Raw genomic sequence first — 144179 nt, forward strand, 5'->3', positions numbered from 1 at the left:
ATAAAATAAATAAAATAAATAAAATAAATAAAATAAATAAATAAAATAAATAAAATAAATAAAATAAATAAAATAAATAAAATAAATAAAATAAATAAAATAAATAAAATAAATAAAATAAATAAAATACATAAAATAATATAATATATATAATAAGCAAGTAATATAAATAAATAAGTAATATACTTTTATTATATTCTTAATTAGAAATTACTATAAAAATATAATAAATTAATTAATTAATTATAACTACTTATTATATTCTTCCCTAGATATCTTTATTATTACTTAATATATTCTTATATTATACCTAGGCTTATTATATACTTTATAGCGCTAAACCCCCGGTCTAATTAACCTTCCTTAATTATTATTTCTTAATAATTCCGCTATTCCTTATATATTAATATCCCTCTAATTAATTACTTATCTTTTTTCCTCTATTATTATTACCCCTCCTCTTTATAATTAGGTTCTTTTTGCCCTCTATTATTAGCTTAATATCTTATTTACTTATTAAAGGTCTTAGACTTTAGCCCTTAATAAGGCATTCTTATATATTATTATTATTATTCCCTTAATAAGTAATTTAAGAGCTCTTAGAATTAACTCTAGGGAGCTATTTTAATGCCTTTTAATTTATTTATTAAGGTATTTAGACTAAGATTAGGCCTTAAAGATAGTCTTTAGGGTCTTTAAGACCTAAGGGGTTAAAGGGCTAATTACCTCCTTAGTAGGTATTAATATCTATAGCTATATATTAAGCTTTAAGACTATATTTTTTAGGTTAAGAGGAATAATCTTAGTCCCTTTAAAGGCTAATTTAATATTTCTTTTTATTATAATAGCTTAATATATAATATAAAAAGCTAAAAAAAACTTAGTCTTTAAGATATAAATTATAAAATATTTAATTAGATACTTAATTTCTTAATTATAAGCCTATTTAAATAGGTTAAAGTATTTAATATTAAGGGGCTAAAATAAATAAGATAAATAAGGTAATATATAAAATATAATAATTTTATTTTCTTTATAATATCTCTTAAAATTAATAAAGTAATAACTTTTATAGCTATCTAAGATTAAAAGATAAAAAAACTAATTAATTAATTACTTATATATTAATTAAAATATTTTAATTACTTAAGATTAATTATATTATTAATCTAGCTATTTTAGGTTATTATAATAGCTTAATTACCTAAGAGGTTATTATCTTAGTATTAATTAGTAAGGTAATATTAGCTTATATTAATAATAAATAACTAGATCGCCTAGCTAGCTATATTAATTACCTAAATAACTATAATCTATTCTTAGCTTCTAGGCTATACTAATTTTAATTATCTATACCTTTTTATACTTATAATAACTATTCTATTTATAATTATACCTATAAGAAAGCTAATCTTATTAAAGTTCTAGATATTATTAAATTAGATATTATACTTTATAATTATATTTACTATAAGCTAAAATTAATTATAAATAATAATTAGATCTTTATATTTAGCTCTTTAGTAATTATATTTATAAAAAAAATATATCTTAATCTCTTTATATCGCTTAATAAAGTTATAAGCCTAGCGCTTATTAATAGGTAATATAATATAATTAATAAGTAATTAATTAGTTATTTTTTTTATAATATATAATTAGGGAAGAAATCCTCGCGAATCTAGGTTAAGAATTACTTAACTTATAATTTATTTCTCTAGATTAGATAGTTAGTATAAGTTAGGGATAATATTACCTCGATATTAAATATTATCCTACCAGCGATATAATCTTACCTTAGAGATCTTATAGATCCTTATAGTAGGTTTAATATATAGGTTTAGGTTATTTTAAAGGGCCTAAAGGGTAAAAAGGGTTTTAGCCTTAATATTTAGGTTTAATATATTTTATAGTTAATAAATTAATTAATTAAGTAAAGGTTAAGTATAAGGAGGAAAAGCATATTACTTGCTTATTTATATTGCTTGCTTATTATATATGTTAAGCTAAACCTAATTATTAATAATAGTAAAATTTTTATATTTAGCTCTTTAATAAATATATTTCTAAGAAAATATATCTTAACTTCTTTATATTACATAATAGAGTTATAAGGTTAATACTTATTAATAGTTAATATACTATAATTAATAAATAATTAATTTACTATTTCTTTTATAATATATTATTCGGGAAAAAAGCCTTATAAATCTAAGTTAAGAATAAACTAAGTAATAATTCATTTTTTTTAAATTAAATTATTAATATAAATTAAAGATAATATTACCTTAAGATTAAATATTATCTTATTAATAATATAATCTTACCTTAGAGATCTTATAGATCTTTATAATAGATTTAATATATATATCTAGGTTATTTTAAAGGGCCTAAAGGGTAAGAAGAGTTTTAGCCTTAATATTTAGGTCTAATATATTTTATTATTAATAAATTAATTAATTAAGTAAAGGTTAAGTATAAGGAGGAAAAGCGCATCGCTCGCTTGTCTGCGTTGCTCGCTTATTATGTATATTATATTCTTTATTATACTTAAAGCCCAGCCCTTAATGGGTTAACTAAGCCATAAGATTATTTAAGTTACTAATAAAAGATGCGGGGGATAGCAATACAAGGCCGTTGTAGAAATCCTGTGAGGCCAGCATGTTGCTCAATTGGTATATATTGTCGACATTTTTCCGTATGACCTGCTTGGAGCACATGCAGCACCCGAGGCGGTGTCGAGCACGCGTCTGCATGAAGCACTCCTATCAGCTTCCTAATCAAAGAGGTTTTTTCTGCTAGATACGGTCTAGAACAACGCACGCCGCAGTTTTATTGTCCTGCGAATGCCCACGCGGTGTTGCCCTGAGAATTTGGTTAGGTGACGGCTAACCTGACAAGCCTAGGAGACAGCCGTCTCTCCTCAGATTTCATTCACAAGGTTCAACGCAAGGAGTCTCAAAAGTTATTAAATATACAGGTCTCTCGATAAAAGTAGCGACTTTGAAAAAATTCCTCTTAATCCTCCGTTGTGTTGACATTGTCTAGGCATAGAGGCACCCCAGGACCCTGGTTGGTACCCTGGCCGAATCCACCAGAACCTTTACTCTTCCCGTCTCGCATTTTGGGTATGATAAAAGGAGACCTATATGGGGATTTTTAATGTCAAGTTCCCCTATTTATTGTACCACTGTTCCTAATGCAAGACAATATTGTAGATCACCCTCGATCGTCGTAGCACTTGCGTGATGGACACTCCCTTGAAGGATCACTCTCTGCCAAGCCCGCTCGACAAGTCGGGCAGGATGCTGCGCTCATTAGTCATCGCACGTGATTGATGCTGGGCCAACAGGTCACTGAACAACTGACTGCGCCTCTAACCTGGTCTTGAATTGGTCAACTTGCCATTGATGTCAGCATGGTGGGCGTTAAGCATATCCAGCGTTGCGACCAGTGCCGCCAAGCCAAGAGGAAGGCGAGTCATGTCTCTTGGCCACAGGAACAAAGCTGACGACGTGGCTAGTGCGACCAGGCTCAACCCGCCTGCGGGAGGTGTGGCCGTCTCGGCATACAATGCACTGGGGCTAATGTGCGCCAGTTTATATACGTCAAGGACCCATTGGCAGTCAGCATTCGCAGCAATCCTCTATCGAAATCAATGTCTATCGCGCAATCGCTGGTATCAATTATTGAGAGCCCAGGTTTGCCGTACGACATTCCCTGTTCTGTAGTTTTCTTCAGCCAACTCCCTCAACGGCTGGTTTCCTGTCCGACCTTGGCAATAGCTACGTCTGCAATGGTGAAAACTCACCAATCTCTTCACAATCACAATGAAACACTTTACAGACAGGCTCTTTCCCACCATGGAACGGCGTTGCGGGCAGTGCGGAATATGCTTCAAGATCCATCGCAGGCTTATTCAGTAAATACAGCATGCGCAATCTATCTAATTATGGCTTGCCAGGTGAGGCTTGGCTTAGTTAATATGAGCCTACCCCCGTTGACTGAAATCGGGATAGGAGCTTCTTTGGGGCCCGGCTGTACCTGCTACGCAACACATGGCCATGCTTTTGGCAATTCTTCGTAACGCTTTTATCGAGGGCTGGTTACAGGAATTCCACATAAGCATGTTGGTCTGTTATTTGCCCACCATAGTGAGTAGGCTGACCTTTCTAAAAACCTCTGCTAATAACCAGTAGACTTTTGAAATGGCGTATAATCCAGACCTGAAGCCCGAGCCTTGGTTCTACGAACTTATCGCGTGGTGCGCTGGTAACAGGAACGGCCAGGTGACGGTTTGCGACTCCATCACCATGATGGCGTTTGCCCAGATGCCTCGGTTCAATAGCAACCCGCACAAATACTACACTCAAATATCACAAGCTTACAGATTGCTGAAGGCTGCGCTTGAAAAGCTTAGTGTGAAGGAGAGCGGGCAGGATGAGCCCACTGTGTCGAGTACAAAATACGGAAAAGGAACCCAAGGGCTGTCACCGGAAGATCCGATTCAAGTTCCACACAGGGATATGCAGACTCTTGGACCCTATACTACGATGCTTGCTGCTGGTGCACTGCTCAATCGATTATTACGGCAAGTGGAAGGATGCACAGAGCTTCTTATGAGTGAGATGAAGTCTTTCTGCAACGAGATTGTCAGTGCATCGCAACATGGATTCAAGTTCGGCCCGTTGGCGGCGGGCGTGATGCCCCAGACTATGGCAATTGTTTGGGCTGCATCGGAACCTTGCCCGGAGAGGAATACCATCAAGGAAGCTGGTCTTGGCTCCTTGAACTACGAGATAGGGTTGAAATGGTTAGAGAGGGCGAGAAGGTTCAAGAGTGCAATAGATAACCGACCGGTCTGGAAAGATGTTGACCAAAGGTCGTATCAGTTTGCAGAGAAGAATTAAGTTGGGTACCTGCTTGCGCAAGCGTTGGCATAGTGAAAAGGCGCAAAGTTCAAATACAAAGCAACCATATCTTCATCTCCACTGCTATCAGCACTAAGCGGAGTAATAGCCTGCTCGGACCCCCTCTGGCAGGTTCCATCTTTCTCTAAGCGCCGAACGTACGTGTCTAGTGCCGGTCAGACGTGGCGCAGCGGCTCATGCTGTTTCACTCCCCTGGTAGGAATCCACCTTGCAGAAATAGCGTAGCTATAAGGGACCATGTCATTACCACTACACGGCAGGCAGTGTTTTTTCTTTGCTCTTGGGCTACAAGGGCAACTCATCGCCAGCTGAAACACTCTGTATCTTGAAACATTGTTTTCATTGTTGCTGTGATGGCCTTGGCTACAGGACAACCGAAGGGACAGCCTTCCCGCTTTCCCGCTGCGCTTTTCCACGCTGTTGGCGTTGCATCCTTCATTTACAGCTTCTACCTTCTTACAACATGGAAAACAATCTTTACGGATGCGTTCGGGTGGTACTTTCAGCTCCTCACTGTCGTCGGCCTCGCTACATCCCTGCTGGCATTCACCTTTGGCGTCCTTGCAGACCTCACACTTAGCGATGTCTGTTTTGACGCAAAGAATACCATGTCGATCCTGGCAACCCCTCTCGAAGTCGTCATCTCGGTGCTTTACTGGTCGATAAGAGTATACGACTCATCCTTGCTCATGCCAGGAGCGCTCGACATTGATCCTCTGCTCGACATTGGATTCCACCTTGCGCCAGCAGTATTGCTGTCGCTCGACTTTATCGTTTTGAGTCCGGCATGGAAGATCACAGCTCGTGGCATGATGCCTCTGAGTGTTGCCTTGGCTTTGGTGTATTGGTGCTGGATTGAGCTGTGCTTCCAGCGAAATGGGTGGTGAGTTTACGAGGCAGTTGGATACTTACTCGTTTGTCGCTAATACGCAAGCAGGTATCCTTACCCGCTCTTTGATCAGTTTTCGGCTATTGAGCGTAGCTTGATCTTTGTTCTCTCGGCTGGCCTGCTGACAGCATCGTCATCTACTCTTCAATGGGTTCATGGAGAGATACAAGGCCCCGTACTAAGCCCAAAGAACAAAGCCAAGGTGTATTGATGCTGGTGAAACGGAGATTAGCTACCGTCGACGAGGTAAAGGCCATCTGAGATTCGCGTACTAGGTATGAGAATGTTGGGATTCTAGCGTGTTATAGTTGTTATTATTGCTAGAATACTTGTGCTCATTTCTGCCAACTTTCGCACTTGGGCTATTTCAATCTTTGTTGAGAATGTCGCGTACTTCAAAAGAGAGAATACTCTTCAGCAGTCTCTCCCCACAAGTCAATAGCCGCTCATTGTGGTACTTGTAATACTTCAAGTATGGAAAATATTCAAAATACCTAGCCAAAAAGTAATCCTGCCCGTCGGTGTACACAACGTTCCTTCATTGAAGCTCAGAGGTTGCCTTAGTCTATCGATCAATGTCTCTACCATCTCTCATTCATGGAACGCTGATATCACATCTACCTGCTTTCGGTACTATAAAAAACTCGCCCACTTGTGTCATCATGTCATCCGTCATGCTCTGATGCAGCCGTGCACCCCTACACTCCCGGAAGAACAGGGCAAGTGCAAGACGAATTTCCATCCGTGCTAGATTCATGCCAAGACAACTCCTAGATCCTATACTAAAAGGAACATGGGCTCTCTTTAGTTCTGGAGTTGGATTGGCAAACCGGTTTGCGTCAAATCTAGGCACCCCGAGTTAGTCATTGTTCATCGTCATGTCAACCGGGGACTTACTTTTCTGGCTGGGGAAACACCCCTTCTAAGCGAGATAAAAGCCAAGATTGGGTGTACACTGTAGTGCCGCCGGGGATGTCCCACCCATCGACAGAGATGCCGCCTGTGGGCACCAATCTCTCGACGGGAGCTCCCGTGGGGTTGTAAAGTCTCAACACCTCTTCAAGAACATTGCTCAACAGTGGCAGAGCCTCGACTTCTTTGGCTGTAAAGCCAGAAGAGAGGGCTGCCACTTCATCTTCCACCTGCTGTCTCAAGGTGGGATGTCGGAGAACCTCCCAGACAGCATATGTCAACGTGGCTGCTGTGCTGTCGGAGCCCGCTACTATCATCATAGCAGCCTCCGATCCCATCTCGTCGTCATCCAAGGCTGCCCGCCGGCTCTTGCTGTTGTCTTCACTTAGAATACGGCCAAGCATTGTGGTGGTGCACTTTGGTGAATGCCGCAATTCGCCGAGGGCAGCCATCACAGGACCGAACATGACCTCTGTGCAGCACACTACATCCCTGACCCAGGCAATGGGAGACCACCTGAGAGGTGACATAAGGACCTCGGGCAGAATGGCCTGTAGCATGACCTTCATGTTGACCTTTTCCAGGGCTTTGAAGACTGGCGAGTCTTGCCCGCCTGATTCTAGCAAGTCAAAAGACTGTCCAAATGCCATTTCAGTCATGACATCGACCGCGAGGCATCGCCACCACTTGTAGACATCGACTCTCCCATCTTCGGCCTCGGTCTTGATCTGAGAAATAGCCAGCTCAACTAGCCGTCGGATTGTCGTCTCTTGATCAGCCCGCACAGCGGTAAGACTTCGACCTAGGATGCGCTTCCGTTGAGCGTGCGCTTGAGGATCTCGCATGGTGAATAGCATAGGCGAGTGGCTGAAGCGAATCTTGTCAAAGACGGGAGTTTTGGTGCAGTGGCTACCAACACCATGGATTCTGTAGTAGCCATCAATGCTGTTGACAGAAACGTCCTTGGGCCCAACCCTCACGACGGAGCCATGGATCTTGTGGAGCCGTTGCAGATAATGACGGCTCGTCCCGACCAGTCGGGCATAGAGAAAGGGAATATCTGTGAAGCGTGTGTACCATGGGCCAGGAAGAGAAGAGACTGAACTTTGGGCATAGTCAAACAGAATCTTGAAGAAAACTATCAAGGGAAGGGCAACAAATGCCAGTATCACAGTGACAGACATGGGTGCGGTTAGAAGAGAGGTGGACTAGGGATGAGAAACGCAGGTCCAAGCAACAGAAGAGTTGCTGGATACCTTGCAGACAATAAATTAAACGCATGAAAGACAAATTTAGCACAATCACGCCCGATGGTACACGTACGACGGACAATTCTAGTCCGTGCCTTTGTTGGTGACGAGTAGCGCTTACTGGTTCAAGCTCCGCTTGATTGCATAGTAACATGGATGAACCTCAGACATTATTCAACTTGGAATCAATTACGTGAGACTTGTCAGTGTGTCTAGAACGATCTAACTGGTCCTGCCCTGCATGCGGAGCGTAGTTAAGTTGCCGGGACTCTATGGGTCTGAAAAAGGCTTCAAGGTGATTGATTGGTGGGCTTGGCCTCGACGGACGAGTTAACCGCGCGGGTGGCACCGCATTGGTGGGACTAAAAGAAAGAAAAAGGAAAAGAGAAAGAAGAAACAGGGGGGGTAGCACCCAAGCTGCCAGATGAGAGGAGTAGCTGAAAGGTGCATGCATGCTCGGTTTGGTGGGCAGCAAGGCTTGGATGTTCCTCTTAGCGAAGTGGGTGCACTGCAGTGGAGAAATCTCTACTCCCTGGTCAAAACGAGTCCGTCACATGCCAAAGGCGCACAAATCTTTCAAGTTGCGTGCTGGGAGGTGATATGATGCCTGTAGGTTTGTTGTCAAGTCTCCACCTCGGGGCTGGGTTGCACAATCTGCAGTGGGTTGCCATCCATCTACAATTAGCAGGTAGCAGCGGTTCCGCTGCGTGTCTTGGACGCTGCAGCACTAGCTCTGCCATGCTGGCAGATGATGGATGGCACAGCAGCAGAGTTTTTCTTGGAGTGGCAGTGGCAGTGCGCATTATCGTCTGGACAGAGTGAAGCCCCAGTGCGCTTTACAACGCTGACAAAGAGAGATTGGAGTTTCACGCCCAAAGCAGCAGCTTGACATGACTGTTAGCACACATGTAACTCATTTGTTAATCGCAACGCTGATTGAGGAGGCTGGACTGCAAATGTAGGATCATGGGTAGATGTATAGGGTAAGCTCAGATATTATAAGATAGGTTGGATTGGCCAAAGATAAAAGTGCATTCCTGCAGCCTTGTTCCGTGGATGCAACTCCTGAGTTGTGCAAAAATTGGCGCTGTTTTTGTTTTCTCGTCGCTGTACTCGCGCCTTTTCTCACCCCAGACGAAGAGTGCTCCTATTGCTCTGGAGCCTTCAACAGTTACCCCGGCTCCGGGCTCAAGGTGGAGGCAATGTCTGCAGCCCGGGCTGCTCGATGCCATGGATGCGCGGTAACTGGTGCCACGCTTTAGATCCTCCATCCTATCATGCAGGCCAAATGGGAGTCCCCCATAATGTTTGAACGCATGTCCTTGCAGTGTCTGGACAGAAGCGAGATCCTATATGTGCAAAAGATAGCAAAGGTCGTACACGTAGCGAGTCTCATGAGATGTTCAAGTCGATAACCGAACCTAGCACTGTGTTAGCATTGAGATATGATGCTACGGCATATTTATAATGTGTTCTTTGTTATGGTTGAAGCCTGGCCCTCGATGGGATAACTAAGCCTGAAGACCGGCATCTACGCACCCGACTATTCTTATGGAGGAGGCTTCTACACTTTAGTCTGGGTTGCACCCTTAATAGCAACTTCATGGCAGCAGACAACAGCCCTCCATGAGAGTCACTCGACTTGCTCGCTCGCGGCTGGGCGCTTCAAGAGAGGTTGCTGTCCAAGCGGTTCCTCATCTTCGGCACCCATGCGCTTCTCTGGGAATGCCTAGAAAGAGTAGATTGTGAATGAAACTATCTAACGAATTAATCTTTTACAAACACCTTGGACAGTTCTTCAAGTAGGCAATGCCAGAAGGCTTGGTACGACCGGTTTGAGAGAGATGACCCTAGCAACCGTGTTTTTCCAGCTCTTCTGAAGGCGGCTCACTTCCAGTTACTCTCTGGCGCGACCTGTGATCAAAGCCACCCTCGGCGAAGGTGGCAACGTGTCGTCGCGGCCTACACCAAAACTAATCTGACCAAAGCGTCTGACCGACTTCCCGCAATAGCAGGGCTGGCGGCGCAGTTCTCTCGAGGTGACACAAGTCAGAGATACTCGGCTGGCTTGTGGAAGTGGAATCTCCAGGAAGACCTGACATGTTTTATCGATGAGAATATGACAAAAAAGCAAGCCGTCTCCCTGAATACATCCGGCGACTCCCCATCATTATACCCTCCTGACCGTGGGCTGGTTGCAGCAAGCTGGTGCAGATTACAAGCCAGACGGAAGAGCCAACCCACCACTATGTTAGCATTGACTCTACGGTGTACGAGGCTGCAAGTGTCGAGAACCCTTTCGGGAACCGCTCGCGGGGAGCACTGCTCTTACGAGGCCCTGTACACTGGGGTTTGCTCAGGTCATTGCAGAATGATGGTACCAACCATGCGGTGTCCAACTGCGCCTACTACTCTGATTCAGGTGACCAACCGAAAGATGCAGCTCAAGGTAATGATATGTATATTTTGATGTCCTGTGGCTCTGCCGTACCAGCTAGCTCCTGCCAAGACTCCAAGCCATGGCTTTTGTTACATGTGAGATTAACTGGTGAAGTAGCTGAAGCAAGGTTCCGTCGCTTGGGTATGCTCCTGGTGGAAGCTACGGCTGAGAAAGGTGCCGAATTGACAGATGTCATTGTCGATGGATGCTTTGTATACAAGGAAACGTAACTGGTCGAGTTGGTATAATGAGAATCCACTGGTTATATATAGTTATCTCTCCCGCCGCGGACAAATCAGGTCGAATTCGTCTATATCCCTGAGATTACGGTAACAAGTAGCTAACTTTTGATTTGCCTTTGCTTCTCGATATCTTCTTAACCTTGGTCTCGCCGCACAAGTCGGTTGTGTCAACATGGGTTCCTCCACAGGGGTACACTTCTGCCCCGACAATCTTGACGACGCGGAACTTCTCCCCAGGAGCTACGAAGCTCGCGTCAGGCGTCAGACGCTCCAACCCATTGTCGCGGAAGTCCTGTGCGTCCCACCAGTGGATTTCAACGGGCATCTTTGCCGTGATGAACTCGTCCACCTTTTGCTGAATGGCGTCTTTCCATTTTCCTTCAATGAGTCCTTGGAACTCGCACGATGCTGAATCGGGGAAGTGTGAGGCTTTCAGCTCGTCAAAATCGTCGATCTTGTCCTTTAGGAGGTGGTTGACTGCCGAGCCGAGGACGTGACCAGCAGTATGGTATCGTGAATAGAGGAGGCGTAGTTCAACGTCGATCTCCTGGTTCACATCGTGGCCCTGACTGAAAGTGTCTCCCGGGGAGTTGAATCGTCCAAAGTGCAAGACTTGACCGTTGCCTGTTGCATCCATTCGAGCCGCCGCGACGGTAAAACATACGCCACCTTGATCCGTCATCTTGCCGACATCTGAAGGTTGGCCCCCGCCTTGGGGGTGAAAGATGGTTTGTTCTGTGATGACGGCGTAATCATGCTCAGTGCCTTGCTTGAAAAGATCTTGGTTATCTTGCTCAAGATCACCATAGGATTGCACCGCCACTACCCTGGTCTGAAGAGTAGAAAGCTTTCCATCTCGCTGAAAGGCGAGGAAGGTCCTGATCGGCAAGGTCATGCTAGTGTTGAAGGAGCGGGACGAGGCTCGTATCCCACAGCGCGGGAGATTCTGCGTATATGAAAGTCCAAGTCGGAAGAGCAAAGAGACTGGCAAGCGAAGTGTGTATAACATGCTCAGGGGCAGTGAGTCTCGATCTGAGGCATTTGTGGCAGTTTAATGGTCCTCCGCTATTGGTCCAGATCACTGACTCAGCGCCCCCGATAACCAAATGATCGAGATAAGATTAGATAAGAGATTTCCCTTTTACTTTTTGCTCTTCTATATACCTAGGGATACACTCGTTTGCATCTTTTCATCTATACTGTGGTTTTTATTATAGCAAGAAGTCGATCCTGTTCCTCACATCACCAGGATTCCCAGCCCAGCCCCAGATCATCACTCGTAGCTTGACTAGCCTCTTGCTCCCAGAATACACACTTCCTCATCTCCATCCAAGCACCCAGGCTCCATTCAAAGCTTGGGTCCCTGACTTTGACCTGTCCCAAATTGCACCCTATGCGGAGTACCTCGCGGTGTTGTTGACAACCTACAATGACACGTCTCGAGAAGACAGCCCAGCCACAAGAGCAAAGGAGACAATTGCCAACACATGACGGTATTAAAGTGAAGAACCGTAAATTACTGGTTGCTAATCGTGGGCGCTTCTCGGTGCCAGCGCTGGTGTGGCGTTGTAAATACCCACGGAACGTTGGAACGCCGACGGTGCCTCCCTTGCACATCAAATTACTACATACATCTTTCCTTCCATGAAATATAACGCTAAGGGGGAAACTAATGTTGAATGAATCTGTGCTCCTCTTCCACATATTGATCCTTGAGCTTGAAAGGTGGGCAGGGTAGGAGAACTGCGATCACCCGAGCGCGGTGCTCTTTGGAGGCGTTGATCCACCTGTGCATTGTTGCACGCTGGATTATATGGTCCTGTTGAAGTAGTGAATTTGTTAGTCAAGGTATTGTCAAATTGTGGAGGGCCTATGAAGCAAAACGTGGAAAGCAACTTGAAACGAGAGGTAGATGGAGTATTGTAGTTGGCAGAGAAATATAGAACTTACCCCAGCTCTCAGTAGAACCTTTTGTCCACTATCAAGTTCGTGGTAGACCTCACCCATCACGCAGGTCGAGATGTCCAGAGACACAGTCCTGTGCATATGCCCTACCGCACCAGGGTCAAGATCTAGGTTCACGACATTGGCTCCTCCCAGTTCCATCTCGCCCGTATGAGGGTTCAACTTGGTAGGAGGCACGATTATTTCTTGCCTCGTGCGGCCGACAACCGAGTCATGTGATAGATGTGCCTTCAAATCCTCGTCATCTGTCAGGTCGGGTGCCAATTTCGCTGTTGCATAAGAGCGGGCTGCTGTGCCAAAACCTGGCACTGGGAAGTAATGTAGCTCAGGGGCGTCGACATAAATGCTTTCCCCGATTTCACGATCATGGCCTGTTATATATCGCTTGATAGGCATGCCTCTAGTAGCATCCGTCGAATGCGAATCTGTCGGTGAGGGATCCATTAGGTGTCGGCAGTAAGTTTCAAGGTGAGCGCTTGAAAGCTGCACTTCGTTAGCCGATAGGGTATATCAGGAATATTCTAATCAGCCAAAATTTCAGTAAGCGCATGCAGATAATTGTGGCCCAGGTATTGCACTTACATGTCTTGAATGCTGACTTGGGTGGTGAGAGGACACCTTTACTGTTCCCCCGGATGCCCCACGACATGGGGCCGTACCGACGATTGCTTTTATTTGGATCAAGCTGGAGTCACACCTTGTGGATCCCTGCCCATCCCTGATTTCCTAAATTTTAACTCTATGGGATTGATCATACGGAGCCGGAATGGCACCAAGAAGCGATGTAAACTTGAACCCTTTTCGACATGGTGGCCACGGCACTGCTGTTCAATTCCGAGATATGAATTCCGGAACACCCTCGTCTGCTACTCGAGATCAGAGTCTATGCATTAAGCTAATCATTTGATACAATGCCTCTTAACAATAGTAACAAGACGAATCGAACCGGTTGATACAGGGCCTCGAATCTGCCGGCGACATCACTCTGTGACTAAACAGAGTATTTTATATTTTAGAAACTTACGTCTTGAAAGGAATCCATTGTTTGTGAACATGCCTCCCGATTTGTTGTCATCATCTGTTGGACATTCTCATGCCCTATTGCTATTCGTTCCGGGCTTACCGGAAGAAGACCGGAGAGAGTTCCGGAGACATTCCGTGATGTCGATCAACACACCAACGATAATATTAAAACAGACCTTACTTTGTTACTTCTGAGCTGTGTACATTGCCTCATGGAAGCCAATCATCAATAAGTTATTCCAAAAATGATTCTCGAGCTTCTCATCCCTCATTCCTTCGGCATCGCCACTTTATGGCTCCTTGCCGGCATCCTTCTCCGTCTTCTTGTGAACAAGTACGGACAAGGCTTGAACAAGATCCCCGGCCCGTGGCTGGCGGGCTTCACAGACTTATGGAGACTATGTATTGTCCGAGGGCGCCGAGCCCAGGAAGTGCACATCGAATTGCACAAAAAATACGGTCCGATGGTTAGACTGGGTCCGCGAGCCGTATCTGTAGCGGACCCGGAGGCGATAAAGATCATCTACAGCCCAAGTTCTGGGTATTCAAAGGTAAATTTTGGTACAATCGACTCACGCAATGGCAGAGTTGGTTGCTAACGCTACACGTACAGTCAGGTTTCTACCCAGTGCAGCAGGCCTTAGCCAAGGGGAACAGACTCGAGACCATGTTCAACACGGCCAATGACAGATACCATGCAAGGCTCCGCAGATCTGTCTCGAATGCATATGCAATGAGCACCTTGGTTGCTTTTGAACCGTTTGTCGATTCGACCTCAACCGAGTTTCTCAAGCAGCTAAAGCTTCGTTTTGCCGACCGACCAGGGGACGAGGGCATATGTGACTTTGGGGCTTGGCTTCAATACTATGCGTTTGACGTGATCGGTGAATTGACCTTTTCTAAGCGCCTGGGTTTCGTCGAGACAGGCCGTGACGTTGATAGCATCATTCGAGATTTGGAAGGCTTCTTGAACTATGTGTCATGGGTAAGTAGAGTATCCGCTCAGCCCCGATTATGTCTAGAGCAACTGGCTGACATTTGACATCTTCACAAGATTGGCCAAATTCCCTTCCTCGACCGCTTGTTTATCAAGAATCCGATCAAGATTTGGATGGCTAAGAACGGTCTACTCAACTCGAGTGCCCCGGTTGCAGAATTTGCAAAAAAGCATGTCGTCGAACGCCAGCGCGAAGAAGAATCAGGGAATTCGAAAGCTCCGAGAAGAGACTTCTCGAATCGGTTCAAAGAAGCGCGAGCCAAGGACCCCGAGTTCATCACGGAACAACTGGTTCTCGCTTTGACAGTCGCGAACATGTTTGCGGGCTCCGATACGACCGGCATAACGATGAGAGCTGTTTTTTACTACTTGCTGAGGGATCCATCAAAGATGGACAAACTGCTTGATGAGCTCGCCAGGGAGAGCAAGGCTGGGAGGTTCTCGAGAGAGGACGGGCTAGCCCAATGGGAAGAAGTCCGAGACTTGCCGTACCTCAGCGCCGTGATCAATGAGGCTCTACGCTGTCATCCTGCCGTTGGACTTACACTGGAAAGGATAGTACCACCCAGCGGAGTCACTATTGCTGGCTATTTCCTACCAGGCGGCACCATCGCCGGATGCTCTGCGTGGGTCATCCATCACAATGCCGAGGTGTTTGGGTCTGATGCCGCGGACTTCCGACCCGAACGCTGGATAGACGCGACTCCAGAGCAACGACGACGGATGAGCAATTGTCTGTTCTCCTTCGGTGCGGGAGCTAGGACATGCATCGGCAAGAATATCTCTTTGCTCGAGCTCTACAAGTTCGTCCCGACAATCCTTCGGAGGTTTGAGGTCAGTAATCACAGAAACTTAGGAGGTATCGAAATCTGACGTTTGCTTTTGTTCTAGCTGGAGCTGGTGAATCCAGAGACGCCGTGGAAGCTGCATAATGCCTGGTTTGTGAGACAGGCAGGCTTCAATGTACGACTCAAGGAAAGAGACAAGATCATCTGAGCATTTAAATGCCAAGCGTGAGTTGGAAATTGCATAAATATGATGATCCTAGTGTTCAAGGGCGAGGCGCTGGATAAACTGATGGCCTGGCAAGAGTTCATGAACTTTTGATCTGGTCTAACGGGACTGTCCCTGGATTATGAGACGTCATCTCACAGCTGGTGTTGGATACTACCAAAATGAAGAAAAAGCAAAGGGGTTTTGGCTTGCCTGGAAATGGATAAAATAGGGTGAAACCCATATCACCTCGGTCTACTGGCCAGTGTAGACCGGCCTTGCTACACTCAAATCGAACTCTAACAGCACCATTCCTTGGTGAGCGCTTTTCTGTGTGAAAAAGCAACACGATACTTGCTCTATCCTCAGTGCGGCCATGAATCATGTTAAGGACCAGGTGTCAAGGGTAGAGCAGCTTAATAAATGTCTGCGTTGAAGACTACCCGTACAATGCGTCTGTATTCCAGTCTGGACCAAAATTTTCACTTCAAATTCTCATTGAAACTCATAAATCTCGTCTCATAACAGGTTTGAACCCAGTATATCAAGATCCATCGTCGACGTATCGTAGAGATCCATCAAAGCAGGGTCCATGTCCATATCGAGATTGAAGGCGCCGTTGAGTCCCAAAACGCCCAGCTTCGCCTCACCATAATCCCGATCAGCGACTGAATTGGCATCTCTCGTATTGTCAAGCCTCTCGTTGGCTGAAAATGTTGAGAATCCCACGCCATTTGACCCAAATTGCTCCCCGAACGTTTCAAAGTTAAAATCTGACATGACCCAACTATTCCGACCGTCGCCACTTGGTCCAGCCATCCATGATGCAGAAACCTGCTCGTTCTTTCTGAAATTTGCGCTTGATCTCTCGACTGATGCGCCACTTGCATCAGGGTTGTATGAGAAGGCATCTGATCTTTGTTCCCTTCGTGCCCCTCCAACCGCATCGACTGAACCATCAAGGTCACTTGAATGGAGGATGGAAGTCCCTGGTCTGGATGAAATCCGGTACGGCTCTTGATCCTCTGCTTGGGGCGTGAGTTGTTGCAGCGGTTTTTCGGCCCTCGAGTCCCGTCGCACGCTCTTTGGGCTCAGGCGCCCGTGACTATCATTCATGTTCCCTGCCAGAGTTTGGTGTACTAATCGACTAAGCCTAGAGACGCAGCGCGTCATCTTTCCGGAGACCCAGACCTTGTGGCTATACAGATTCAAAGACTGAGTTGCTGCCAGCACGAGGGAGCCATATCTCTTCTTGGAACCCGGTTCCCTGGAAACCAAGGCGATCATGATCATGGCGCAGCTTGTGACGTAGTGACTGAGAGCAAAGCTATACTTGATGAGGTCATCTTTGATGTTTTGGTGGGCAGTGAGGATCTTTGCGGCGAGGCCAGCGCACTCTATGGACGATTCCAGGTCGTCCTCCTCAGTGAGGCTCAGTGGCCTCGAATTGGGTAAAAGGGGCCTTCGTATTAAAAGGCGAAGATATGTGCAGCACTACCTCAACTGTTAGCCGATGGTAGAAGGAGTAGATCATCAATGTATGGGACTTACCGTGGTCAGAATAACAGTCTGCTTGATCTGCCATCGCAAGCTGGTGCTGAATTGGGATTCGTAGGGTTCGTCCGGGTCGTACCTCAAGTTCTTGGGAGCTGTATCTAGCAGCTTACAAAGAACAGTATCGACATATTCGACCATAGCAAATTTAGGGGCACTATATGCTTTGACGCCGTACAACACCTCCCAAGCCTTTCCCGCCACACGAGAATATCGAATCATAGCAACAACATAAGGTATCGGCGAGGGCAATATGTCTCGACCAACCTCAGCTGTGATCTCATGCTGCAATTCTGCCATGGTCTCGTTTCTTGTCGAAAATCTAGTCATCCATTCATCGCTGAGGTCGATCGGTAGTACCGTGTCCACGTTGCTGTCTTGAATGAGGAACGGTTTGCCAGACTCGAGGGCTATCCGACGATCTATCATGTATATCACCCACCACGCCCGACAATATAACTGGTTGTAAAACGCAGGCATGGTGTCGATGGTACTTTGACGGTGTATCCCTATGGTGTGTGCAACAGACACGGTGAGCGCCAGGACCCTAGCAGCTTTCTGGTTCGCATCTAGACGAAACAGATAGATAACCTGAAGAAAGTAAGTATAGCTATTCTCTGGAACACTTCCAATAAGAACATGCTGTATGGTTCACTTACTCTTACGATCAGAACTTGCAGCATAAGCAGGGACTTTGTGGCCGTGTTGCTAGTCTCGAGCAAATCCTGGAGGAGACTCTTCCCGACACAATACAAGCTCCAGCCAGACGATGAGACACCACTTGGATCGGCAATCCTTGATGAAATGCTGCATCGCCCGAGGGCTAGACAAAAACACACCAAAGCCATCGAGACCCGCATGTGTTCCCCTTCTGCGGATTCTGCTGTGGGCCAGGGAGTAGAGTATTGCCACATCTCATTGAACGTCTCCCATATGGCAGGAGGATGGATGAATGGATACATGGGATGGATCTCGTCCAAATAGACTTGTAGATAGTATCTCGATTGGTTCTCGTCGATGGTGACGCCGTGTTGTGCAAGGATGCTATCAAACCACCATCTCCCTCTTCGAGACCCCAACTCGCCTGGGGACGTTGCCGGAGGGTGGAGGGAAGAGGCGGGTGAGGAATGCTCGAGCCGCAACCCTGAAGATACAACACTGTTGTGGTCCAAGGTGTCATTATCGTCTTCGAACGCCGGATTCATAGTTATCTCCCCAGCAAACGTCTGGCCGTCTGCCTCCAAGGCACTCTGAAGTTTCGCAGGAGAATGTTTGAGCTGCTCGTCGGGGGAAAGGTGGTTGAGAGGAGGAATGGTCGAGTCAGGGCCGGGCGGTCGCATGAGACGCAAGTGACGCTCTACGGCGTCCAAGCGAGCTAAGATCTCAGAGCTGATGGTGCTATCATATTGATCATACATGAGCTGATATGTTCAATCTGGGGCTAGATGCAGAGCTCTTACTTTTCAGCTGAGCTAGGAAATGGTCCGACTCCAGGTTGGACATGGATTTCTGCAGCAGTCGCCCTAGAGTCTCGTCGACCCTGCTGCCCACTTCCTCTCGGGGCGGACGACAGACATGGTAGCTGTTTTATTAAACATTGGCGACATGGATCTCCACCTTCACACTTGATATCGCTCAACAGGTCAGCATGGGTGACTGAAGGTGGGAGAGTCGGGAGCAGAAGAGAACTGACCTTGATCTTGCGTTGCTGACAAGAAGTGCTAGGCAAGGGCTATCAATACGTTGTTCGGCGGCAACCGGCAGCAACAGGTTTGACATACCAGGCTCTGGATATGTATTTTCCCCTCTTCATCTTCTTTACCGGACGCTCCGGTTTCTCAAGAGACTCAGCACCAGCACTGGCACCTGTGGCGACTTCGACGACATCGCCTCGCTTTTCGTCTCCATTCTCGTTATGACAGGGCGCGACAGCGGGCCCATCATGAGCCCCTGAGGGGTCCTGGCCGCCGTCTTCGTTGCGGCCGCCACGGTCCTGGGCATCTGACGACGACATTGTGTTGAGACCAAGCTGAGGGATGACAGAGAGGGGAATAAAGCGTGGCAAGCGCGGCGCAGATGGATACAGAGAGAAGTGAAGCTGGATTCGGATCCTCGGCAGACAGTTCCTACAGCGCAACACAAGGTTGCAAGGAATAGATCAAGACTGCTTACTGCACCTTCGTGCCGTGATGGATCCGCTTCCCCGCTTCCCCGCGAACTCGTTTCCCCGCGAGTTGAGGTGCAACTAGCGTCCGAAGGCGTTCCATGCCGTTCAAGATGGGTGGGAGGCTGACCTCGCTTGCCCAGCTTTTCATGGATTAGTGCGCAGCTAGTCGTTACCCCAGATCAGGGAGGATTGGTCAAGCATGGGTGGGATTGGTTGCGGGCCTCGGGCATTCGGAATTCTGGACGGAATTTCCGGATACCCCTTGTCGAATGGAATAGAGTTTCGTGCTTCCTGAGTCCAGACCCATTCGCTTAGTCCTCTCAAACCAGGAGGGTGACACATACCGGAGGCCGCTTCTGCTTTACGGGCTAGCTGCTCGAGGGTCTAAGGGGCTGCGCCATTCAGCAAGTATCATCCTGGGCTTCATTCTTTTGTCTAATTTCAATGGCATGTCACATGTGTAGAAAGTCAGAGCTGTGTTCTAGATTCACCATTGACTAAGATCTCAAATGATAGACTGCGTTGTATGTTGACCCCTACTCGCGATTAAAGACCGTGACCCATCGCCTCCTTCTCTGCCGAGCCTGCCTAATTCACCGGCGAAATACCAAGATGTGGAAGCAGTCTCTCCTTAATAAAATCTTCGGCGCTGTGGAGTTTCACTCCTAGCTCAAGCACCTCAGGAGGCGGGATTTCGACTCCAGGGTACATGCCAACGTTGTTGTACAACTGCAGCATGATGTCGCGATCTGGGATGCCACACGTCGGCTTGACCTTGTAAATGACCTTCTTCCCAGAGACTGATTCAATTGCATCATTAGTACATGTAGATTTTAGCCTTAAGCATAGGAAACAAACCTTTCTCGAGGACGGCGTTGATCTGTCCCATGGTCTCGCGGGCCCCGCTGGCGAGAAAATATTTGCCGTCGAGACTGGCCTTTTTCGTCTCCCACTGATCAAAGACAGCCTTACAGACAGCCGAGAGATCCTTTTCGACATAAAGTGATGTGACTAGAGCTCTGATCAACAATCTGAATTCTATTACGGGGAGAAATCCACCAACGTTCGGCATCGGGCCCAATGATGGGTCGGGTCATGGTGATAACATCGGTGTCCTTGTCATAAGAGGCATATTTACGCAAGATCATGTTCTCATAAAAGTTTCCAGTTCGGATAAAACACCCCTTGAGGCCAGCTGCCCGGATAACGGCGTCGACGGATTGTTTGCCTGTAATTGGTTGGTTCACACTCGCTTTTCCAGGGAGTTAATGTCTTACCTTCGTACAATCGAGTCACAAATTTGCCCCCGGAGATCTCGCGGGAACTTGGCAGTGTGCTCCATAAGAAGCACTCAACGCCTGCTGCCGTTGCCGCTTCAACAATATGCTGGCCCTGTTTTTCCTCGCTCATAGGGTCATCAAGGACGGCCTAAAAGGTTCACACGTGAGCTAAGTGATCCAGGATGTTGATCCGAAGTGACCGACCGTATCATAGAAGTCAGTGACAGCAAAGGCACCCCAGACATCATGGAAGGCCTCTGGCATGGTCGAAGGAATGGTTAAGTCCGCCTTGATCAGCTCGGCTCCCTGTGCAGCCAAGGCTCTCGCTTTGTCTGAATCTGGGTTTCGGGTAAGGCATCGGACTTGGTACTGTTGTGGATACTGAAGCAGCAGCTTTGCAACAGATCCGCCTGAAGGGATCAGCCGAGCGAGATAAGCTGGGTTATCGGGGGTGAACTTACCCTGAGTGCCAGTTGCACCGAGGATGAGAATGGTTTTCGCCATACTGAAAGGTTTTAGTATCGTTGAGGAAGTTCCAACAAGCTTGTGTTCAAGAGCGTGCTAGCAAAGAGGTTTCAAGGCAACTTTGAGACACATGGAACTACAACGACGAAGATATAGAGTCTCTTAACACTCAGCATGAGTCTAGTCTATGTGGTTATCCTCGCCATAGCGCGTGGTACAAGAGGAGGCCATGAGAGAGGGCGAGATGGGGCACCACACTCCAGAATGTGGGGGACCCAAAGAGATGGGGCACCCGCAACATGGGGCCGCATCAATGGTGGGGCCTCTAGGCCCAGGGAGAGTTGAGTTATCAATGCTTTTAGGAAACCTTAGACATCTAACTTTCTTCCTCATCGCTGTTAATCAGTCCTCGCGAGTTCAAATCCACCCTCAACAGCTCTGCAAGCCTTACAGAATGGCGGACAAGTTTCTTGCTGAGATCAAGAGCCGTCGAACCTGCTATTCACTCGAGGCCAAGTCCCCAATAAGTGATGCTCGAATTGTCGAGATCGCCTCCGAGGTGGCCAAGCATACGCCGAGCTCTTTCAACTGCCAGGCTACTCGATTGGTCATTCTCTTGAGAGATGAGCACGTCAAGTTCTGGGAGATTGCAAAAGACTGCTTCAAGGCTACCATGCCTGAGGCAACCTATCAAGAGTATGAGAAGAAATTACTGCAGCGCCAGGCAGGATACGGCACGGTGAATGCACCTCCAAAGACCCGCAAACTCCTTCCGCCAGGCGGTTTCTAATATTCGATAGATACTTTTCTTTGAAGATCTAGACGTGATTCGTGAATATCAGGTGAAGAATCCGAGATTTACGTGGCATCTCCTGCAGTTTTCTGAGCACAATAACGCAATGCAAGCCATTAACATGTGGACGGCACTCAGTCTTGAGGGCCTGGGATGCAACTTGCAACATATTAACCCCATTATCGATCAGAGAATCGTTGGGCAGTGGAGCGTTTTGCCTCAGTGGTCATTGAAAGCACAGTTGGTTTTCGGAACGCCTACTGGTGCACCGGCCCACGACAAGACGTTCATCCCGGTTGAAGAGCGTCTTTTCGTGCACGGTTCGAGCTCCTAGGCACTCAGACTTTGATCCTGGCAAACTCAAGGGGCAATTTGGACGGAAGGAATAGTCTTAGTCGCTGTCATGGGGGATGAACAGAGTTGGAACATTTCTTGTTTGGTAAAGATCGGATTCAACTAAGTTGTCCAATCTCAGATATCCAATGTCAAACCTGTTTAAGCCTTTACCTAGTATTCTCTATCATCCTCGCCCACGAACCCACACATGGCCCTCAGGAGCCGGGAATAGCTGCATCCGTCCCATTTGCCGAAGCCATCCATCAAGTGGGCGAACTTTCTCGCCATTCTTCTTGCGGCTATATGTCCAAATTTCTGAAATTCTCCGCCGAAGGATATTGGGCCTCCCTGCTGCAAGAAGCTTTGTGGTGTATTCGACATGGCTGGCGCTCGTTCATGCTCTAACGGTGAACTAGGGAGAAGAAGCCCCGTGACAGCTCCCAGGCCCTCATCTCTTATTAAGGCCCAGTCGATGTCTTGCAGCAGCTCGAATGTGGGGGCACCCGGCGGGACATTCTTATGGCTAGATACGAGAACGTACTGGCTGATCACCAGCGCTGAAACAAACAGAACAAGGTCAGGCCGAGTGAGATGTGATTCGCGGATCCGTGACGAATCCAAAATGTCAAATACTTGCGCTGCATGGAGTACTGCCCTTCGAGCGCTTGTTGATCGGGACCATTTCACAACACTTACCAGGGCTGCCGAAGCAGCCTCCAAGCCATCACGACCGGAAGCAGTTTCGAGCAGGTCTATATCCGCAGTAAGCGTTATGCACAAATAGTTCCAGCCTAGCGCATTCATTCGATTTCTGCCACTCAGAATGCTTCCATGAGTAGCCGGTAGCAGAAGGACATCGGACAGGATGCTCTTGGCCTTGCTATCCATAGCAAACGCCTCGATGGGACTTGCTTGACGCAGCTCCGGACGCCAAGTCTTTTCCAAGAGCCTAGAGCGAGTAGCCATAACCTTGAGGTAGAGTGCTCGAAGTAAGATCTGGGCCGAGTTGTTATTGAGGGTCGATGGTGAAGTTGCATGGATATTGCACATGTTGATTCGCGGCATTGTCAGCTGTCCGCTCCGTTGGATAGCTTGCAGAAAGCTTGCAGATGTTGTTGAACCATCGAATAGTTCATCATCGCATGGAAGATGAAGCTCCATATTGTCTATATCGATCACTCCAGCTGTTTTCATGAGGCGGGCGTATGCCATATCCAGCCAGGTGAAACAAAATATCAGACTGCATCCCATTAGTTGACTGGCTTCAGAAAGGAAGGGAACGTACCGCTTGATAGACTCGACCCGTGCCCAGGCTTTCCAAAGGCCACCCGAATCTGAAGGGACCTGGCGAATCTCAGCGGCTGGATCGTCACCTTCATTTGCTGCAAAGAGGCCTTGTCTGTCCGCGATCTAGTTACAGAAAGCTCATTCAGTCATCTGTAGAGTACAGTGCGACACTTTGTCATGGCTTACGCGAAGCATCTCCGCACAAATCATCTGTGCCTGACACTCATCGATTTCATCCTGGCTTTGTCAGTGGGAGTTCAATATGGGGCAGGAAGCAAATCCATGCGCAGGAATCCCATACACGAAATCCTAGAGCGAGATACGCCACGATCAACATGGATGCAAGAGTTGCGAGTAGCTCGGATGGCGCACATTGGCCGACAGCCCGGTATGCCAGGTCGGCAAGACAGGCACCCATCAATTTCTAAAGAGTCAATCAGCACTTGGATTTTAGACATTGATAGGAGGCAAAGAGAAAGTACCTGAAGGTATCGACTGATAAAGGCTCTCGTACGCGTCCGGTCTAAATAAGAGAGGCCAACCAGGCACATTGCAAGCAAGAGCGAACTTGGAGTATTTCCTGCATCAAATGTGCTCTTGTGCATGAAAGGCAAGATTGGATGAAAAAACTGAAAGAAAAAGTCCAAACTGGAGTTGAGAATCTCTACAACAGGAAACGTAGAGTCTCGCGTGGGAGTTGACGGATTGGAGGAGGCCTCGAGTTCTTTGCAGTACCTCATCAGGCGACTCCTGCATTGTTCGTCCATATAACGCGATAGACGGCGGTTGTTAGTCGTCGTAGAAGCTGTGTAATCGCGGCTGGGATCCTGCGGTGTTGTAAAAATGTTTTCTGCCTTGTGATGAACGACTTCTTTCCACAAACGCCCTATAAGACGAGGTGCCATCTTGGGCGTTTGCCTGGACCATACGCGTTGGATCTGTCGCACTCGCCCCGGAGAAAAGAGCATCGGACTTCTGTTGGTTGTTTCGCTGTCGACGACCTTGTTGCTAGGAGAAGATATCGATAATGGTAATGCGGAACTTGTGAAGTCGGGGTAGCCCATTGACTCCATCACGTTGAAACTCAACTGAAAGTCGCTGGATAGAGATACGTGCCCTTCACCGAACGAAAACATTTCAAAATCTTCATTATCGCGAGAACAATCTTGTTGGCTATTCCCTGCAAGCTGAAAAGCTGACTCAAGCTCGATATCAAGTTGCGACTCGAGCACCTGGGAAATCTCAAAGGGCAAAGGGTCTACCGGCCTCTCCCGTTGGTTGCTTTCCACATCTTGTATCGACCTCGTTGCTTGACTTTGAATCATATGTTGGCGCGGGGATTCCGGCTTACCAACATGGAGGATATGAAAGGGGTCCGGAGCACACCGATCGTTTGAGCTCTCGGCGCTGGCTTCGGAGCCAGCCACACCGTTGGGGATAAGATCAGGTACTAGTTGCATGATGTGGCCATCCTCGAATATAACTCCACTCAGACTATCCTCAAGTAAAACATCTGGTCTCTGGGGCTCAGCAGAAAGCATCATCGTGTCTATGTCTGGATCGGCCATAGTCTGTGATGGTGATTGTTGATGAAATGTTACCAGAGTTGGAGAGGGAACAGCCGATGGTAAAGACTGAGCATGAGAGGGCTGCTGGTGGTTTCTGAGGAGCGGTGTGCTGGGTGTCGCCTTAGATCGTGGCGCAGGCGTCGATATGGAGATTTCGTTGCCTCTGGTCGAGATACCACAGCCTTTGGCAGTGGCATCAAGCGATTGCCGTCTGGTTTGATCTCTGGGACGTTCGCCCTTGGACGCCTCCACGTACCGGTGGCTGATATCAGCCTCCGGAGAATGGGTTTGTAGATGACGGAAAAGGACGTCACTTTGCACATGGGTCAGTGCCTATTTCCCATATCACTCACAGCAGAGCGTAATTACGATACTCACCTCCTGGCGTAACTTTTCCCACAAGTGTGGCATTTGAAGGGCTTCTCACCCGTGTCTGCGGCTGCGTTAGCCACGATCCCAAGCATGTAGCACCCTAAAGGAATTGGTTCAGCATACGTGCTCTCTGGTGGCGTCTTAGATGCTCCTCTTTAGTAAACACACGATCGCAGTATGCACACTGCCTGAGTCTGCCTCTTGGGCGAATGGCATGACTTGGCATAATGAGGTCAATCCACACCAGAGACTTTCAGAGATTTCTACTTGGATTGTAAAACAATTTCGAAGAATCTCTAGAGGATCCGAACATCAATAGGCATTATGTCATGCCGTTTGTCAATTACAAGCTCCTCCGCACTCGTCATTGTCATGATCGGAATTACTACCGAAAATCCGCCACCATTCCGGAACGAGGCAGCAAGAACCCCCCTCACCTTAACACCCAGGCACTTGGCCAGACTCAGGTAACCTCGGAATACTGCCGTATATGCTAAATGCTGCCTTCTCTTGAAGTACCAGCTGCTCTTCCACGCTTGAGCGAACAGTCCCTGCTTGACCCAAACTCTTCAACATAAGCGACACAAGATGTTTGATTGGGATACGGATTCGTTCATGTCCGCATGGGACAAAAAGTACGTCTCCACTAATGTCAAGGCTGAGGCACGACCGTACGATAGAGACCTCTTTTTAGGCCTCAACTCCAAGTTGGCCACCTCTCACCCCGAGCTACGGAGCTACAGCCATGCAATCATTGTGAGTGCTGATTTGCAAACTACTACTATCCGGCCCTATACACAGGAGATCACTAACTGTCGAGTTCAATAGGCTGCAGCATGTTGTGCCGTTGGCCGCGCAGACGTTGTCGGGAGGTTCTTTGACGATATCACATTCGATTCAACTACAGAGATATCGGAAAAGACCTTTCTTTGCCTGAGAGAAGCCATCACCATCGTCTTCCCATACATTGGAATGCCGACCTGCATTCCCGCATGCTATGGCATGATTGGCGTTGTGCAGCGAAAAGGACCTGCGTATGCCTCGACCCGAGTTCTCCGGAAGACCATAGTCGATGAGGACGATGTCAAAAAGGGCCGCGAGCTTCGCTCCCGGATCTACAGCGGAGTTGGTAACTCAGACATCTTCAGCTTGATGGACAAATACTTTACAGACTTGTGTAAGTTGGCCGCCGTGCATGATTATTAAGGCGTCGCTTGACTGACCTGACCGCTCTAGTCACCTGCTCAACAGTTGTTACATGGGGTTATCTCATCTCAAAAGCCAACGAAGAGGTTTTCCAGCCTCAGCAGTCGCACTTGATCATTGCAGCCTCGATAGCGGCATTAGGGGCCACTCGACAGACAAAGAGCCACATCAAAGCTACACTGGGAATTGGGAACTCGGTTGCATGCGTCAAGAGCGTTCTGGGAGTTATCGCAACAATTACTGAATGGGCAGGTCGTCCTATTGGTACTTTTGATGTAGATGCCCTTTCTCAGGAGATTCAGAAGGCACTGAAGGGATGATGGCTTCGAGGCCATGACTATCAGATGAGGCATGGTAGGCTAGGTAGTTTGCAATAATTGACATATAAAGATTATCCGTTCGTCCCTGTGAGAAACAAAGCGGTAGTGAGTCCCACAGCCATGCTAGTTACTTCGGTGCGTCAGTGAGTTGGGATCGTTGAGCCGAGAAGACCCAATTCCCTCATTTCTCTCAAGCCTCTAGGGCTATAGTCTTCAGTCTGGTGGAAACCTTTTATGCAGCCTTGTCATGATAAATCACCAACTCTCCCTAACTAAGTTTGATATCCTGAGAACCTGGGGAAGCACCCCTTGTTGACAGTAAGCCGTGTACCTACATGCCAAGAGGTGTCATGAAGCGATGACGGCACTTCCTAACAAGGATACCCGATACTGTCGTATCACGGCTGTGCAGCATTTTACCAGCGAATAATTCCAATCAATATACTGTCTATACTGAAGCAACACCCGCCACTCTCCAATTCGGGTGCCCTTTCCATCAGACCCCATTCGATGATACTTGATCAGCACACTGTCAGGCTGAACTCTCACATTCGACGCGAGAGAATATGACACAAGGCTGAGCGTAGTGTTGCTGTCGGATCTTGAGGCCGATCAGCAGAGCGCCAGCCAATGTGACGATCCGGTCGAACAAGCAGGACGCCGCGGTCAGTTATCTCACGTCGGCCGGCCCACTCGCCAAGGACATCGTCGTAAGTGCAACGATATCCAACGTAGTAGACAGGCAGCGCGATGCCCAGCTCACTACTTACCGTAGCAGCTGCGGCTTCCCAAGGTTTACCGCCGATACCAACCACAAGGCCGAAGCTTCCATGCTCAAAGATGTCCAAGATTGAAATACGCCTCTTCTCACGCTCTAGCCAAGCGTGAGGCAGGTAGGCGCCTGGGTGGGTTGTCGCCTCGTAGTAAAGAACTGGGTCGCGCTGATGGGCTGGGAAGGGTGTTCCATCGTCAACCACGGCACACGAGTTTTGGTAGCGATGACCCAATTGCACGCCCAGGGCATTTGAGCGGCGATTTCCAACGTCGATTTGTTGCCGCATCAATGCACGACGCTCGGCTGCACCGTCAGCGTCTGAAAAGAGCTCCTCCAGCGAGGCAAAGCCTTCCGCCCGTGACTGTCCTCGCACGAAACCCAGTGCCTTGGGGAGCGCGGCCATGTCGTGGAGAGTTGAGATGGCGTGGTCGACAACCTGTTTGCCGACGGGTTGTCTCTCTTGGTTGTAGCTCTCGAGGAGCTCCTCGCCAGCTTGCCCCTTGATGACCATAGCCAGCTTCCACGACATGTTGTACGCATCTTGCACACATGTATTGCTTCCCAATCCACTAGAAGGCGGATGGCGATGGGCAGCATCGCCTGCAAGAAATATGCGTCCACGTCGATACCCCTTTGCCACGACGTGGTTGACTTGCCACTTGCCCTTGTGCTTGACACGGACTGGAAGTGATTCGGGAATGCCCAAGACGCCCCGGGCGTGTGCAATGATAGATTCGTCGCTCATGTCAGGCTCTCCGTCTGCTGCGTTGTACTGTCGGTTCACCACCCATTCATCCCACGGTCTCTTCAGAATACAGGTACCTGAGCCGACCCAGTATTCATCTCCTGGCTGTAGCATCCAATAAATGCATGCTGGCCGATGGGCGACATAAGGGGTCAGGTCCATCTCCACCCACGAGCTCAGCATACACATTAGCCCGGGCTCGCCGATGAAGCCGAAGCCGACTTTCTCGGCTACGAACGAGCGGGCTCCATCTGCGCCGATAGCGTACCGAGCGCGGACGGTATACTCGCCTTGGCTTGTCCGCTCGCGTACTCGGCCAACCACTCCCTCATCTGACTGTTCAATGTCGATCAGTTCGTGATAGAAGCGGATGTCGGCTCCCTTCTCTCGTGCTTTGCCCAACAGGATCGGCTCAAGTAGATTCTGGGCCGTATTCCACATCTGACAGGGACTGGCCTTTGCAAAGTCAGTGAGCTGATGATCACCACCTCCGTAACAGCTGTAGCGTCCAATCTCCATCCCCGTCAGGCTGGTGGCCATGACAAGGCTGCCTACATCCGCCAGGCAAGTCCCAGCCACCTTGACACGCTGCTCAAGACCCATCTCCCGAAAGATCTCCATGGTCCTCTGGTTGGTGACATGGGCACGTGGTGACGGCGAGGTACCGCTGTGTTTCGCGATTGCAAACACCCGCACTCCCTGGGAAGCCAGCATAGCCGCGAAGGAGAGGCCAACCACGCCGGCTCCCACGACAAGAACATCAGTTTCAATCTCTTGCATTTTTGATTCTTGAAACAAAATGACAGTTAGCACAAGAGATCAGATGTATGTGAGCGGGGACTAAAGCTTGTTCTTACTTTGGGGTGTGCGACTTGGAGGCGATGGATGGTGAATCGTGATTCAGCAGGCAACGACAGCAGCGTGACCCTTGCATAAGCGTGCCGATTTAGACCTATTAAAAGAGGAAACTCAACCGCCTTTGAACGATGGTAAGAGGCTGAAGATAGTTAACTGACGGAAGCTGGTTGCTGCAAGGATGATATGTCTGTCGTTCCGGAAAGAATCACCATGTAATTCCGGCGCAACCGAATGTAGATACCCCGTTTTTTGAAGGCGGCGTACGCCCCTCACTTCCAAGTAGATAGAGATGGGGCTCCGTGTTGGTAGCCGTGTGATATTGCCGTGGTTAGAGAAAACACGAGGGTTATGGAGTGGAGATATTCTTTCATTGGTGTTGAGGAATTTCCACTTGCTAACCAGTCAGCCAGGAGCCCAGAAGGGCCTTGGCACTTAGTGGTTGTGCACAGCATTCCGGGAACAAATTTAATAGATAACAGTGGTCATAGACAACAATAAACTACCAATTTGAGCTATTCAACCATGGCAGTGAGAATGTCTTCAAATCAACGGTGGTAGACTCGCTGGACATTAATTGAACTAGGGCATCTGGAATTACTTCTTGATACAGAAGAAGTCGCAATATTCCAGTTATTCATTCGCTTGGAACTTGCGAATCACCTCATTAATTCTTTTCCACAATGCTTTGTCGGCTACTATCCCACCCGACATCTTCTCTACACCTCGGAACTATGTGGGTTGGTGATGCAGCATATCAAGCCTTTGAGGACCAAGTAGTCTCGGCATGGTAGCGATTTCAGTGTGGAGGTGACTGGAGAAACGAAAAGCGGAAGAGCACCAATGTCCGGGACCGGGTTTTCGGGTTTTCGGAACATGTTGATAGAAACCGGCCAGGCGAGCCACACTAGTGGCCCATGAGTCCCCGGATGCTCAGATGTCTGCTGTTGACCATTCTCTACCAACCAGATTTCGAATCAATTGCTCTAGTGCCTGTACGGGTCATCTGCCCGCTCTGATATGGTTTCGATGAGGCAAACATCTGATAGTTGGTAGGCGAGGCCACCACCAGCTAACCATAGAGACAGCAAAGGACCCAGAACTCCAAGTCCAGAGACCAGCCCATGAAGACAAAGGGCAACAATGTGACTGGTATTCCTGGTACGTCTCCCGTCTGAGGCTGTTGGTGGCTACGTAGAGATTTCCCTTCTGGTTGGGGGAGCGCTAGTTCTATAGCAACACTGCTCACACATCCGCTCGACTTGGATTGGTTGCGAGACTGTACTTGGAGTTCTTTAACTACACCACTAATACACGAAATAGTCAAAGGACATCTCAGTCAGCGCTCTCTCGAGGGCGTGCATCAATGGTCGGAGTACCTGTTAACATCATCAATACTGAGGGCTATCGGGAGCTTTACGCCGCTGCTCTACTTCGCCAACTTACTTACTCAGCTGTTTGGCTTGGGTTTACTAAAACCTCAAAGTTCGACTTCACACAGTCGGAGATGCCGGCACTCCATTGCATCTGCTCTTGATTCCGCTCTCTGCCCTGTCGGGACTCATGGACGGTGTTGCCGGTAATCCCGCAAACGTTGTAAAGGTCCGGATGCAAGCTTTTATGTCAAGATATCTTGCAGATCAGAGGTGCTATAACCATGTTTTCGATGGCATGCTGCAAATCGTCAAAGCCGAGGGCCTGGACTCTCTTTCCGCGGCTTGGGCGCCAATTCGGTTCACGCGACCCTCATGAACTCTTCGCAGTTGGCATCTTACGACTTCTTCAAGGCCTCTCGTTTACGCACATTATCTATGAAAGATGGCACGAAAACGCATCTTGTCGCTTCTCTGATGACGGGTGTCACGGCAACCACAGTTTGCTCGTCCATCGATGTCATCAAAACTCGTATAATGAATTCAACAGGGGGAAAATCAGTCCGGCTTGCCCTCAGACAATCGGCATTAACTGAGGGGCCTGTTTCATGCTCAAAGGCTGGCTCCCTAGCTTCCTTCGTCTCGGACCTCAAACGGTTCTTACCATTCTCATTCTTGAACAGCACAAAAGGCTTTATACTAGACTAACGAGCTGCATTAAATAATTAATATGAAAACACACAAAGATACTTTGTCTGGCTTTGTGTGCAGTGAGGTAATTGGCTGAAATAAGCCCATCAGCAGGGCACCATCTAACACATGATCCTGTCCCGTAGATATCTGCCGTTGTTCCATTTGCGATGATACCCAACGTCTATCCCCCAACGTAGTAAGAGAACTTGGGCAGGATACACCCGGGACGTATCCCATTCGTAGGAGTTTGACTACACTGCTATTTCCCTTCCCACCAGCTTTGAATGGCAATTCATCCTTCTCTGCTGTTATAGATTACTGTTGAGATAAAGGAAAAAATTTCACGAGTGTTTCAGAAGTAATCATCCCCAAATTTTCTATTTCCACTGTTATGGGTAAGATGTCGGCTTGCTTGCATGGGCCTTGTTCTCGGCCATTGGCAAGCCAACACGATGATGCTCACCTTGCAACCACAACCATAGCCTAATCCATTTCGTATTTCGATGGAGATGTTGGAGCCTGCCTGAGCTTTGCACTAGCTGGTTCACCCGACGGTATTCCGTGCCCGGGCTGCTAGCCCCCTCTCTCACCTGCAAGACGTTGCAATTCCGAAACTGGTGCAATTTCCGGCTATTCGTCCTCTGCGGAATACTCCCGGCCACTCTCTGTACTCAAATGAAAAAAACATAGGTAAATAAGAATTCGTGTCACTCAAATACTGCAGGTATCGTCACTTGCTCATACCCCAATATTGTTAGACACCTCTCATAACCTGGACACTTCGCACTCCTCACACACCACTCACAACTTAAACACCAGTCATGGCTCCTCCTCGCGGAAAAGTCGCCTTCATTACAGGTGCCAATGGCATTACTGGAAACGCCATCATCGAGAATCTGATCCGCAAGCCCGAGTCCGAATGGTCTGTCCGCGCTCCTAATAAAACGATACATCGACTTTGCTGACGGCGTGGGGAAACAGGTCCAAGATCATCATCACGTCGCGGCGAACTCCGACGCATAACTTCTGGCAAGATCACCGGGTCCGGTTCATTGCTCTCGACTTCCTGAGGCCTGTTGAGGAGTTGATCGAGAAGATGGCACCTCTGTGTCACGATGTCACGCATGCATTCTTCGCCTCCTACGTTCATACCGCGGACTTCACCAAGCTGAGGGAGAGCAACATCCCCTTGTTTCACAACTTTCTCGTTGCCATTGACATTGTCGCTGCCAGCTCTCTGCAGCGCGTCTGTCTCCAAACCGGCGGCAAAGTACGTCATTTCTTCAAGGCTGTGGGCCTCCATGTCTTTCTAACTAGCTGCTAGTATTACGGTGCCCACCTTGGGCCTCGTGAAGTTCCCCTTCACGAGGAGATGGAACGGTATGAGGACCATGGGGAAAACTTTTACTATCCACAGGAAGATTTCCTCTTCAGCTTGGCTGCCAAGCGGTCGTGGGACTGGAACATCATCCGCCCCAACGGCATCATAGGATTCACGCCATCAGGTTTGCATTCTTTTCTTTTGCGCTGCCTCGTGCTAACCCTTCTCATAGGAAACGGCATGTCCATGGCGCTGACTTTGGCTCTTTACATGCTATGCTGCCGTGAAATGGGACAACCCCCTGTTTTTCCAGGGAACAAGTTTTTCTACAATTATTGTGTCGAAGATTCATCTTACGCGCCCAGTATCGCAGACATGAGCGTGTGGGCTGTAACAACCGAGCACGCAAAGAACGAGGCGTTCAACCACGCAAACGGTGATGTCTTTGTGTGGAAGCATGTCTGGACAAAGATCGGACGACACTTTGGCATCGAGGTAGGGCCACACTGTGACGAGATGTTTCAACCGGAGTCCGTTGCTAATAACTATGCAAAGGTTCCGGAGTTCACCGAATGGGCGGCAAAGGGAGATGAGCTTCGCATGGCCAACAACTTTCTCATGACTGAGTGGTCAAAGGACAAGAAGGAGGTGTGGGCGAGAGTTGTGGCTAAGCACGGTGGTCAACTCGAGGCCTACGATTGGGGCACTTGGGACTTCTTTGACTGGGCCGTCGGCAAGGCCTGGTGCACCATTAGCTCTGTATCCAAGGCTCGCAAGTTTGGGTGGCAGAGGTATGATGATACCTACGACACCTATATTGAGGCCTTCCAGTCATTCGAGAACGCTGGTGTTCTTCCGCGGTCGGATATTTGTCAAACGGCGGCCGAGTTGCGCAAGCGGTCCGCCCTTCTACCTCACCCCAGAGATGCTGTCCTCAGCTCTCCTAAGGGCAAGCCAGAGAACGGCACATATGAGAATGGTGTCAAACACAACGGTGCCCCGAACGGGCTTCAGAGCAGTGACCTTTCATCAGAGATGTAAGGGGCTGCTCTAATATGAGTTTGTTTTGCCTTGAACAGGCACTCGCAGATATTTGATTCTTTTGAGAATCAATTTTCCACGCTTTAGTTCTTGTCTAGTCTTGCAGTTTTGAATTATTGCATGATTTACATCCATGAGAACGTGCTGGCACAGTCAACTGCTTGAAATGTCATGACTTCCACTTTGATTCAATCATCACTCGAAGCAAGCCGTAGTGACGAGCCATCACTTTATGTTACAGAAAGAAGTCAATGAAGCGGTCAACATAAGATCTTGCCATCTGGAATTGTGTTTGACTCTGCTGGTTGTCGGAGTACGGATCCAATCCCACCCTCTTTCTCTGGGAAAGGAAGTTACAGATATTGCTGCTATTCGGCCCAAGATCTTTACGCCGGTACACGGACAGCAGCGCAATCAAGCCATTTGGTCCAGTGAAGCACAAGCATTCTCGTCGATTGCGCTCCAGGTCGCAAGTGATCCGTCAGGGACAACTATTCCGGGAATTCCTATCAAGACATCGGCATGAGACGGAATTCTAATTCCGCATGAAAGTTTATTTACCTTCCCAGTCAGGGCTTCATTTTCCCCTTGTGTGATATGTGACCGCCAGGGGTCTTTCCCTTCAAATCTCTCTAAGCAATGTCCAGTGGCTTGATCATGAAACTCTCTCAAGGCTTGGAGATGTAAGTAGACGTGAAAATCATTATACGTAATAATTATATTTGGTCAATACACATCATCACATCGGTAGTTATACTGGCGTGACAGGGCATCAATTCGATTCGAGTGTGAGCCATGAGGGGCAACATGTTTGCAAGGCTTGGAAGTCTTGGTCTAGTGACCTCTTTGGAGACACAGCTGATTACCACAAAGTGGTTAGCCTCGCCACTGGCAAGGCCTCGGCCAGTCTAGCTTGGTTCGAGCCAGGGTGCCATGTAAGCGACGCCTTGCGGAATTTCAGGAGTGGCTTAGAACACCCAGCAAGTCCGCCATCAACTACGCTTACTCCGCAGTACATCATCTTTCCCCACGGGGCCCCGGATTCGCAATTTCGGAACTAGGTCTTGGCTTTGTTCTGAACCCTCAAGCTGTCCTTGGAGAAGTTGTATTTGAATAAGCCTTCTGGCCAGTTCCAACGATGAGCAGTAGTTTTCTTTGACTCGCTGCACAGTTGTTGATTATAGCTTATTTCACGCACAGATCACAGGTCATGGAGAAGCCACACGCAGACCATGTATCGCACACCGAGAAGCCCGAGGGGCTTTCTGGGGTTGATGCATTCCCACTGGAGGCTCGTGCAGAGGCTGGAGTGCTTCTGGACGTGGCGGGTCCTGATGGAACCTCTCTTCAGCTTGCCAAAGATGGACATGTAAGTGCTTGATCCTTGTAAGACACTAGCATCTTTCTTCTGACGTTCAATGCTTCTCCCTAGACTGTGCTGCTGCCTCAGCCAACGGATGACATGGGCGATCCGTTGAATTGGTCCTCCCGCAAGAAGCACCTTATCCTTTTCACAGTGGCCTGGGCTGCCCTCACTGCCGACTTTGCATCTGCATCTGGCAGCGCTCCTATCATCTTGCAGGCGGTTGAGTGGCACAAATCTGTTGGCACCATCAACCAAACCAACAGCATCAGCGTCTTGATGATGTAAGTACATGTTTCTCCTCCAAAAGGTTTTCTCGGGATGCATGCCAACAGGTCATCACTTTCTAGGGCAGTGGGAGGCATAATCTGGGTCCCCATGACTTCCTTCATCGGACGAGCTCCCACCTTGTTCTGGTCCACATTCTTCGGCCTAGTCTTCTCGATCATCACCGCAGTGTCTCCCAACTTTCCCTGCTTCTACGCCATGCGAGCTATGTCGGGGCTATTCCTTACATCTGGTCAAACAATCGCCGTTGCATTCATCAAAGACATTTTCTTCTTCCATGAGCGAGCCCGAAAAATTGGCCTCTGGGCACTCATGTACATTACGTCTCCGTACTTGGGCCCGCTACTTAGCAACTTTGTTGTGGGCGGCACGCACAAGTGGCAGGACGTATTCTGGCTTGGTGTGGGAGTCGTCGGCATTGATCTGATCCTCATTATCGCCTTCCTTGATGAGACTTGGTATAATCGTGATATACCTACCTCAAAGCAGCCATCTCGTGGCCAGGGCTTTGGTTCCAGGATGCTCCGACTCACTGGTGTCTGGCAATTGCGACATCATTCTACATACTACGAGACCGCCTACGATTCCTTCAAGAGATTCTTCTTGACTTTGTTTAAGCCCGTTCTCTTGCTCGTCCTGTTTGCCTAGTCAGTCTCGGCTTTCTCTCTTATTGCACTTACAAGCGCTAACCATAGTCACCAGCCTGCTCTGCTTCGCTTGGGCAATCGGTATCAATATCACGACAGCCATCCTCTTCGCAATTCCAAGAGAGGCGGGTGGTTATGGCTACTCCTACTACGGACTTGGATACCTTTACTTTTCCCCGATTGTTGGTGTGCTCTTTGGCGAAGTCTTTGGTCACTATTTCAACGATTACGTTGCTCGACGCTACGTCCGAAAGCACAAGGGCGTGTTTGAACCCGAAGCCCGGCTGGTCACCATATACATATCCGCCTTGTTCATGATAGCTGGCTTGGTCCTGCTCGGACAAGCCTTGCACCACCACCTCTCTGTGGCTGCGGTCAGTATAGGATGGGGAATGCACAGCTTTGGCATCATGACCACCTCAGTTGCCGTGACGGCATATGTCTTGGATTCATACCCTTCTGCTCCTGCAGAAGTCTCCGGCTGGACCAACATTGCTCGAGCGATGAGTGGTTTTAGTGTCGGCTACTTTCAGGAGCCTTGGGGATCTAAGGTTGGGTACGACGCAAGTTTCGGAACGCAGGCGGCGATTGTTGGTGCGAGCATGATCTTGATTGCTATTGTGCATCGCTATGGCCATATCCTCCGCCTCAAGTCTAGTCAGTTGAGGTAAAGACGGAAGATAAAGGACGAAGGGATATTTTCGCGATCTAGCTAGTTGTTGCGCAAGTTGTCGGTCAAGTCATGATGGCTTGATATGGATCAATTTGCATCTGCAGATAGATAGTAAATAAGCTGTCAGAATGGACACGGTCATATTGTTTGTCGCTGAATGTTGTTTAATTTGAGCACTTGTAGCTTACGGAAGACCAATATTGCCTGACGGTGCGTGAAAGGGAGACATGTGGGTCATCACGTGCATTGTCACGCTTACTGTCACGTCTTCTATCACGTGAGGGTCCTATACCCCTTCTCTTTAATATTTAACTCTCTACAGACTACGTGGTCAGAAATACGATTTTTCGAATTATGAAGTTTAATAATAGTTATCTAGAGATCCTTTTATCTTCTCATATAGGTGGTTGGTTTATCTAATATTATATATTATATATATAGGTTTATCTAAGTATAGCAGATTTTCTTAGGGAAAATATAACACAGCCACCCACAGCCAATTAAGCCGCGAGGGCTGCTTAATAAGCAAAAGAAAAGGAGGTCAAATTCAAAGGTAAAGATAAAAGGATGACTAGCTAAGAGCCGCGGCAGAAGACGCCTCTTTTGATCAGAGATTCGTCCTATATGGGGGCACAAAATTTATTGGAGGAACAGAACACACTAAACCACAGCCAGAAACGAGCGCCGTAGTCTTCTTTTCGTACTTGTTCGAAAGGGGGATTTCATGTACTTTCTTGTGAACTGAATATCATAGAAAATAATAAGGGCAATTGATTAATTAATAGCAATGAAGGTTACCGCGAGAAAGAAAGCTCAAGAGCTCCCCTTTCTCGTTATGACCTCTGAAGAAGATGATGATGGTCGAAAGGCAAACCTGCCCTTGACCCTTTATCTACGTACAAAGAAAAACGTCTGATAGCCCAAAACGGCCTAGCGCACGTTTCCCCCAACTCAATAGAGGTATCCTAGCGGGACGCGATTAAAGGTTAACAATTACTACCTATTTGCTTATTATCTATTTTTCCTTATACGGGCATTAAAAGAAAGCATTAAATTGTTCTTAAGACCAATGTCATAAACCAACCACCCCTGTATCCGGTCTATTTTCCCTTATTCTATTGTGCAGTTGACTCCCTTGGGTATGCCATTTTTAGTTCCGTCAAATAAAGGGAACATCAAACCCCCAACACAAGCGTTCCCAGTCAACTTCCTCGAGATCCATCCTGGATATATGCCCTTCCAGCTCTTGGTCAGGATGACAAGGCTTGGAGAGCGGCGTCCCAGCTGGTGCTCCCATACCATCCGCTGGGATCTGCCCGAGCGGAATACAATTGGTGTGATCGTTTGATGCTGCGGGTTCGTGATGGCCTCTGACACCTGCTGGGTATGGTATCTTGTACTTGTCCATGATGTGTCGTAGGATATTCATTCCCCTGGACACAGCGCTGGACTGCGTCTCTGCATGCTCCAGCGTCTTCCATGCATGTTCGACTTCTTGCTGCCTACCATCGTCTTCTGCCGGGTCACTCGTCAAACAAAGATCAAAAACCTGGGCAATGGTAGCCACGAACAGGCCGTGCATGGCCACTCCGAACCGCAGCATCATGTGGGGAAAGCCAGCGTCTTCCGTGGCCAGCTGCCTCACCCGTTGCGTGATGATCCTCGCGCTCCGGAGACCGGCCTGCCGCGAGCGCGCGTACGCCGGATCGACGGTGCCACGGGCCAGGTACGGCAGATGGAGCCTGCAGCGCTGGGAGTGGAGGTAGAAGTTGTACATGTGGCGGTTGAGCATGGCAGTGGGCGAGCGCCAAGGGTCGTCTGGTGGGAGCTTCTCGAGTTCTTCCAGGCTGATCCTGAAGAAGGGCGAGGCTTCGTGGGACATGAAGTGGTCCATTGCTGCGTCCATCTGCAAGACCATGTCGTATTGTTGAGAAGCCAGAGCTGATTTTGAGAATGCCGCTCGGTCTGCGAATTCCCGAAATATTTCTAGAAAGCGGATACGGTGGATTGAGTAGGACATGGTGGTCGGCTGGTCCATCGGAGCCGGCACGATCTCTCGTTCCTCGTCGAGGTCTTCGTCGTTGAGGTTGGCTGGTTTCCTCACCGCCATTTGTCTTGGGTTGATCAAGTATGTGCCTTCTTGTGGGCCGGGAAAGCGAGCGAGCATCCTAGAATGAAAGTCAGTATGTCCAAGGGAAAAGCGTTGGCGATGATCGACGATCGAAGATGCATCCAAGTGGGCGTACCAGTCGACACCAGCGAGATGCCACCATAGTCTCCTGCCAACCTCGGCCGTCAACCGAGTCAAAGGCGGGTATTTATGACAGAAAGTGTCTACATCGGGATGGTCGACGCGGTGCAAGCCCAGCTCGCGGGCAGAGAAGATGGCGCGAGAGAGCATGGCCCGCCCGATTGGAGAGATGCCCTCGAGGCTAAACAGGGTGATGGCCAGCAGGGTGAGGCCCTGGACATACTCGATGGACCTGTGGTCGTTCCGCTGACAGATCTCGAGCAGGTTGAAGAGAATCTTGACCCATACGAGCGTCTGCGAGTTGGCTTCCTTGACGTCTTGAAACAGCTTCACGTCATCGTCATGAGTCGTCCACAAGTACGTGACCATGGCACAAATGGCCAGCAACAAAACGACAGTGCCGACGGGTACTTGAACGCCCGACTTCAATGACGCGTATAGCTCGGTGATGAGCCGCTGCAGGTGAGGACCGTGGATGAAGTGATGCATGGGGCTGATGTCGGTGATGTACTTTTGGACCAGGGCCTCGGCCTCGTCGCGGTTGGGGAGCCAGATGTACCTTGTGGGCTCGGCCGTCAGGGAGACGGAAGAGAAGCCGGGACTCTGAAAGGTGTAGAATAAGAGCTGGGTGATGGAGCGGATGGGGTACGCTCGAAAGATGACGTGGTCTGAGAAAAGGGAGTTCTACGTTGATGAGTTGGAAATGCGTGGCCAAGGCTATGTAGAATATGGGATAAATACTCACGCTGGCTTTTGTTACGATGCAGCACTCTTCAACTAGCAGGGCGTTGTTGGTCAGGTCCTGGACCTTGAGAGGCAGCGGCTGTTGAAGATGATAGTGAGCCTGCAGGTGATTATGGTGAGCCTGAGCCTGAACCGGGGCTACGACTGGTGCGGCAAAGGGCGGCGATAGTGGTGCAAAGGGTGGTTGTGTGTAGGGTGGTGTGGCAAAAGACGCAATTGGGGGCTGAGCAGCACCAGCCAGCTCCGGCACCGACTCCAGCTGTCTGCTCAGCCCTTGCAGGAGGCCCTCGAGCCTCTCCAGGCGGCTCTGGATGTCCGGATCGTCGGTGCTCGGACGGGCCGGCGGCTTCTTGGCCGGCGCCGGACGAGCAGCCGCAGAGCCGGCCACAGAGGTCGCGCCGTGCTCCGGCTTCGGGCAGGCAACTCCGCGGGATGTGCAGTTGGAGCAAGGGAACTCGCGGTTGCAGCGTAACTTGCGCATGCGGCAGAAGTGGCACGAGATTGGGCGTTTGCGCTGCTGCTGACGAGCCATCAGAAAAGAGGACTGGCTGTTATTGAGACGGATTGGAGATGGGGGTATTTGAGAAAAGAGAAGAAAAAGGATCCCAAATGGAAGCAGAAACGCGAAGCTACCCGTTCTTTCTTCCCTCGTCCCTCCTAGCCTCAACTATCTCGGCTATGCGGCACTGGCAAATGTCCAAAACTCGCTGTATTGAAAAAGGCGAGCGGTATGCGGGTTGGCGGATGATAGGGGAAAACTCCCCCGGTCATGGAATGAGAGCCGCACCACCAACTTTAGTGGGTGATTTGGTCACCAGGGCATAGATTAGCTGAGAAAATTCCGTCCTTTGCAAAATAGAGAAGGGGTGAAGGGGTCGGGATTTATGAATCGCGGAGACGGGACCGGCATTCGCTAATCCCGATTGCTTGGGTTATTGAAATCTTGATACGGTTAAGTCCGTCCCCGGCCAATGATGGGCCCAAGATGTGCCCCACGGTGACCATCTTCAAGTTCTCCAAAATGCATTTTCAACACGGGTCGTGCAAAAAGTCCGCGGACTTTCCAACTCCCCGCGGACTTCGCTGTCCTGAGCCTCTCGTCACCCCGAGCAGGCCAAGAGCATGGCCTCGTCACCAGCCCAACCATTATGTGCGGGGTTGCATGTCGTTCGAGCCTGATTGATTGTCCAGCTTTCGGTCTTCTCTCGATGGCAATTTGCCGACCTTCGGCTGTTAATTGGTCCGTCTCAAGCTGTCCGTGGCAGCGGGGGCGTGGATTTCGCATTGGCTGTCATCGGGATGCATATTAGGCCCTGGCCCAGCTCTGCTGAAACCGCTTTCTGTTCTTAGGCTCTCCGTGGTCCAGGTCAGCGGCGCGTGAGAAAGGAAGGAAATACAGCTAGTTGTGTCAACCACCAAGGATCCTTAGATCACCACCCCAGTAGCACCCGAGGATCACCCTTTCACTTCTCTCCAACCCGCCCGCCATGATCCTCCTCGACGAGATCAAACCCGGCGACACGTACAACCGCCTCGGAACCGCCAACACCTCGGCGTCGCTCCCGGAGCCTGAGACCGAGACCAAGGACCGGAGTAGCCTCGACGACGACCGAGATCTCGAGGGCAGCGTCACCTCCGTCGAGCTTGAAGCCGCCGCTGCTCCTCAGGATCCCAACATTGTCGACTGGGACGGGCCAGATGATCCAGCCAATCCGCATAACTGGTCCAGGGCGAGGAAAGGCGGCACCATTGCCCTCGTATCCGCCATCACATTTGTCACGTATGTCTCTAACAACACTAGGGATAGATGCTCTTTCAGGAACCTATGCTCTATTAAACATCGGCATCACTAACCCCCAGATAGCCCCCTCGCATCTTCCATCTTCTCCCCCAGCATCGAGCAAGTCATGACCGAGTTCAACTCCACCAATCAAGAGCTCGCCTCCTTCATCGTCTCCGTCTACCTCCTGGGCTACTGCTTCGGCCCCCTCGTCGTCGCTCCCCTCTCGGAAGTTTACGGCAAAAACCCCATCTACAACGTCTGCAATGTCCTGTTCGTCGTCTGGAACGTCGCGTGCGCCAAGGCCCCTAACATCGGCGCCTTGATCATCTTTCGCTTCTTCGCCGGCCTCGCCGGTTGCTGTCCCCTCACCCTCGGCGCGGGCTCGCTGGCTGATATCACGACGCCGGAGCATCGTGCCGCCGCAATGTCTGGATGGGTCATGGGGCCGATTCTTGGCCCCGTTGTCGGACCAATTGGTAGGCAACTCTCTCGTATAGATAGCACTCAGCGCCTGTGATTAATGACAAAGTATAGCGGGTGGATATCTGACGGAAGCAAAGGATTGGCGTTGGTCGTTTTGGGTGGTGTCCATGGTTGCAAGTAGCTCGTCCACCCACTCATGAAAGCACAGCTGACAATGGCTCTTCTTCCAGGGCGGCCTCATCGTCATCCTAGGTTTCCTCTTCATGCGCGAGACGGGTGCAAACGCGCTGCTCGAGCAAAAGGCAAAGAGGCTCCGAAAGGAGACAGGCAATCCCAAGCTCACGTCTAGGCTCGACACAGGCGTCGCAACCAAGGAGCTCTTCAAGATAGCCACCATCAGGCCGGGAAAGATGCTGCTCTTCTCGCCCATCATCCTGTGCCTATCCCTCTACATGGCCATCGTCTACGGATATCTCTACCTACTCTTCACCGCGATACCGACAGTCTTTGAGACGCAATACGGCTTCACCATAGGACAAGTCGGCCTCTCGTACCTGGGCTTCGGCGTTGGTTCGATGGTCGGTGTGGGCATTACGGGAGCGACTTCTGATCGCATCTCTCAGTGGCTAACCAAGAAGAACAGCGGCAAGGCGAAACCAGAGTATCGTCTCCCCATCATGGCCATGGGCTCGGTGTTTGTCCCCGGGGGCCTGTTCATGTTTGGTTGGACTGTCCAGAATCACGATCACTGGATCCTGCCCATCATCGGGACAAGTCTGGTCGGCTTGGGAATGATGGCTGGATTTATGAGTGTACTTCAACTGAGCATCCGGGAACTTCGCAAACTAACTCTATCCAGATGTCAATCTCCGTTTATCTAGTAGATGCCTATACCGCCCATGCCGTCTCTGCCATTGCCGCCAGCACCGTCTTCCGCTCTCTTCTAGGAGCGCTTCTTCCAATCGGCGGCAGGAAAATGTCCGAGGCATTGGGTCTAGGGTGGGGTGCCTCGCTCTTGGCTTTCATTGCCGTCGTTATGGTTCCAATCTCGGGCCTTTTGATGAAGTTTGGTGAGAAGATTCGTCACTATATGATTTTCAATGTGAAGATCGAATAACTCTCGAGTGCGCTTGACGGGAAATTGGTCGACGGCCTAACGTAATAACCATCAAGGACTTTAGAAGGCATCACTTTCATTCACATACACATTATTTCATGAGATTTTAGCTCATAGATTTTTGCCACTCTAGATTTAGTAACAACAAGTGCGCCATAGCTAGAAACGGGCATTTAGGCAGTATTCTCCATTACGCCAGCAATGTCCCAAACAACCAAAAAGCGCGGTCGACGTCGGAAATATGCCTCTGGAAGAGAAAGCAAAGCATGACATCGCCGCAAAACGCGCTCTTAGACGACTCCGAAGCGCCGTTATCCATAGTAGCCATCGATTCAGACCATCCAACGCCAGACTGTTGAAGTGGTATCGGCTTCCTCGCAATCAGTGAATCGCCTTGATCTTAAGTATATTACTATATATAATAGCCCCCTTATTTAAGAATAGCGTGATTATTTTATTTATTATTATAAACCTAGTATAACTAGTTTATCCCTTAGGAATCCCTCTGATCGTCACACTAGGGTAGCTATGTATTTCACTTGGTTTGGGCCCCCACCGGAATTTGGGTTATTGCAATGGTCGAATTGGGGTAATCTTGGCCCGCCACCAAACACGGTGTGTGGGGAAGGGTTCTCATTGGTTCTTCACCTTCACTCCCACGAGTCTCGCGTCTCACGGCGCGCTCACCAGCCTCTCCCGACGGAATCAAGTAGTTCACCCACGGCTCACTCAAGCTCAGTGGCCCAAGTTTCAAAGCTGGGCAACTAAAATTTGAATTGATAGTCAATTTGGCTGCAAAGTTTGGCCAATTCACGCTGGGGCCTTGCTGGAAACAATTGTGCACCTTTTCTTGTGAGCGACGGTGCGGAACTCTGCCCATCAAACCATACTCTCCTCCGACCTTTCCGGGCGATACCGAAACACGGAACGATGTCCCGATATGAGATGACTCTCATCAGCCGATATTGGCCCCACTGGATACAACACTATGGCATATATCTCATTCATATCCGATGTGATACTGTCCATCTGCTCAAAGTGAAACAGAGACTCACCAGCATTTCTCTCTTATTCGGTTTACGCCCAAGCGGAATTCTTCATCACACCGTGAGTTTAATCTTTGCTCGACGTTCCCCGTTGCCCCAATAGGAGCTTTCCACTCGAAACACTACAGCATTCTCTTCCCATCAATCTCGTCCTTCACGAGGACCAAAATCACGAAAATGGAACCCAACCGGCCCGTGGCGGGATTTCGGAATTATATTCCGCCCAAGGATGCTCCAAGAAGCAAGGAGCTTGCGGCATCCGACACCTACCAGTGGGCCAAGCTGCGCTGTTCCGAGCCCTTCATGGTCGGCTGGATGAAGGCATGGGAGGAGCTCTATCACCAACCCTACAAGGGAATCACCGTTGATGGTCATGTAATCCCCAATATCTATCGTCTGGCAGATTCGGAGGAGGATCTTGGGGCCCCAGTGGTCCAGATGACCGCTGCAGCGCAGCATGCCATCGAGGTTGCATCGGCAGAGGAACGAAAGGCCCTCCTGGAGCCTGTCGATGCACCGGAATGGCGGAGTTGGATCAACCCCGAGATTTACGCCTTTAGACATGGTGTTCGGCTCGAAGAGGCATCCAAAGACTTGGTTGCTGCGCTGCATGCTCTAATGCGAGCAACTCTGTCACCAGCTGGATACGAAAAGGCTCATGGCTGCATGAAGGTCAATCAGTTTCTGGGCGAGGTCGTCGATGGTACAAAGGTCCTCAATGAGAACTCCTACAACTTTGTCATCTTTGGTACGCCTTTGGCTAACGAGCCATGGGGTTGGCAACTCTTCGGTCATCATCTCTGCATGAACTGCTTCGTGGTTGGAAAGCAGATGGTGATATCACCCGTTTTCATGGGAGCAGAGCCAAATGTCATCGACGCAGGGCCCAACAAGGGCGTTGAGCTATTCATCGACCAGGAGCAGACCGCCCTACATCTCATGCAGTCGCTGGATCCGGCTATTCAAAAGGCTGCGCAGATTTACACGAAACTAAACGGCTCCGAGTTTCCGACCTGGCGGCATCACAGGGCCGACCAAAGACACTTGGGCGGCGCCTTTCAGGACAACCGAGTGGTTCCATATGAAGGCGTGAAGGTAACGACACTCTCAGAGGCCCAGCAGAGCGTAATTGGCAAGATAGTCGCCATGAGCCTCAACTACCTGCCGGAAAAGGCATTGGCGGCCCGGATGCAGGATATTTCTGTGCACTGGGATGAGACATGGTTCTGCTGGATTGGCGGATTTGAAGATGGGGACGCTTTTTATTGCAAGGTACACTCCCCTGTCGTCATGGTCGAATTTGATCATCACTCGGGCGTCTTCCTGAACAACAAAGAGCCTTTGCCATTCCACATTCACACCCTGGTCAGGACTCCCAACGGAAACGATTATGGAAAGAAGCTGCTGGAACAGTACCGGCAGCGCAAAGGCAACATACCCTCTTAGGCCAGTTAACTAGTTAGACTCTGAATGAACTATAAGCGTCGTGTTACCAGAAGATGATAGATGCCGAGAGTTGAACTTGCACATGCTCCCTGGTGGCGCGCGAGGATCGACCACGCATTCTCGCAAGTCCAGCAGTAGCGAGGTTGCGTATACGCCTTAGTATCCACACCAGCGTGTAATCTGAGTCGTTACGTCGTAGTGCAGACGATTGGGCCTTGACAGTAATGAACGGGTGACTCGTCAACGAGCTATGACAAAGGAGAGAAGCCAGACAAACATAACCCTAAGGCTCTATGGGAGGGGCGAGGGGTATGTCATGGTCCGATTGTCATGAGGCTATTCACCGTGATCCAAACCTCCACCAGAAACAAGCGGACTTTAGTTAAGTCCGATCAGACCTCCTACGCTATCATCTCAACCTCGACAACGTTAAATAACGATATTATGCACGTTGCGTAAACTCAATCCTTATTTCCATAAAATCCGCAACGCAAAAATGCTTAGATCCGGACTTGCGTCATCGGTGATTCGGAAACGAGTCCACGCCCAGTGGAGCTTCTTGCTTCTGTACTGGTCTAGCAGGGCCACTGCAAGAGTAAAGCTGTTTTTATACAATAATCAAAGTACTCAGCGAGGAAGCTCGCAAAATCTCATGAAGGGAGTATTGCCCTATTACAGTCTTTGAACAAGCCCTTCAATCTCCAGCCCAATAAGGCCCACCAAGGCGTGAACTTCCTCTTCATTCATTAGTCCTCCTTGGACACGGATACCAAAACCAATAGAATCTGTTGGGCCATCAGGTGCAATGTCGATGTAGATGTTTTCTTGCGGTAGATAGGATATGTCGAGCTTGGAAATCGATGTAGCAGATCCATCTTCATCTGGAAAGGGCTTTGATGGCATGAAATCCGTAGGTACGCCTATTGGTAGATGTGCCAACAAGCTCTTTGGTTGAGCCGACTCTGGAGCATGCTCCATGGATTGGTGTTGGGATTGCATCCAAAGTAAGTTCAACCACACATTGAAGAGATTCGAAGAAGTATCTCTACTGGTTCTCCAACGACTGAGAATGTCACGCAATGAACTTTGTTCATACGGTACACGTTCTGCCAGTGCAGCTTGGATGGAGCGGGCTTTTTCGCCAACTTGGAAAGTCTCAGACTCGTTTTCGGGTAAAGCATCTTGAACCGTGAAAGGGGTGACATTGAGACAAGGGCCAGTCAGACGGTCGATACCAGTGAAAGCAGCCGATCGACCTGTTTGGTATAGGCCCAAGGTTGGGCTTGATAGCCCAGTCAACTGAGCAAGAACTCGAGAGACTGCGAGAATGACAATGGCTTGAAGAGAGACGTTCGAGGAGCGACAGGCTTTGTCCAAATGTCCAAGGTTTTTGACAGCATCCCGCGCTCCGACGAACAACTGCTTGTTCTTTTGAGACATCTCATCCTCTTCGCTACCACGAGCAGAACGAATGAGGGTGGGAACGCTGTTTCCAACTGCTGAGCGCCAGTAAGTTGGCTCATCCACCTCGTTCAATGACTGCAACATGAACTCGACAAATGCAGCGAAATCAGGGCTGGTTGTGGGTGCTTCTTGACGGTAGTAACCAGCGAGCTCATCAACAAAGAGAGGCATTGTCCACGCATCGTATATGGCATGATTCATGATAATAAGGATTCCATCTCTGTCGTTCGCCTTGAGAAGACGAAGTCGGACAGGTGGGGCCTTCAGAGATGATGGATGCAACGCAATCTGCCTTGCCTGAAGTAGGGCAAGATTCTCAAGGCTTTCTGTGGAAGTGATGACCTGAAATGAGCCATCATCGCGATCACATTCATTCAAGACGACTTGAACGGCTTCGGAACACGAGATGGCATAGAAACAAGTCCTCAGAATCGAATTGTTTTGGCGCAGTGAGAACCAGGCGTCGCTCATGGTTTCCACGTCGATCCGCTCTGAGCATGAGAATGGCCACGCGGGTTCAAAGAGCGCTCGCCCTGTCTGTAGCCAGGAAGCAAGATGATACATCTGGCCACTGAGACAGGGGAGAATCTTGTCAATCGCATTCGGCTTCAACCCCAATTGAGCAATGACATCCTGCCTGATATCGCTGTAGCTCATAATCAGGGAGCTCTTGTTGATACCCTCTTGGGGCATGGTCTGGACTCGTAGGCAAATACCACGAAGGGTGTTGCCCTGGAGAACATCAGCAACACCTGCTTTGAGACCTGCGGCGCGGCACATAGACGCCACTCGAATGGCGGAGAGGGAGTCCAAACCGATATTGAATATGCTCGTGTCTGGTTGGATGGTTTCTACCGGCACTTTCGAAACTTCTGACAGTATGTCTCGGACAACAGGCTCATGAGATGGTCCAGATGTGTCAGCCGCCACGACGACGCTTTGAGTGGGGGAGCCAAGGCTGAGAGGTAAGCTTTGGAGCTCGTCTGGGAACATGGTCACGCAGCGTGAAGGATGCTCAACGATGTCGGAGAATGCTTGGCTGAAGTCCTTGACAGCGCGGTTGAGATCCTCTTGAGTCAGAATTTCTCCTTTGCATGAGGCGCGGACTGTGATCACTTTGTCTGTTTGCTCAACCTCGAGGTTCAGTTTGTACTCGGACTCAGGAACGTAGTCATCTGTGACATAGGGCGTCCAGATATCATCGTTAGCAGGATCATTTTCCAATGTCTGCACATTCTTTTGGAACACGAATAATGTGTCGACCAATGTGGCAGCGCTCAGCACACCGTTCTGCCGAAGAGACTTCTGGACCTCGTGTAGAGGCGCATGCTCATAGCTCTGTGATTGACCGGTGAAGGCTTGTATCTGTTGAACCATGTTGCGATTGCTGATGAGTTTGGGTTCCAGCGTTACTCTTTTGGCCACTGTGTTGAAGAGAGGTCCAACCACAGTTTGAGCCTCGGATCCCAAAGATGAGCGCCCGGCGAGAACTTGACCGAAGGCTACGTCTCGTCTTCTCGTCAACTTGGCGAGAACCTTGGCGTAGGCGAGGATGGCAACACTTTGCACCGTGACCTCCATCTCTTTACAGCTCTCGGATATATCCATCATACCAAGCTCAATGTCGGTGTCAGAATAGAACATCCCTGATGATGGTTGGTGCTGAGGAAATTGCGGTAACGGTGTGACTTGGTAGCCGTCAAAAAGCTTGGTCCAAAATTGGCAAGCCTTGCTTTGATCCTGCGACAGATGACGGACTGCATTCGCAAACGGTGGACGATCTGGTAGTGATACCCCATGGTAGGCGGAAGCCAGGTCGTTGAAGATGAACGGCAGCGAGACACCATCATACAGCGAATGATGCATAATGATAATCAAAAGCCTTCCTTCAGGTTCGTTGACAATCACAGGTTGGATTGGTGGTGTGGAAAAGGCCGATTCAGTATCCAATTGCATACACCGCATAACCACTTCAGCGATGTCGCTCCCCGATGGAACAGCGATTTCTTGCCACGCAAGTGGGACGTCGCTGTGAACGACACCAATCCAGGAAAAGTCCATCTCAGGGACGGTATGGAAAGATGTGCGCAAGATATCATTGGTCCCGATGGTGAGGCGATAAGCTTCCTTCAAGCGATCGACGCTTGTCGACTCCGCGAGTCTCACAATATGTGGATGAACATAGACAACCCCATTGGATTCTATGGCTTGGGTGATCATTGTAGTCTGCAGCGGACTGCATTTGAAAATCGCCTTGATTGTATCGTTTGGGCTGAGCCGTTCCACTCGAGATGCAAACTCGTCGAGCTGAGGGTCGTCGTCGCAATATGATAGCGGAGGACTCGGAACGTCGGCCACGGCTGCCTCGACCACCCTGTGAGCTAATGCTCCCACGCAAGGGAAACACATCACTTCGGCCGATGAAACAGGGATTCCCGCATCTCGAAGCTGGCTGGAAAATCGGATGGCTGTCATAGAATCCAGTCCAAGACTCAAAAACGACGAGTTCCTGGATATCTGCAAACCTTCCAAGCCACAGAAACGTTTTATCATGTCGCTAATCTCAAGTTCCAGCCTTGACCATGGATGATCATCCCAGTCTGTGACAGTGCCCCTTGTGGCGGCCGGAGCTGACCGGGAAAGATTGAAGGAATCAAGCGAGATGGGTTCATTTGATACGATCGTGGACACGATCAGGTTCATCTTTGCCACAAAATCTCGAGCATAATCTGGATGGCCAAAAGCTGACGTGAAACCGCAAGTGATGCGAACACAATCGTTCTTTGCGTCAGCCTCCACCTCGACGGCGAGAGGATACTCTGAGGGCATGCTGCTTTGTGCTTCCTCCCACAAGTCGTGACCCTGATTTTCGGCAGACTTGATGAATGAGAAAAGACAGTCGAAGATGGGGCCTTCCGATTTGACCCAGCGCTGGATATATCGCAGGGACGTATGTTGATGCTCTAGGGACTCAGCAGTAGTTTTGTGTATGTGGTGGATGACGTCCTCGACTGTAGATAGGTGTTCTGTGTCAAGTCTTCCAGGAATAGTGGCAATGCATGGCAGAAGCACCGAATCAGCTCCTGCTATGGGAAGTACCCTTCCGGAAAGTACCAGGCCGTAGGTCACATTGGATGTGCCCACTGCATCAGCCAACGCCAAAGCGAAGACTGCCTGCATCAGAGAGGATACTGTAGATTGTAGGCGGGCTGCACAGCCATCGAGCTCTGAGAGGGATGAAGACAGCGTCGTGGAGTGGGAAAGCTGGGCAGAGTCGATCGCGGGCTTCTCAAAGATCGTTGGTCTACAATCAGAGAGGGCTTGACGCCAGTGTGATTCGGATTTTTCCATGCTTTGGGAGCATACATGTCTGATGAAAGCATCGGGTGAGCCTCGCTGAGGAGGCGTCACATCTGCCAGATATTGCGCCGCAAAGTCTTGCAGCAACATACCGAGTGATGCACCGTCGTAGAGACTGTGGTGTATCGAGATGAATAACGCCAGTGGTTTTTTCGAGCCCGCTGTCACCGCGTGCAGGATACGAAGTGGTGGAATAGATGCGATGTTGCTGATAATGTCCTGAGAAATTGCATTTTGGCGAATCTGAAACTCGGCCATGGCCTCCTCCAAGCCATCATATTGTCTCTCAGCCCAATCAACACGACGGTTGGGCTCAAGTACAACTTGTACGATTTCCGAGGGTAGCGGAACGAAAACCGTTCTCAAGATTTCGGTTTGGTCTGAAGTATTCTGCCATGCGGTTTGAAGCAGGGCTGGATCAGCAGATGGGTTCATCTTCAGCACGACGTGGTTGACGTAAAGGGGTGAGTCGCTGTTCATCGAGCGTGCCACAAGTCCCTCTTGAAGTGGCAAGCAAGGTCTCACACAGGCCACAGAGGACTCATGTATCTCGGATGGGAGGCTTTCAAAGAACTCGGATTCCAGCTGCGAGAATCTCTCCTGCACATCCGATAGCGAATCTTGCTCGGATGCTTGGTTTGAATCCCACGGGAGGTGAGCGAGCTGCTCCACGACCGGGTTGCTCATGACAAGTGCCACTGGAGCGTACAGGCCAGCATTTCGAAGACGGACAGAGAGATTGATTGCACTCAAGCTGTCAATCCCAACCTCAAAGATGTTCGTGTGGTGATGAATTATTGACCGGTCAACTGCGATCGTGTCACAGATTGCGTCCACGATGATGTCTTCATCCGCTGTCAATGGCCTGTTCTCTTTCAGGCCATCATGCGTGTTCTCGTTTCCGCGGAGTATGTCAGGCAATGGTTGTCTAGCAAACATCTCTTGCAGTAACTTGATGTTTACCTTGTCAGACATGGCAGCGAAAGGTATGTGGTTGACTGGAAGGACGATTTCTGGCACCATGTAACTGGGCAACTTGCGTCGACACTTCTCTCGGAGGCCCTTGCCCAATGTCCCAATGTCCACCGAAACAATAGAGATGGGTTCCTTCACATCACGTCGCTGAGTTTCCAAGCGTGTGATGAAGGAGATGAGCTGCTTGCGCGCAAGGCCCGGATGTTTGGCGATGATCGTGACAACGCCAATCGGGACTTGAGAAGACGTCCTCAGAACTTCGGAGACCTCGCCCAACTCAAGCCGTTGACCATTGATCTTGGTTTGATCATCGCCGCGCCCGAGGTACTCGATACTGCCGTCTGCCATGATCCTTCCAATATCGCCGGTCCGATACATTTTCTCACAACCAGGCCCCATGACGAAGCCCTTGGCATCGGGTCTGTTTAGATATCCTTTTCCGACAAGATCTCCCGTGAAGCAGAGTTCTCCTGTCTGCCCACGGAGGGCATAGTCGAGGCTGTCAGAAAGAAGGACATGGCAAGCACAGGAGGTCAAAGGGAGTCCAATGTTGCGCAGAGAAGTGTGTCCGTTGACCAACGCAAATGAACATCCGACCGTCAGCTCAGTAGGTCCGTATGCATTCATAACTGCGACTTGGCTTGCGCGGCCCCACGTATTCAAGACTCTTTGGGAGATCTTTTCTCCGCCGACACTCAGAAGTCTAAGAGATGAGCAATCTTGGGGATGGATATCTGCCTGGTCGAGTAGAGATGGGACAAAACCTGCGTGCGTGATCTCCAGCTTGGCAAGTGTTAGTCGAAGATCATCCATCAGCAATAGCCGTGGGCCAGTTGATGTAGCCATGCCGTGTCGCCACGGGAAGAACGTTTCGGCAACGTGAGGATCAAAAGCTCGACTGGCTTGACCTAACCAGCGTCCTTTGCCACCAAGCTCGAGAGTAGCTGGCGCAATCCTGCAAACAAACTCAGACAAAGATTCAATGAAAGAAGACAGATTGGCTCGACTAGTCATGACACCCTTGGGCTTGCCAGTTGACCCAGAAGTGTAAAGGATGTAGGCGGTATCTTCTGGATCGGCCTCATAGGCTCTGTTCTCTGACGGCAAGGCCAACAGCTCTTGTTGAAATGATGGATCATCAATACAGATAATTCGGCATTCGCTAGGTGCGTCCTTGAAGGTCGAAGCAAAGGCTGTCTCTGTGAATACTACAGGAGCATCACCATCCTGGATCAAAAATGACTTGCGATCATCGGGGAGTGCTTCGTCAATTGGAAGATACGCATTGCCAGATTTCATGATTCCAAGAAGGACTGGATGAGAGGCAAGGTTTCGCCTGGAACAGAGAGCAACCGACCGGTTCTTGAACCCGTGGCAGCTAAGATAAGCTGCAATTCGATTTGCCGCGGCGTTGAGCTCACCAAAGGTCATCAACAGCTGCTCAGCTCCGGCTGGCGTGATAGACACTGCCTCTTCAACTGCTGTCCACTCCGGATGCTGTTCAGCATTGACCTCGACCCAGTGTTCCGGACCCAGCTGTACTGAGTTCATTACTGCTTTGCTTGGGCTGGGGGCTGATATCGACAGCAAATCCTTTTCGATGAAACGAGGGAGGGATTTGAAGGGCTCATCTGGGTAGCATATCATGGCGCTAACCAGGGCATCGATTTGGCGCGCGAAGATGGCCAATTGCTCAGGACTCATAATGGTATTGAGGGACGATGCCTCAAGAATGACGGTACGATCGTGGTGGTCCTGGAACAGGTTCAAAGCCATTGGGTGTTCAACAGCCAAGCCGACATCATCTGCCTTTGGGTCCCAGATAGTTCCAGCAGAGCCAGCCATGGGATCTTGCTCGTTGTTGGGGTGGAATGTGAATACACCAGGATATAGTGATTCGCCTCTTTGCTTGTTCAAGATCTTGCGGAGCGCCCGTGCGTCAATGTGACGGTATTTTCGGGCATCTGTAGACAAGCGATGCTGCTCTGCCAGGACCTCTCTCACTGTACCATTGGGATTGAAGGGGATTGGCACAACTGAGATAAAGGGTCCGATTGCATTGTCGACGTCCGCATCCAACACACGATCGGATATTGTCTCTGCGAATACTGCACCTGGGCTTCCCACGTAGCTCAATAGCACAAGTCCAAAGGCCGCGCGGACAATGGGTCCAACGGAGGAGACGCCAAGTTCAGCAGCCTTTGCCTCTAATTGAACTGCTGGAACTGACAGCCGAACTGTCTCTGAGATGAAGTGGCAGTTCTGCTCCTGCTCAGGCATAGTTCTCTTTCCGGTGAGATCGGGCCATGCAGGTACGTCTAGCTCTGCATACTCCTTCAGTTCCCGTTCCCAAAATCTCTGGGATTCAAGGCATGTTTGGCTGCTTGGAAATACAGTCGGCAAGACGTCTCGCAGTTGAGGCCTGTTGGGTGTCTCGGAAGTGTAAGCACAGCAGACATCATCAGTGATGAACCCAAGAGACTGGCCATCATGCAAGGCGTGATGTATCGTGAATACCATGGTTTTGTGTCTGCTATTATCCAGAATCGTAACCGCCCAAGGCGGCCGCCGGAAATAGTTTGCTTGATGTCCGTCCCGAATATCGGCAAGTCTTCGATCCAAGTCATGTCGATAACTCTTTGTTGTGCATTCAATGCGTTTCCAGTCAATCTCGTGTTGTTCATAAATGATTTGCAGAATACCGAAATCGCTTGCATGCCCAGAGCTCTTCTTTCGAAGTGCGGCAACTGGCAGGAAACCAGTCCTTAGGGCCTCATTGCCCTGGCAAACTGCCGTCCAGGCCCCCTTGAGTTTGCTGACGTCCACATCAGAGTGTAGAGCAAAGAAGTGATTGCTCCAATACATCTCTGTTGTTGCCATCGTTTCACTTAAAAAGCTTTCTTGAATTGCCCTTGCGGGACAGACGAAGAAGCTCTCCTGAATGAAAGTCGACGCGTCTTGTTGCCATTCGTGGTTGAATTGCTCCAGATCAAAGACGTTCTCCACCTGTGAACTGTTGCATGATGACCCGGCCACAGTTATCAGATCTCTGACGGTTTCACATTGGAGGACATCAATGACGGAGAGGGGGTAACCGGCTTCGTTCAAGCGTGAGGCGAGGCGAATGGCTCGAATGGAATCGATACCCAAGCTTCGTAGCCTACTCGACTCGGTGAAAAGGGATACCAGAACGTTCCCCAGCAGTGAAACGTTGGAGATGACGGTGTCCCTCAGTTCGCGGTCAACCTCATCAGTTGCTGCTTTCGGATTCTCATCTCGAGCACTGCAGGCTCTCTCCCAGTTCTCCACGTCCAAGTCCGCATACACAGCCTGAAGGGCACGTCGATCTGCCTTGGCAGACTGTGTTTTGGGGATGCTCGGAACAACCAAGAAAGTAGATGGAGTCATATGGACTGGGAGAGTGACAGACGCTTCCTTGATAGCAGAACGGGCGATACCAATCGCAGTATCGTTCAAGAGCATAGTCTGCGCCTCTTCGCCAGGTTGGACAGCCTGTGGGGCGGCAATGAATGCAACGACAGCATCATTGGGTCTGTCAGGACGGTTCAGAACCATGGTTTCGATGGATTCAGCCAACGGATGGCAGTGGCGTAGAGAAAAGCTGATTTCACTGAGCTCAACACGAATGCCGCCAAGTTTGACAAGGTCATCTGCTCTGTTCAAGTATTCCAGCGAACCATCTAAAAGCATGCGGACAAGATCCCCAGTGTAATAGAGAATCTGCTTTGCTTCTTCGTTCCACACGTATCTCGCCTTGGTTGTCTCGGGTTGGTTCAAATATCCAGGTGATAACTGCGGGCCGCCCAAGGCCAACTCTCCAACAGCATTTTTCATGACGAACTTCTTATCTCGCGTGACGAATACAGAGACGGACTTCAATGGCCAGCCTATATTTCCACTCTTCACATTCTTGTGCTTGTTTCCAAACTCACGAAGGGTAGAAACAATTGTTGCCTCGGCTGGGCCGTATGTGTTGAAGGCTCTCATATTCTGTCCCCAGTCGTCAGCCACGGACTGCGGAAGTTTCTCGCCAATCATGGTGATGGTTTGGAGAGTCTTGCAAGCACTCCTCTGGAGACCAGCTGAGAATGTAGGGGTAAGATGAGCATGAGTCGCACCAGTGACATTGGCGAGCTCCGCAAATGAACCAAGCATCACTTCCCGGGGCGCAGAAATCAACACTCCACCACAGCTCCATGTGAAAAACACGTCCTGGATGGAAACGTCAAATGTGGGCTGAGAGAACTGGAGACATCGCACAGCCTCTCCATCTTTGCCTCCGGGAACTGCTTCTAACAAAGAATTGATACTGGTAAAAGCAGACGAATGAGTGATGGGAACGCCTTTGGGAGCACCTGTTGTTCCACTGGTCCAAATCATATATGCCATCTTGGTTGGATCTGTGAGAGGCGCGCCAGAAGTTTGCATATCGACAAGGTGCTCGGATTCTCGCGTGGATGGGAACACATCGATGGGAACAACACCGTTCGGCAGGCCAGCCTCGATCCGGATAGAGTCAACAGACGAGACTAGGACCAGCTTTGCTTTCGTTCGAACGATGAGATCGTGACGACGCTGTAGTGGAGAGAAAACATCGATCGGGCACCAAGCACCACCCGCCTTCAGAGTACCCAAGATGGCCACATATAACGTAGGGCTCTTTTCAATGTGGATAGGGACGATTGATCCCGTAAGTGGTCCAAAGAGAGACACTAGATGGTCCGCAAGAAACTGGGCTTTCGCATTGAGCTCTCCGTAGGTCCAACAAATGTTGGTTGGGCTATGCTCGTTGAGTAGATCGCTTCTAAAAAGTAGAGCATGATCATCAGGGCTTGACTTTGCGTGAGTTTCGAATTGAGAGTGGATGAGGGCGTTGGGTTCGGGCTCTTGAGGCACAACCTGATCAAGGACGGACCTGATGGACACATCATTGATGAAAGCGTTGCTTAAAAAGCTTTCGTCTGGATGCTCCAGGATGCGCGAGAGGACAAGACCCATCTCATGGAGCATCAGCTCAGCAGCTCCATGATTCATGCATTCATCACTGAAGCTAGCCCTGAGAGTCAGGCGAGAATCACTTTCTGGCCAGACTTCCACCATGACTGCAAAGTCATTCGCCATTGGAGGATGATGGATGGAGGTCCAGAGCGGATCACCCTCCGACCCGGCGTTGAAGTCCTGGTAAGCCAGAAGTGTGTCGTAAGGAAGGCGTCCGTCCGCCGTAATCACCGACCCGAGACGAGGCTGGAGATAGGACAATGATTCGGCGTTCAATGATGCGAGATACTGTGACATCGAGCGGTTGGTCCACTCGGCTGCAGTATCTTGATCTTTGTTCAACGTGATGCGGATAGGGACAGTGGTAAACGTAGGGCCAATGCAGTCCTCAGTACGAGGATCCAGTCTCCCCGACACCACACTTCCAATCACGACATCTTGCTCTGGTGTTCCACAGTACGCCAATAAAATGGAACCCCATGCCGCTTGGAGGACAGAGAGCGGGGTCACTCCCATGCTCTTGGATGCTTGTTTCAACTCTCTGTATCCAACATGAGAGTTGACTTGGACCATTCGAGCCTTGGGTTTTGAACTTGGTCGATACGGGGTGATTGGAGGGAACGCAACTGGCGAGTAACCTTCTAGATGCTTGTTCCAGAATTGTGCACTCGCCTCAGAATCCGCCGAGAAATGATGATGCACAATGTGCTCCAAGGACGTGCGGTCTGGTAGAAGCTTTCCCTCGTAAGCAATGGTAACATCTTTGAGGAGAAGTTGCAAAGAACCACCGTCGAAAATACCATGGAACATGCTCAGCACAACAGCAGACTGATTCATGGAAGAGATGAGGGAAATGTGCGAAGGAGTTGTGTCAATATCAATCTTCAGTTCTGCGTTTCGAAGAGCCAACTCAAGAGTGGCATCGTAGTCGCCGTTCTCTGAATCAGTATTGTATGTGCTCCAAATGGGGTTGGCAGAGGCGTTATTCGGCTTAAGGATGCACTGGGCGAAAGGAGAGATCTCATCATCAATATGACAAAACACTGCCCTGAAAGAGTCGTAGCGACCTATCACCGTGATCCAGGCGCTCTTCAACCTTTCGATGTCTACACCGTCACAAACAGGCATGACAGAATGGTAGATGTACGATGGGGCAGACACAGCTGTGCTGGATGAGCTCCGTAGGAAGCTGGCGAGCATCCCTGACTGAGTCGCTGTAGTTGGCAGCACCGTCTGGATTTGGTCCTGAGACACCCCAAGTCGTTCAGCACAGACCGCCAAATTCCTCTCGGCGAAGGAACCAAGGCGCTTTTGAAGTTGTATCTCCTTCGCAGCGCTAATCGAGCCGGAGTCTTGGACCTGAGAAGCGTGCACAACCTTTGCTGTCAAAGCTTTGACAGTACGGGATTGAAGGACCTCTCCGACCGTCAGCCCACCGATTGAGTGATCTCTCAACTTCTGAAGAAGTCGTACTGCTCCAAGACTGTCCAAACCAAGGGATGCCAAGGATGCCTCTGGGCGGATAACAGACCTGCCTTCGCCGACAGTCTCGCTCAGGGCTGTTATGACTACAGCTTGAGTCGAAAGTTGCAAAGGTTCGTCGTCTATCTTAACCTCATTGTGGGTGGTAGGCAGATCTTGAGACTCAGAGGGAACAAGGAACTCATTACCTCTGCACATTTTCAATATGTCGGTGTGGATTTTCTTGCGATCGACCTTGCCAGAGCTTGATCGTGGCAGAGCATCGAGAAAGTTGTAGCTTGATGGACGCATGTAGGCAGGCAAAAACTTTTCCGAGCAGCGAGAGCAGCTGTCAACAATAGCCTGCTTCACATCAGAGGACTGCGCAGTGGTCACTATGCAAGCAACGATCTGCTCACTTCCTGGTTGATTTCCATTCGCTTTGGAGACCGCAGCAATCACCTCGGTCACGGCGGGTACTGTAGCAAGAACCGACTCGATCTCGCCCAGTTCGACACGACGGCCGCTCAGTTTGACCTGATCCGAGGTGATTCGCCCAAGGAATTCGATAAGCCGTCGGCCAGATTCATCCCAAACAATGCGCGCCATATCACCAGTTCGATACAGCCGACCGTAGTCTGCGCTGGAGACATAGGCCTTAGCCGTCTCTTCGGGGCGGTGCAAGTACCCCTCGCTGACTTGGGGGCCCCCTATGGCAAGCTCTCCGACCAATCCGGCCGGCACCACCTTGGGGACTTGGCTCCTGTGGTCCAGGATCAACATGGAACATGTTGGTAGAGCTTCACCAATGATTGATCCTCGAACAGACTGCTCCACGGGCGCCAAAAAGGTGCAGTTAATAGCAGCCTCAGTCGGGCCGTAGGCATTGATCAAAGTGTAAGGCGTCGCTGATGACCGCAGACCAAAGTTATCGATGACGGTTCGATTCAACTTCTCACCCATAGTCCATAAGGACTGCAGAGTTTTGAGGTGAGATGGTCGTAGCAACGAAGCTAAGCTGGGTGTAGCCATCATAACGGTTGCCCGTGCCTCATTGATGGTGCCTTCTGGGTCTGATAACGTCAGACTCCGTGGTGCAGAGCAGAGCGTTCCTCCGTTGCTCAGGGTGACGAAGATCTCCATCAGGGATGGATCAAAGGTTGGCGCTGCAAACTGAAACCAGCGGAAGCTATCGTGTCGAGGAAGAGGAATAGCCGTTGAGTGCGACCCAATCGAGCATGCTGCTGCCAAATGTGACACCTCGACTCCCTTGGGTCTACCCGTGGATCCACTGGTGAATAGCAGATACGCCAACTGGCCGCTGGCAATGGGCGGTGCCTCGAAGTGGCACTCTGCATCTGCACTCGACGCATCTTGATTCAAGAGTGTTTTCCACCTGGATGCCTGCGTGACATTGATCCAGGTCGTCTCTATACCGTCTGCGTCCCATGAGTTAGGCTTTTCTCCAATGCCTAGTACAACGGGAGGTCCAATGTCCTGAAGAAGTTCTCGTATCCGCGCGAGAGGAGCTTCCATCGGCAGCGGAGAGAATGCGAAGCCAGCTTTGAGAATGGCGAGGTAGGAGACGTATAATTCCGGAGAGGTTGGCATGTAGACTGGTACAATGCATCGCCCCGTTTCGTTGGTGTTTTGCGACACCAAGTCCCGTAAGTGACAAGCCAAGTAATTAGCCGCTTTGTTGAGCATTCCGTAGCTCAAAATTTGATGCTGCGCCGGCTCCTTTGTGCTCGAGAGGGATAAAACAAAATCCAGAGCTGGAAAGCATGGAGTTTTGGAGACCCAATGCTCAAAGCCAGCATGCAGAAAAGTCGGCTCGATGGCAACGTCCCAGTTGCTGCTGAACTGAGGAGGTGGTTCCATCAGAGGGGGGTGATTGAGAACAGAGAATTCGGGGACCGTGGAGGCAGTAGAGGTAACGGAGGTAACAGGGGTACCAATAGCGTTGTTTTCATTGAGCAATCGTGAAACGAAGATCTTGAGCAGTTGTGCAGCCGCCAGCTCGGGAATGAGTTGGGAAGGGTAGGAGATATTGACCACCACTTTGTTCGCTGTTGGGTTTGGTCGGATATGCAAAACAAATAACTACGGTAATGTCAGCTTACATTCAAACAACAGCAATAGGGAGCGCTTACATCTTGTTGTTCCAGCGTTGAGCCACCGTCAGGTATGGATGCGCGCAGGTCCAGAGCGAATTGTATCTCCCCTTCCTGATAGCAAGACATGTCAAACTCCTTACAGCTAGGCACAAGAGATCCATCTTCCTGATCAGGCACGGCAGAGGCAACGGCAATCGACAAAGTCATCAGTGATGAGCCGGAAGATGAACCCCGAGCAATGACGAAAGCGACCTCATCGGCGCCAGTCAAGTCCGACACGAATCGAGCGTAAACTTCGACAAGGTTTGTCTCCTTAGAAACGCCAGGGCAGCATGACACATCTATTGCCTCGGTATAGCCCCTGGAGTATTGCGTAGTTGGAGACAAATAGTGATCAATAGGATCCAATGCTGGCACTTTCGTGGCTGGAGGTGACCCAGGAAGATCTCCATCGCGAACAATCGGCGCTTCCATGTCTTTCAGGAAGAAGATATCAAATCAAATAAACGATATACTTCCTTCGTGGTAATGTCAAGGACTGACAGTAACTTCAATAATCACAACTGACGTTCTAATTACCTTGTATAATTATATAGACCTGACATCACCTCTATGGACCATTGACTGCCAGAGCCGTGGAAAAGGCCAGGCAGGTAGGGTTGTAGCGGCAAGTGGGGGTTCCCCAATGCTGGCTGAACTGGCGTCATCAATCACAGACGAATGGGATGTTATCCTCTTCCTCTTCGCGGGTACGTGCATACGTGCAGGTTGCACTGAGCGTGGCGTGGTGGTTTGAAACCATGGTCCTTTTGTTGACATCGGTTGATCGTTCGGGGACGGAGCCGCTGGCGAGCCGAGCCGCCCGGCCAAGAACGAGGATATTAAAAAGAATCCCCGAAGCAACTAAGAATTAACTCATCTGAAAAGGAGAAACATGAGGGCAAATCACATCTCTAACCTTAATTATATGTCTTAATAATTAGTTTAAGTAATAAGGTTTAAAAAAAACATAAGTAATAATGCAAAGAAGGCATATAAAGGGTAATTTAATCTAAGTTACTCTTTTCTATTTAATAGCAGCTAGATTTAATTATTATAAAGCTAGATTTGTTCTATAAGAGAGTTTTATAACTATAATATATAATAATAATAGTATATATAGTATAAATTTAGTATTTAACTTATACTTTTTACTTAAGCCCTTTTATAATTTTATATATTTATAATTTTATATATTTATAATTTTAGTTGCTTTATAATTCAATCCTTAGATAATATTTAAAATCTTTATATATACTTAGTAAAACGTTTATAAACCCTAAAGCGTAAACTAATATTTATTTTTATATTAATCCTATAAATAAATAAGAAACAACATTTAAGGAGTCTAATAATAGTTACCTAGCTCTATACTATTACGGGCCAAACCCTGAGCAGGTTGCACAAGCTAGGGTCTGACCCTAACAAGTACCTCATCCGTGATTAACCCGGTGTGTCCAGCCAGGGAACACACAGATCAGATGATTATCTTATCAATCTACTAAAATGGAGAACGTATGTATATCTCGTATTCACCTGTATGTGGATAATGAAAGGATCTTAATGGTAAACCCATGTGTCATATTCCGCTCCGGGACCAAATAATGCCGGGTATCCGATCCTACGAAGCCCAAGGGTATGTTCATTTCGCAATGTCGTGCACCCCCTTGCCTGGTGAAATTACGTACAGTGTACTCACTTTTCACCTACGACCGTGGCATTGGCATAACTGTCAGACGCTTACGCTCTGCTGATCATAAACCTTCAAAAGGCCTGTCCTGGTCGTAAATGTCGGTTATGCAGGGGAAAGGTTTTAAGATTCCGTTACGCACTCTAAAGATTAGATTATCAATCTACTAAGCGGAAAGACTAGCCTAGTTATGTGTACGTAGGAAATATTTTGCCACAAATTACATGTCACAACTCATAATCACGTTACGACGGGTGGAGGAAACGCAATGTCTAACTGGGATGACCAGGTTGAACCGGGGTAACCGGCCTGTGTTAAACCAACAGAGTTTCTATTGAGTTGCTCCGAGGCCCCGGCCCCCCTGGCCTTGTGCAGCCTTTTGACTAAGTTAAACCAACAGAGGTCATGATCTTCCGGAAGAAATCCCTCATAAGGATGCACCCTTGAAAGAAACGCTCGTAAGATTATCTACATTGCTCCATTTTGCCCTTGATCCTTGACTTCCACATCTTTTGTCGATCATTGGGGGCTAGGCCGTCATCGGAGTAACCGCATGGTTGACGGTCTTGAACGGCTTCTGCCGCTCTCTTTCATTCCCGGGTCCTCAGCCCACGCCGACCTTTGTACACTTTTCAGCATAGTGTCGACCCTCTAGCCAAGGCATCAGTGTAGGTTCTGCGCCAGCTGTCACGCCAGGGTCGAACGCAATGTCATCAAGCATACCACCAAGTGTGCGTAAGGCATCGCGCCTTCAACTGGTAAGTAATCGGACAGTTCATGGAAGAAGATCGTGACTGGAACTCAGATTGACCCAATTTAGGCCCGAAGAGTGAAGAAAGCTGTGCCAGCCACGAAAGAAGCCACCCGACAATTATTCGCATTCATACGACTGTTATTCTCCCTGGACTATACGAAGCTTGACGTTCTTCTCATCGCTGCCGGTACCTTTTTTGCCATTGCCTCGGGCATTCCTTTTCCCCTCCTGGGCATCGTTTTCGGTGAATTGATCAACGATCTCAACACAACGACCTGCTCCGAGTCCGCAACGGCGTCGAGCGATGTCACAGATAGCGTGCGACGGAAGGTGTTCTACGTCATCTACCTCACCATCGCCAACTTCTGCTTCATCTACATCCACTGCAGCTGCTGGAGTTTTGTCAGTGAACGTATCGCCCGAAGATACCGCCGACGCTTCTTCCAGAGCATCGTCAGACAAGATACGGCTTATATTGAAGGACTCCCCTCTGGCGATGTTATATCACGGCTGGTGCGCGACGTTGAAGTCGTGCAGTCCGGTACCTCTGAAAAGGTCGGCATTCTGATTTCAACGGTCTCATACTTCGTCACCTCGTACGTCGTCGCGTTCATCAAAGCCCCCACGATCGCGGGCATGCTGGTCTCGTTGGTGCCCTGTTACTTCTTGATGTCGTACGTTGGAGGTTATTTCATCCAGAAATACTCGAATCGTATCAACGAACACGTCGACGCCGCCACTACGATTGCTTCCTCTAGTCTGTCACATCTGCCTCTCGTCTGTGCCTTTAGCTCTGGCGATCGTCTTGTGAAGCTATTCTCTGATCACCTTCTCGGGTCACGAATGGACGCTCTCAAAAAGGCCGGCACACATGCCGTTCAACTGGGTCTCCTGTACTTCATCGCTTACAGCTCCAATGCTTTAGCCTTTTGGGCTGGTTCTCGTTTGATCGCCGACTCGGTGGAATCAGATCGAGGTGACGTATCCGTGGGCGCGGTTTACACTGTCATTTTCGTCCTGATCGACGCGTCTTTTATTCTCAGTCAAGTTGCACCATTCGTTCACACCTTCGCCGCTGCCGCCGGCGCGTCCGATCGACTGCAATCGGTCATACACAGGGAGTCTCGTATTGACGGCACGTCAGAGACAGGCGCCAAATCTGCTCCCTTCGGTGAGGAGAACATTGTCTTTCATGACGTGCACTTCACCTATCCGTCTCGTCCTGATGTGCCCGTCTTGAATGGAATCAACCTGACAATCCCCCCTCGGAGGCATACAGCGATTGTGGGACCATCTGGAGGTGGCAAGTCTACCGTGGTGTCGCTTCTAGAGCGTTTCTATGATCCTTCAATGGGTGAGCTGCTCATCGGTGATCAAAGCTTTCGAAATTTGAACGTCAAGTATCTTCGAGGCAGTATCGGATATGTACAGCAAGAACCAACACTGTTCGACCGCTCCATTCTGGAAAACATTGCCGACGGATTGGCGAATTCCTCCAACGAAGGTCACAGGGATTTAGCTCCCTTTGTCCTAGATTCCACGCTGGCTGATCTGGCAGCAAGCATACGCAATGGCACAGCGGAAAACGAAGCCATCGAAGGGCATGACCCCAAAGTAGCTAGAATTGTTGAACTTGTTCGACAAGCCGCAGCGAGTTCAAATGCATTGGCCTTCATTGAAACACTCCCACACGGCCTGGCCACCAATACAGGCTCTGCCGGTAGTCAACTGAGTGGTGGACAGAAGCAGCGAGTTGCCCTTGCACGCGCCCTGGTTCGTGAACCCTCGCTTCTTATTCTCGATGAGGCGACAGCAGCATTGGACTCGAACAGTGAGAGCCTGATTCAGGATGCGCTGGCGAAACTTCAAGACCGCGTCACCATGGTATCCATCGCTCACCGATTGGCAACCGCCAAAGATGCCCACAAGATTGTGGTCGTTGACAAAGGCCAAGTAGTTGAAGAGGGTTCTCACGTTGAACTGGTTGCGAAAGGCGGTGCTTATGCTAAAATGGTCGAGTTCCAAAACCTGGAGACGGTGGATATGCCAGCGATCCCTGAGGCATATGTGAGCCGTGACACCAGTTCCTCTGTCCACGGCGAATTGGATGGCTCGGGTGCCAAAGAAATGGCGGCCAATGTTAGCCTTTCTAAGACCCCTGGAGAGGAAACGAAGACGCAGGCCGGGTCAGACGAGACGGTGGAGGGGGGTGACAAAGCAAAGCCCCCCAGGTGGTTCACCTTGAAGTTCACATTCGCTTTGGTTCGCCCCAATCTGGGTTACCTCGTCCTCGGTCTTTCTGCATCTGTCGTTATTGGTGGCAGTTACATAGCGGAAGCTGTCATCTTCGGTCACACTATCAGCAGCTTAAGCCTTTGCACCGGGGCCGATAACATCCGCCACGGAGGGCACTTGTATGGACTTTTGTTCTTTGTCATGGCTTTGGTCGAGTTCTCGGCAAACATTGTCAGTGGATGTGCATTTGGCTGGGCTGCCGAGAAGATCCTGACCCGAATCCGAATCCTCTCCCTTCGATCTCTCTTGAGCCAGACCATAACATGGCACAACACGGATGGCCGCACTCCCGGAACGCTGATTAGTTATATCATCAGTGATGCTAGTGCACTGAGCAATATCTATGGCTCTACGATCGGTCTTCTCCTTGCCGCTGCTGTCAATCTGGTTGCTGGAATCGTCGTTTCCTTCATCCTCGCATGGAAGATCGCTATCGTGCTCGCCCCCTGCATCCCAGTCCTCCTTGCTTCGGGCCTGATGAAGCTTCGCACGCAAGCCAAGTTCGCTGAGCGACATCAGAAGGCATTTGCTCAAGCAACTTCCATCACTGTTGAAGCCGTTGACAATATTCGGATAGTGTCCGCTTTCTCCTTGGAGAGGCAGTCAAACGCCCGGTACGAGCTGGCATTGCGAGAACCCTATCGCGAGACCCTGCGTTCAATTGCATTCGGCAACATTTTCTTGGCCCTGGCCTTCAGCATCAGCAATCTCGTATATGCTCTGGCTTACTGGTGGGGTACCCGACAAGTGGTGGCCGGTCTCTATTCCCAAACCCAGTTCTTCATCATTCTGCCTGCTCTTCTGTTTAGTACCCAGTCATGCAGTCAGATGCTCGCCCTTGCACCCGACATTTCCAAGGCAGGACTTGCTGCATCCAACATCACGGAGCTGCTCACTACAAGGTCAGCGGATGACGAGCTGAACCCTCAGAGCTCAGGCAAAAACCACCGAGACTACAAACTGCTCCTCTCTGAGAAATCCCATGACATGGAGGCGGCAGATTCCAGGCCAGATGGAACAGTTCCCAGCGTTCCGGTTTCATCCGGCCAGGGCATGAACATTCAGCTGCAAGACGTCCACTTCGAGTACCCGTCACGACCGGGGCAGCCGGTACTCTGCGGAGTCAACTTGAACATTCAAGCTGGCCAATTTTGTGCCTTGGCTGGTTCCAGTGGATCGGGCAAGTCTACAATCTTCGCAATGCTGGAGCGGTTCTACCGTCCTAACCGTGGAGCCGTGCTGATGGACGGGACCGACATCACACGCCAGCTTGGAACCGAGTTCCGAGACGATATAGCTCTTGTTCCCCAAGAGAACGTACTCTTCGAGGGCTCCATCGCCTTCAACCTTGGTCTAGGCGCTCGACCTGGCCACCAGCCAAGCCAGGAGGAGATGGAGGAGGCTTGTCGCGCGGCCAGTATTCACGACGTGATCATGGCGCTACCCGAAGGTTACCAAACAAAGTGCAGTCACGATGGCAAGCAGTTCTCTGGCGGTCAGCGACAGCGACTATCGATCGCACGTGCTCTATTGCGCCGCCCACGTCTGCTGTTGCTCGACGAGTCTACCAGCGCTTTGGATGGCGAGTCAGAGAGGCGGATTCAAGATGCGCTTATGGCTTTGCGAGGTCGCACAACTATCGTCGCCATCGCGCATCGCTTGAACACCATCCAGCGCGCCGACCGCATCTACTTGATCGAGGGAGGTCAGTGTGTGGAGCAGGGCACCCATAATGAGCTTATTGCGCGCAGCGAAACATATCGCACAAGTGTCATCCAACAATCCATCCAATCCTGAGACATCACAGACTTCGTTTTGCGACTTGTGGAATAGTAGTATTTGCCATAGATCGATGTATTAATGCCACCGGTGACGCCGAATCATAGAAGCTCTTATGTGAGGATCCACTGTACTGTACTTTGGAGATTGGTCCGGCAATTCCCTGCTTTGGTCTTCCTAACTCCGTTGTGCAGGTCTCCAGGCCTTGTGTCTGCCGAACTACCCTGCGTCAGCCCAGAGGAGAAGGGACTGGTGGCGATCACCCAGACCTCGGCAAACTCGGGTACCAAGCGAGAAATTCGCCTTCTTGGCAAGGAGAATTTTTTGCTCCGCTCTGCAAGCGAAATGCAGCCACGCCCCAACTTGCTCAAATCATAGCTCAAGCTGCGCGTGTTATCTCCCTCTTATATCCAGAGCAGCCATCGCTGAGAAGGGTGTCCACCTTGCCAAGAGGGCGAATTTCTCGAGTTTTTGCGGTATGTTCTGCACAGCTTTTATGAACCTGTCACATGCAGACGGGATCTTATCTATCAAACATAATTTTTATCGTTGAGTGAAATTACAGTGACCTGCATGTAAATCATGGTGCACATGATGGTGTCAGTCTTGGCTGACGTGGATGCTGGCCAATCGCCGAAATTACACACTATGTATTAAAAAGTTGTTACAATTTCCATAACTCTTGACGCGTGTGCGATATGCTCGCCAATGTAACAATACAGGTGAAGTAAAGTTTCTGGCACGAAACTGCCAGGCTATGCCAGTGCAGATTATCTCAACTAGATCACAGTTCCCTTGTTCTGAGCTTTGTTCACGTTGTAGTTCTTCCACACAGCAACGCAAGGGATGGCCAGGACGAGAATGGCGGTGGCGGAAATGCAATTGTACTTCTGGCTGTATCCCCAGGCGTAGTTGATGGCATCACGCGTGGCGTTGCCGGGGGGGTACAGCATCTGAGTTTGTGCACCGCCAAGGTAGATTAGAGACCAGTCAGCAGCCGATTCCTGAGGGAGCCGGTCTTGAAGAGCGTCCGGGAATGTGTTCGTATAGATAGCGTTAGCCACAGCAAAGCCAATGGCTCCGCCGAGACTGGCAAACAAGTTGAGCAGGGCCAGCATCATGGGCACGCCGTCGCGGTCAGCCGAGGCCATGACAGCCATATCCTCGCCGATGACAAGAGTACCGCCGGCAAAGGCGATGAAGATCTGGCACATGATGACGTAGCCAATATCGTCGTCCTCACCTCGGAAGTGAATCATGAGGCCTGCTCCCAGAAACATCAGAGGGAGGCCAAAGAAGAGACAGGCATACTTAAAGTGCTTGGTGTGGCGGATGTAGACTCCAAACACGACACCCCAAAAACAAGACCCGATGTTGTAGATCTGGGTCATGTATCCCGTATCGGAAATGTCGAGGTTGTAGACAACTTGGACAAAGTAGTAGAAGTATTGGTCCCAAGAGTAAAAGCTGAAGTACAGAATAGCAGCAAGGAGGCAAGCTCCAAGTACAGTTCGGTTCTTCAAGAGCTCCCACCGAATAAAGTGCCTTCGGGCACCATACTTCTCCCAGGCGGCGAAGACGAAGAAGAGGAGGAAGCCGATGACGACCATGGCGATAAAAGTGGCCGAGGAGTAGCCAGCACGGCCATTACTGGTAAGGCTGAAGGGCAGAAGGAACAACACAAAGGCTGCAATAAGAAGGAATGCACCAATGATGTCGAATTCGTGCAGGTAGAAGATGATGGATTGAGTGGTGGTGCGACCGCTTAGCGTCCTCACAAACAGGCCCATCTTCTCCGCCTTCATCTGGAAGAACTTGAAGACGATGGCCAATGGGACGAAGACAGCGGTCATGATGATGCAAAAGGCACCCACCGCCCAGCGCCAAGATGCATTCTTGATGAAGGACTGAGCCGCAAGAGGACCTGTGAAAGCCGTGCAGATGAAGGGCGTGCTGACAAAGGCAAAGGCAAAGGCACGGTTGCGCAGACCCGACGTGTCGGCAACGAACACATCCATGATGAAGTAAATGGCGTAATAGCCAATCCAGTATAGCACATAGCCTGCCGCATAGCCGTCAGGGCCATTGCAAGAGGCGATGATGATCATGCCTAGGAGGTAGACGGCGACAGCGATGAGGAAGCCCTCGGCTCTGCCCCAAAGGTTGAGGATTTTGGCAATGGGCAACTTGAGGACGCCACCAATGATGGAGGACAGGATTTGGGCGGTGGCAATCTGGGGGGCGTTCTGGAAGTCTGAGTAGGCGTAGTAGGTAACGTTGTTGAGGATCGACTGTTGGAAGGCCAGCATGAAGAAGCAGACCCAAATCCTAACTGCTTGTTAGTCCACATGTTTCGGAATGAATCCATAACAGATTCCAGAAAAGACCACGGACACCAGGCAGATGTAATGAGCACCAGTAGTGGACGGGACAGTACATACCAAGCGTAGGTGATATAAACGGTCGTTTTTGACCACACCAGAGCCGCGGCTTCAGCCTTTTGGATACCGATCGGAGCGTTAGCCGTAACATTGGCACCATTTTCGATAACCTCCTTCTCGTTCTTCTCCTCCAGGCTCAAGTCGGTGGACGATGGTCCGGAATCCAAGACGCCGCCTTGTTCCGGCACCTTGGTCGGCTGGGTGGTTTCATCGGGACCATTGGGGTTGTCTGTAGGTGCGGCGCTTCGACCGCGAATCCTGTCAAGGACACCCATGATGGATGGTAGAGGCTCAGGATAAGATTCTTCAGATAATCGCAGATTGATAAGATAAAGCAAGGAAGAATGGGGTCTCACACAGCCATGAGAGAAGCCAATATATATCATCCTCCCAAGACCCACAAACCCCACGAGGCCCCGCGGGCGAGGAGACACATGATGTGACTTTTTAGGTCAGCGACCGTAGTCGGCAGCGGTAATATGCAGTGCTTGCATTCCCGATGCTGGAATGGCCGGGTCGACCGGCACGGGATGGTGGGGAAGGACCACGAGGGTTTTGCCTGAACGAAGTAACCTAAACGACCAACTGAGATGGATGTCTTTGTTGGTTCAGAACCCTGCTCATCACTGATCCTTCTCAATCGGCCCGCAGAATTAAGGGGCGGGTACTCCGTAGATCACAAAAAAAAACACGCACGCGACTCCAAATTCACCCACACCTCAGCTTCAACACAACAGAACGAGATCACTTCGAGCGACAGTGTATGTCAGGGCTTGGCCGGAAGCGCAGTGCGTTTCAAGAGGTGAAATTGAACTACAGTTCTAGAGACGCCAATTGGCACAGAGTTAGAAACGCGACGTGTTTCTGGTCTACACTCCTGAGTACGAGGAGATTTGTCGGCCTACCCATGTACTTGATCTATCATCAGGGTGTCAGGTTATTCTTAGCAGTGACGATGCGATTAACCGTACGATGGCAAGAAGAGGCCTGTTGGTTCCTTCTCATAGCTCGCCCCCACTGTCAAGAGAACAAGTCACGGAACTTCAGGTACATTGCGAAAGACAGGATCCAGGGAAATCGGCAGGGGGGGGTGTCCAGGCTTACACGTTGCATTCGACTGGAAATGTGACAGCCGAAAATGCACATAACACGTGCTGTAGCCCCACCTGGAAGCTCCTTATCAATCATCATCGGATCGCCACGGAATCATAACAGTCTTGCATAGCAGTAATTGTTATAACAGTAGGCTCTTTGATTATAAAAGCTAGGTAGGTAAATAGCGACTATTATTAGAAAGTTAGAATTAGGCTAAATAGCATAGCATGCTACTTTAATTAGTAGGTATTAGATAAGGCTATATATATAGAATAAGTTATAAGAAAAATAAGGTTTTTTAAAATCTTAATAAAGCCTTAAATATTAATTTATCTTACTTAATAGCTATTAAGATAATATTAAAATATATATATAATATAATATAGTTTTTAATTTATTTTTTTAATAATTAAATATCTTATTTAATAAAGAATTATTAATTTTTCTATATAACATATATGCATAGCTTGCGTGGCAAACGAGCATGCGTGACAGCGCACTGTATCGCAAAAAATAGCTTACCCTATACTACTTAGCTAGTATAAGAAAAATAGCTATAAGCCTAAGAAGAGTAGTTTTATAAACCTAATTGTTTAGAAAATCTAAAAATAATTTTTTTATATTTTTAAAAAAGTCCCTTTATAAGGATATAGCTAAGTCTATAGTATAAATTTCCTTTCTTATATACTAGTTTATAAAGGATTTGTTTCGATTTTTTTTAAAGATTATATAATATAATTAATTATATGTAAAAGTCCTTATTATAAAGGTCTTTTATAAATATAATTCTAGAAAAATAAGCATATAAGATATAAGCCTAGGACTTTATTACCCTATAGTATAGCTTATGCGCTATCTTATAGCTTGCTTACCTAAGCTTTATATTCTTAGATAAGCAAGATATTAAGGAGTTACAATAATTCCCCATTTAGGTCCTATTACCCTTTTAGGAAGGGTCACGTGACTTCGGACTTAGGGCTCTTATAGAGCCCGATAAAGCCGATAAAGCCATGCCATTCTATAGGGTATTTCCTATCCGGTTTTAAATCTCTTAGTTTAAAACCTTTAAGGGTTTCAGCTTCTTCTAACTATAGCCCGGCTTTAAGCTATCCGTTTCTAGCAAAACTAATAGGGTTTTAAAGCCCGGAATTAGAGCTATCCGACGGTATAACTTTTATCCGAATCGGGCTAATAGATTCCGATCAATTAGCTATATAAGCTATAAACCCTCTCTTAGAAATAACTTCTTAGATCTTTAATTAATATAAGCAACAAGACTACCTATGAGAAGCTGGCCTTCTTCTTTATAACCTTATTTATTATTTTCCCCACTTTTATTGCTCTATGATACCTTATCTAGCTAATCAGCTTTTTATAAGGACTGATTCCTCTACCTATTCTCCTCCTATTTTAGTTACCTACCCTATACTATTTTCAGACTTTATCGTCTCTATTTTTCAGTCTTTTACATTATATAATAGATATAATATTAAAATTATAGCTATTTTAATCTATCCTTTAAATTTTAAGAAATTCTTTAATTATACTCTTTAAAGTAAAAAAATATTCTAGTATATATACTTATTTATAACATAAGCTATATATATATATTAACTTAATTAAAATAAATTACTTAAAAGTAATTTAAAAGTACTAAATATTATTATAATTAAATTTATGAATAATAATAATTAAATTATTTAATTTAATATTTTTAAAATTAATATTAATATTAATACCTTTAAAGTGATAATAATTAAAAATTAAAAGGAAAATTATATTTTAACTTAAATATATTTAATATATTAAAATATTATTTTACTTTATATAATTATTTTATAAATTTATATTATTTAATATAAATTTTTCCTTTTTATTAATATTTTAATAATTTTAGTTAGTATTTTATTATTTTATAATATTAAAATTAAAATAAAAATATTATAATTAATATTTTAGTAATTTTAATAATAAAAGCTTTATACTTAAAGCTTAAAGTCTTAATAAGCTTAAATTAATAAGGTTTATTTAGATAATTATTAATAATTTTAATAATATATTAAAATTACTTTTTATATCCTTATAAGAAATAATTTGTTATAATAAATTAATTACTAAATTTATATTTAGTTAATTATTAAAGAACTTATTAATAAAATTTTAATAATTCTTTTATATAATAAAAGTCTTTATTATATAAAGGTCTATTTTATATAAAATTCTAGAAAAGTAAACCTATGAGATATAAGCCTAGGATTTTATTACCCTATAGTATAGCTTAGGCGCTCTCTAATGGCCTGCTTACCTAAGCTATATATATGCTTAGATAAGCAAGATATTAAGAAGTTATAATATTGCTCTTTTAGGGCTTATTTCCCTTTTAGGAAGGTCACGTTATCTCGGGCTTAGGGCTTTATTATAAGCCTGATAACGCCGTTAAACCCGTCTCTTTCTATAGGGTTTTTTCCTATCCGGTTTTAAATATCCTAGTTTAAAACCCTATAAGTTTTAATATCTATTATGTCATAACTCGGCTTCTAGTTATCTGTTATTAGCAAAACTAATAGGGCTTTAAAGCCCGGAATTAGGGCGATCCGACGGTATAACTTTTATCCGAATCCGGCTAATAGATTCCGAGCAATTTACTATATAAGCTATATATCTTCTCTTAGAAATAGCTCCTCAGATCTTCAACCAATACAGACAATAAGAACACCAATCAAAAGCTGGTCTTCTCTATTTTAACCCTATATCTTCTTTGCCCCACTTTTATTGCTCTATGATTCATTACCTAGCCAATCAGCTTTTTATAAGGACTGATTCCACTACTTATTTACCTCCTATCTCTATTACCTACCCTATAGCCTTTAAAAACTATATTTCCTCTATTTTTTAGTCTTTTATATAAATCTCTTAGGCTATTTAAATAGTAATATATAACTTATTAATTAGGTATAATAAGGTGCTTTGCCATAGAATAGCTTAAGTATATTATATAATAAATGAATTTTTATTTATATACTAAATTATTATATTAAGTTTATATTAATAAATAATATAGTTATATAACTATAATTAAGGTAAATATTATATATAATAATATACTTAAAATATTAAATATAACTAAGTTATATTAGTAACGAAGGTAATTGTTACGACCCCCGCGGCTACGTCACGTGTTCTCCACAAATCCCGAGTCCCCGACCACCAATCATAGTAGGACCGATACCACTAAGGACTAATATTGTTCCTGGACCGCGTTGGTCTTAGAATAATATCGCGCTTTATCGCGATTGGCTTTACTTGGAGAAGCCCTAGTATATAGAATATACTTATTATACTTTCTTATGTAGTAGTTACCTTAGCTATTAATATAACTTGGTTATACTTAATACCTTTGAGTATATTACTAGATGTGATATCCCCTTATTTAAGTATAGCGCGATTAGTCTATTTGCTAATATAAACCTAGCACGACTGGTTTATCCCTTGGGAATATATATGATCGTTATATGTTGATAGCTCTTATTTAGAGGATTACTTGTGTTACCTTGAATAATATCGAACGTAATGGCTACTTAGGCGATTCCCGCGAATAATTACTAGTAGGTTTTACCTGCTAATTACCTACTTATACTTATTTTAATTAACCTAGACGAAGAAATGGACGATGTAGATAGCTTTGACGATGAGGAAAATGAATAACTGCGAGCCTAGATTACCGCTATGAGTGCGGAGATAGATGGACTCTGTGAATTTATCGAGAGAATAGGCGAAAACTAGTGTGTCTAGAACGCATAGTATCTGGATAATGTCTAGAATGTTACTAGCATAGTAGCTATCGCTATGAATGGAAGAGATATGGGAGAAATCCTAAAGCTAAACCCCCTAGAACCTTTCGATGGGACCGCCTATAAGCTACTTATATTCCTTACTTAGCTAAGGGCATTTATAATGTATTATCTAACGTAGTTTACCTTGCCCGCTAGTAAGGTCTAGTATACTATAGGAAGACTTAAGAACCACGCTGTAGTATGGTTTGAACCCGTTATGAGGGAATACCTTATGGCCCTAGCTAGCTAATACTTGCCCCGTACCCATTACCTCTACTCGGACTATGAAGCCTTTGAAGTAATATTCTGATAAGCCTTTGGAACTATCGACGAGAAGGTATAGGCCGAAAGGGAGATTAAGGCGCTCTGATAGACCTAATCCGCCTCGGAGTATGGAATGAAGTACCTCTAACTTGCCTCGAAGCTTAACTAGAATTAAGAACCTCTAATGTCTTTATTCTTTAATGGACTTAAGAAGGAAGTATAGGTAGAACTCTATAAAGAAGAATGACTTAATGACCTTGTCGAGTATATCGGTAGGGTAGTTAAGATTAATGATTAATAGTTCTCGTGGAAGAAACTTTAGAACCCTAAGTTTGGTAGTAATAAGGCTAATAACCCTTGCTTTGATGCTAACTAGGGTAAGAAGAGGCAGAATAATACCTCGTATGGCACTAACCTAGGACCTATGGAACTTAGAGTAACCCAATGGGGACCTAAGGATATTAAATATTATTATTGCTATAAGAAGGGTTATAAGGCTAATAAATGCCGTAAGAAATAATGAGATATTAAGGAGGGATGCTATTAACTAAAGCCGCGATAAAACCTTCTAGAAGGTAAGAAGCACTTAAATGCGACTAACTAGGATAGTGACCCCTAGATAGCTATTTGTACTACTAAGATACTTGGGATGGGACGAAAAGGATATAATAAGATAGGCATCTAGCCGGATGAATTAGATATGCTATATGACTAAGCCTACCTCTTAAAGGAATAGGCGGAATATAATGTCGCCTATGGAGTATACTATGGCTTAAGGCTATATACCGCAGAATAACCTCGTAAGAGCGGATGCTCGCATATTATGGAGTATGTGGGATGGAAACTACTCCTAGAGCCTAATAAGGAAGGATAATAACTAGGTAACTCCTTATTATAGCGAACCATCGCTGTGACTAAGTATGTAAAAAATAAAACCAAAGAACCCACGGCATTGACCTCGGCGCTATAACCACCCTTATCGGCAAGCGAATAAGCCGACTTTTAGGAAGCCGCTGCGGAAGGATTTGACTATAGGAAATGGATTATGGGATATGATAAATAGACCTGTATGCCTACTATAGTCTATCGCAGGGACTATTAATAGAATGACCCTATATAATGTAACCGCACCTTATGCCCCTAATATTAGACTAAGGTATCCTAGGAATATAATAAAATCTGCGAATAATAAAAGGCAGACCAATATGGCAGATTACTATGTAATAACTAGGTTGCCAAGGCAAGCAGTAGCAGTATTAACCGAACTAAGTTTGAGCACGATGCCCGGAAACTATAGAAGGAACTACGCCAAAGGCGCTTAAGGAAGCCCTAGAAGAGTGATGAAGAACTATAGAAAGAGGAAAACTACCCTTAACTATATGACGAAAATAATAATAGGTACTAGAATAGCCTAAGGGAAAGGTATATCTAGACGGCATGGGAGCATGTAGATATAGTAGATGAGTAAGAAATCTGTATTTGAGCCTATTATAGAGAGTTGGCTAAAAACCCCTGGCACCTAGAAGCATCTTTTAACCTATAAGATAATGTGAGAATGTACCTAATATACTAGGAGTATATTAGTATCTCTTAGATGTTATGCTAATATTATTAGTATAAAGCCTACTAGAAAGAAAAGTAGGAGTAAGATTGCTTCCTTATTATATTGCTATACTAGCTAAATAATAAACCCTACCTATAGTATAAAACGGAGGGTTATAAAGTAGTATATTAGTATAAATCTATTAGCGTCGCGAATATATAATATTCCTTAGAATTATATTATGTTATTTAGGAGAAGAAATGAATTACCTATAAAATCGAGGATTGGTAAAAGATGATTAGCTAGGAAGATAAAGAAAACCCAGGAGCCAAATAGAAATAGCAATATTAGGATTAGCTGTATAGCTAGGATAATGCATATGACTATAAAGCTTATGCCGATAGCGAATGCGAGTTTAATTATTTTAGCTACGTAATATTAAAAAACTAAATACCCTGTCTGGCATAGGGCAATGGATAGATAAATGAAAGAAAAAACTACCCTAAAGAGCCCTTTACTCTATAAATAGAGCATATAGGCGATGATGCCTAGAACTGAAAGTATAAGTTAAGGGTGAATAGTTAAATGCTTTAGTAGATAGCGGAGCTGAGTAGAATTACTTTAACTTAGCGATAGTAAATAGGCTTAAGCTACTATGGAGGCATAAATAAATGCCTTATTTAGTTATTAACCTAGAAGGAACCTCTTTTGATTATAATAATAGAGTTATTAATTATGAGATTAATTACTTTAAGGTTTTTATTAAAGGAAAGAACTAAGGGATATTATTTGATGTTATACCTAATAAGTACTATGATCTTATGCTTAGGTATCTATAGTTACGCCGATTTAACCTATATTTCAACTAGAGAACTAGCTAGGTGTTCTCTTTTAATAATAAGATACCCTCTACGATGAATAACGACTTAGATAGGAGATCTTAAACTTTTACTGAAGACGCTAGAGAAGCTAGGCAGAGGTAAATATAAGATACCTCTCTACCTAAAAGAATATGGCATAAATACTATAATAGATAGAAATAATAGAATTAGCGAATGATTATATATGTTATGAAATAATTTCATGAGTTAGAAGAAAACCTGGAATAAGTTAAGAAAATACTAGAAGAAGAACGACTTAAGAACATCCTATTATAATATTATATCTATGAGAAACTCTTTGCGGAAGAACTCGAAATGGGTTTATTAGAATATATATATTATGACCTTGAAATTAAGTTTATTGATGGGAAGTAACCTAGCTTTAGTAAACTTTACTTACTTAATGAAGTATAATTATTAGTGTTGAAGGAATATATTAAAGATATGCTATGGAAAGGATATATTAGGGAAAGTAAGTTATTTATTGGATACCTTGTTATATTTGTCCCGAAGAAGAATGGAAAGCTCTAACTCTATGTTGACTTTAGAATACTTAATGCTATTATAGTTAAGGATTATATATCGTTGCCTCTTATTAATAAGTTAAAGGATTGACTTTTTGGTATAAAGTATTTTACTATATTTAACCTTAAAGGAGCCTATAATCTTATTTAAATTAAGGAAGGATATAAGTAGAAAACTGCTTTTTGTACTAAGTATAGACTATTTGAATACCTTATTATGCCTTTTGGACTTATGAATGTACCTGCTGTATTCTAATGAATAATTAATAATGTGCTATAAGAATATCTAGATATATTCGTTGTATGTTACTTAGATAATATTCTTATCTTCTCTGAGACGAAAGAAGAATATATGGAATACGTCTATAAGGTACTATAAACACTATAAGATGCTAAGTTATTAGTGGAACCTAAGAAAAGTAAATTCTATGCCTTAGAGGTGGAATTCCTCGGATATATTATCTCTTATAATGAGATATATATAGACCCTAAGAAGGTCTTAGTAATCAAGGACTAGAAGGAACTAACCAATGTTAAGGAAGTATAAGCCTTCCTTGGTTTCGCTAATTACTACTATAGATTCCTTAAATGATTTAGGAAGATCGTAGTATTACTAATTAAACTTATAAAGAAAGATAAAACCTTCCTATTTGGGGCTAAGGCTAAGAAAGCTTTTGATTAAATTAAGGAACTTATCCTGAGTAAGCTAGTGCTTAAGATATTTGATTTATCCTGATAAATCGAACTCGAAATGGATGCCTTGGACTTCGTGCTAGGCACCTAGATTAGATAATGAGATGATAAAGGACTTTTATATCTTATCGCATTCTACTCCTATAAGCTATATAGAGTAGAGCTTAATTACCCTATTTATAATAAAGAATTCCTTGTAATTATTAATGCTTTTAAGGAATTTTAATATTACCTCCTTAGAAGTAAGTACTAGATTAAGATATATATAGATTATAAGAATATTACTTACTTCGCAAAAACCTAAGAACTTAGCGGATGATAACTATAATACGCCGAATACCTTTTAGAATTTGATTATATTATTATCCATATTAAAGGAACGGAGAATAGCAGGGTAGATGCTATTAGCTAATAATATGACCTAGATATTAGAAAGATTAAAGCTAAGGAGTAATTTCTGTACTTTATACTAGAAGGATACCTTGAATAGAAGTTTGTTAGGTAAATGCGGAAGCTAATACTCTTATTAGAATACCTTGCACTTATTAGAAAATATAAATGACTAGTTATAGATTCTATTAAGTATATACTAGGATACCGATGATGAAGCGATGGAGTATAGATGTATAAGGGGAAGATCTCTATTCCCGATGAAGTACTCTAAGCTATCTTTGACTATTATTACTACTAAGTTATACGTCATGGTAACCTAGAAGAGATAACTAAAGCTATATAATAATACTATGATGACTATAACCTCGAAAGTAGAATAGAAGGAAAAATGTATTGATGTAGAGGATGCTAAGGGAAGACTGCTGGCGCTAAGTGGGACGATGGGCTAATACCCCTACTGGAGTACCTTTAGCTTATTAGAAGCTGTGGAAAATAAATTATTGATTTTATGGACTATGTATGAGGATATGACTGAAGGGAAGATAGACTCCTTATGTTTTATAGAGGAATTATTATTCCTAATAAAGTATTTAAACTAATCTTCTAATATTACTATAACCTATTTCCCTATGATAGAAACCACTGGTTAATGTTTAAATGAATAAACCGTATCTATAATAACGACTAGTTTAAATAGAAAATCAAATAATGGACGCGAAACTATATAAACTGTAACCCTAATACTAAAACTACTACCTATGAATGGGATAGGGTTATAGGAATACCCCACTGAATTATTGGTATAACCTATACTATGGAATAGGGTAATCTACTCTTAAAGTAGATCTAGGAATATAATAAATAACTCTTAGACGATGAGAAAATAGATAAGTAATAAGTCTTGGATGAATTGTAATATGGCCTTATATGCGAAATATATAGCTACTTATTGTATGGATACTAAGGAATTAATAAAACCCTAGAATAAGTTAAGATAATATTTACCTTTCCTAATATAAAGAAAACTGTCGCAATAGTTATTAAATAATGCGACCTCTGCGTAAAGACTAAGGCATGATGCTATAAACCCTATGGTAAGCTATAATTACTCCTAGTTATATAATAACTATGGGATTTTATTACTATGGATTTTATTATTAAACTACCCCTATTAGAAGAATTAGCTACTAGAAACTTCTATGATAGTATTTTTATTATCGTGGATAGACTTATGAAATTTTCTTATTTTATACCCTATAGAGAATCGATAATGGCAGAAGAATTTACCTACCTTTTTTACTTCTATGTCGCTAAGATATATAGCATATTATTTAAAATCATTATGGATCGAGGACTATTATTTGCTTTAAAATTCTAGCAAAGCCTTATAGGATACTTGGGAATTAATTATAAACTCTCTATAGTATACCATAAGGAGATAGATGGTTAGACTGAATGCATAAATTAAACACTGGAATAATACCTTTGATGCTATATTAATTACGAATAAACCAATTAGGTTAAAAAGCTATTAGCTGTATAGCTTGCCTATAATATAGCTATAAATAAAAGTATAAAGATTATATTAGCTTATGCTAATTTCGGATTTATATTAGATGTATACTGATAAATATGAGATATTATTATTAATCCTAAAGTAATCCTTACTAGTAATTAGCTAAAGAACCTATATAAAGAAATAAGAATAAAACTCGAGTTTATTAGAAATAAAATAATAAACTATGCTAATAAGAAAAGAATTAAGGGATTGATCTTCTTAGAGGGAGATATGGTCTATTTTATAATAAAAAATATCGAGATAAAATAATAAAATAAAAAACTTAACTATAAATATATCGGATTATATAAGGTTAAATAGAAAATCTTAGAAAATAACTATGAATTAGACTTACTACTAAAAGTTAAGCTTTATCTAATTATTTATATTTTATTACTTAAATTAATAGAAAACACTATCTAAGTTAGAATTGGCAATGAATTAGAAATAGAAGTTAATGGACTAGAGGAATATATTATAGAGATTATCCTTAATATAGATAAGATTAATAGTAAAATAATATATTTTATTAAATAGAAGGACTACCCCGACTTAGAAAATATATAGGAACCTCTAGAATACCTTACTAGTGCGTAATGCCTTCTAAAGAACTTCTATTAATAATGCTGGGATTAAATAAAGGCGAAGCATTAAGGAAGTCGTCGCCTAGACCAAGGGACGCCTAGTTAATATTATTAGGAATATGATTAACCTGAAGATTATGAATAATAGCGTCTTTATAAGCATCTAGCATAGATAAGATACTGTCCTGCTGCTCTACCTCTTGGAGACCCTGATGGGTGGCCTTTAAATGCTTTTCCTTTACCTGGGCCCGAATCTTATGAATGCGCGATAAATGACCCGCGGTAGTAGCTAGATGAGACTATAGTATAGCTATCTCTTTATGAAGCTTTAGTAGGTTATTACTGGCCTCGCCCTTGTCTATCTCTAATTTCCTTTCTTGCTTTATTAAATTAGTAATTATAGATACCGTTAAGAATAAGGAGTCTGGCGAGAAAATAGGGTAAACTGGACTTATGGGATAATGCTATATGGGTATTATTATAAGACTTCTTGCTATAGATATACTCGCTATAGCGAGTAGAATCTGTAGATATTAGGCACTTCTTGCCCGAATGAAAATAGCGAGTATAAGGCATATTAGCCTCTTTGTTGGTAAATTTAATAGAGAGGGCAAGAGTGTTGATTTTTTTGTCTTTATGGGAAGACTATTTAGAGATATGGTTAGATATCGCGCGATATAATAATAAAAGGTCTAAGTTGGTATGCACTGAAATAGAATTAGGGAGATAAAGGTATGTAGGTCTTAAGGGTAAGACCTAACGGAGGGGAGGCATTGTATTATAACCCCCGCGGCTATGTCACGTGTTCTCTATAAATCCCGAGTCCCCGACCACTAATCATAATAGGACTGACACCACTAAGGACCGATATCGTTCCTAGACCGCGTTGGTCCTAGAATGATATCGCGCCTTATCGCGATTGGCTTTACTCGGAGAAGCCCTAGTATATAGAACATACTTATTGCACTTTCCTATGTAGTAGCTACCTTAGCTATTAATATAACTTGGTTATACTTAATACCTTTGAGCATATTACTAGATGTGATACCCCTTTGTTTAAGCACAGCGCGACTAATCTATCTGCTAATATAAACCCAGCACGACCGGTTTATCCCTTGGGAACATACACGATCGTCATAGTAATTAATATATAAAAAAAATATAAATATATTTTATATACTTTAATATAGTCCTTAGATTAATATCCTTATTATGTAGTTTAAGGTAAGACTAATATTTTTAATACTTATTCCTTAGACTAATATAAGTAAAGTTTAGTCCCTTTAGTTTTATGCCTAGTTAGGTATTTTTTGCCATATTTCCCCGCCTAGTCTATGTCATGGCCGTGACACGCTGAGAGAATTTCTTCTCCGCTCCATTGTAATGCCGCTTATGACCGCCCTAATCTCCAAGGGTCATGTGTCACCTCTGTTCGATCCACCTTCAGCCAGCTTTTTCCATTGACATGCTGTACCAATTAATGCCGCTGCAATGAATGACTTGCAAGCGGAATCGCCCGGAGTCTCGCCTATGTGGCGCAAGTCTCATGCTTGCAATGAGTGTAAGCGCCGCAAGGTGCGGTGCTCTGGAGGTACAAGATGCTCCAACTGCACTCGAGATAGAAAGGAATGCAAGTATAACTCGGGCCTACAAACGCTTACAGCACTTCAAAGGCCAGTTTTATCGCCCTGGCTTAGTTCAAATGTACCCACGCTGACGCGCCCATAACAGGCAATTAAGCCGAGCGGAAAACCTGATCGCATCTATTGAAAAGGCATGGGTTGTTCACTTGCCAGACGTCAAGATGCAAGATGCCATTCGGCAACTCGAATCAGAAAGCGCAGATTTACCTCGCCATGAGACTCCTGTCGCCCTTCCAGAGCCTCCAGAGATGTCATACAGGCCGACGGCAAACGAACACCCAGCTGACGCGAGTCCCGCGGAATATAGCAACGCAGAAGACTATGAGTTTGATGAATCGCAGGATTTTGACAACTCCACTGATGGCATGGGATCTCTTATTACGGAACCAGGAAAGGTCGGCTATACTGGCCCTCAGTCTGGCGTTGCAGCCTTGAAGTTCCTCCAAACACTACACTCGTACATCCCCGCCGATTGCGGAAGACCGCTTCCATTGGATGAGCCTGATACGCGCAGCACAGCAGAAGCATCATCCGCCGATGTCTCGCGCTACATAACGGATTATTTTACCATGTATCATACTGCTTATCCTGTTCTTCATGAGGGGACCTTCCGTGCTCGTGTTTCAGGTAGATCACCCCGTGCTACTTGCAGGAACTGATCATTGACCGTATCTTAGGTGCGCTGGCCAAACCACGAGATGGCTCATGGCCGCTGTTGTATAACATCGTTATCGCCATAGGAGCCTTTGTTGGCGGAACTGATGGGTCGAATGCGGACGTCCCTTTCTACAAGAAAGCCCGCCAAAACCTGACTATGGATATCCTGGAGAAAGGATCACTCAGCTATGTTCAAGGTCTAGTACTAATGGCCAATTACCTGCAAAAGCGCAATAAGCCCAATTCTGGGTTCGTTCTCATCGGAATTGGTTTCAGTATGGCACTTGCGATTGGCCTCCATCGCGAATTTGGCTTGCCGAGCTCGAGCCCATTTACCATGGAGCTTCGTCGAAGGGCATGGTGGACTTTGTTTATCTTCGTGTCTGGGGCACAACTAACTCTTGGAAGACCGCCCGTCTCCCTCGTGGGCGTCAATGTTCGACCCCCATCCAATCTGGATGACCAGGACCTTGCTGTGGATATGGAACGATTGCCGGATCCAAAAGGAGGCCCGACCATGACATCTTGTCTGATCCATCAGATCAAGCTGGCAAAAATCGCCAACATGGTTCAGGTCGAGCTGCTTACCCACCAAATACCGAGTCACAATAGAGCGACTACACTGGGCCAGAATATCGCGAAATGGCGCCAAGATCTCCCCTCCTGTTTTGATGAGCAACTGACACTGGAAACATGGTTCGAAATCCCGAAGCGAATCCTCATATGGCGGTCTTTCCACCTCCGCATAATTCTCAACAGACCGATCCTGTTCAAGACCATTACGGCGAGAGAAAAGCTCGAGACAACGATTGGGCCGATATCCGCCTGTCTTGCAGCGGCTGACGAGTGCGTGGATTCCATATGCGGCTACCTTGAAGGTCGAATTGAGCATCCACGAGGTTTGGCATGGTATGCTACGTATTGGCTCATCACAGCCAGTTTTGTGCAGGCAACTTGCTACATGTATGATCCTGCACACACTCTCGCGCCGGCGTGGAGACGTCACTTGAAACGGGCTGTGCATTGCTTGTCGAACTTGGGGGCCACGCACGGCATGGCCTTACGGGCTCAGGACATCCTTAGGAAGTTGCTTGGTATGTTCAATGAATTCGCGCAAATGGAGCTCTCACTGACAACCACAGACCAAAGCGAACTTCTATCCTTTTTTGGGGCACCTGGGACCGCGCCAGCTAATGGTTTACAAGGAGTCTCGCTGAATGCATGGGACCCTACTGCTCAGGGTCCATCTCCCTCCCACAATTCGGCTGTTCAAGACCAGACAGACACGATTTTCTTCGGAGAAGGGGGTATGTCATTTCCCTGGTATGCCCAAGGCTCATCAGATGCGGAACTCCTTGACGCAACTGGAGGGATCATGCTACAGGGAAGCTCGGATGTTCGGGGACCGTACTTTGAGTGCGGATCTTGGATGCCTGCATAAAGATAATAATATTGCTTCTACAGCCAATCGATTTTGATAACCTTCATGGGATGGATTGAGGTAACAGCTTATATGTACAGCATTCCACCATTGGCGCACACAACGTCCCCAGACACCCATCTCGATCGTTCCTCACACAGGAAGCCTACAATCTCCGCAACATCGTTCTCCGTTCCCGCCCTTGGAGCAGCTGGGGTCTTTTTGTTCTGCTCCTCCATCCGAGCTAAATGCACTTCTCCAGCTGCTTTATACATGTCCGTATCCACAGGTCCGGGATTAACCGCATTCACTGTGACGCCGTATCTGTGTCCTAGTTCTGTTGCCCAAACACGGGTCAAAGCCTCAACAGCCGCCTTGGATGCCGAGTATACTGACTGTGTGGCATAGCCACCTCTCGCAGAAATAGATGAGATATTCACAATGCGTCCGCCGGCATTGACGTATCGGAGGAAGCCTTGCGTCATGAAGATGACTGCGCGAACGTTGACGTTCAGTATTCTATCATACTCCTCGAGCGTTATCTCTTCGAGGAGGGTTGCAGCGGACCCAAGGCCGGCATTGTTGACGAGGATGTCGACCTTCGAGACATTGAAGGCGGCGAGGGTAGAGGCGAGGACGGCTTCTGGGGAGGAAGGAGATGCAGCGTCAGCTTGGATCGCATGGGCAGAGGAGCCGAGATCTTGGGCTTTGCGCACAAGAGCATCCGCGTGAGGTTTAGAGGATGCGGAAACATAGGTAAAGGCAACCTATACTGTTGGTTTAGCATGTGTCTCGACAAGTTTGGGCTGGAGGTTAATACAGACCCTGGCACCTTGTTTCGCCAAGGTGAGAACAATGCCTTTGCCAATCCCACGAGCCCCTCCCGTGACGATAGCAACCTTGCCCGCTAGTGACATGTTTGTTGACCTTGCTGTGACACATGATGCTACTCAGACGCGTCTGCGCGTCTTAGATATATAATATCCGACAGATATGGATGACACCAGCCATTCCTACATTAGTGCCTGTGGGGAAGCCTGAGAGCACGCTCGGAGGAACCGCCGAGCGCGAAGTCTAAACAACTGGATCCTTGTGGAGGGATCTCCGAGAACGAGATGGAGACATGGAACCGCACGTGCTTTCGCCTCCGATGCTACACTGGCCACTCTTACGCCAACGGATGCCGAAATGGGGACAAATATGCATCGTCTGACAGATTCGTCGGCGGTACTCCGCTCGGAGTGCTTCCTCGGCGCCGTCACCACTTTGAGCCCGCTTGTCCGATACAGGAGCAAAGAGATTTTCTTATCCCCTCGACTGTGTTAAGGCTCCAGTTGGGTCACTACAGGGATATCTAACCAATGAAATTGCACAATATGAATGGTACATTATTTCTCACCTAAATTGACCTATGATACAAGTCCCAACAATATTTTGAGTTACAAATCGCGACATCACACTGCTTACATCCCCGCCTTGTTTGATGCCTCCTTTTATTGCTGCTGACCGGCCATACTCATGCTCCCGGTAGCTGTTACCCTCCCGGATGAAGCTTTAATCGTCATATGCATTGAGGGCCTCGGCAGGTATTGATTGAGAGCCCATTAATAACTTTAGAATGATTTGCATGATGTTTTTGGTGGGAATAATTGATGATGCATCGTCACAGGTTCGCCGCAGGTACCTGTCATGTGACAGGGGTGATGTGGGACGGAATACCTTCTGGAGCATGAACACAATCGAGGGGATAGGAGATTAAAAGATATTTGCCAAACACGTCTTCAAGCTCTGGATAGAAGTTCTGAGGGTCACAACACCAGAAAAGCCATTCCCCCTATCGTTTGGCAAGTATTGATTAGCAATAATGTACTTGGACACATACTATGGCCTTGCTGGTATTAGAACATCACATGAGGCGAACGTTACATGAAAGTCGCCTGATCTTGTACATCAACATGAATAGAACTAGTTCTACATAACCCGGCTATTGACGCTCACATACCGCAGGTTCTAGTGTCAGCTGTGGGTCTCAATTCCTTGGAACCGGATCTGCGGGCGCTGTATTCTAGAATTGATGAAGGGAAATTTTGATTCCGTGTCCATGACTTCAAGAAGACGGTAAAGGAGAGGCATGGGGGCGGGAAATATCGTTGTGTGTCGCATATCACCACTAGGTTCGTGCGACTGGATATGAAACGCGGCCCGTACCTTGTGGTTGTATATCCGGTTTCACATCTAGCTTATCGCATCAAGGATTCCAATTCTAACGACATGAGCTTAAATCGCTGTGCATGAACAAATAGCTGTTCAATTTTTCCTTTATTCTTCAGATAATTCTCATCAATTGACTGGTGCCATCAATGATCCCAGTGGAGGCAGTCGTTTGACATTGTGGTTAGAGTCTAGTCTAGTTTAAAGGACTTTTCTTCCCTGCCGGTATCTGCGGTAGATTTCAGGTCACCAAGTCGTTCAATCGTCAATGATTTGAACTTTAATAGCCCTGGCCGCCGGATTCGAAGCCGCTTGAAACGCTTCTATGCCCTCATCTAGCTTGAATCGGTGTGTAACAAGTGGCTTCAAGTCGATCAGCCCCTCAGTCACAAGACTGATTGCCTTGGGGTAGGTGTCATGGTATCGATATTGGAAGCGAAGGTCAATCTCTTTCGACGAGAGGTGCATGAAAGGGATATTCTGAAAGTCCTTCCCAACACCAATGACAAAGACGGAGGCTCCAAACGCCGCAGCCTGTATGCGTGAGTAAATGGTAACATCCTTGGCGTTACTGGGTATTACTTACATAAATTGCGGCATGGATACTAGACTCTACCCCCGTGCACTCCAAGACTAGTCGTGCCTCTGCCCCCAAGGCGTCTACCATTTTCTTACCCAGGCCCTTAGCATCATCACCGCGCTCAACGCGGACGGTGCGAACCCGCGGAACGAGCTGCTGGGCCTTGGCTAGGCGGTTCTCATCTAGGTCGGTGATGACGATCGGTGCCGCACCCGCTGCATGAGCAGCCAGAAGAGTCACCAGGCCGATAGGCCCAGCGCCACAAATGACCAGCGGCTGCCCGAGACGAAGGTTGGACCTGTCGATACCGGCGAGAGCCACCGACAGAGGCTCAAGCAGCGAACCTTCCTCGTAGCTAAGGCTATCAGGCAAAGAATGCAGCCAGGCCTCAGGGTGGACGTGGTAACGACGTAGTGTACCATGGTAAGGGGGAGTCGAGAAGAAGACGACTTCAGGACAAGCGTTGTACTGGCCGGTTCTGCAGTAGTAACACGTCGGTTTGGAGCAAGGAATCCCGCATTCAAGGGCGACTCTGTCACCTGGATGGGTGGAATGTCAATGTTGGCCATTCTCTGACAGGCATTAAGCAAATAATCACGTACCTGGCTTGAATCTCGTCACGTCTTTTCCTGTTTTGATCACCACCCCTGAGCTTTCATGGCCAAGACCGTTCTCGCCACACACAACCATGTCACCGATATGGCCGTGCTTCCAGAAGTGCACATCTGAGCCACAGATGCCCGTTGCGCGGACATGGACCAGGCAGTCCGTGGGGCCTGGCTCCGGGATGTTCGTCTCGATGAGATGCAGGTTGTGAGCTGGGTTGGTTTGAACCGCAACATTGTGCGGCTTCCGCTGTAGGACCTCGGTTACGGATGCCATTATTGCAATGTACTTGCTGAAGGATGATTATTCATGTCCTTTGGTTCAGTGAATGACGGGGTATAGGCTTTCAAATACTTGTGTACTCTACTCTACATACTACAAGGCATTCTCCAACCGACCGACCTGGTGGTGGTATCAGCCGCACCAAACTCGGGCACGATGCGAAGTAGTGCGGCCGTTAAGCGTATCTCCGTAATTGCAGCTCGGAGGAAGCACCGAGGAAGAACGAGGGAGGAATTAGATACGTTTGCTTGTACTAGAAACGGCTCTGTTTGCCACGAGGCGTTCTCTGACCAGCCTGCCCGGTGGCGCTATTATACTAACTGACCTCGGGCACGATGCCGATTGGTGCGGCTGTTAAGTACATCTCCATAATGCGGCTCGGAGGAAGCACCGAGGAAGACCTAAGAGAAAATGAGATGAGTTTACTTGTACTGGAAACTGACTCAAGTCAGTGACACTCTGGCTCGGAGGTACTCCGAGCCGCTGCATAGCAGTCCCTCAAGCCTCCGCAGTGGTGTCATGCGAAGGAAAGTGATCTCACGCTACCCCAGATTCTCCGCATTAGAGGAAAGATGGGGAACATGAGTATAATACAACAACGTGTCGCACGCTCCACTTCGATATTCACCCCCGTCCAGAACAACTCATTACAACCAAAATAACCATGCCTTATCGCATTGAGCAAGCCGAACAGTATGAGCATCCTCTCTTATACTCATCCTAGCCGAATCACTAACTGATTGTTCTTTGCAACAGCCTGGAAACCCCCGTCGACAAAGCGCGGCGGCAGAGCGTTGCCAGCATGGCGCAGAATGCTACCGGCGAGTGAGTACCAGACTCAGGGCAGCGGATGTGTATCGATTCTGACATTCCAAGGATTAAAAACCCACTCGCCGGCGTACCAAAGGCAGAGCTCCTTCGAGACGTCGAAACTTACGCCCAGGAGCATGCATTGAATGAGGCACTGCCATACCTCCGGAAAGGCGCCCTTGTTGCCCAAAACCCCGGTGACCTGGAGTCGCTCGAAGATTTGAATGAAGAAGACCGGAAAATTCTCAGAGACGAGCATGAACACCGATGGAGGCACCCAAGATCGCTCTACTATACTATCCTCTTGAATTCCATTTCCGCTGCCATCCAGGGTTGGGACCAGACGGGTTCAAACGGAGCCAACTTGTCGTTCCCGCAAGCCTTCGACATTGCGGATACTGGCAAGGCTTGCACAGCCGCCGGTACTTGCGAAAGGAATTCTTGGATCGTTGGGGCCATCAATGGCGCGCCGTACATGGCTATCGCCCTTTTGTAAGTTCCGCACTCTAAGCAAGTGCGTGCCGGCTCATGCTGACCTTGTCAGTGCTTGCTGGCTCTCCGACCCTCTGAACGATCTCATCGGCCGCCGAGGAGCAATCTTTGTTGGCGCCATCTTCAGCCTGTTCGCCCCCATAGGCCAAGCCCTTGCTCAAAGTTGGCCGCAAATATTGATTTGCAGAATTCTACTTGGCATTGGAATGGGCCTCAAGGAGGTCACAGTTCCCGTCTTCTCAGCCGAGAATGCACCTACCAGCATCCGCGGAGCTTTGGTGATGTCATGGCAGCTCTTTGTTGCTTTCGGTATCATGCTAGGCTTCACCGCAAATCTTGTCGTGGTTAGCACCGGAGACATCGCTTGGAGGCTTCAATTTGGGTCAGCATTTATTCCAGCAGTTCCGCTACTCATTGGAATTTACTTTGCCCCAGAGTCTCCTAGATGGTTGATCAAGAAGGGCAGGCATGCCAAAGCATACAGGTCGCTTCTCCGACTCCGCAACTCACCACTCCAAGCTGCCAGGGATCTGTATTACATTCACTCGCAGTTACTCGCCGAGGAGGTGTTGTTAAAAGAGGAGGGACTTGACAAGGCGAACTTTTTCGCAAGAGCGGTGGAACTGTTCACCGTTCCCCGAGTGCGTCGGGCAACGCAGGCTTCTGGAATCATCATGATTGCCCAGCAGATGTGCGGTAGTAAGCCTGCCTCTCCTAGATGATGTGGATCAAATATCAGAAGTGCCTCTAACAACCCTTGAACACAGTCAATATCATTGCTTTCTACTCATCGACTATCTTTTCCCAAGCGGGAGCGAGCAAAATTACAGCGCTGCTCGTGTCATGGGGTTTTGGAATGGTATGTTAACCAGCCTCAAACCCGCAACTCATCACATTACTCGAGATTAATTCCGATAGACAATGTTCGCTTTTGCTTTCCCAGCCCTATACACGATCGACACTTGGGGCCGTCGCGTCCTTCTCATCGCCACATTCCCTTTCATGTTCCTCACTCTGCTCGGGACAGGCATGTCGTTTTATATCCCTGAATCCTCCAATGCTCACCTTGGTCTGATTGCATTTTTCATCTTTGCATTTGTTGCCTTTTACTCCCCCGGAGAAGGTCCCTGTGCGTTTGTCTACTCTGCCGAGGTCTTCCCCCTTTCCCACAGGGAGATGGGCATGTCGTGGGCGGTGGCGACAAATAACTTTTGGGCTGCTGTATTGGGACTTACATTCCCGCGCATGCTGCTCGCATTCACCCCTGCAGGAAGTTTTGGGTTCTATGCAGGATTGAACGTCGTGGCGCTCGTGGCAATCTTCTTGTTTATGCCGGAGACGAGCAAGAGGAGCCTAGAGGAACTCGACTATGTTTTCGCTGTCCCAACAACAGTTCATGCGAAATACCAACTCACAAAGGTTTTGCCGTGGTGGGTCAAGAGATATGTGCTTCGCCAAAAGGATGCAGTCGAACCAGAACTGTATCATTTTGAGAGCATCGAGGCATACCCGAGGGGAATGAATCGCACAGATGACCGGGATGAGAAGAATTAGCTGCTTCTGCAAATATTCATAACCAGGGTCGCTCATTGACAGTAGTGGGATATAGACCTTCTTAACAAGTCATGGCGAATGTTCTAATTCAGGGGATAGTTGAACTACTCGATGTGGTCTGATATGTGTTATTTATAGCTACTAGTATATTATGTATATAACTTATATTACTACTACCCTACGGTATAATATATCGCGGCCTAATAGACCTCACGGTCACGTAACTAGGAAACTAACCCACTATACTAACTAATTAATATAGGAGTATAATAAATTATACTTAGATATTATAAGCCTATTATAATCTAGGGAAGGCTTATATTAGATCATAGCCTATAGGCCATAATCTATGGTAATTTAACTCTAAGGACCTTAATGTATAAAATGTATTTACTTATATGCTTATAAGTATTAATTACCTTAGCTGTTACGCGGCAGCTAGGCAGTGGCTGCAGGGTAGCAAGGCCAGCTGGCCACTTAACCAAAAGGTCATTAATGACCTCGATCCATCGAGGTCATAACTGCCTAACGCGGTATATCACGGCTACCCTGCAGGGCACCTTTAGCGCCCTAAGACGGCACAACCGAAATATTAGCTATTAATATAACTTAATTATACTTAATACATTAAGTATATTACTAGATATAACTTATACCTTTTACCTTAGAGTATATTACTTAATCCTTTATAAATATAACCCTAATATAATTAGTTTATCTCTTAAGAAATACCCTTATATTATATATTAATAGCTATTATTTAATAAATTATTAAATATTACCCTAAGTAATATTATATTATTACTAATATATCTAGTAATAATACTCTTAGTACCTTAAGTATTAATAATAACTAGTTACTAGCTTATATAATACCCTTTAATAGTATAAAAATAATTACTAAAAGTTATTAGCTCTATGCTATAATTAAATAACTTAAGGGGCATATATAATAATAAGTAGTATTACTATTACTTATAATTAGCTCTATGCCTATAAGAAATATTAGAGAAATAATTAAGCTATATAAGTTAATACCTATTAATAAGGATATAAGATATATTGTTTTATTTTTAACTTATTATAAGAGATATTTAAAAGTTTTTTTTAACTAATGTTATAAATATTAAGACTTAAGTCTTATTTATAAAATGATGTATAAAGGGCTTTATAGCTAATATATATAATAAGCAACTTTTATAATTATATAAATATAATAAAAATGCCTTAACTAGTATCTTTTTATTTAATTAATTATTTCTTAATAACCTAATATACTATGAGCTTTTATTAAGGCTAAGATATTTCTTACCTTTTAGGTTATATAAAATAATCATAAGTTAAGTATTTAATAAGTTGTAATTATTTATAAGGCATATTATTATATATTATATTATTAATAATATAGTATATAACCTTAATATAATATTATTTAAAAATTATATTAGCTTTTTAATTTAAATAAATATATTTTTATTTAATTAATTTTAAATTTAGATTTATATAGACTTTTTTTTAGCTTTATAATAATAAAGAAATAGCTAATTAATTACTTATTAATTATAATATATTATTTATTAATATATATTAGGCTTATAACTTTATTAGGTAATACTTAGAGGTTAAAATATATTTCTTTTATAATTATAATAATTAAATAGCTAAATATAAAGATTTAATAATTATGTATAATTAATTTAAGTTTATTATAAATATAAGTATAAAATATAATATTTAATTATATAATATGTATAATTTTAATAATATTAGCTTTTTTATAGGTATAATTATAAGTAAAGAAGTTAATATAGGCTTAAAAAAGTATTTAAAGCTAAAAGTAATATAGCTTAAAAACTAAAAATAAATTATACTTATATAAATAATTAATATAAAAGGTTAAGTATTTTAATTATTTAATATTATTATAAGTTAATATTACTTTATTAATTAATATTAAGAAAATAATATCTTAGGTAATTTAATTAGTATAATACCTTAAAATAGCTAAATAATAATATGATTAATCTTAAAGAATTTAAATATTTTAATTAATAGATAATTAATTAATAAATTAATTTTCATTATTTTTTAATTTTTAATAGCTATAAAAGTTATTAATTTATTAAATTTAAGAAATATTATATAAAAAAGTTATTGAATTTTATATATTATTTTATTTATTTATTTTATTTTAATTTCTTAATATTAAATATTTTAATATATTACAATAAGCTTATAATTATTATAAAAAAGGAAAGATAGCTAAGTATATTAACTACTGGGCTAAAAGGCTAACTATAACCTCTATTAAAGATTATAAGTTAAATTAAGACCTAAGAGTCTTTAATAATAGCCTTTTAATATATAATAATAATTAAGATATAAAATTTCTAATTAAATATTTTTATAATTAATATTTTAACATCTAAGTTTTTTTTTTTAATTTTTTATATTATATATAAGATTCTTATAATAAAAAGAATATTAAAAAGGTTATAAAAAATACTTTTATTTCTTTTAATTTAAATATTATACTTTTAAAGTATAATATATAGCTATAAATATTAATACTTATTAAAAAAAACCTAAGCCTTTAATCTCTTAAGTCTTAAGTATCTTAATAATTATATTTAATATTAAAACTTAATTTAAATTTCTTAAAAAATAAAATAAAAGATATTAAAATAGCTTTTTAAAATACATCTTTAAAGCCTTAAGGTTTATTAAAAAGAATTAAAAAGAATTAAATATTAAATTATTTAATTAATTATTAAAATTAAAAACTATTAAGAAATAAATAAAATATTTAATTAATATTAAAAAATTAAAAAACTTAATTATAAAAAAAATATACTAATAAAAAAAATTAAGAATTAAGTAAATAAATATTAATATATAAATAATAATTAAATTATTAAGAATTAATATTTAATAAAAGTTAATATAATTAAGTATTTAATATTATAATATTTATAATAAGCTTAGTTATTATATAAAGACTTATTAAGTAATAATAAAAATACTAAAAGAAAAATATAAGAAATAATATTAATAAATTAATTAATTAATAGTATTTGTATTATAATTATTATTTATAAAACTAGGATTTCTATAATATTTATATAATTATAATACTTATTTAATATATATATTATTTAATTAAGTAACTATAATTAAGTATATTTATATATTGTATTTATTATTAATTTTAATATTAAGTCTAAATATTAATTTTCATTAAGTTTATAAAACTTTAGTATTCATTTAAACAATTAATCTCTTTAAAATATATAATATTAATAATTATTATTTCTTTTTATTATACTTATAATTATATAACTAGATCTTAGTTAATAATAATAATAATTTGTATATTTTCTAATTTAATATTATACAAAGTATTAATATTTATAATATAACTTATAAATTCTATCTTATGTTAATTTTATTATAAGCTTTTTAAAAATTCAATTTTTTTTCTAAGTAAAATATAGTCTTTTTTACTAAAATTAAACTTTTTATTAATATTATAATTAAATAAGAACAAATTAACATAAAGAAATTATAATTAAAAATTATAAGTATAACCTATATAAAATAATTAAAGTATATATTTAATATAATATGTTAAAAGGCTGTATTTAATATTATTTCTTATAGCTTATTATTATTTTATAGCTTTATATAACTTAAATTAATAGTTAAAGTATTATAATTAAACTTTTAATAGTTTTAATAATAAAAGCTTTATACTTAAAGCCTAAGGTCTTAATAGTTTTATTTTAATAAGGTTTATTTATATAATTATTAATTACTTAAATAATAAGTTAAAATTAGGTTTATTTATTATAAATTACTTATATCTTAACTAATTAAAAATATTAAAATCTAAGTGTTTTATATAATAGCTTTTCTTTTTAATATTCACTTTTTAATCATATTTATATTTTTTAATTACTTAAAGATATTATAATTAATAATAATTATAATTAATTAACTAGGATCTATAATAAGTAAGTAAACTAGGTAAGTATATAAATTACCTTTTTTACTCTTATAATAAAAATTATATTCAAAATATTATAAGGTATTTAATTAATTAAAAGTCTTTATTATATTTTTCCTTAGATATTTTAATTATTATTTAATAAGTCTTTATATTATAACTAAGTTTATTATAAGTATTATAATATTAAACTTTTTATATTATTAGTTTCTTTTAATTATTATTACTTAATAATTTAATTAATACTTATTTAGTAATATATATTTAATTAATTAATTTTCTTTATTATTATAATTTATTTTTTATATAATTACGCTTTATTATTTTTTAATATATATTAAATATTAAATTCTTTTTTATAAATCCTTAGTTTTAATAATGAATAAAATAACTTAATATAGTATTATTTTTAATCTTATTTAAAAAACCTTAAAGCTTTAAGAATTTGTTTAAGAAATTACTTTAATACCTTTTAATTTATTTTTTAAAATATATAAATTAAAAGATATTATTAAATATAATCCTTAAAGTCTTTAAGACTTAAAAAATTAAATACTTAATATTTTTCTATAAATATTAAAACTTATAATTCGATATTAAGCTTTAAAATTTTATAATTAAAAAACTAGAATTAGGTTATTAAAAGCTTTCTTAATATTATTTTTTATAATAATAATCTTATATATAATATAAAATATTATTAAAATTACTATTAAAATCTTATTATATATATATTTATATAAACTAAGATATATATATTATATAATTAATTAAATAAATTTAATTAATTAAATTTATTAACTTTTATTAACTACTAAGTCTAATATTAAGCCTTAATATTAATTCTTTTTATATTTAAACTTTAAGACTAACTTTAAAAATTAATCCCTCTAAAACTTATAGTATTAATAGTCCTTATTTGCTAATATAATTATACCTATAGCTATAAAGCTAGATCTTAGCTAGCTATAAGATTTTTTTAATCTTTTTATTTAATACTATAAAAAGTCTTAATACCTAGTATAAGTATTATAACCTATGCCTTATATTAATTATAATCTTATAAGCCCTTAAGGAATTTAATATTTTTATTAATAAGATTGTCTTTCCTTTTTAGGTTTTTTTTAAAGTCTTTAATAAAAAGATCTTTTTTTAATAAAATTAAACCCTTTATTAATATTTTAATTAAGTAAAAAAATACTAAATAAAAGAAATATTATAATTAAAGCTTAGAAGCTTAAATAAGACTAGATTACTAGGCTATATACTAATCTTAATATCTTTAAGACCTTTATTTAATAATATTATTTATAACTTATTATAACTACTTTTTATAGCTTTATAAAGCTTATAGATTTCCTTACTAATATTATTTTAGTTATATTAAAAGGTATATTAATAAGTATTAGCTATGCTATTTTAATTACTTAATTGAATCTCTTTATAAAAAGCTAATATAATTTTATTAATATACTAGTAATTAATTAGGTAGTTATAAATTAATTAATTAATTAGTTATAATAGTTATTATTAGTTATACTTAAATCTCTTCTTATAAAAATAAGAGAAATAAGTTTAAGTTCTTTATATAATTTAGAATCATAAATATAATTAAAAAATTAATATTAAATAGAAGAATTATTATATAAAGGGGTTAGATTTTAATATCTTTAATAAATTAAGATATAAGCTATGTATTATAAGTAGAGCTAAAATCACGTGCCAAAAGTCTGACAACACCCCCGCCCCGACCCCGCTTCACGATGCGACTTCGCGACACAGGCTTCAATTTCAACACGAGAATAACCACCCAAAATGGCACCTGAGACACGCAATTTTGGCACTGAAATAAGCGGAAATCGCCAAAGAAATCATGAATTTACTCCCGAGTAAAGATCTGCGATGGTGGCTGAGATATATGCCGGTAAATCGTATCGGGATGTCGCAGATAACTACGGCACGGATCCGGGCACCGTCTATTGCACAAAGCGGCGCTGGGAATAACACCATTATAACCACTCGAGACCTCGTAGAGGGCGGCCAAAGAAACTTACGGCTATATAGATTGTGAGGATGAATTCTTTTATTAACCGGCATCGGCACCTGACGTGGAACGACCTGATTCTAGAGCTCGATTTGAATATAAGCAAGAGGACCCTCTAGCGACGGCTTTAGAGCTATTGGCGCCGCAAATGGCGGTCTAAAAGACGTATCGTACTATTAGAGGACGATGCAAAAGAGCGGCTTGAATTTGCTGAGTATTGGATCCCTCGGATTAATAAGCTTTTGCTAGTAAATTGGCCCTGAAAGATAGAGGGTTCCACCGCTGACTTTCCCGTAGGCCTGCTTTATAGATGAGTGCATAGTTTAAAACGCTCTGAATAACCTAGACGGCTAGGTCTTTTGCTGGCCTGATGAAAAGCTTCGTAAGGACTTAATCAATGTTTAATAATACGGAAAAGCTCATTAGTCTATTATAGTGTGGGCTAGCATAGCTAGAAAGAAGAAGACTATTCTTATCGTTATGACGAGGGATCCTAAGGCCAAGAGGAATAGTTACATAAGCTAGAGCTATATTAAGGCACTATTAGAAGGTCTTCTTCCTTTTATCGACGAATTTAAGCTTTTCTAGTAAGATAATGCCCGGATTTATACTTCAGAGAAGTCCAAAGACTAGCTACTTCTCTATAGGATTAGGCCTATAAATTGGCCGACTAACTCGCCTGATCTTAACCCCATAGAGTACCTTTAGAAAGCTTTAAAGTCTAAATTACGAAGATTATACCCTGAATTTACTAGACTAGGCAAAAGTCAGGCTGATATAGCAAAAATGGTGTCGTGGATCAAGGAAGCGTGGGATGCATTAGATCTAGGCCTCGTCGAGAAGCTAACGCAGTTAATGGAGCGCCGGCTTTAAGCCGTGCGTAGGGCAGGGGGTTGGTATATAAAATATTAATCTATGGATTAAGGGCTTTAAATTGATATACTTTTCGGCTTTATTGGACTTCTTATTGTTGCGTAATTAAAGGATGAAGATGATGTGTGAAGACGGGGGGGTGGTGATGTGGGTCTGGTGTTGTTAGACTTTTGGCGTAACATTTTAGCTTCAGTATATTAATAAAGCTATTATTAATTATATAAATAAACCATATTAATTTAACTTTATTAAGACCTTTAGCTTTAAATATAAAGCCTTTATTATTATTAGAATTATTATAATATTAATTATAATATTTAAATCCCTATATTAACTAGTATAATATTATAAATATATATATAAGATAAAAACTTAAAAAGAATTAATATTTTTAAAGTATAAATTAGAAAATTTTTAATTATATGGTTTAGTTTTTAATTATAAGGTTACTTTAATATATTAAAATATTTAATATTAAAAAGCTAAAATAACTAAATAAATTAAATAATATATAAAATTAAATAATTTTATTATTTGAATAATATCTTTTAAATTTAATTAAAAAATAATTTGAATAATTATTAAAAAATAAAAAAAATAAAAAAATATAGTATTTAATTATTTTATAATTTAAATATTTAAATTATTTAGTATTAATTTTATTATTAATTTAATTATTTTAAGTTATTATGCGTATTTAACGATTTAAAAATTGTTTTTAATATTAATTAATAAAATAATATTAATTTATATTAATAATAAAGAATTAAGTTATTTAGTTTTTTTTTAGATTAATTGCCTTAATAATTATGATATATTTTTTTATTTTAAATTATATCAAGTTTAGCTTTAAATATTTCTTTAAGCTTATACTAAGTATTTTATTTAAAATTATATATATTATTTAGTTAGATATTCTATCTTATACTTATATTTAGAAAAAATAATATTTTAAGCTCTAAGCATTACTTAATAAAAATTAAAGCATAGTCTATATTAATATATAATATATTATAATTAATAAATAAATATTTAATTAAACTTTTTAAATTATATAATTAAGAGAAAAATCTTAATAAATCTAAGTTAAAATTAATATATATAAGACTTTAGTTATTTAAATTAAATAATAAATATAATTTATAAATAATATTATCTTTAGATTTAATATTATATTATTAATAATATAAGGTATAATAATAAATATTATAACTACTTATAACTTCTTAAATATTTAATATAAGGTTATATTATATAACTTAAAGGGCAAAAATATCTTAGTCTTAATATAAACTTAGTATATATTAAGTACTTAAGAAATAATTAATTAAATACAGTATAACTTAAGGGATTTTTATAGTACTTATATAATTATAATTCTTACTTACTATATATATTACTATTTTTTATTATTAAAATTACTATTATAATTACTATTATTTATATATTCACACAAGCTAAGATATACGCATTATATATTTAACTAGATAGGTTTAATTAATTAAACCTATAGACTTTTATCTATCGCCGAGTCCGGCGCTAAGCCCTAGCGCTAACTCTTTTTAGGTTTATAGAACTCCAATGCTGACTCTAGGAACCAATCCCTCTGAAATTCGTGATAGACCTATAACGCTGATAACCCCTATTTCCTAATATAGTTATGCCTGCAGCTACATAGCTAGATCCTGGCTAGCTATAAGACCTCTTTAATCCTCTTATTTAGCGGTATAGAAAGTCTTTATAGTTATTATAAGCATTATAACCTATACCCTATGCTACTTATTATCTTATAAGTCCTTAAGGAATTTAATATCTTCGCTAATAAGATCTTTCCCTTTCTCTAGATTCTTTTTAAGAGCCCCTAATAAAAAAAGCTCTTTTTTAATAAAGTTAAACCTTTTATAAATATTATAACTAAGTATAAAAAAACTAAGTAAAAGAAAGATATTATAATTAAAGATTATAAATTTAATTAATATTAGTATATTATATTATATACTTATTTTAATATTTTTAAGGCTATTATTTAATATTATTATTTATAGCTTATTATATATACTTTTTATACCTTTATAAAGCTTATAGACCTTTTTAGTAAGGTTATATTAGTTATATTAAAAGGCATATTAATAAATATTAATTATATTACTTTAATTATTTAGTTAAAGGTCTTTATAGAAAGCTATTATTATCTTCTTAATATATTATTAATTAGTTAACTAGTTATTAATTAGTTAATTAGTTAGTTATAGTAGTTATTATTAATTATAATTAAACCTCCTCTTATAAGGATAATAAAAGTAATTTTAATCTCTTTAAGTAATTAAGAATTGCGATTAAAAGGTTAATATTAGAGGGGAAAGCTATTATATAAAAGGGATTTTAACCTCTTTAGTTAGTTAAGATATAAGCTATTTATTATAAATAAAGCTAGCTTTAGCGCATTATTAAAGTTATTAATAATTATATAAATAAAGCTTATTAATTTAAGCCTATTAAGACCTCTAGCTTTAGGTATAAAGCCTTTAGTATTAAAACTACTAAGATATTAATTAAGATACTTTAATTCTTATTTTAAAGAGCATAAAGTAAGATAATAATGTTACTATTTTATATAAATAAAAGAACTTTATAAATATAGCTTATAAGCTTTATAAAGATTTAAAAAAATATATAATAACCCCTTAGAAATAATATTAAATAAAAGCTTTAAAAATATTAATATAAATAAATATCTTAATAATTTAATCTTAATTAGATTTATAGTCTTTAACTAAAATTATTTTTCTTATTTAATTTTAATAGTAATAATAGTTTAATTTTATTAAAAATGAGCTTTTTTTAATTAAGCCTTTTAAAAAATAGTTAAAAAGAAAATATTATTAATATATATATTAACTTCCTAAAGGACTTATAAAATAATAACTAATATAAAGTATAAATAATAATCCTTATAATAAGTAATAGGATCCTTTATAATACTAAATAATAAGTTAGGGGAAATAAGTACTAAGCTGTTTTAGGCTATTAGGCAATTTCCTATATATAGAAAAAGGGCTAGAAGCAGCTACCTCTAGCTATCTGGAAGGATATAGGGCGGCTATTAAACCCGCCGACCAATCGGGGTAACCCTAGCTAGTTATTATATGCGCAGAGAGATCCTAAAAGCTCTATAGCTAAGCTACTATAAAAGGCTTAGTAAATTAAAGTCTTATATATAATAAAGACTTATTTTTAATTTATAATTTTGCCTTAATTTAGCTATTAAGGCCTATTATCTTATAATTTCTTAATTTCTTCTTAATAAATAATTAGTATAAAATTAAAATAAAAGGGTTGAGAAAACTCTATTACTTCCTAGGATAGTTATTTATTTTATAGGTTATTACTAAGAGTAATCTAAGAAATACCTTATTAAACCTTCTTAACTTAGAAGACCTTAAAGAGCGTATTTAAAAAATTAGAGGATATTATAATTTATTACCTCTTATAAGCTAACCTTATAATAATTTATCCTTAATAAATAAGGTAAATATTATAAACCTTTTTAATATAAATTAATAATAAATATTAGAATTATTATAATTAATAAGATTTTATATAAAAAGAGATATTTTAATAAAAAAAAATAAAAATTAACCTTAATAATTTCTTTATTATTTTTAGCTTTAGCTTTAATTTTATTAAATAAATTAAGAAAAAGCTATAAGTATAAAAATTAAAAGTAAAAAAAATAAATAAAAAAAAAATAAAAAAACTTTTTCTTAAAGATTTTAAAGTATTTTATAGATTAATTAGCTAATGATTAGCTAAGAGATTATAAGAGGCTACTTAGATATAATTATAAGATCTTAACCTAAGAAGCTATTATTATTAATATTAATACTTAATTTAAGATAATTAATATAAGTATTGAATTTTATATAAAAATAATACTAAAGCAATAAATTAAATAAATAATAAATAAATTTATTTACTTATTATAAACTAATTAATATAATTATATTATAGGCTTAATAGAAAATCTTATATAAAAAGAGTTTAAGGTATTTATATAGAAATAACATATTAACTTAGAGCTCTAAGAAAGGTAAATAAGAAATTAATTTATAACTATAAGCTAAAAGCCTAATAAGGTATTAATATAATACTTTATTTATTAATATATATTTTATAAGAGATTATTAACAAAATAAAAAAATAATACGGCTATAGCTTATTATTTTTTTTATAATTTATATAATAAATTAAAAAGAAAAGCTTAAAAAATAAAAATATTTCTTATATAAAGCTTATTATATTATATAAAAAACTAAATACCTTTAGATTTATATTATTAATTAAAATAATTATCTTAAGAGGAAATAACTCTAAGATAATACTAAATAGCTATATAAGAGATATTATTTCCTTAGTAGCTTAAGTTATAAAAAAAGCTTTAAAGGAAATTCCTTTAATAAATATCTTTTATGCCTTATATTAAAATAAAATTATTATAATATAAGTAATTTTAGTATATTTATATTAATATTATATTATAGATGAAGAGGAAATAAGTTATTACTAAGGTATAATAAATATAGCTATTAGGGCTATAAGACTTAAATATATTATACTAAGATATATACTAATAGTAATAACCTTTTTATAAATTAAACCCCTCTTAGAAATAAAGCTAGGCTATTAATAAAGGTTAATAAAATTAGAGCCAAGAGCTTAATTTATTAAAAAATTAAAAAGAATAAAGAATAAATTTAAATTTTTATTTTTATTTATAAAAACATCAATATTAATTAAAAAAGTAATTATAACCTCTATATTAGTTCTCTAAGGTATAGCTAAAGAAAAGATTAAGGTCCTTATAGATATTAATATAGAGATTAATATTATTAATATAAAGCTTATATAAAAGCTTAGCTTTAAGTTAACAAGAAACTATATAGCCCTTAGGCTTAAGTTCTTTAAAAAAGAGAAAATATATCTAAGAAATACCAATTAATTAATTTTTTTTTATTAATTTATATAATAAATTATAAAAAATATAATAAATATTAATTAAATTAGAATTTAAAGTTAATTTATATAATATTATTTTATTATAATTATTAATAAAAAAAATAAGATAATTAATTATATTATAAATAAATAATATTATATTATAATTAGTATTATTAATTTAATATTTTTTACTTAAGAAATTATTAAAAATAAAATATATATATATATATTACATATTATAGTATTTATTATATTAAAAGAGATTACTAAATAAATACTTAAGAATAAAATAAATATACTTATAAAAATACCTAAGAAGCTTTTTTTAGAACTTAAACACCTAAAAGAGTTTTTTAATAAATAAATAATAAAAAATATATTAATATTTATAATGGCTATAGATAAGATTAACTTAATTAAAGGTAAATAACCCTAATATAATTTATTATATTGTATAAATAAAATATAATATTAAGCCCGTAGGAAATATATTATAAAAAACCTAATAAATAGGTATATATAATATTTTATATATAAAATAAGAGCCTTAATATTTTTTATCTCTAAGAAAAATAAAAGGCTAAGGCTTTATATAGATTATAAAGGGTTAAATAAGGTAATAATTAAAAATTATTATATTTGTTTATTTATTAGTAACCTATTAAATAGGCTCTATAGAGCTAAATATATATCTAAGATTAATATCTATAATATTTAATATAAGATTAAGATTAATCAAAAAAACTATTAAAAAATTACGTTTTATATAAGATATAATTACTTTAAGTATATTATTATATTATTTAAATTAATAAATATATTAATTACCTTTTAAATATATATTTATTAATTACTTATTCATTTATTTAATATATATTATATCTTATATATAAAAAATATTTTTATATATTCTTAGATTAAGAAAAAATATACTTATTACTTATAAGAGGTTTTATAATAACTTATTAAAGCATAGCTCTATAAAAAGCTATCTAAGTATAATCGTTATTAATAAAGTATTAAGTTCTTTAGATATATTATTATATAAGAGGGTATTTAAATAAAACCCTTATATATTAATTTAATTCAAAAATAATTAATATTAATTTCTTTTAAGATATATAAATTTTCTTAGGATTTTATAATTTTTATTAAAAGTTTATTATATATTACCTAGTAATAATAAGCCTTTTAATAAAATAATTAAAAGGTAATAAAAAAAATAAAAGACTTTAGCTAATTTATAGAGATTAATTATATCTTTAAAAGCCTAAAATATATTTTATATTTTATAATTATTTTTTATTATTAAGACTTATTAAGATTAATTAAAATTAAAATAAATATATTAATTAAAATAATCTTAGGTATTCTTATTTAATTAATAAATTCCTAATAGTAATTTATTACTTATTAATTATAAAAGCTTTAAGATATAAAATAATACTAGGCTATAAGGTAATAAGAATTACTAGCTACAGTTAATAGCCTTAAATATTAGAGTTATTATTTATAAGGCCTCTTAGAGAAGTTTTTAATTTGTATTAATTATTAAGCCTTTATAGGTATTATAAAAGTATTATTAAAGGAATTAAAAAGTAAATTTATAAAATAAGTCTATAAGCCCTTTGCTTTTAACTTTAATATCTAATATTAGCCTAAAAGTAAAAACCTAATTAATAGCTTATTAAGGTAGCTAAATTATATAAAGGGAAAATATTATATAAAGATATACTTGTTATATTAATTAAAAAATTAGCTTTTATATATAAGTTATTATTAAAGCTTTAATATATTATTTTTAGCCTTAAGGGTAAGACTTAAATTATAATTATATATATATATATTATTAAAGTAATAATAAGAGGCCTTATTTCTTATAATAAATATATATTAAAAAATAATATTTATTATATTATATCTATAATTATTACTAAGCGCTAAAAAGCTAAATAAAAAGAAATTATTATATTATAAATTACTTAAGAGGTAAAAAGCTTTAATTAAGTCTCTAAGGAATTACTTATAGCTAAGGTAATTATTTTAAAATAATATATTTTATGCCTTATTATGAAATAATTTATAAAAAATAAAATAATATTCTTTTATTACTTTTGAAAAAGCTTAAAGTAGTAATTCAGAAATTATAAAGCTAATATTAATAATATAAAAAGCTAAATAATAAAGTATATAAGATTATTAATAAATATAAGAATTATATTATTAATAGACTTAAATTATTATAATATAATAATTAATTAATTATCTTACAGTAAAAAGCCTTAAGATTAGAGATATTTTATTAATATTATAATAATCTAAGGGTAAGATATATAAATATTAAAAAGACTTTAGACTTAATAAAAAGGAGATTTTATTAATTAAGTATAATAAATAATACTTATAAGTATATTAAGAGTTACTTAATATATTAAGGTATTTATACATTAAGGCATAAATTATATAATAAATTCTAATTATTATTATTTTTATTATATTTATTTTAAGAAATTAGCCTTAATTTTATAATTAATTTATTAAAAAAATATATATAATAATAATAAAAGCTATAATATTATATTAATTATTATATATTATATATTAAAATATATAATATTTATTTTAATTATAAAAAGACTTAAAGCTATAGGCTTAATAATATTATTATATAAGTATATAAAAAGCTATTTTAATATACATAAAGGTATTATAAGTAATAAAAATAAATGTTTTATTTATAAATTCTAAGTAAACTTAATAAAAAAAAATAATATTTTATTAATTATTAATTATTTATTATTTATAAATAAATAAATAAATAAAATAAATATATTAAATCCTAGAAAAATAAGTAAGAATATATATATAAAATAAACTTATTTATTAAGTAATATAACTCTTCGAGATTACATTTATATATAATAATAACTAATATTTAATAATTAGGGTCTCTTTTAGTAAGGTATTATATAAATATTACCTAAGATATATTAAATATATTCGCTTAATAGTAAAAATAAATATCTAAGGTATTATTAAGTACTTAGAAATACTTAGCTAAATATATAAGCTAATAAGGGATTATTAATATTATATATTAAAATCTTAATTTAAATATTATAATATAAGGTATAAGCTATAAGTATATTATGAGGAATAATATATTAAAGTATTTATATAGAATTAAAAGCTTACATACTTTAAATTAGCCTTAAGATTTATTAAAGTAAAAATCCATATAAAGTATAATAAGTAAGCCTATATTATAAAGCTATTAGAAATCTATTAATATATATATAATATATTTTATATATTATTTCTTAAACTATAAAATAATTAATTAAATAATATTATAATATTAAAAGCTTTATTAAAGCTTAAGGCTAAGCCTAAAGAGTAAGAAGTAAAAAAAGTAATAAATTATAAGCTTATTAATAAAATTGTATTTTATTTTATTAAATAAAAAAGCTAGCTAATAAAGTATAATACTTAAAAACTTAATTATTATTTAAAAAATATAAAAATCATAATTAAAAAATATTATAAGGTTATAAAAAAAAATTAGAAAAAATAAAATAATAATTAGTTAATATTTAGCTAAAGTATTTATAAAAAAATAAAAGTATTAATTATAAAAAAAACTTAAATAAAAAAAATAAATCATAAAGATTATAACTTAATAAGATTATAAGAAAATAATTATTATTAAGCTATTATTAAATATAAGCTAAAAAATTATAAAATATAAACTTTAGAAAATAAAATTATAACTATAAATAATTACTTAAGGGTTAAAAAGACTAATATTAGATGTATTATTATTAATAGGCCTAGGGTTTATTAGGCCCTTACTCTTAGCCTTAGCCTTATTATAAGTAAAAGCATAAATAGTATAAGCTCTCTTAGGAGTAAGGGGAATAAGCAGCGAGTTATTATTAGAGCTATTATTATTACTATTATTATTATTAATATTATTAATAAGGCGTTTTATACTATAAGGAATAAGAAGAGTATTAATATATATTATAATATAAATAATAATAAAAATATTAATTAAAATATTAATAAGGGTATATATAATAAGTAATTAAGGTAAAATATACTAAAAGAAATAAGCTCTTCTCTTATTAGGGATAATTATAATCTTAATAGATTAAAGGTAAATTAATATATAATAAAGGAAATAAGACTTAGTATTATTATAAATATAAGTAAGCTAAGTAATATTAATAAGACTATAGATCTTAGTCTTATTAATATAGTCTTAGGCTAATATACTAAGTGAATAGGGAATATAAGGCAAAGAGAAAAAAGACTTATACTTATAAGGATATAAATAAATTATAGCTTATAAGTAGAAGTAAGCTTAGTGAGCTAAGAGTTAGTTATTATTTAATTATTAATATTCTTAGCTAAGTTAATATATTAATTCTTAATATTATTTTAGGTAATATTATAATTATTAAGGATAATAATATAATATTAAATAATAATATAAGAGGTTATTAGGCTAATATTTATTAAAGGGTTAATATTATTTAAGTAATACTCTTAGAGGGTAATATAAAAGTTTTAATATTACTAAGTGATACTAAAGAGCTTATTAGGAATCTAAGCTATAGGTTAATAATATATATTAAATAAATATCTTTATAAATATAAATAAAATAATTAAAATATAAGTAATTATTAGTTTATTAATTAATAAAATTAATATTATTATTAAATATATAATAAGGCCTAAAGATATAAATAATAATATTAAAAGTAAATATTATAAGAAAGAAATTAATATATTATTAAAAAAAAATATATAAAGAAACCTTAATTAAGAAATAAGATATTATTATAATAAAAGAAATTAAAATAAAATATATTAAGTAATAAATATTATTTATTTAATAAATATTAATAAGCTAAAATAAAAATAAGGCTTTAATAAAATGAATAATAATAATAGATTAATAAAATATTTAAATTATTTATATTATAATAAAAAGAAAATAAAAATTAATCTTAAATATTTAAGGTAATATAATAAAAAGCTTTTATTAAGGCTTTATTTATAAACTAAGAAACTTAAAGGAATTATTTAAAGCTTTTTTATTTACTTAAAGATCTTAGGGACTAAGATATCTAGAGGGGAGGTAATTATAAGAATATAAGGTAGCTATTAAACCTACTAATTAATTAAGATAACCTTAGCTAGTTATTATATATATAGAGAGCTCTTAAAAGCTTTATAGCTAAGCTATTATAAAAGGCTCGGTAAGTTAAAGTTTTATATATAATAAAGACTTATTTTTAATTTATAATTTTACCCTAATCTAGCTATTAAGGCCCACTGTTTTATACTATTATTATTATCTTTACTAGTTAGGTTAAGAAAGGGGAGCTTTAGGCTTTTTTTTCTAGCGTGATTATTATTACTATTAATTAATTAGTTGCCCTTATTATTTTATATAATATTAAGATTATAGGAAAGTATATAAAATCCCCCTTTGAAAAAGTTACTAAAAGAAAGACGCTTTAGAAAATTCAGCCTGTGTGGTTAGTATGTTTTGTTTTTCTAAGAAAATAAAAGTATTAAAAAATCTTGTTATAATTAACTAAGATTTAGCTATAAGTATAACTATATTAACAAATAAATATTATAGGTTTTAATAGGATTAATTCTTAGAATTAATATTAATATTTTATAAACTTAAAACGAGTTAATATTAAGGCTTAATATTAAACTTAATAAGAAATAAAACTTTATAAGTTTAAGTAATTAAATTTATTTATTTAAATATAATATATATATATATTAGCTTATATAAAGATATAAATAATAATAATTTTAATAATAATTTCAATAATAAATATTACTTATTATAAAAAAATAGCATTTTTATTAATTAATTATATTATTTAAAAAATAAAAGTCTTTTATAATTTTATAAGTAAGCTTAGTACTTATTATAATATATTTATAAATAACTAATAAATTAATAATAATAGCTTAAGCTTAAAATAGGTTTTACTAAGAAATAAATTAATTAAAGGCTTAATAATTATATTAATTTAATTAAAGCTGTTATATATTACCTTATTAAATAAGTACCTGAGGGTATTATTAAAAACTTATATTATAAAAATTATTATAATAATACTAATACTTTTATAATAATAGTTTTCTATTATAATTAAAATTACCTTACCTATTAAAAGGCTATTAAATTAAGGCTAGCTAAGAGATTCTGTTTTTAACTTATATACTTTTATAAAAAGTTATACTACTAACTAATTAAACCCTTAACTTTTAAGTTAGTTAATAGTATAATATTATTATATTATTATTCTTAAAGCTATCTTATTAATATTCTATTATTAATACTATTTGTTACGAAATTGCGAAGAGAGGTCCTAATAACCTCGACCCTTAGCTAGCTAGGCTAAAAGGTCTGCCGCGCCTATCTTAGTTAATAGATCATAGTAGAATTAGGCCCTATGGGGCATAGGCCTTGGCTAGGGGCCTAATACTATTACTAAAATTATTTAATATTTTTATAAATAATTTTAGCTACTTTTTTTATATTATATTATATATAACTAACTTAAAATTAATAATTTAAGCTACATATATATATAATATACTAAACTACTTATAAGTTATTTAATTATATATATAATTTAATATTATAATATTTCTAATTAAAATAATTATATAGTTATACTATAAGTAGAGCTTAATATATATATAATAAAAAGATAAAAATTAAAATATATAACTTATAATATATAAAGCTATCTAAGATTTAAAGCTTATTAAATTACTTATATTAAGATTTTTCAAACTAAGTTAATTTAAATTAAATATAAAGGACTTTTTTTAAATACTTTAATTGTATTTTATAAATAAATAATATTTCCTTTTTGATAAAAGGTATTTTTTATTAAAATTATTAAAGTAAAACCTTAGATAATATAATCTCCTTTAAAGTAAGAATATACTTATATTAATATATTAATACTAATATAAGTAATAATAAAGTATAATAATTATAAATATAACTATAAAAAGAACCTTTATTAATATAACTAAGTTATTATTATAATAAATATATAACTTAGATGTTAATCTATTTAAGTTTAAGCTTACTATTAATTATAAAATATTTTATAAAACTAGAAAATATAACTAATAAAATACTTATATTAACTAAAATAAGCTACTTGGTAAGGTAATTATTATTTAAGATAAATAATAATTATTTACTTTAATAAAATGTAATTAACTACTTAACCTAACTAACTAAGCTTTTCTCTCTAGCTATTAGTATTATTAAATCGCACTTAATAAAGTACTTAATAAATAATAAGATTAAAGCTTATATAAATATATAAAAATAAGATATAATTACTCCCTTACTAACTTATCTAAAGCCTGGCTAAGAGGCTAGCCTCTTATAAAAGCTAATATAATAAAGTAGGTAATGTAATATAGCAGCTGGGCAATGACGAAGATAGTAATCAATTGCGTAACAAGCCAAAAGCTTAAGGCTTTAGTATAGCGATTCCCTACTGAAATTGAGGTAACTCTGGCCTAAAGGGCGGGGGTTATGGGACTTATTACATAGTAACCAGGATACTATATTAGAGCTAATAAGAATTTAGATCTTTAGTATTAGTAATATAAACTATTTATAATAATATTATTATATTAATAAGAGAGTAAAAAGTAAAATTTAAGTACTATTAATAATATAATTAATAATAATTCCTTAAATTATATAGTTATTAGTTACTTTTTAATATTACCTTATTCAATTATAATTTAAAGAAATATATAATTATATTTTAATATATTTTAAAAAAGTAGTAATAGAAATAGTAATAAACTGTAATATTTAAATAATTTTAATTAAAGAATTAATATAATTGAAAGCTTACTTTTAATATATATTTTGAAAACATTTTATTAATATTAAAAATAGGATATAAATAAGAACTAATTAAAAAGTTAATATTAAATATTAATATTTAAGTTTTATATATATTATTTTTATATTATATATAATAAGTAAATAAACTAGGCAAGTAAGGAAACTAAAAATCCCTAAACTAATATCCTTTCTATTTAATTAATTAATTCTTAATTACTTAATATATTATAATTTAATTATAAGGCTAATATATTTCTTACCCTTTAAGCCCTTAAAAATTACCTAAGCCTAAGCCTTTAATATATTATAAATATATATGAGATTAATTAAATAATATAATATTCCTAATAAGAAGGTTCTTAATCGTAGTTTAATATTATTTAAAAATTATATAAATTATTTAATTTATAAAAATAAATCCTTATTTATTATATTTTTAATTTAAATTTATAAAAAATCTTTTCTTAGCTTTATAATATAAAAAAAATAACTAATTAATTACTTATTAATTGTAATATATTATTATTTAATATATATTAGCTTTTAAACTTAAGTAAGTAATACTTAGAGCTTAAAATATATATTTTTTTATAAATATAATTATTAAAAAGCTAACTATAAAAATCTAATTATTATATATAATTTATTTAAGCTTATAATAATTATAATTATAAAATATAATCTTTAATAAAATAATATTTATAATTTTAATAAAATACACTTTTTTATAAATATAATTATAAATAAAATAATTATTATAGGCTTCAAAAGGTATTTAAAGCTAAAATTAATATAGCTTAAAAACTACAAATGAGTATTAATTATTTAAGTAATTAATATAAAGGGCTAAGTAATTTAATTATTTATTATTAATATAAGCTAATATTATTTTATTAATTAATATTCAAAAAATAATCTTTAAAATAATTAAATAATTATAATAACTTAAAATAACTAAATTAATAATAAGATTAATTATAAATAACTTAAATACTTTAATTAATATATAATTAATTAATTAATTAATTTTTATTATTTTTTAATTCTTAATAATTATAAAATTATTAATTTATTAAATTTAAGAAATATTATAAAAACAATTATTTAATATTATATATTATTTTATATTATTGAATCTTTTAATATTAAGTATTTTAATATATTAAAATCAACTTATAATTAAGAAATACAATAATTAATTAAATATTTTATTATTTATATTATAAAAACTAAGTTTTTTTTTAATTTTTTATATTATATATAAGGCTATTATAATAAAAGAATATTAAAAAAGCTTTTAAAAAATTAATTTTATTATTCTTAGTTTAAAAATTATAATTTTAAAGCTTAATATATAATTATAGATTTTAATACTTATTAAAAAATAAACTAAGACTTTAATCTCTTAGGTCTTAAGCACTTTAATAATTATATTTAAAGCTAGATTTTAATTTAAATATGTTAAAAGATAAATTAAATAATATTAAAATAACTTTTTAAAATTAATCTTTAAAGCCTTAAGGTTTCTTAAGAAAAAAATAAAAATACTTTTATATTAACTTATTTCATTAATTATTAAAAATCAAAATGTTTAAGAAATAAATTAAATATTTAATTAATATTAAAAAATAAAAAAAGCTTAATTATAAAAAAAAAATTTAAATAATAAAACAAAAAATAATTAATTAAATAAATATTAATATATAAGTAATAATTAAATTGTTAAAAAATAATAATTAAAAGAAATTAATATAATTAGGGATTTAATATTATAATATTTATAATATACCTAGTTATAATATAAGGACTTATTAGGTAATAACTAAGATATTTAAGGGAGAAATATAATAAATGATTTTAATTAATTACATACATTTAATATTTTTATTATAATTTTTATTTATAAAAATATAAGAAAGTAGTTTATTTACTTAATTAGTTTACTTATTATATATATACATTATTATTTATATTTTATATATTATATATATCTTATATACTATATATATTTTATATATTATACATATCTTATTAAATATATACTTGTATATTAAAGCTTAAATAAGAAATATTTTAGTATTTTAATAAAATATTATAATATACAAATAAACTATTTATAGCTCTAAGTTAAGCTTAGTAAAATTATTAATTAAGCTTATATTAATTTTACTTCAATATATTATATATAAACTTATAAATTATAATTATAATAATATATTAAAGTCTTAAGATTATAATATTTATATAAAATTATACATTATAAATAATATAATATTAAAATAATACTTATTTTTATATTATATAGAAATAAAATATAACAAAAATAAAATACTTAAAAATAATAAATCGACCGGGTCTTACCTCTTAAAATTCAGACATATTAACAATATAGCTTCTAAATCTCCCGTAAGCCGCCAAGACCGTTGGCTTCAGCCATGATGGATGCGTCGGAGTTCGCGTCTCCACAGGCGAATAGATCATAGGTTTGGCGAAACGGAGGTGTGGAGCCAGGCACGGGAGAAGCCGATGACGTCAGATGCGCTCGAGATCCATTAAACCGGGACAGGGTCTACAATGACAGGACACTGGAAGGCCTGTGAAGGGTGGCGAGAATTCTGGGAATAAGGTGGTGATACTATGCGCCTCTTCCACTCCCAACTGGCGAATGAGGATCTATGCATCGAGTCCCTATGATGTCTAGGCTCGTCGTACAGCGTCCCAAGGGGGAATCATTAGATCGGATAAAACATTTCGACATGCATTCATAATCAGCTGCGATGCTACCCATCAGGCTCACGACAGGACTTATCAACATTCAAATGATAGTACCAATGTCTAGAAACAACGAAATCACCCTATCTTCCATAGTCTCTGTCAAACGCGCAAGAATTGCCAAGACAAAACCTGTCAGACAACAGAAATCTCCCCTGACCAAACTTGGAGCCCTGGTCGGCTTACCCGGCCCCAAACGCTGGATCTTTGGGCAATACGAAGAGGGGGCTTGCAAGCCACGATCGAATAAGCGGCTCTGCCATAACCGAGGGTGTGGTGTTGTTGCAGGGTACAGTACTGTACCAGTGCTAACAAAGGTGTGGTCCGTGAAACCTGTTTTTAGGTCGTTCAGTTTTGACGTCAGTTAGGTAATAACCTTTGCAAAAGTTCGCCGCCATTGCGAAGTGCTGTTAGGACAGGCAGTTACACTACTTGTCCATTAAGTCCTTTGTGCAAGATGGCACGTAGAAGATGGAAAGTTGTCCCTTGTTTCTTGTATGGAGGTTAGCAGTTAAATACCCATTGAGAGGTTTAACCTTTCATAATAATACGGCTAGGTATGACTCTTCTACTGCGGGCAGCAAAAGGTTAAAAAAGGCGACGATGTTAGTATTGGGATATGATGCTATGATGTGTTGATAATGTGCTCTTTATTATAATTAAAGCCTGGCCCTTGATGGGTTAACTGAGCCATAAGATCGCAAGATGGCACGCATAACGTCGAATTACTATGATTCCCAATCCGGCAGAGCCAGTTACAGTTGACAAAGCCGCTGTTGGATGCCCTGGTACTGTGTTCGTGGCGTCGCGTTGAGTTCTGCTAGTCCAGGCCTGGCTGGCGACCAACCTAATTGAGTTATCGCTAATGTCCAAGCATGTGGCACCGACCATTGGATGAGACGCGTACGCTTGGACGATTCACTAGGGAGGCTCTCGTCAGCCAGAGTGATGAGCGAATTGAGTTTGATGGCCCCCCAGGACTCTGGTTCTTCCGTAACGTTGCCATTGAGGCTCGGGCCGATGTTTGAAAGGTCGTGTTATTTCTGGGTGCCAGAGACTGAGGTATGTGAGCTAGCTGCCGATAGCCGCTAGACGGCGCATACGAAGCTAGCTATCATCAGCCAAGATCATGATGGTGCTGCGAGCTCACTGTGTACATTGCAACATTTGTAGCAGACTAACCCCTGTTGATCACCCCTCATGTCATGACCTCCTAGAGTCATTATACCAAAGGCGCTCAGCATCTGCACTGGGCTTTGGGGCTAGCTGTCTCTCCGGCCTTTGCCAAAATGACAGAATGTTGTCAAGGCAAGGCCGAGTCCCGATGGAGGGTGTCGCCCCCACACCACCCAACGCCAGTTCGTGTTGTAACATAGGCCAGATGGATAGAAGCCATCTCCGTAACAACAAACTATACAGCTAAGAGTTGAAATGAAGTATAAAACCACCTCTTCGTCCCCCCGAATTACCTCTCATTCTCATCATCACAACTCAGCAAACAAAGCCTCCCACTACAGACTCTCACTCCCGCTACAAACAGTCGCTTCCAACTTTCAACTCTAGTTTCCAACTCTGCAATCATGATGATGAAGCTGACTGCCGTCTTTGTCGCCGCCCTCGCTACCCTAGGAGCCGCCACTCCCACTCCCAAGGGCTGCACTCCTGGAACGTACTCGTGCACTCCCGACGCTACTGGCTGGCAAGTCTGCAACGTCGACCGCACCTGGGTCGTAAGTCATCTACTTGCAACATTTGCTATAGACTCTGACAGCCTAGGTCGCTGGCACTTGTCCTCCTGAGACCACTTGCGCGTTCAACAAGGAGAACAACTCCCCCTACTGCGTTCCCATCCGCCTCTACAACCCCTAGATCGTCTCAGACGCTGGTCGATAGTTATGTTCGGTTCCGCGACGCGGTTTCAATCATCTCTTGACCGATCCAACATTTGTCTCTTACTGTCTGCTACTTGACTTTCTGGATTGATGTTTAGTCTTGGTTTCTGAATTTTCATGGTTTCATGAGTTACGGTCCCTTCATGTTCATACATATAGATATAAATTAGAGGAATGTTATAGATAGTTAGCCATAAGGGCATAATCTACTAGTTCCCTATCCCAGTTATCTGAGAGCAAGTTAAATACCAAAATTTACTCCGTCTCGTAGTTAATCCAAGAGCAAACACCGCGACAGTAAAATTGAAGTTATCGAACGAAGTGGAAATATCAAATACCACTAGGATTGACCATATCCCGAAAACGTAGGATAGAACAGTGGAGTCATGACCTTTATGTTGAATATGCCCTATCGTTTTTTTGGAAGACGGCGCATGAGCTCGAGGAAGCCCATTTTGAGAATAGGAACGTTGTCTGTCGCTAGAACTATGAGAGTATGAGCTGTCATGGGCAACCACCCCTTTTCTTTTCATCTATGTCTCTCGCTGTATAAATGCCCCCTCCTGCTTTGAAAATGATATCCTAAGCAGGTTCTTGGTAGGGAGTGAACTGTCTCCCCTCTAACCGCTGGCTGTCTTAGTTCCTTTCTGGTGTATGGGCCTCCAGAATCCAACCTGATTTAATGTGATCCGACGAGTACGAGGTCAATGACTGAAAGCTCATCCGGACAGGGCAAATTCCATAAGTCCTGGGCTATCAACGGACTGGAAATTTTCTAATGCCTCTCTATTAATACGTCTAGGTTGAAGAGACCTTATAACTAATGACTGGCAAGTATCGAGACCTAGAGATGGTATATTCCCGACGAGGTTAGGGATAATACTTTGCTAATAAAGTATCTTCTTAATTAAATGCTGGTCTACGAGATCACATTCCCCGGCATTAGAGTAAGCTTAGGAGGGAGCTAAAGGTTTAATAATAATTTAAAGATATAAGTATCCTTTGTATTATAGTTCTTGTTTAGATCCTAAGCCTAATATTCCTTTAAATCCTAAGCCTAATATTCCTTTAAATCCTAAGCGTAACTCTATTTCTTAATATTTATTATATTCTTAATTTCATTCTTAGTATTACTTTTATATTATTTCTTCTTGTAACTCTTAAACTAATTTAAATATTAATTCTCACCTTAAGTCCTACTTTAAGCCCTAGCCTATTTCTCTATCTAAGTACTAAACTAGAACCTAATCTTAAAATAAAACTAGGTACTAGCATAATACTTAACTTAGTATCTTATTATAATTAGTATTTTAACTAAAGGGTATAAACTAAGTAAATTTAAGTAAGATACTAATAAAACAATTATATTTATAAATAATAAATATAATAAGAAAGTATTATAATTAAGTAAATATTATATTTTTTATATCTCTTAATATAAGAATTATTGTAAAAATATCATTAGTTATTTAATTAATTAAAATAATTTATTATATTTTTCCTGAGATATCTTAATTATTACTTAATAAGTCTTTCTATTATAGCTGAGCTTATTATAAATATTATAATATTAAATACCTAAATATATTAATATATATAATAAGCAAGCATCGCATTTTACTCTATAGTAGGTTTTATATTATATTTTAAAATAGCCTTAAAAAACTCTAAGAAATTTAGCTTAAGTTTTTATTAGGTTATAACTTATAGTTAGATTAATTAAGCTAAAAGAGATCTATTACACTTTCTTAGAATTTTTAAAAAAAAGTCCCTTATAAGGTAATTTAAAAAAAAACTTATTCACACTATCTATATAGCCTTTTCTTTATAAAGAGAATTTTTAAAAATCCTAAAAAATTATATCTAGTTTATCTCAGAGTTAGATTTATTAAAATTCTCTTTTTAAGCCTATAGTTATTTTATTATAGTTTTTATTAAGCTTTAAAATTTAGAATTTTAATATATAATATAGATACAATGCTTACTTAATTACAATGCTTGCGTATTATATATATTAATCCCTTTTAATTATTTTTTTTACTAATTTAGTTATTACTTATATATTAATATCTCTTTAATTAAGTCTTTATTTTTTTTCTATTATTATTACCTCTTTTCTTATATTTAGATTTCTTTTACTCTTTAATATTAACTTAATATTTTATTTATTAATTAAAGCTCTTAAATCTTTACTTTAATTAAAACTGTCTTATATATATTTCCCTTTAGTACCTTAATTATAATAAATATATATTTCCAAAGTAATAAACTAAGTATATTAGATTTATATTAATAAACAGTTATTAATAATATCTAAAATAAAAGTATTACTTATATCTCGTAATATACTTAAGATATTAAATATAACTAAGTAATATTAATAACTATGGTAATTAATATATAAAAAATATTAATAAATAAGTTTTATATATTTAGTAATACTTCTAAGATTAATATTCCCTAAGTTTAATCTAAGATAAGACTAATATTTCTAATACTTAGTCCTAAGACTAATAAGAGCGAGGTTTAATTATTCTAATCCTTAGCTTAATTATATTATTTTATTAAGCTTCTTCGCCTAATTTATATTATAACTAGAACATAAAGTCTCTTTTTTATTAATCTTATGCTTAAGTTTAATTTTAATAATCAAGTATTATTAATAAATAACTCTAATATATATGCATAGCGAGCATAATACTTACCCGAGGGTAAAAGTTTAGAATTTCTTAGTATTTATACCTTGTTTTAAAATTAGTTTAAAAAAGTCTTAACAATTTAAACTAAGCCTAAAATAGCTATAACTTATAAAATATACTTATTAGCTTATAGTAAGTAAATACTAATTTTTTTTAGATATCTAAAAGAAAATCACTTAATAGGTTAATTAGGAAAAACATATTCCTACTATATATTTTAAGTTTTTTATTTTTTAAAACTTAATTAGATATTTTAAGATTCTAAGAAAAATACTATATAGTTTTTCTTTTAGTTAAAAAATAAGAAATTAAATTCCTAGGACTTTAGCTATTTTATAGCTGTTTTTAAAAATATTTAGGTTTAGTTTTTTAAGTATATTATAATAGTTACGTATTTCCTAAGGGATAAACTAGTCATTCTAGGTTTATATTAGCAGAGAGTACTAGGCATAGTCTAAGCAAAAAGGGTATAAGTTACGTCTAGTAATATACTTAAAGGTATTAAGTATAACTAAGTTATATTAATAGCTAAGGTAATTACTATATAAGAAAGTACTAATAAGTATATCTATATATTAGGGCGATTTAGTTAGATTATAATAGCTTAATATAATTTAAGATAATCTTCTAGTACTTAATTAGCGTAATAAGTATAATCCTTAATTATATATAAGTAAAATATATTAGCTATAATATAATATCTCTTCTCTATTAGTCTTATCCCTAAGGCTATACTTATAACTCTAGATCTATTATTAATATATTTTAACTTAAACCTATAATTATTTTCTTATTAATTATATCTAGTTATCCTCTTTCTAAGAAGTATTTAGCTATTATTAAATTAAGTAATATTATTAATTACTTAGGCTTTAAAATTATATTATATTTATTTTATTATTTATAGGGTCTCTATTATATAGCCTTACCTAAGAAATCTAATTAGTATAATAAATATACCTATTATAAATACTTATATAATATATTAAAAAATATATCTAATACCTATATATATTTTCTTATTATTTTTTAGCCTTTTTTTTCTTACTTAGGCTTTAATAATCTAAATTATCTATAAGTTAGATTATCTTAATAATAAAGAGAAATATATTAAAGAGGATTTCTTTTATTTATAGCGAGAGGCTTAGGAGGCCTAAGTAAAAATAAATAAAGTCTTTACTTAATTAACTTATCTTTATTATTAAAAATATTAGCTATAAATTAAAGGCATAGAAATAACTTCTTAGAGTCTCTAGTTATTAGATAAGTTAAAGGTAGTAAAAAAAGCTAAATTAAAGGCTATACTTATAGTATAGTTTATAGGTATTATAAATATTATTAATTAAAGTGCTATTAATCTTATGTTTTTTTTCCTTATTAGTATTATTATTAATAGTCTCTTAGGAGGTATTATATATTAATAAGATACTTTAATAGCTCATATATATTTTCTAAGTTTAAATAGTTTTTTTACTTACTAAAATATATTATTTTATTATTAATTTTATTTATATTAAAAATAGCTTTTATAATATATTCCTCTACTTTATTAATTTTAGTTTTAGGTTTATTATTAATTTTAATTTAAATAATATCCTATATTAATTTAAGTAAAGAGATATAAAAGATTAAATAGAGCTTAACCTTAGGTAATAAATCTAATTTATAATTATATTTTAAAATTTTTTATTTAATCTTATATAATTTAATATACTTATAGTAAAGTTTTTTATTTTAAGATTTTATTTTAATATTTTTTATTATAAGGTAGATTATATCCCTCTCTAAGAAGGTTAATCCCTTAATCTTTTTTCTATTAATATAATTTATTATTTGATTTTTGATAAATTTAAGTTTTATTTATATTTCTTTATATAGATTTTTTAGCTAACTATTAATCAAAATAGCTTTAAGGTTAATAATAATATCTTATATTTATTAATATATATTTAATATAAATCTAAAGTTAATATAAGCTAATATAATTTTTATATTTTTATTTATAGCTATATTATAAGCTAGCTATATAATTAATAATTTCTTAATTTAGTTAATTTATTTATAATTAATATAATATTAGAGGTATTATTTTAGTATTTAATTTATATATTTTATTTATTTATTTATCTCCTTATAATATATAACAAAGAGTTTATAATTAATCCCTAGGTATCCTATAAGGCTTTACTAGAATTTTAAAATAAATAATAGCCCTTAGTTTATAATAATCTTAAGTAATATATTATATATTTTTATAATATAAAAATAAAAAAAATAAATATATTCTTTAGTTATTATTAATTCTTTATAAGGTATAAAATAAAAAAATTTTATAAGTTTATGTATAATAATAAAAAAATTTTATAAGTTTATTTATAATAATAAAAATATTATTATAAAAGTTTCTAGTAATTAGTTTTTCTAATAAAGATAATTTTATAATAAAAGTTATTATAATTTAGTCTTATAGTTATTTTATAACTAAGAATAATTATAGCTTTTTATAAGGTTTATAGTATTATATCTGAATTTTTATATAAAAGTAATATTAATAAATAATTATTAAGATAATTTTTTTTATTCTAAGAAATATAAATATTATTTTAATTTATTTTAAGGTTTTATTAATTCCTTAGTATTTATATAATAAATAATTATATATTTTATATATAAAGTTATAATATAACTCTTCTAAGATTTATTCCTTATTTAATTTTTTATTACTAAGGAGTTATATATTATATCCTTAGATTTACTTTAAAAATAAATTATCTTATTTTATTATATAGGTATTTCTAATAATAATATAAGATATCTTAAGAGGTTTATTATATTTATATAGCTTTAATAAGCTTTTATCTCTTAGCTATATATTATTATAATATATTTTATAATTAAGGTAGCTTTTAGGTCTTATATTAAGGTTTTCTTAATTAAAATATTAATATATTATTTCTTAGAAATCTCTATTATTAAGTTTTTTATTCTATTTTATAATCTAATACTAATATTTAATAAATTCTTTTATATATTTCTAAGGTATAAAGATATATTTCTACTATATAATTATTTCTTATTAGCTTTTTATTTAATTTACTTATTTAATTATAAGTCCTCTAAGTTCTCTAAGGGTAATATTAATAATAATTTTATTTTTTTATTTATTTATTAAGTAATATAATAATAATTATTACTTAATATAAGTAATTATTTATTACTTAAGGTATCTTTCTTATATAAATGATAAAAATTATTTTTTTACTTTAATCTTCTTAGTATTAAGGTTAGGTTATTAATTAATAATATTTACCTTATTATTTTTTTAATATAAATAATAATATAATTAAATTCTAAAAGATATTTAATATATTATAATTATTATTTATTAAATTCTTAGGTTTTTATAAAAGAAGTAATATTCTTATAATTTATATATACCTTAATTTAATATTTATTTCTAAGGAGATAATATTAAAACTTTTTAAAGGTATTAATTATTATAAAGAATTCTTTATTATAAATAAAATAATTAAGTTTTATTTTATGTAACTTATAAATGTAAAATATAATAAGATATAAAAGTCTTTTATTATTTTATTATTTAATTTAGGCGCCTAATATAAAATCTAAGGTATTTATCTAAAGTTTAATTTATTAAGATAAATTATATATCTTAAGTATTAATTTATTTAAAATAAATTCCTTAATTATATTAAAAGCCTTTTTTACCTTATCTCTAAATATAAATATTTTATTTTTCTTTATAAAGTTAATTAATAATATAATAATCTTTTTAACTTATGAAAGAAATCTTTAATAGTAATTAATAAAACTAAGAAAGGCTTATATTTTCTTAATATTTATTAATTCTTTTTAATCCTTAATTATTAAGACCTTTTTAGGGTTTATATATATTTTATTATATAAAATAATATATTTAAGGAATTTTATTTTTAAGGTATAAAATGTATTTTTCTTATGTTTTATTTTAACTTAGTATCTTATAATATTTATAATACCTTATAGATATATTTTATATATATTCTTTTTATTTTAAAAAAAATAAAGAAATTATTTAAATAATATACAATAAATATATATAAATATTTATATAATATATTATTAATTATTTATTAAAATATAATAAATATATTAATAAGTTTAAAAGATATAATAAGGTATTTAAATAATTTATACTTAATATAAAAAGTAGTTTTTATTTATATTTTTTTTTAATTTAAATAAAGTTATAGGCTTCTTTAAGGTTAAATATTATAAAGTATTTTATCTTAAAAAGTTAATTTTTTAGCTTATTAATAAGAGGTAATAATATATAATCCTTAATTATAATAATATTAAGTATTTTAAAATTAATATAGAGCTAAAGCTTTTTATTTTTTTTAAAATAAATATAATAAGGTATTTAATAAATAACTTATGTTTCTTAATATATCCTTTGTATAATATATCTTTAATATATTTTTTTAGTATTAATAATTATACTTTATTAACTAAGTAAAGTTTATTAAAGTTAGGTTATTTCTTACTTATAAATTTAATCTCTAAGTTATAATATATATATTTTAATAGATTTATTTTAAGTTTTTTTATAAAAAGTTTTTTATAAATATAATATTATAATAAAATATTCTTAAATTATTTTTTTTAGTATTTTGTTAATTTACTTAAGGTTTTCTTTTAATTAATAAAATTATTATATAATATATATAATTATTTATTAATTTTATTACTTTTATTTATTATAAAAAATACCTTATTATTAAAAAAAAATACCTAGCTAATTTTATAATTAAAATATAAGTTATAATATTATAATTATAAGTACCTACGCATAAAATTATAATACTTATTAGGTATAATACTAAATAATATCTTATAGTTTTTTCTTTTAATAAAAACCTTAAGGTAATTAATCTTATAATTAATAACTTTATTATTATAATTCAAAGGGATTCCTTCTAGGTTAATAATTAAATAAGGTATTTATTTATCCCTTTATAATAGCTTAAGTTTATTTATTATTATTAAATTAAAGTAATTTTATTTAGCTTTATTATCTATTAAAATATTTAATTATTTTCTCTTAACTTATATTTTTAGCTCTAAGTATTATTACCTATATACTTTATTTATAAAGTATAGGGCCTTTTATGGTAATATATTTCCCTATTTATTTATTTATTACCCTATATTAAATAAGGTATCTAATTTTTTAATATCATATAGCTATAATAATTAAACTTATATTTATTATTTATATAGGCTTTATAATTATAATTCTTTACTTAGTTATTAATTTATTTTTAATAACTTTATTTAGTAGCCTTATTATTAGGGTAAATATAGCCTAATTATTATATTTCTTTATAAACCTTATTAAGGTCTTTATACTTAATATACTTAATATATTTTTATACGATTATATTACTAGGTTTATAGTCTTTTGTAAGATATAATTAAATACTTTTATATTATTTTTTATTAATAATATTTCCTTAATAAATTAAGAAATTAAATCCTTTCTTTATTATATACTTTAGCTAATTATATGTAGCTAATATTTACTTTTTATATTATAAGTATATTTCTTTATAATAAAGGGTTACTTTTATATTAAGGTAGCTTTTATTTAATATTTCTCTTTATTTTATTATTATATATTATATTATAATAATAATGTATTATTTTAGGCTAATAGCTTTTTCTTTTAAGAGATAGAACTATAATATAGCTATATTAATTCCTTTCTATTATTATTTTATTTTCTATTAATTGGTTTTATTGGCTAAGTAAGATTTAATATTTAGCTAAGGTAATTTAATTAAGAAGTAATTATTTTATTTTTATTTATAATATATATATTATAGCGATAATATTTATATAATACTTAAGAGATTTATTTATATTAGGGATATATTAATATAATTTAGGTATTATCTTAAGGGTTATATTATAATTTTAGCTATTAAGGGTTTATTATTAATTTCTTATAATATATAAATATAAATATCTTTTATTTTATTTATATTTTATTATTCTTTAGTTAATTAAATATATTTTATAGAGATCTTATTATTATTTTTATAACTTATTTATATCTACTTTTTATTATACCTTAGCTCTTTTAGTATATTAGCTATAATTAATAGGTTTATAGTATTAATTTAGCTAAGTAATAATAATACTTTATTATCTATTAATAGGGTTTTCCCTTTTATTATTTTGCTTTAATAAGGGGTTTTATATATCTAGGTTAATAAGGTATAACTAATAGACTTTTAGGGGTTTAATTAGTTTATATAGTTATTTCTTTATAATATTATTAATTATATAGTTATTAGTAGCTTATTTCTTTATTAGGTAGGTAGCTTAGTAAGGTATAGTAATTTCTCTAGGCTAAAATCTTATTTTATTATATTTCTTTTATATTATTCTAACTATTTTAATAATATAAATATCTATCTAGGAGTTATTATCTTAGTTAATTATATTTAAATATTTCTTATTTTCTAAGAGGTTTTATTATAACTTTAATTAATAATATCTCTCTTTAATATCTTATTATTTCTTATAGTATTTATTAGCCTTATAGCCTTTCATATAATAATAATAATATTTAATATCTTTATTATCTTTCTAGGTTACTCTAAGTTTTATAAGTCTAATATAGGTTGTATAAGACATATTACTCTTAGCTTATTTATATTTTTAGGACTAATTAGTATTATTCTTATTGCTTTAAATTTATCTCTTATTAGATTTTTCTATATATTATTTAAATTATTAGTTATTAATCTTAATAGCTATATTAATATAGTCTTAGAAGTTATTAGGTTTTTGTATTTTATAGAGTTTATTTTTAATCTTATTTTTAAGTTTTGTATAAAATGTTATTTAAACGTATTTATCTCTTAGTTAAGAAATAAAATAATTTATATAAATTTAGTTATATAAATTAAAGTAATTTTTATATAGTATAAATTCTTAAGTTTTTATATAATTTATTATTTTTTATTAATAATTCTAAAGTTTTATTTAATTATATCTTTAAAGTTTTTATATTTAATAAAAAGAATTAAGTCTCTTTAATAAGCGTATTTCTAAGAAAGTTATATAACTTAGCCTTAAATTAAATAAATATATTTCTTATAAGATATTTACTAGTATATAAGATTTTACTTTTAGTATTAATTATCTAAGTAAAGAAGTATTATTAATATGCCCTAAGAGATATAAAAAATATCTTAACCTAAGTAATTTATTTATTAAATAATTCTAAGTCTTTTAGTTTAATAATTTTACTAATATCTTTATAGGTTATATTAGTAATATTATATTTAAATATTAAGTTATTAAGATTATAAACTTATTATTATATTAGGTTATTTTATTATACTTAAAGTATAATAAATTAATTAATTTAGTCTTATTATTTATTAATAATTCATTAATATTATTATTATTATTATTTTATAGCTTAATAGAAATATTTTTATATATTATTTATAAATACCTTTATACCTATAAGTTATTCTTAGGTAATTCTAGTATTATTTTATGCGCTATTTAGGAGGTTATTATATTAAGTACTTAAGTAATTATATTTACTTTTAAGTTTAGATTTTATTTTTATAGAAGGCTAAAATAATATATTTTTCCTTATTATTATTTATATCTATTAAAATATTAGGTTTTTTTAACTTAATTATAGGCTATCCCTACTAGGGGGTAATAAATAATTTATTGCGAGAAGTAAAGGGTAATCTAATATTAGGTGCTATAGTAATAATATTACTTAGAGTATATAATATATTATTCAATAAGAGTTATTAATATATAATAATTAGGTATTTCTTAAGGGATAAATTACTTATTTTAGGTTTATATTAATAAAGAATATTAGGTATAACCTAAATAACAAAGATATAAGTTATATCTAGTAATATACTTAAAGGTATTAAGTATAATTAAGTTATATTAATAGCTAAGGTAATTATTATATAAGAAAGTACTAATAAGTATATTTATATATTAGGGCGATTTAGTTAGATTATAATAGCTTATAGGGTATTAATTATAATCTAGTTATAATCCTATTAAGGATTATAGATAGATTATAATAGCTTAGTATAATCTAAGATTATCTTCTAGTAATTAGTTAGCGTAGTAGGTATAATCCTTAGTTACGTATAGGTAGAATATATTAGCTATAATATATATAGTATAAGTATTACTTTTAGGTAATTATCCTACTTGCTATATATTTATATTAATTTGTAAAAATTCTTTTCTTATTAATATACTATTAAGCTAAGTTCTTAAAGACATTTTTTCTTATAAATGTTTTAAAATATAAAGTTCTTTTACTTATATTAAGGCTTTTAGGTTTAAAATTAGATTTTTTATTTATTATTTCTATTAGGGCCTTACTAATAAGGTAATTTTTATTAATATAAAGTCTTATTTTAATTATTTAAATATAAATATTATATAGAATAATATTAATATAGCCTTTTTTTATAAGTCTCTTTTATATAATTTTTTTCATTTATATATTTAATTAATATTTAATAATAATAAAAAATATTTAAAAGTATAAATCCTTAAAAAGTAAAATAATTAAATAAATACTATACTTAAGGCAATAATAGCTAAGTTAGTTTATATTTATTAATAGAAATATTCTTTATAAGTATAAAATAATTAACCTTTTAAGTATAGCCTTTATACCTTATATAAATAAGGTAAGCTCTATAAGGAATTATATATTATAATAAAGGTATATTTCTTAAGGCTATTAACTTAATTAATTAAAATATTATTAGCCTTAATAAGCTTATACTTAGAGTTATTCATAAAAGGTTTTTAAAAGGTATTATATATTAATAAAATACTTTATTAATTATTATATATTTTTTAAATCTAAGTTATTTTTTTATATAATAATATATATTATTAGTATTAATTTTATATATTAAAAAATACTTTTTATACTATATATTTTTAACTTATTAAGATTAGTTTTTAATTTATTATTAATTTTAATTTAAATAGTATTTTATATTAATTTAAGTAATAAAATATAAAAAATAAAATAAAGCTTAACCTAAGGTAACAACTATAATTTATAGTTATATTTTAATATTTTTTACTTACTTTTATAAGATTTAATATATTTATAATTAAGATTTTTATTATATTTTTTAATTTTAATATTTTGTAATCTTAAATAAATTATATCTCTCTCTAAGAAGATTAATTATTTATTCTTTTCTTATTAATATTAGTTATTATTTTTAACAAATTTCAATTTTATTTTATTATATTAATTTTATAATTTATTATTAATAAAAATTATATTTAGATTAATAATTATATCTACTATTTATTAATAAATATCTAAGCTAAATCTAAGCTTAATATTAGCAAATATAATATTTAGAGTTTTCTTTATTATATTATAAGCTAATAATATAGCTAATAGCTTTTTAATTTACTTAATTTATTTATAATTAATATAAAGTTTAAGATATTATTTTTAAATGTAATTTATATATTTAGTTTATTTATTATCTATTTCTAATATATAATAAAAGGTTTATAATTAATTCTTAAGTATCTTATAAGGCTTTATTAAAACTTAAAAGTAAATAATACCTCTTATTTTATAATAATTTTAAGGAATATATTATATATCTTAATAATATAGAAATAAAATAAAATAAATACATTCTTTAGTAATTATGAATTCTCTATAAGGTATAAAGTATAAAATTTTTATAAGTTTATTTATAATAATTAAAATATTATTATAAACATTTTTCATAATTAATTCTTTTAATAAAAATAATTTAATAATAAAATCTATAATATTTAACTCTTATAATTATTATATAACTAATAATAATTATAATTTATTATAAGCTTTATATTATTATATTTTCCTTTTTTATATTAAGCTTATATTAATTAATAATTATTAAAATAATTTTATTTATATAAAAAAATATATATATTATTTTAATTTATTTTAAGCTTTTATTAATCTCTTAATATTCATATTACTAGTAATATTATATATTTTATAAAATTATATTATAACTTATCTAAGACTTATTATTTATTTAGTTACTATTAAAATTATTATTAAAATTACTATTATTTATATATGTATATAAGCTAAGATATATATATTATACATTTAATTAAATAGGTTTAATTAATTAAACCTATAAATCTCTATCTACCTCTAAGTTTTAGTTTAGCGCTAAGCCCTAGCGCTAACTCTTTTTAGGTTTATAAAACTCTAATACTAACTCTAAGAACTAATCCCTTTAAAGCCTATAATACTAATACCCCTTATTTCTTAATATAATCATACCTATAGCTAGATAGCTAGATCTTAGCGAATTATAATAAGACTTTTTTAATCCTCTTATTTAATAATATAAAAAGTCTTTATAATCTTATAAATATTATAATCTATGCCTTATGCTAAGTATTATCTTTTAAGTCCTTAAGGAATTTAATATCTTTATTAATAAAATATTTCTTTTTTTATAGCTTTTTTTTAAAAGCCTTTAATAAAAAAAGCTTTTTTCTAAGAAAACTAAACTTTTTATTAATATTCTAATTAAATAAAAAAAAACTAAATAAAAAGAAAATAAGATAATTAAAAATTATAAGTTTATTAATAATAAATTATTATATTATATACTTATATTAATATTTTTAAGGTATTTACTTAATATTACTACGTATAGCTTATTATAAGTATTTTTTATATCTTTATAAAGCTTATAGACCTCTTTATTAAAGTTATTTTAATAATATTAAAAAGTATATTAATAAGTAGTAGTTATATTACTTTAATTATTTAATTAAAGGTTTTTATAAAAAGTTATTATAATTTCTTTAATATATTATTTATTCATTAATTAATTATAATTAAACCTTATCTTATAAGAATAATAGAAATAACTTTAACCTCTTTAAGTAATTAAGAATTATAATTAAAAGGTTAATATTAGAGGAAAGAGTTATTATATAAAGGGGTTAGATTTTAATCTCTTTAATTAATTCAGATATAAGCTATTTATTATAAATAGAGCTAGTTTTCATATATTATTAAAGCTATTAATAATTATATAGATAAACCTTATTAATTTAAGCCTATTAAGACCTCTAGCTTTAGGTATAGAGCTTTTATTATTAAAATTACTAAGATATTAATTATAATCCTTTATCCCTATTTTAGGTAGCATAAAGTTAAATAATAATATTATATTTACTTTATAATATTATAATAAACTTAATTACCTAAGTTATAGTTCAAGGTTTTTTATTTTTCTATTAGATTCAATAAGCTATATTTATATATTTTTTATTTTCTAAGAGGTTTTAATATTAATTTAGCTAATAACATCTTTTTTTAATATTATATTATTTCTTATAAGAAATTTTCTTAATATAATTTATTTTATAATAATATTAATACTCTAGGCTATAATAGTCTTATTTACTTTTTTATATAGCTCTAAGTATTATAAGGCTAGCTTTAATATTATAAGAGGTATTATTATTTTTTTTTTTACCTTAATTAATATTAAACCATAGGTTATTAGCCTTATTATTACTAAACTTAGGGTTTTATAGTTTTTTTTATAAAAACTATTACTTATTAATTTTAATTACTTTATTAATATAATTAATAAAGTTATTAGGTTAATTCTTTTTATAAAGTTATACTTAGATTTCTTTTTTTTTTAAATTTATTAAAGAAAAATAATATTAGGGGTTTTTAGTCTTAATTAAGCTTTAAGATAAGTTAGAGATATTTTATCTTATATTCTAAGGTAGATTAGGTTTATTAGAGGTTTTTAATTTCTCTCTTAGCTTATACCTTCTTCTTTATAATACTAAAGGCTTATTAGAGTATTACTTTAAAAGCTTTATCGTCTAAGTAGAGGTTATTAATATATAATATGATTTTAGTAAATAAAGTAATAAGATATTTCCTTATACTTAGTTTAAATTATATAGCAGTATAATTTTTAAGCTTTCCCGCAGTATATTAGACCTTATTAGATTCTAAGGTAAATTAAGTTAAGTAATAGGTTATAAAGGCCTATAGCTATATAAGGAATACTAGTAATTTATAAGTGGTTTTATAAAATATTTCTAAGGGGTTTAATTTTAGGATTTTTCTTATATCTTTTTTTTTATAATAATAATAACTATATAATTAATATCCTAAATATTATTCAGGTATTATATATTTTAAGTATATTATAATTTACTTATCCTTTTAATAAATTTATAAAGCTTATTTATTTTAATATTTATAGCAATAATTTAGGCTTAGAGTTATTTAATTTCTTTATTATTTAAGCTCTTTATAATATTTATTTTTTTATTAATTAAGGTAATTAAAATGAGTAAGTAATTAATAAATAAAACCTGTTAGTAGTTATTTATAAAAGTTGCTTAAGTAATTATTATATTTAACATTATCTAAGGAAATATAAGTAATCCTCTAAATAAGAGCTATTAATATATAAGAATTATATATAATCTTAAGGGATAAATTAATTATATTAGGTTTATATTAATCAAAAGATTAATTATATTATATTTAAATAATAAGGGAATTATATCTAGTAATATACTTAAAGGTATAAAGTATAACTAAGTTATATTAATAATTAGGGTAATTATTATGTAAAAATGTATACTAAATATATTTTATATCCTTAGGCTTTCTTAAGTAAAATTAATTATAAGAAGACATAATATTATTCTAGGATTAATATAATCTAGGAATAATATTAGTCCTTAGTAATATTAGTTTTATTATAATTAGAGGTTAAAGACTTGGGATTTATAGAGAATATATAATATAACTATAGGGGTCGTAATAATAATATACAGGCTTATTAAGTAATAATTAAAATATCTAAGTAAATATATAATAAATAATTTTAATAAATTAATTAATTTATTATATTTTTATTATTATATTAATATAAAAGATTAGGATTTTTATTATACTTAGTTTATTATTATATTTATTATATATATACTATATAAATAAAAATAGGCTTAATTTATTCTAGGTTTTTAAGCTTCTCTATAGCTTATTATTTATTATTAATATTTTTAAAGTTTCTTTTAATAACTTTCTTAAAAAATATATATTTATTAAATAAAAATTAGGTTTTTTTTTAAAGATATTTACTCTTAGTTAATTATAAAGCTTAGATTTAAACTAAGTAAGTATATTTTTTATAAGGCACTAAGTAATATATAAGACTTTACTTTTAGGATTAATTTTCTTATTAAAGAAGTATTATTAATATACTCTAAGGGATATTAAGAAAACTTAACTTAATAAGTATATTTATTAAGAAATTCTAAATTCATTATCTTAAAGATTTTATTAATATCTCTTTAAGAAATATTTATAATATAATAACTTATTATAAGGTTATTAATATCTTAAATATATTACTTAGTTATGTTATTTTATTGCTCTTAGAGCTATATAAATTAAGTAATTTATTTATATTAGTTATTAATAATTTATTAAAATTATTATTAGTATTATTTTATTGTTTATTAAAAATGTTCTTTTATATTATTTATAGTATTTTGTATTATTATAACCTATTTTTATATAATTCTAGTATTATTATATATTTTATTTAAGAGGCTATTATACTAGGTACTAAGGTAATTATATTAATACTTAAGTATATAAACCTTATTATTATATAAAGTAAAAATAATTTCCTTTTTATATTATTTTTAATATTTATTAGGATATGTATATTTTCTTATATTATTATTAGTTATCTTAGCTAAGTAATTATAGGTAGCTTATTATTAATAATATAAAGTATTTTAATATTAAGTATTTTAATAATAAATATTACCTAAAATATATAATATATTACTATATAATAGCTATTAATATATTATAATTATATAGTTCTTAAGAGATAAATTAATTATATTAAGTTTCTATTAATAAAGAATATTAAGTACAGTTAATATAATGAATATAATTATATCTAGGAGTATACTTAAAGGTATTAAATATAATAAAGTTATATTACTAACTAAGGTAATTAATATATAAAAAAATATAATAAATATATTTTATTTATTTTATTTATTTTATATATTTTATAGTATTTCTAAGGCTAATGTCCCTTAGGTTTAATTTAAGGTAAAACTAATATTTTTAATACTTAGTCCTAAGACTAATAATAACAAGGTTTAATCCTTTTAGTCCATAGCTTAATTATGCTATTTTACTAAGGTTCCCCGCCTAGTCTATGTTACGGCTTGGTTACCCGTAACGGCGCTGTAAGCCTCTATATAGGCAGCTGAAGCACCACTATGATTGCTACAATAGCGATTATAGCCCAATCTTTTGCCCTGTGGCGTGACGGCTAAGGTGCACCGTTACAGTCTATATTATAGCAATAATATAATAACTAAAACTATGTAAATTAATATTAAATAAAAACCTTTGTTAATATTTAATTAATTTATATATTAAATATTTTAGGTATTTATTTAAATATAAATATATAAATTATTATAGATATTATAAAATTAAAAAAATATAAAATCATTTTTACTAAAAATATTAATATTATAAATTTTTAAAAAAGATTTATAAAAACTTGTAAATTTAATTAAAAAATACATGATATAAAAAAAATTATTTATAAGAAATATTAATAGTACCAAGGTAAAATTTATATATTAAAAAATTTATTAAATCAAATTTTATATAAGAGCTTTAAAAGTAATTATTTACCTCTTTTATTTAGCTTAGTAATTTTTTATTTAATAAATAAACTAAGCTTAATTAAGAGAGCTATATTATAGCTTAATAAAAGAATTAAAGAAATTATCTTAAGAGGAATAATACCGACTATATATAAATTAAAGCTATCTATAAGGATATTCCCTACTTTGCAATAATATATTCCTTCTTTATCTATACCTTGCCACCGACTTGGTCGCCTCACACTTGTAATCTCTAACACATTAGTTATGCCTAAGTCAATAACTCAAATAGAGCAATTTATCACGCAGCTTATGAAATCACCATTCTAAACTAGGATTATGTTCCACCTTGCGTATTCTGTCATTGCTATTCAATCTTATCCTATACTAATTCCAAGATATTGCGGCCCAAAGAGCGTATGCGATTTAATCGGAGATGGGCTTGCGCAAGTAAGAACAAGGAAACAATCAAAACAGCCAATTTCTTGACCCCTTAGAGCCAATCGAGACACCACCGTCACCGTCACCGACCAGCACCTACTGCTCATATCGGGTCACCCGCTCCTAGCACTAGCCACCCCTACAATTCCCATTGTGATCGCGGTACTCATTCTTAGGACACTTGCAACGGTTTCCCTGCCTCACTTCGCGGTCAGGACAGACACAGCGGTTTCCCTTCTTGAACTGCCCATCAGGGCAGAAGCAGCGGTTCCCCATCTTGATCTGATCGTCGGGGCAGAAGCAGTGGTTTCCCTTCTTGAACTGGCCATCAGGGCAGACGCAGCGGTCTCCCTTCCTGAACTGGCCGTCGGGACAGTTCTTTTGATGGTGGTTGTGATTGTTGTTCATCTGCTCCTCGTTGTCTCTCACCTCGAGGCCCCATTCCTGGGACTCGGGCTGTGGGAGGGCGGCTACGGCAATGGCGCCCAGAACGATGGAGAATATGAGGTGTTTAAGAAGCATGTTGGGGACTGGTGTGCACTTTACCCGTGCAGGTGCGTTGATGAGGAGGGGGGATGGTTTGATTGTTTTCTTGGAAATGGAGAAGAAAGAAGACCTGAGGTGTTGCCCTAAAGCCTGATTTGAGAATGATGAGAAGTGAACTGAGTGGAGGATAAAGGGAATTTTATACCAATTGTAGCTTGCTACTGTGATGGCATTCAAGCTGGCTGTCCTCGTAGAAACTTAATTCTCTCCTCAAACCGGGTTCACAGTTTCCGTCTCGAATTGAGGTTGGGATCATATCACTCACACTCAGATTCAAACTCGTATTCAATAGTGCAGAAGCCAGCCCCCTCAACAGCTCACTGCCTCTCGCCCATTGAACAAAGACCAGCATATGCCACCCTTCTCAAGAACAAACTCCCCAGCGGTGAATTAGTTGAACCCCGATACGTACATTTTCAGGCTCGGAGCAACGCAATCGACCGATTGGAGATGGCGACCCCGGGCAGATGATGGACGAAAGTAGGAAGAAAGAGTGGCTTTCGATGTTAAATTTAGATATTTGGGAAAGTGAGCAGATGGTAGGATCGTCTACCAGGTTGTGAAGCTAAAACGGAGAGGATATGTCTCGACATGGATGCGATGTTTGAGTTTCGTAGCCCCGTTGGATGCGTGGTCCAAGATCGGGGTGGGTGTATGGGTGTGGCGAGGTACCGACGGGACGGGGAGACTCTCTCTCCGAGAAGGTGTAGCTGTATCACTGCCTGCTGCGGCCAACGCTAAACTCCCCCCTTCAGCTCCCTACCTGTGAATACCTCGTCAAAATGGCGAGAATATTCATCTACACTTGTTCCTTCTATATCCCTAATTTCTATGATAGAAGCTATTTACCGCTGCTCGTGCTCTACATACATGTTTTAGCTTTCTGAAAGCAACACCCGGAGGATCATGTAGACATATACTTATCAGTACAGATCTCGGGCCATATGTCCTAAGGATTATTAAAACTCTGTGGCGATACGCCGGACTCCTAGGGCATAGCCTAGCTCGTCTTGTCTTTGCATTCGCTTCAGATTGCCTCAAGTGACTGCTCAATCCTGACGGATCGATGAGCTCAACGTCACCCGTCTAGCCGGTAGCTCGCCGATTATCCGAGTTGTGCCTGCTGCGCACAGGAGACTCTAGGCCAAGGCTGAATTGGACGCCAAATCACGGACTTGTAACTCAAAAAGCACCAGTGGCCAAGAGCCCGGAACCCGCATTCCCGAGGCTTTAGGGTTTCTAATTTCCACCTTCAGATTTTTCAGCAACACGTTTTTCGTCAATTTTGGATCATCCTACTTCGGAAGATGCCCATTCCGTAGCATCTATTTTTATATGTGTGCTAGTGAACTACTCATGAAATCTAGAACACCGCCTGAGGCAAGATGAATCATCGGTTGCTAACCGACAAACTCTTTTGGATGGGACAGAAAAGGGCACCAGAATTCACATGGGTCGGCCGACGAGCTTAATCTGGGGTAACCGACCATCATGAACTTTATATATTGAGCGGTTGAACAGTTCTTGCTCATATTTAGGAAGAGAGCAACTACACAGAACTAAACGCAGTTAAGTATGCTAACATAAGGTATTACACCGTATGATGGACAGGCAGAACAATTTCATTGATAATAAAAAGGGAAGGGATTGTATAAAATCCATTTCTACGCTAACTAGACCTGTAATAATATAATGTCCCGGTCTTGAGATCTTGACATTTGATAACCTGTCTACCGCCTTCAACTGAGTCCTGAATCTAGAGTCTCGATATCTAGCTTCCTAGCAACAGGGATGTTGGTTGACACACCCGGTCCTGAGCTGCCGAGAGCTAAGCTCAGAGAGAAACGTGATGCGAGGGTGGCAGCCCACCTAGGCCCAAGGCCGGAACATTGACAGCTCACATGCTCTTCATGGACGCGTAAGCGCAGAGTTGACAAATGGGGGAACCGGTTCTTTCTTACCCTGCGTCGTAAATGATCGGCTAGGCACGTGCGGCGTAAAAATAAAAATTCCAGATGCATAAAGACCTGAGGCATCTAGCAGACCTGGACTGCATTTCCTGAGCCAAGGGATCCAGCACTTCTTGTTTTAGTTTTGGCAAGAACTTCAATATCTCATCAATTAATGTACCCTCCACAGCTTTTGGGAGAAACCGGCAATGCCGGCAGCGGAATAACGGCCGTTTGGGTTTGAGAATGTCACCGCTCAGGAAGGCTGTTAGGAACCCCGCTCAAGGGTTTAACAGCTTACACTAGGTCGCTACGGCCGGCAGCTTCGCACATGTGGAGACTCAACAGGAAGAAGGCGGGCGGAAAGAGCCAGAGAAAGAAGATCAGGAACTAATAGAGTCATCAGGCAGGTCACTATTTGACCTTGGGTGGTTATGGCCTAACTTCACTAATATACCATTGAGCTGCCTTACCACTCTAGACAACAACGCGGAATTGGAGAAGGGTAGCGAGAAGCAATTGACCCAGATACGCGTGGATGTTGTTCTACTAAAGCAGCAACGATCTTCTGGCTCAGTTAACCCATCAAGGGCTGGGCTTCAACTATAATAAAGAACACATTATCAACACATCATAGCATCGTGACACAATGGTAACACAGTGGCCTTTTTTTTTTAACCTTCTGCTGTCTGCAGTCGAAGACTCATATCTAGCTGCATTATCATGAAAGGTTAAACCCACAAAGACGTGATATGTCATTGTGGTAGTAGGTTCATGAGGGCAATAACGATGCTCTGAGTCGAGTTCAACGCAATGACCTTATCCCCATCGTCTGTGAGGACGTGTATAACTTCCTCGACCTTATCAGCCTCCCTAACTTCCCCCTGCTTCTTCCTCTGCCGCCTCTCTCTCTTTGAGCTACCGTTCTTCTTCCTGCAGGGCGTTCAATACCAACAGGACCACATCTCACGCCGGGTTGGTGCCAAATCCACCGTAAAAAGATACCTAACTGGGCCATAGCCGATACCTTGAAGCCTATATAAGTAGGCTTGCCGGGCACGTATGTGACCTCTGAGTTCCTCCCTGTATAGGGGATCATGCCCAAATCTCTAGCGAGCTGACAGCCTGGCTGAGAGTGCTGCGTTGTGGGGTATTGTATGTGCTTAGCATGGTGTTCAAAGTTGATTTGTACTAGCCAAAGTTTAGTAATTTGCCTAGATATTATATTTCAGCCCTAATCTACTTAATCATCGCTATAATCCTCTTATTATCTTACCTTAATAGCTATAACTTAAACCTTTTTGTCTTTATAATTCAAGTCTTTTTTTTCTTTCTTAAGTTATTTTTATTACTTAATAACTTAAAGACTTTGATATTTTTTAAAGCCTTTAATAATATAATTTTTTATTATATTTCTTTTATAATTAATTTTTTTTATTTAATTTATTTTTATTTTTAGAATTTTAATAAAAATAGAATTATTATGCTTTATATTTTTAAGCCTTTTAAATTATAATAATTTGATATATTATATAAAATATTAAGATTTTATAATGCCCTTAGGTATTTTAATATTATAAGAAATATAGTTTTAATTAAAATATTAAATTTAATAAAAACTTTTAATTTTCTAATTTAGTTTTTAATAACCCTTAATATATTAACATAATAAAATTTAAATAATTATATATTATATAAAAATTTTATCTTTTACAAAGTAATAATTAATATTTATTTTATTATAGAAAAATAATATTATAATATATTAAAAATATATTTTTATTATAATTAAAGCCTAGCGCTTAATAAATGAATTAAGCTAAAAGCTTATAATATCTTAGTAAATTATTAAATTTTAGCTAATATATATTAACTTTAAATATAATAAGGTTCTAGCCTTTTTATTAGTTTACTTCTTTGCTTTTTTTATTACTAAGTTTTAAGTTTAACTTATATAAGCGATCTAAGCCCGTCGACGCGCATATGACATATATCCGAGCTATTTACCTATTATTATTTGTCTTATGGAGCAATGCTGGGTAAAGAATAATTCTTAAACTCAGTTATCTGATTTCTGAGATAAGAGTTCTTCTCCGGTTTACATCTCTGAATGACTTCATCTAGAACTTTAAACTCTAATTCTAGGACTTTCAGACTGTTGGACTGCCTCCTGGAGGGAATGAGGGGATCTCTGGATTTTCGAACGAGCTTAGCATATCTACTACCTGAAGGCCTCCGCTTCTGCTAAAGATTGATCAAAACGACCAAGTTGAAGTAAGTCCAAAGAAGCTACGCTCATAGGCTGTTACTAGATTTTTCACCGAATTCTACAAGACAAATCCACCCGATCCTTGTCCTTCTGTCCAAATCTAACGTACACGCAACTCCGTCCTGCCACTATCAACACCACTCGACAAAGCGATCACTTCTTTATCTCGACCTGTTGATCTCGCCAGCGCCTCCACATCCTTGTCCTTCATACCTTCGCTACCCGCTGCTCGGATGATATCTTGGGTATCAGGAGAAACGACTTGCGAGACAGCCTGCCAAGCATTACCCAAGAGAGATGATTCGGTTCGCTGCGCAAAGAGTGCCATCGCGAGAGTAGTCACGATAAAGTGTGCAACTATGATGGCCATAACCACGACAAAACCTCTCCACTGTTGCGGGATGAGCACGTCTTGGGCGTGAATTGTTGTGACTTGACGAGTAGGCTCAAAGTTGGGCAGCCAGTCGTAGTATAACATCTGGTAGAAGCGGAATACAACTGCTTGTATCGCTTGCGCTGGATCGCCAGTGAGATGGAGAATATTTTGAAACACGGCGGCATGTTCGGGGTGGGTTGGCCAAATGATTTGTGTCAGGAACTCGTCTTTCATAATCCTTCCTGCAAAGCTCCAGCTCCCGAGGGCAGAAAATTCAAGGAGTGTAGACCAAAGCAAAGAGTATGCAGTCTGTACCTGTCTTCCATCATCCGGATTCGCCCAGAGGTCCGGGCCAGAGTGAACTTGGAGGTCTAAGATACCGCGTCCTCTCGTATTATCAGGAGAGATCCCAACGCCCAGCTGCTGCAGAATACCTGTGCCATTTTCTGTGGCCATCAAGGTTGACCAATCAGCTAGGAACTCTGGTTCGGAGGGAACAGCTCGCCCCGTCATAGTGACATTGTACCTGTGAGGTAGGTTCTGGCTGATGTAGCAGATGGTCGCATTGAATACCTCGGTCCCTTTGGCTGTGTAGGCCACTGTCCAAGGTCCATCTTGGCGGAATGTCAGGTCGTCTAACTCTTTCGGTATTTTCGGTGGGCTTAACTCTCGAGACTTTTCATAGCTGGTAGGAGCAATCCCGTTCAAAACTGAGCCTGAGCTGACGAGTAGAACTGAATTGAAGCCATAAGCCCAACCAGAGAGTGGGTTCTCAGTACCATTTTCTATGGGCACAGTATTCGATACACTGCTGCATAGAGAGATTGGTAATAGAAAGGAGTCTGTGCTATTCCATCCGTTGTGAATTCTGCAGGTTGATTGTCCAAGCTTGCTCACATCACTTCCAATCAAGTCAGTCTGATTCTCGACGGCAGCAGTGGCGCTGAGATACAAGCCACCGATGGCAGAACCATCATTTAACTTGTAAACGAGTTCCACATTGTCCAAGGTTGGTGCGAAACAGGCAGTTCGCTGATTTATGACGACAGCGGGCCCATGGTAATACTCGAGAGTAGTTCTGTCTTGGGGGCTATCAAATGGAAGCATGGCCCGATAGACGTCACCCGTATCAACAGCATTCTCAGTGCGAAGTGCTATTTCCATCTCACTAGGACGAGACTCGGCAAAGCGCCAATGAGCCATTGGTCTTGATTTCCAATACGAGATGCCATTGAAAGGGAAGATCTCTGATGTGTCAAACCCAACAGCTTTGGTGCCTGTAGCTATGGGAGCTGCGATCTGGTCTTGGCCAAAGTCGAAGAGAAGGATGGTCGAAGTCAAGGTCGAAATCAATGCAATGCCAAACGTCAATGCAAGGATAACAAAGTAAAGCAGGCCTGAGGACCGGCCTGCAAGACAGTGTCGCCAAGCGGTAGGAAGAAGATCCGATGGGCCGGCGCTGGAACTTGAAGCTCTCTGGATAGACAGCATTGCCGTGTCAGAGAATCGACTGCCGGTAGTTTCTAGGATGACAGCCGCCATGGCCGCTGCTGCAAGTCCGATCTGGAAACCCATTGACACCCGAATAGCGGCGGAACAGATGGTGACGAGTCGCGTGGACCAATCGTCAAAGACAATGTTATCCCAGAATTCGGCTCGATGATGACGGCTCCTCGCCCCGTCGGCTCCCTGCCAGAGGAAGATGAGTAGCGCAACGGAAAACAGACTGACGCCCGTGCCGACAGTGAGAATGACCATTCCAGGCAGACCGATTCTGTGCCACCATTGTCGGTTTCGTTGTTGTCGTGGTGGGACAACGAATGTTGTTTGAGATCTTAATGGCATTTCGTTGATGTTCAAGTTCCATTGACCAGACTTGTCCAGCAGCCCAGTCTGGCCTGACTCTTTGTTCGTAGCCTCTTGACCGTTATGTCCGATGGAGTTGGCCGCGGGGCGACTTATGGTGTGCCCTATGCCATGCTCGTGGGGTGCCAGCACCTCGGGATTGCCAACTGCTCGATACCCGGCCATGAGAGCCGTCTTGAGTTCTGTGTGGTAGGGAGAATTTTCGAGTTGAGAACAGTACGGTCGAGCGAGAGCGGAAATTGTATGTTTTTAACTCTTGGACTTGGTCTGTTTGCGTGACGCTAAGCAGGAAGACAAGCCATTTGATAGGTCGGCTCGCATTCAGGAGCGGAGGCTCGGACTTCAAAACAACAGAACACGAAAATGTTGGTAGGCCTGTTAATTACACTAAAGCATCTAATCCTGTAGGGGTGTGCACCGGATGGGGGAGTACAATGCGCATCATAAGTCCCTATAGAGCACATTACCCCTTTTTCTGCAGCATGCACAAATACAAGGCTCTGTACTAGGTGACAGGGAGGTATCTCCTATGCTCGCTCATCATTGCCATTGAATCGAGGCATAATTAATACTATGAGTAAGTTTATTCTGCCCGGAAAAACGCACCGCATAGTGAATAGGGTTAACAACATTTAATGCCGTTACAGTGTTTTCGCGGCTTTTGGCTCTTTCACCACATTAGTAACTACGCACGCCAGCCCGGCTATGTACTAGGATCACACATGAGATGTAACTCTGGCCCCTGCGTGCGACGCTCAGATATTTTCGCTGCCGAGCAAATATCTGATGCGGCGGTAACAGGGTATGAAAGGAGATCTATGACTATGTTGATTGGCTGTGTCTGCATCTTGATCGCTCTCAAACAAAAACATCAGATTTATTTCTATTCATAGTAAAATCCCGCTCGCCTTCTTTTCGCGAGTCCGAACAGACCAATGGCAGGCGGTAATTTGCTCCGCTGCCAAATTAAGCCAATCACAGGTCGTGTGTAAATGCGTAAAGTCCTGCTGGCCAAGCTGGACTTCCTTTGAATAGTTAGATGTTAATCTTATCCGGTAAATCCGGTAAGCAGTAACTAAGCTTTTGTTTCATATCTCCTGTTCAAGCTGACATTTCTTTAAAACTAGGGAGTTGAGCTGTGGTCATTGAACAGTCCTCCGCCGATATAATAGTTATATAAGGATGCTGCTACTCGCATTCTTGCGACCTCAATGAACACACCAATCTTCTCTATCTTATTACATGTCAATGTTAAGACTTTCCACTTCTACTGCGGGTAGCAGAGAGTTTTTTTAAAAAAAAAAGGCCACTATATTAGCATTGGGTCATGATGCTATGATGTGTTAATAATGTATTCTTTATTATAGTTGAAGCCCGGCCCTTGATGGGTTAACTGAGCCATAAGATCGATAAGTGGATGCTCGCTCTCAAAGCCTCTCTGGACCGGCATCTTGTCCAGCTGGCCGTAGGCAACCGTTCGGACTTTACGGAGATTGTCAGTTCGTTGAACGGCTCGATGGTCGAGATGATATCCGTCGCCGTCGAGGCCTCCCACCTTAACAGGATCCCAGCCACTGCCCATGCCAGTTTACCCATTTCATACTAGCACCTCGTCCAACCAAAGGTGGACAACAGTAGCAGCACATGTGGGAGATGTGATTCTCTCACCCCAGTTGGTCCACCAGATGAAGCGTCAGGGTCAGTTCAACGTACCCACCCTCACCGTCTGCCGGGAAGTGGTAGCGAACCCGGCCGTGCGCGAGTATTTACAGGGCACCACCAAGCCCAACCAGACGTACTCGGAGCTTATTGATAATCTCAAGCGGCTTCACGTTGCCTACTCCCGTTAGTGTAGGCGCGGACTCTCTTGGGCTTGGACTAGACTGAAAGATAGCCCTGTCAACTAAGGAGGAAGACGCGAGGTGAGGGAAGCCGAATATGTCACATAATTAAATATTTGGAAAATATGGCATTTCTGGCCTACTCCAACCCACCGACATTCTTCAGCGGAGAAGACGGCGTTTCTGCTCTGACCGCGTTGAGTGAGCATAGAGATGAGTTGGAGAGGCACCATGTCCGATAAGTCAGGTTGCAAAGCATCTCGGTCCAAATGAACGCGCTCAGCTGATCCCTCAGCGCCAAGATGGACTAGGTGATCGGCCAACTGGAGCAGAAGGTCGATGCAAATCATCGCCAAGTCACCGCTCAGATTGACGAGGTCGGCCGCAAAATCGACAGGCTTGATCGTAAGCTGAGTTGGTCGTAGAACGCTGTAGCCAAGAAGCGACGAATTATGGTGGCCATTGTCATTGTCGGCTGACTCTTATTGCCGAGCGGTGTTACAATACATGGACGCTGTTCGCTTTTCTTGCTTTGAGTTTTGCATAACGATTGGCTATTCTTTGGCTTTGTTCCTTAGATGTATTTTAGCATGGCATTACGGCTGAAACGCCCCGAGTTGCTGTACTCGTTATTTTTTGTGTTTTGCGTAGTTAGCCCATATTGCCTTATCTCACAAACTTGGATACAGCAGATTACACACAAAAGGCGGGACATCGCGGTGAAAAGTGTAGCCACAAAATCCACAAGGTCTAACGGTAACTGCCATAAACCCTGCGCTACAAGTCGGGATTTGAATCGTTTGCGATAACCCTTTTCATGGAAACGACAGTCAAACACCAGACTTGACGATGATTCTATAGCTTCCATAGCGGCACGAGGATAAAGAGGTCCATTTCGTATGTTGCCTCAGCGATCGTGGAGAGAAGAGAGGTTTCGTTACGAACGAAGCCCTGAAACTACAAAGCAATAAGGTGTGGGCAATCGAGCTATGCAAATTGCCTACCTTCCTCTTGCCTGTCGGTGATTACCCCATTTTAGACGTGGTGGTAGACGCCAAGCGTATACGTTACTATCTCACCCTTGCAAAGAGCAAGGTCTAGGTTTGTAACGTTATAGTTATCGTCACGAGTGTCTGGCAAGTTAAATTAAGTAGCCCACTCGCCCGCTTCGGAGATACCGTTAGAGCGAGCGCTAACTCTAAGGTAGCATGTAACGTTGGGTGGGTCCTTCAGCCATGCTCGACGGCTCGCTCACCTTGGGGCAAGATTAGCTTCTCCAGGTTTCCAATTTCCCCGCAGATAACGGCCAATGACGGAGGAGACATTCGATAGCCGGCGCCATCGTCATGGTGGCCAGGTCTCCCCCGCGTTTGACCCCATATCTCCAGATTTCCCCAAGTCGTGTGAGAGAGTCAGGGGAGGGTGTTTGGGAAGTATATGTATCTTTCTGAACCACTGCCAGCTTTCACATCCACTCGTTCATCATTCGGGACTGCACTTCAAGACACCTGCAGCCAATAACCTTTCTTCCCCCACTCGATCTGTCGGAACCTTAGAGATGAGCGACCTTGAAGAGTCTTCGCACAATGGTGACGGTCGTGCCGGGCTGCCGAGCAGCTGGCACTACCACAGCTGGAATCTCTTCGGTTGGAAGCTGCCTTACTACGCATCTCCTACCACACAAATTCTGCTCCTTTCTTTCACCTGTTTTCTGTGAGCTTCCTCTTTGACTAATCCTCAACCATAGCCACTAACTATCTTCTAGTTGTCCGGGCATGTTCAACGCCCTGTCTGGCCTCGGAGGAGGAGGTCAAGTCAATGCGGATGTTGCCAACAAGGCCACGGTCGCCCTTTATTCGACCTTTGCAACGACTGCCTTCTTTGGCGGCACCGTATGCAACCTTTTGGGTATTCAAAAGACCCTTTTCGTTGGAACTATCGGGTACAGCTGCCGTCCATCTACATATTGCAATGCTGACCATCTAAGCAGATATCCTCTTTATGTCGGCTCATTTCTCTCCTACAACCATAACCAGAACGAACCATTCGTCATCAGTGCTGGCGCCATTCTCGGAATCTGTGCAGGCCTCCTCTGGACGGCTCAGGGAGCCATTATGATGGCATACGCAACCGAGGGTGAAAAGGGCCGCTACATTGCCATCTTTTGGGCGATTTTCAACGCTGGTGCCGTCATCGGAGGTTTGGTACCTCTCATCCAGAACATCTCGTCGACCCAGAGCTCGGTTGGGGATGGTACCTACATTG

The 144179-nt window shown here is 38.9% G+C and overlaps 25 protein-coding genes and 1 pseudogene across 26 annotated transcripts in view, besides 1 other annotated feature; 13 read left to right on the forward strand and 13 right to left on the reverse strand.

The window, feature by feature from the left end:
* Positions 1–5284: 5284 nt before the first annotated feature.
* NCS54_01372500 (Hypothetical protein) lies at positions 5285–6031 on the forward strand (the record flags this gene model as incomplete). The annotated part of the gene is made up of 2 exons (XM_053158899.1): positions 5285–5814; positions 5869–6031. 2 exons carry the CDS (start codon positions 5285–5287, stop codon positions 6029–6031), a joined length of 693 nt encoding a protein of 230 aa, XP_053014874.1.
* Positions 6032–6713: 682 nt separating this feature from the next.
* On the reverse strand, positions 6714–7916 carry NCS54_01372600 (Hypothetical protein; the record flags this gene model as incomplete). The annotated part of the gene is made up of 1 exon (XM_053158900.1): positions 6714–7916. One exon carries the CDS (start codon positions 7914–7916, stop codon positions 6714–6716), a length of 1203 nt encoding a protein of 400 aa, XP_053014875.1.
* A 2830-nt stretch (positions 7917–10746) lies between these two features.
* Positions 10747–11652, reverse strand: NCS54_01372700 (AA-TRNA-LIGASE-II-ALA domain-containing protein; the record flags this gene model as incomplete). The annotated part of the gene is made up of 1 exon (XM_053158901.1): positions 10747–11652. The coding sequence occupies exon 1, from the start codon at positions 11557–11559 to the stop codon at positions 10747–10749; it is 813 nt and encodes a 270-aa protein (XP_053014876.1). The 5' UTR covers positions 11560–11652.
* Positions 11653–12333: 681 nt separating this feature from the next.
* Positions 12334–13073, reverse strand: NCS54_01372800 (Hypothetical protein; the record flags this gene model as incomplete). The annotated part of the gene is made up of 2 exons (XM_053158902.1): positions 12334–12483; positions 12615–13073. The coding sequence occupies 2 exons, from the start codon at positions 13071–13073 to the stop codon at positions 12334–12336; spliced, it is 609 nt and encodes a 202-aa protein (XP_053014877.1).
* An 824-nt stretch (positions 13074–13897) lies between these two features.
* Positions 13898–15645, forward strand: NCS54_01372900 (Hypothetical protein; the record flags this gene model as incomplete). The annotated part of the gene is made up of 4 exons (XM_053158903.1): positions 13898–14203; positions 14266–14637; positions 14707–15483; positions 15541–15645. 4 exons carry the CDS (start codon positions 13898–13900, stop codon positions 15643–15645), a joined length of 1560 nt encoding a protein of 519 aa, XP_053014878.1.
* Positions 15646–16161: 516 nt separating this feature from the next.
* Positions 16162–19210, reverse strand: NCS54_01373000 (Zn(2)-C6 fungal-type domain-containing protein; the record flags this gene model as incomplete). Its single annotated transcript, XM_053158904.1, has 6 exons — positions 16162–17136; positions 17194–17787; positions 17856–17921; positions 18036–18617; positions 18890–18917; positions 18978–19210. 6 exons carry the CDS (start codon positions 19208–19210, stop codon positions 16162–16164), a joined length of 2478 nt encoding a protein of 825 aa, XP_053014879.1.
* Positions 19211–19951: 741 nt separating this feature from the next.
* NCS54_01373100 (NmrA domain-containing protein) lies at positions 19952–21147 on the reverse strand (the record flags this gene model as incomplete). Its single annotated transcript, XM_053158905.1, has 6 exons — positions 19952–20163; positions 20222–20374; positions 20427–20591; positions 20641–20791; positions 20848–21053; positions 21105–21147. The coding sequence occupies 6 exons, from the start codon at positions 21145–21147 to the stop codon at positions 19952–19954; spliced, it is 930 nt and encodes a 309-aa protein (XP_053014880.1).
* Positions 21148–21562: 415 nt separating this feature from the next.
* NCS54_01373200 (Nitroreductase domain-containing protein) lies at positions 21563–22235 on the forward strand (the record flags this gene model as incomplete). Its single annotated transcript, XM_053158906.1, has 2 exons — positions 21563–21847; positions 21909–22235. The coding sequence occupies 2 exons, from the start codon at positions 21563–21565 to the stop codon at positions 22233–22235; spliced, it is 612 nt and encodes a 203-aa protein (XP_053014881.1).
* A 3817-nt stretch (positions 22236–26052) lies between these two features.
* On the forward strand, positions 26053–26990 carry NCS54_01373300 (Hypothetical protein; the record flags this gene model as incomplete). The annotated part of the gene is made up of 3 exons (XM_053158907.1): positions 26053–26220; positions 26293–26641; positions 26701–26990. 3 exons carry the CDS (start codon positions 26053–26055, stop codon positions 26988–26990), a joined length of 807 nt encoding a protein of 268 aa, XP_053014882.1.
* A 545-nt stretch (positions 26991–27535) lies between these two features.
* NCS54_01373400 (FAD-binding-3 domain-containing protein) lies at positions 27536–29290 on the reverse strand (the record flags this gene model as incomplete). Its single annotated transcript, XM_053158908.1, has 1 exon — positions 27536–29290. One exon carries the CDS (start codon positions 29288–29290, stop codon positions 27536–27538), a length of 1755 nt encoding a protein of 584 aa, XP_053014883.1.
* A 2962-nt stretch (positions 29291–32252) lies between these two features.
* Positions 32253–33793, forward strand: NCS54_01373500 (Epimerase domain-containing protein; the record flags this gene model as incomplete). The annotated part of the gene is made up of 5 exons (XM_053158909.1): positions 32253–32353; positions 32413–32701; positions 32756–32936; positions 32985–33247; positions 33308–33793. The coding sequence occupies 5 exons, from the start codon at positions 32253–32255 to the stop codon at positions 33791–33793; spliced, it is 1320 nt and encodes a 439-aa protein (XP_053014884.1).
* A 1210-nt stretch (positions 33794–35003) lies between these two features.
* On the forward strand, positions 35004–36762 carry NCS54_01373600 (MFS domain-containing protein; the record flags this gene model as incomplete). The annotated part of the gene is made up of 4 exons (XM_053158910.1): positions 35004–35162; positions 35226–35440; positions 35507–36091; positions 36147–36762. The coding sequence occupies 4 exons, from the start codon at positions 35004–35006 to the stop codon at positions 36760–36762; spliced, it is 1575 nt and encodes a 524-aa protein (XP_053014885.1).
* A 1161-nt stretch (positions 36763–37923) lies between these two features.
* On the reverse strand, positions 37924–40291 carry NCS54_01373700 (Zn(2)-C6 fungal-type domain-containing protein; the record flags this gene model as incomplete). The annotated part of the gene is made up of 3 exons (XM_053158911.1): positions 37924–38932; positions 39011–39699; positions 39761–40291. 3 exons carry the CDS (start codon positions 40289–40291, stop codon positions 37924–37926), a joined length of 2229 nt encoding a protein of 742 aa, XP_053014886.1.
* Positions 40292–41246: 955 nt separating this feature from the next.
* Positions 41247–43082, forward strand: NCS54_01373800 (MFS domain-containing protein; the record flags this gene model as incomplete). The annotated part of the gene is made up of 5 exons (XM_053158912.1): positions 41247–41539; positions 41624–42018; positions 42077–42138; positions 42196–42777; positions 42825–43082. 5 exons carry the CDS (start codon positions 41247–41249, stop codon positions 43080–43082), a joined length of 1590 nt encoding a protein of 529 aa, XP_053014887.1.
* Positions 43083–44305: 1223 nt separating this feature from the next.
* Positions 44306–45574, forward strand: NCS54_01373900 (Hypothetical protein; the record flags this gene model as incomplete). The annotated part of the gene is made up of 1 exon (XM_053158913.1): positions 44306–45574. The coding sequence occupies one exon, from the start codon at positions 44306–44308 to the stop codon at positions 45572–45574; it is 1269 nt and encodes a 422-aa protein (XP_053014888.1).
* Positions 45575–46252: 678 nt separating this feature from the next.
* On the reverse strand, positions 46253–60444 carry NCS54_01374000 (annotated as a pseudogene). The gene is made up of 2 exons: positions 60007–60444; positions 46253–59956 (listed from the first exon to the last, which is right to left on the reverse strand).
* Positions 46253–60444: a sequence feature.
* A 1962-nt stretch (positions 60445–62406) lies between these two features.
* On the forward strand, positions 62407–66545 carry NCS54_01374100 (Hypothetical protein; the record flags this gene model as incomplete). The annotated part of the gene is made up of 2 exons (XM_053158914.1): positions 62407–62457; positions 62520–66545. 2 exons carry the CDS (start codon positions 62407–62409, stop codon positions 66543–66545), a joined length of 4077 nt encoding a protein of 1358 aa, XP_053014889.1.
* Positions 66546–67306: 761 nt separating this feature from the next.
* NCS54_01374200 (Hypothetical protein) lies at positions 67307–69243 on the reverse strand (the record flags this gene model as incomplete). Its single annotated transcript, XM_053158915.1, has 2 exons — positions 67307–68855; positions 68969–69243. The coding sequence occupies 2 exons, from the start codon at positions 69241–69243 to the stop codon at positions 67307–67309; spliced, it is 1824 nt and encodes a 607-aa protein (XP_053014890.1).
* A 12584-nt stretch (positions 69244–81827) lies between these two features.
* On the forward strand, positions 81828–84077 carry NCS54_01374300 (Zn(2)-C6 fungal-type domain-containing protein; the record flags this gene model as incomplete). Its single annotated transcript, XM_053158916.1, has 4 exons — positions 81828–82009; positions 82068–82606; positions 82657–83730; positions 83779–84077. The coding sequence occupies 4 exons, from the start codon at positions 81828–81830 to the stop codon at positions 84075–84077; spliced, it is 2094 nt and encodes a 697-aa protein (XP_053014891.1).
* Positions 84078–84145: 68 nt separating this feature from the next.
* On the reverse strand, positions 84146–84973 carry NCS54_01374400 (Hypothetical protein; the record flags this gene model as incomplete). The annotated part of the gene is made up of 2 exons (XM_053158917.1): positions 84146–84823; positions 84881–84973. 2 exons carry the CDS (start codon positions 84971–84973, stop codon positions 84146–84148), a joined length of 771 nt encoding a protein of 256 aa, XP_053014892.1.
* Positions 84974–86525: 1552 nt separating this feature from the next.
* Positions 86526–87729, reverse strand: NCS54_01374500 (Hypothetical protein; the record flags this gene model as incomplete). Its single annotated transcript, XM_053158918.1, has 3 exons — positions 86526–86801; positions 86854–87386; positions 87450–87729. The coding sequence occupies 3 exons, from the start codon at positions 87727–87729 to the stop codon at positions 86526–86528; spliced, it is 1089 nt and encodes a 362-aa protein (XP_053014893.1).
* A 670-nt stretch (positions 87730–88399) lies between these two features.
* On the forward strand, positions 88400–90591 carry NCS54_01374600 (MFS domain-containing protein; the record flags this gene model as incomplete). The annotated part of the gene is made up of 6 exons (XM_053158919.1): positions 88400–88428; positions 88492–88560; positions 88612–89037; positions 89090–89736; positions 89805–89896; positions 89956–90591. 6 exons carry the CDS (start codon positions 88400–88402, stop codon positions 90589–90591), a joined length of 1899 nt encoding a protein of 632 aa, XP_053014894.1.
* Positions 90592–114708: 24117 nt separating this feature from the next.
* On the forward strand, positions 114709–115081 carry NCS54_01374700 (Hypothetical protein; the record flags this gene model as incomplete). Its single annotated transcript, XM_053158920.1, has 2 exons — positions 114709–114942; positions 114989–115081. Exons 1-2 carry the CDS (start codon positions 114793–114795, stop codon positions 115079–115081), a joined length of 243 nt encoding a protein of 80 aa, XP_053014895.1. The 5' UTR covers positions 114709–114792.
* Positions 115082–133196: 18115 nt separating this feature from the next.
* On the reverse strand, positions 133197–133589 carry NCS54_01374800 (Hypothetical protein; the record flags this gene model as incomplete). Its single annotated transcript, XM_053158921.1, has 1 exon — positions 133197–133589. One exon carries the CDS (start codon positions 133587–133589, stop codon positions 133197–133199), a length of 393 nt encoding a protein of 130 aa, XP_053014896.1.
* A 4342-nt stretch (positions 133590–137931) lies between these two features.
* On the reverse strand, positions 137932–140238 carry NCS54_01374900 (Hypothetical protein; the record flags this gene model as incomplete). Its single annotated transcript, XM_053158922.1, has 1 exon — positions 137932–140238. The coding sequence occupies one exon, from the start codon at positions 140236–140238 to the stop codon at positions 137932–137934; it is 2307 nt and encodes a 768-aa protein (XP_053014897.1).
* A 3234-nt stretch (positions 140239–143472) lies between these two features.
* NCS54_01375000 (Hypothetical protein) overlaps positions 143473–144179 on the forward strand; it is a gene marked incomplete at both ends in the record, with an annotated part of 1677 nt that continues 970 nt past the window's right edge. The window contains 3 exons of the mRNA XM_053158923.1: positions 143473–143627; positions 143680–143856; positions 143905–144179. The exon at positions 143905–144179 is cut by the window's right edge and continues 221 nt beyond it. Coding sequence (XP_053014898.1) covers positions 143473–143627; positions 143680–143856; positions 143905–144179 — 607 coding nt within the window. The remainder of the gene's footprint in view (positions 143628–143679; positions 143857–143904) is intronic.

The sequence above is a fragment of the Fusarium falciforme genome, chromosome 11 (genome assembly GCF_026873545.1).
Source record: "Fusarium falciforme chromosome 11, complete sequence".
NCBI classification, from domain to species: domain Eukaryota; kingdom Fungi; phylum Ascomycota; class Sordariomycetes; order Hypocreales; family Nectriaceae; genus Fusarium; species Fusarium falciforme.